General features: G+C 41.1%; 2 protein-coding genes across 4 annotated transcripts; both read right to left on the reverse strand.

Annotated features, from left to right (window-relative positions):
* Positions 1-7,520: 7,520 nt before the first annotated feature.
* LOC144270372 (uncharacterized) lies at positions 7,521-20,959 on the reverse strand. The gene is made up of 5 exons (XM_077826832.1): positions 20,608-20,959; positions 18,053-18,166; positions 12,454-12,550; positions 8,410-8,552; positions 7,521-7,579 (listed from the first exon to the last, which is right to left on the reverse strand). Exons 1-5 carry the CDS (start codon positions 20,681-20,683, stop codon positions 7,521-7,523), a joined length of 489 nt encoding a protein of 162 aa, XP_077682958.1. The 5' UTR covers positions 20,684-20,959.
* Positions 20,960-25,171: 4,212 nt separating this feature from the next.
* On the reverse strand, positions 25,172-82,416 carry FMR1 (fragile X messenger ribonucleoprotein 1). Of its 3 annotated transcripts, none has more exons than XM_077825580.1 (16): positions 82,053-82,408; positions 71,857-71,909; positions 70,229-70,322; positions 68,103-68,174; positions 67,665-67,813; positions 65,214-65,307; positions 65,010-65,126; positions 57,928-58,098; positions 57,758-57,836; positions 53,836-53,945; positions 52,287-52,349; positions 42,564-42,650; positions 37,731-37,926; positions 34,343-34,522; positions 33,494-33,576; positions 25,172-27,719 (listed from the first exon to the last, which is right to left on the reverse strand). In XM_077825580.1, the coding sequence occupies exons 1-16, from the start codon at positions 82,101-82,103 to the stop codon at positions 27,558-27,560; spliced, it is 1,761 nt and encodes a 586-aa protein (XP_077681706.1). In that variant the 5' UTR covers positions 82,104-82,408; the 3' UTR covers positions 25,172-27,557. The 3 variants fall into 3 exon arrangements, with proteins under 3 accessions (XP_077681706.1, XP_077681707.1, XP_077681708.1); XM_077825582.1 differs by having other exon boundaries at positions 27,584-27,714; positions 82,053-82,416; XM_077825581.1 differs by lacking the exon at positions 52,287-52,349 and having other exon boundaries at positions 82,053-82,400.
* Between the last annotated feature and the right edge of the window lie 60,400 nt (positions 82,417-142,816).

Consider the following 142,816-nt stretch of genomic DNA (forward strand, 5'->3'; position numbering starts at 1 on the left):
ATGGCAGATTAAGTCAGATTTTGTAATTGGCGGCTTCTGGAACTGCCCAGGGGAGATGAAGGAATCAGTCCTATGGAAGTAAGAAAATATCACCAGTCTTAATATTAGTGCTGACTGAATATTGCAAACATGTTTACCCATTAATATTTACTTGGGTTTTTTAATGACTTTGATTTGGCATGCTCCTCTTGTGTTTGCTTCATGGGAACTGTCACAGGGCAAGTATGCCCCATCCCCCTCTTGGGGCAGGAAGGGAGCATTAAAGCTCCATGACTGCATCCACCTGCCCGCCCTTAGACTCAGGACGGCATGGCCCAGGGGCCAGAGTCAGGATAACTACCCTCCTTGGCTGACTCTGGCCACTGGGCCAAATAGCCCTGCAGGAGAGGGCAAACACATTGTCTCTGGCCACGTAGCCCTATGTGGTTGCCCTCTCTTGCAGGGCTACATGGCCCAGTGGCCAGAGTCAATGTGGCTGCTGTGGCTGCCCTTCCTCACAGGGCTGTGTGGCCTAATGATCAATATACAATATCAATGGACAATTCTGATATTGGGGACTGGGGAGGACTGAAATGTAAAAATGCCATGTTGGATCAAATTATGAGTATTTCTGGTCTCCAGTTTTGTACATAAGGCCAGATCCTGGCTGAGTTTTTTTTTTACACCATATTTTGTCACAGATTGTCAATTTATTAGCCCATTGAGTTCAGTTAGACACAAACCCCACATTTATGAAAAGAGATTATGTGATCAACTGAAACAGATATGGCCAAGGAAGACACTGTTACTCTATTGGCCTTAGTATCTTCTCTACCCCACTACAATTCTCCAAGCCCCACATAAACCCTGAGAATACCCACATTTTCCCATATTATTCCACCTACCCATAGAGGCATAGGGCAGGATGACAGTCTGCTCACTGTAACCAACAAGAGCTCAGCATGCCTGCCTCTAGAAATTAATGGAATTCTGGAACCTGCCAGCATGGTTTTTGTAGAGGAACATTAAGCACTTTCTTCCCACAAGGGCCCAGCATCCCACCTCTGCATTGCTCCCAGTTTGTGCCAGAAAAGGACAGGTAGCATTTCAACCTTGTATCCCTGGCATGGTAACAAGATAGAAATAATTATTTATTGTGTCTTTATACTGTGCCACCAATTACGTTCTTCTCTGCTCTTTCTGAATTCACATGCAATCCAGTTAGGTGAAATAAACTAAGCAAAGCATCAGTTTCTCAGTATTGTCAACCTCATGCTTTCAAAAAAAATCACATGGCAGGCCCCCAAAATCATGAGATTGGCTTAAAAAATCATGAGGCTGTTTTAAAAAATTGAGTCTTGTCTGCCTTTGAGTTTTTGTGCCTTTTTGGTTCGTGTCTTCCAGCTTTTCTCTGCCGCTCCCAGGGCAATGAGTTAGCCCCCGTTTTTAAAAAATGGAATGCTCATGACTCCAGGAGCTGGGCCTTAAAGAAAAGCACCAAATACTGTGAGAGTTGGCATCACTCTTTATATTAGAAAGTCATAACTTGACTTTGCTCTCAGCATTCTTTTTAACAAGTTATTTGCAAAATCTTTTCAATTCTCTACATTAACATTAAAAAAAAAGAATGGTAATTGAGTAGACTTGGTTATTATAAAGTTGGGCAGCTGGTTAGCTGTATATTTAAACAGGGCCGGCTCTAGGCACCAGCAAAGCAAGCACGTGCTTGGGGCGGCACAATTCCAGGGGCGGCATTTCGGCCACCCTCTCGCCCCCCTTTTTTTTTTTGGCTTGGGCAGTTGCGCTCTCAGAGCTTGGGGTGGCAAAAAACTTAGAGCCAGTCCTGTATTTACATAAGCTTTATGAAGATAAGGAAACATGATTGAGAGGTGTTTTGGTTTGGTTCACCTACACAGAACAGACATCAGACTTGAAGCCACAAGCAGACATTTGCAAGTCTCCTAAAGCCTTGTCATCATATGCTGTACTAGGTTGTCTCTTTTACTGTGTAACCATTGCTCTCCTGTACCATTTCTGCCTTCTTGTGACTTGATGAACCATGGTGTAAAAGGTAAAGATCAACAGAGATTTTCTTTAAAAAAAAGACAGGTTTCAGAGTAGCAGCCGTGTTAGTCTGTATTCGCAAAAAGAACAGGAGGACTTGTGGCACCTTAGAGACTAACCAATTTATTTGAGCATAAGCTTTCGTGAGCTACAGCTCACTTCATCGGATGCATTCAGTGGAAAATACAGTGGCACTGAATGCATCCGATGAAGTGAGCTGTAGCTCACGAAAGCTTATGCTCAAATAAATTGGTTAGTCTCTAAGGTGCCACAAGTCCTCCTTTTCTTTAAAAAAGAGTAGCAGCAGCAACTGCATCATACCCAGCAGAAGTAAAACCTCAGAGAAAATGTTTTCCTACAGTGCCATCTTGTGGCTCTTGATTATTTTAACATCTACAACATTTTCTAATGCCTGTAAATTCACTTGATGGAAGCTCTGTTCTTGAGGATGACACACGATTGTATTTGGGGAACTGTGCACACAATGTTTTACAGCTTCCGTCACATTCCACCACCGAGGTGTGTGTGTGGGGAGGGGGGGGGAAGTGTGTGTTGGAGGGATGGAGAAAACATTTCCAATCAATATGCATGCTTTGATTGCCTCCTAACCTATGCCATACCCCCTTCTCTGAGCAAAAAGGGGTTCAAGGCCGGTTCAACCCCATGGAGAATGGCTGGTACTGTTACAAATAGTTCTGTGTTGCACAGAGGGAGACTCAGGGATACCAGGATGGCTTAGGGTAATAAGTAAGATCAGAATCAGGCCCAGACAGGTTTACCATGTTCACAGAAATGACCTTTACAAAATAGAGTTTTAAATTTTTGATAGTCTGGATAGATAGCAAATGTGGGTGAACAATTTTTGCGACATAACAGCTGATCTAAGTATCTCTCAGTACGAGTCTGCACTGTTGTGGGTGTGAATTCATGTTCTGTAATGTGACATTCAAGTGACAGAGCTGACCCTGGATAATGAGACAGACACCATGGCATTTTTGGTACCGATAGCAATTATTTGATTACATTTTAACAAATCTTAGAGCACAATATTGGATAACTACTGATCCAATGTGGCCAAAAGAACCAAACTTGTGATTCACTTTTTGAGAACGTTAGTCTTCCCCAGATAGAAAGCAAGGGACCATTTTAGAGCCAATGTGTAGCAAAAAGTCTTAAACTATGTGAACGGGACAGAGAAACATGGTGTTTGTACAGTGCCTAGCACAATGGGGTCCAGGTCCATGACTAGGGCTTCTAGGTGCTATCACAATACAGCTAATGAATTATAATACTAATAACGTGAATGATTAAGAGAACTACTAAGAGCTTGAGCCTGCAGATACTTCCTACCAAGTATAGTATTTATTAGCCTGAAGGGGCATGCAACCTCAATGTCTTTTTCAAAATGTGTTGCTATTTACTAGGAGTTGGAACTCACCTGTATTACAAAGCAAAGTTGTGAACAGGGAGGAAAAAATCTTCCAAACAAAGATTTTGAGCTTGTGATAAGTTGATGTCACTTAAGCATGGCCAAGCCCTATGACTTGACTCTCATAGATGAGGTATTTGAGAGGAAGGAGGTTTAAATACAAATTCCCTTGTAAATCTACAGGAATCATTTTACCTCTCGTAAGTTCACAAGACCAAAACATGAACTGTTAGAAAGGTTGTTGCAAATTGTACTCTGATAAAAGTAGGAGGTATTCAGCCAGTGCATGTGGGAAATGGTGAACCATCAACACACCAAAAGTAAGCAGGCATCCTGCAATGCAAGAGGCTGCGAGAGCCTGACAAATCTAAGGGCCATCAGAACATAAAAATGGCCATGATGGGTCAGACTAATGGCCCCTCGAGCCCAGTTTCCTGTCTTCCAACAGTGGCCGTTGCCAGACACTTCAGAGGGAATGAACGGAATAGGGCAATTATCGAGTGATCCATCCTGTCATCCAGTCCCAACTTCTGGCAGTCAGAGGTTTAGAGCCAAAATGTAAAGAAGGAGGACTGACTTCTTTCTAGAGCTAGATAAAGAAGAGATAACGGTGAGAGTGATAGAGTAGATTAGAAGAATCTGAAGAGACATAACTTTTTGTGGGGGGTGGGGGGGGGAAATCAAAGCTGACTGGGGGATTTAGCTGCACAGCTTTCAAGTTCAGTGGCAGCTGTGAGGCTAAATTCCCTACCTGGCTTTGAAAATTCCAACTCAGATGTTTCTGGCCCATCATGACGGGTGAAGCTTTTGAAGCCATGAGGGAATACATTCATCTTGGCTGAGATGAGACAGCAGGAGCAATAGAGAATTTATGCAGACAATGTGCCATTTACAAGTTCTCCAGCATGTACCTCACTAATGTGACAGCTCCATAAGTTGGGCTGTCACATCTTTTCCTTGCATTCCTAGTTAATGCACTCTACACCAGACTATAGTCAGACCAGGGAGAACAGAAGCCCAACTGTACCACGTTTCCATTCCTTGTAGTATCTGCCAGTGGCCTATATTTTTTGCTTCCATTCATTTGGGTATGGTGCTGCCAGACAGTTATTGTAGCCACACTGCTTGTCTGATGTTAAATAAAGTTATTTTATCAGCGTCTCTCGTTGTCAAGACGTTATGTGATACTGAAAGCAGCCGTACTGTCAATGATACGTAACCAAAAGGAATTTATTACTCTTCAGATCAAAATCATGGTGCACCAAATGAAAGCCTAACTTTCTCCAAAGCACAGCTCTCTATCCCATAATCAGCAGCAGCCACCAGGATGTATTTGATCTGTCACATGCATATTTCAGCAATGACAGTGCCCCTAAGTTCATGGACAAGGAAATTCTTCTTTGTTTTAGTCTAAATGCATTTTGCCAGACATCACAATTCATGACAACAACATCTAGAACCAGCAAATACACCATACAGAAGTCAGCTCTAAAATGCAAACACTAGTCACGGTCATCCCCCTGCGCAACATCAAAAGCATCGCTGGCTCGTTTGTTTGCAAAATTAATACCTAAAGCAGCTCTGCCAAAGGTCCCTCACCTGGTACTGGCAGTAGGTGCAATATCAAGTTCTAAAGGGCCTGCATGTAGGTGTGCATAATCAGCAGCAAGGTCACTGATTGCACTGTCATTGCATTGCAGCAGGCTACTCTTCCTTACAATAAGCTACCCAAATGCATATGCCCCCTCACCCCATCCTCCCCCACAAACTATTTTCCACCTGCTGCCTCTGCAGTTAAAGTGGTTTCAGAGTAACAGCCGTGTTAGTCTGTATTCGCAAAAAGAAAAGGAGTACTTGCGGCACCTTAGAGACTAACCAATTTATTTGAGCATAAGCTTTCATGAGCTACAGCTCACTTCATCAGATGCATACTGTGGAAACTGCAGAAGACATTATATACACAGAGACCATGAAACAATACCTCCTCCCACCCCACTCTCCTGCTGGTAATAGCTTATCCAAAGTGACCACTCTCTTTACAACGTGTATGATAATCAAGGTGGGCCATTTCCAGCACAAATCCAGGTTCTCACTCCCCCGCCCCACCGTCTGTCACGACTGCTGTGATAATGGCACGATTTCAAGTCCAAGGACTCAATAGGTATGCAGTCTCCCAGAATCACAGTAAGGGCAGAGACCACATTAATAGTTATTCTCTGGCTCGTGAAGAGTGCCCCACGCTGTCCTCTCCTGAAAAGAGCTGAGTTCTTCAAAATTCTGGCATTTTACGCACATCAAATGATGAAAATCTCCAAGAAATGGTTATGAGGGTCCACCAGTGCAATTGCATCACCATGGAGCAGTAATCACTGATATTCCCATCTTCTTTGGACTGACATGGCTGTCTCAGAATGGGCTCGGGGTTATTTCTCAATGTCACCTGCACAGTTTGGGCAACTTAAGTGTTCAAAACCCTCCAGTCACCTTAATTACACCTCCAGCAGCATTTGAAGTTTTGCCATGCACACCTTCAGCACAACACCCTGAACAATGAACTTCCCAACCCACAACTGGCGTCCAGTAAGCATCCAAGGTAGTCAGTTTCCACAGGGTGATCACCATGCTTATTTCCATTGTGATCAGAGTCCTCATTCTGGTGGCCTGGTGCTGTAATGTGGTGGAAAGTTCCTCAAACAGGCACAGAAATGTCTCCCATGCCTTGGAAATTCTGCAGTCAGTGCTACTCATTCCAAGTCCTAAGAACAACTTGTTCTACCAGTTCATGAGTCGTAGTCATGGCCTCAAAGTGTTGCTCTGCCTGGAACAGGCTAGCATGGGGCAGAGAGAGCAATGCCTGCATCCAAGAGCTGTAGCTTGAAGTCCATGAACCACTGATTTTGGTCTCTGATTGCCCACGTGCTCTACACTGTTGCCTTTGGAATTCCTTGGACAATCTGTGCTGAACTTTAAGGTCTTCAGTCACCAAATATGCTCACTTAGCAGAGAGCGAGCTCTGATCACCCCAGCCTGAGCTCCCTTTTCAGAATAAATTGCCCAAATGCCAGCAATTCTCCAAGAGTTAAGGGACTTCCTTCCACAAATCCTTTAGGATGTCAGAACACAGTGCATGACTTTCCAAAATTCAGTGCTTTAAGGAGCTCTGTCAGAATCCATTGGATAAGAACCCAGGTGACTGTGCAATTGCATCAACGGATTCGAGTGCTGCGTGCGGACACAGGCGAGAACTGCACCTGAAGTAGGGTGGCTTGTGCACTGCATCACAGCTACTCACACTGGCTTAATCACATCAGTTCAACTTCTAATAGCACAATTCACTAGGGTCGGCAAAGCTCCTGAGACACAGTGATTTAAGTGACCAGGCCACTGCTACCACTACTGGAGGTGAAATGTTAAGAAAAAATGTCAGACACAACAGAAGCTTGTTCCAACTATTACACTTGGACATCTAGCAATAACTGCCCCTCAGGATACACGGGGCTTAATTAATTAATTATGCTAGTCTGAAACCCAGGCCACAGCAGCTAATTTGTCCTCCTAAATCTCCTGATTTCAGGGAAATTTTACATGTAGATTTTATACTTTCCAGTAAAGGATAGTGAATTTAGCTGGCTATGAAAGTGTAAACTGCTGGCATTATAATCACATACCTCCCATTTAATCAGAGGACTTTAACTGGGATGTCACTCTGGCAACAAATGTAGTGAATGGCAACCATCACTTCTAAATTTAACTGATCTCTTCTCTTCGTTGGAGCTCTTACTTGCCTTGCTCAGGGGTATTACAGTTCAGAGGACTCTACTATCTTACTAGTGGAGGACTAACACTGACTGAGGAACTGGCCCCAGTAGCGTAAGCCTGCTTAGCAATGACGGTGCTCCTCCCAGGAGATATTTAAATGAAATGGAGGTGGAGAAGCTGATAAAGCTGTAAGTTTATCAAATATTAAGAATTTCTGGTGCAAAAACTCAGCATCAGTTATCACAAGATGTTGACACTAACAAAACACAACTTGTTTTCTGACATACACTCAGGTTACACTGGCATCCTTGTCTTGCCCAGGCTGTTCAAGATCAGCTGACATTTTCTCTATAAAGGAAAAAGAAATACCAAACACAGTGTAAAGGCAGAGTTAGGGTAGTGTTTAAAATCTCCTTTGCTCTAAACTAATGCTCTTGCTTTCAGGTTTTATCATTGACTCATGGCCCTTTTCACTCCACTGTTAAATGTTACTTATTATGGGCCAGATTATGGTATCCTCACACAGTGGGAGCAGCGCTTTACTCCACCATCAGTCCCATTCATTTCAATGAGGCTACTTGTGAAGTAAAGTGCTCCTCCGTGCAAGATAGGGTGGCAGAATCTGACCCTAAAGGATCATGCAGAGACCACAGAGTTAAATCCTGCCCATCCTTCTCCATGCTGGCGTGGCAGGATAGGATTTATCAGGTCTTTGCAATGGATCCTCACCTCCTGTGAGCAGGTTAACCCGACTCTTTGGTTGGTTCCTCCATGCACCCAGCACGAGAGTTTTTGCAGAGCTGGGGCTGACTGGGAGGAGAGAGGGGGCAGGGCCAGTGGATCCACCAGTGCACAGATGCACCTGAAGGAGCAGTGGGGGCTATTGCAAACTCAGGGCTGCAGTATTGGCCATGGTGAGACTCATTCTTCATCCTAGGGAAGAGGAAAGGATTTTTCCTTTTCACCATGCAGATCCCCTACTTCTCCCATGCCAAAAAATTGGGGTGATACGGAATAAATTGGGCCTGTTGGCACAGTTTATTGGTCTAGAGGCTGGCTGCCAGTGTTTATTACTATACAGTTACGGAATAGGCACTAAGGCAACAACACTAACTGAAACACCGAGGTAATACTCTAACAATTAACAGTTTAGATTAACTTTTAAATCAAATCCCTACCTTTCTTCTTGCGCTTGTGGTCCTTAGCATCTTCTCTAAGTAAATCCAGTAAATAGCCACCAATGTTTTCACTCCTATCTGTTTGCTTCTGCACAATTTGCTCAACTTCTTTGTTTGCTCTTAGCAAAGGGTTGGCACACTTACTGCAACACATTAAAACTGCAACTGAAATTGAGTCCTATACAAAGGAGGAAAGATCACAAGACCTAGGGTGAAATCCTAACTGGCATTGACCTGAGTAGGGCCAGAATTTCAGCCCTAGAAGTTAAAGGAGTTTCAGGCAAGGAAAAGCACCCGGACAAAGGCTTTGCCATCTCTGAGGTTTTCTTCCAAGGCCTTCTCTGCTTTTTCACCATATATTCCACACCTCCTTCCCAGTCTTCTCTAAAATCCATTTGCATCAACTACTTTAGTTATCATATCTTTGAACTAGAGATCGTCTATTTATTTTGCATAATTTTGAACCAGCTAGAACAATGTGAGTTCAGATGGTTCACTCAAATTTATTGGCTTCATATTTTAATTAGGAGAGACTGAACAATGGAAGCGAAGAGGAAGAAAGCAAAAAAAAATCTAATGAAAATGTAGATACTGTTGATCAAATCCTTGGTCCCATTAAATCTGTTTAAATGGCCATCTGGGATCCCCCTTGGGTAGATCACATGGCCAAGGAAACAACCATGGAATTGCACTCCAACAGTCCCTGGTTGCTGGAATGACCTGTGGGGCTGCTGTAGCCAGTGCGACTTAGACCAGTCCTGAGGATCTGGCCCTCTGGTGTTAGAATAGCATTTTGGTATTCTTCTATCCTTAACCCACAGCATAGGTTTCCCTTTTAGCTAAATTTAGTTTTGTATTTGATCACCCTTGATAAAACATGGATATTGCATAGGGGTGGGGGAGATTCTCAACCTGGAGCTACTTTTGGGAATTACCAAAGATAGTTCATGCGATTTGCAAAATTACGACCTCCATGAGGCTCAACCATCCCCAGTGTCAATCAATGATTCTAGTACGGCAAATATGGCCAGCAAGTTCTTGCATAGCTACAAAACACCAAACCCTATCTTACAGCACCCCTTTAGGAATTCTGAAGTACGAAATGAAAGGTGCTCAATAAAGATCTATACCAGTAGGACTCAGCTGTAGACTATCCATGTATTTTTCAAGCATCTGCCCAGTAGGTCACCTTTCCCACTTATCCTGGCAGGAGGTGGGACGGGTAAGCCAGAAGAGGAAACACCAGGGCTATGAAAGAGAGAAGCTCAGATACCATGGTGATGGGCATGGTACAAGAACCAGAACTCAAGGAAAGGAAAAATTATGTGAAATGGGGATGGGAACATCAAAAAAAGCCCAGGAGAGGGACAACAGAATAGAAAGGAAAAGGTAGGGGAGAAATAACAGAAGTGTATCCTGTGTAGCTCAAATTTCCCACATGACAGAAGGCAGAGAGAGAGAGAGACCATTAGTGAGGAAGTATGAAGAACAAAAACCCATTGACTGTAGTGACTAATTATAGCATTGACTAGAATGAGGCATACTGCGGGTTGGAGCTCGGCAAGTACTTTAGCTATCCAAGTGCTGGGGCATCTCCTGAGTAGACAACCAATCATTTCTAACTATGCCCAAGTGTATGGTGATCTGGAGATATGTCTAGAACTAGGAAGACAACCAGAAAATTGGTGACCTGAGCTAGAACTGGACCAGAGGTGAAGGCTAGAGTGCATATAAAGAAATCCCGCCCCACCCTTCTGCCTGTAGATGTGGAGGTCCCTAGATACAGAACTGGTGCAAGTGCTGCTGTGCAAAATGGCATAATTCGTGGCAGCTGATGAGGAGCTCAACTCTGCAGAAGCTCTCTACGTAATCTTTTATTGGGAGGTTTGAGGCAGGCCTAGGAGAAGCCTGGTGTTTCTGGTGAATCCATGGCCCGATGCTCCAAGAGTTTTGCCAGCCATCACGGAAGCCAATTTTTTGTAGCTCTAGAACGTAATTATAACTCCCACCCCACCAGCTACATTACAAACAACGTTAATGTTGCATGCAGGACTCCACTGTCAACTGTTCTGCCATGTCTCTGGGATGCTGATGCAGCCGTCAGAAATTCCTCCCAGATACCAAGGTATGGCCCATTAGAAGAATGTTTGTCAAGGCCCCCTCCTCTATCAGCAGCCTTCTTAAACTACCAAAACTCTATCAAAGTTACTACATTATAGGTTTGCTTCTTTCCTAGAATTCCAATATATGATGCTGAAAATAAAAACTATTTAGCATCTGGTTAATCACCAGATTACAAAAGCCCTCTTAGCAAAAGAGCACTATTCCTAGTTAAACTGTGTAATGAAAAAACCACAAAAATGAGCATTTAAACTTTAACGCGAGTTCTCTCAAAAAGAACAAACATTAATTCATTTTCAAGCAATTTTTTGAAGATCATTTTATGCTAATTTTTCGCCTCCTGGTTCCAGAGACACCGACAGCTCAGTGTAGCTCTCTGCATTCTGAACATCAGCTGTTGAGCATAGTGTAAGTTGTAATGTAGCAATTGGCACAGCAGGATTTGTCTAAATGTGGAACTCTCCAGCAAATAGCCATCTGGCAAGCCGCAGCATTAGCGGGAGTGTGTGTATGCATGCCCACACACAGCCTCCTGTTATCTTTTCAGTACAGCAAATTGCACACTTGGAAAACATTCTTAAGAAAAAAAAAGGCAGTTCTGGCACCTTAACTGAGCTATACGTGTTATATGAAGTGTTATCCATTCAATATGAATGTCCACCTTAGGCGAATAAATCTTTCCCCATTACCATAACAGCATATATATTCCGAACGGCACCATAATATCAATATTGTAAACCGTTTGCATAACATTCACTTAATGTTTCATACATTCCTGATTCACAGTTGCATGTCACTACCTGTGCAAAAGCCATTTTTCTACCTTAAATAACTTCACCATTTTGCAGAACTGTCCTCTAAGATTGAGGTGAAAGAAAAAGTTTTGCCCTCCCTCTACCGGTGAGGAGAGATGGCGCAAATATGGAGCTGTTTTCTTGTTTCCTTCCACTTACCCTTATATTACAAAGAACGATCAATTGCTCTTATCACTGGGGGAATATTTCCCCTCCCCCTGCTTTCACTGCTGTTTCTGAGTTTTCTCTGGATCTAGGATACCTGCTAGTGGACACCATGGTGAACCACCATCTAGACACCAGCCCATGTTGGGTTGGGCAAATGTTGGGTTGGGCAAGAGCTGGGTGGGTTACCAGGGCTGCTATTCATGCCCTCACCCCAGCTGCTGCACTGCAGCTTCCCCTGTAAATAACTGAGACACTGCCAGACTAAGACCCAGATTGGCAAAATTATTTAGGCACTTAACTCCATTGATTTCCATGGAAGTTAGGTGCCTACGGATCTTTGTGAATCTGGCCCAAAGTGGTCATGTGGTTTGTTCTACTTCTTGTTTGTCAGCTTTGCGTTCATGAATTGTACTTGTTGGTGCCCTTTTACTCTGGGTTAGGGGAGGATAATGGGGGAAATAACACAAGAATGGCCATACTGGGTGAGACCAAAGGTCCATCTAGCCCAGAATCCTGTCTTCCAACAGTGGCCAATGCCAGGTGCCCCAGAGGGAATGAACAGTACAGGTAATCATCAAGTGATCCATCCCCTGTCGCCCATTCCCAGCTTCCGGCAAACAGAAAATCTGGCAAATTTCTTTTAATGGTTAAAACAATGGGGTACTGGGAAGGGCCTAGGTGGGTCGCTCCCCACTCACTCCCAGCCCTGCATGTGTCCCAGAAGCACTCCCCTTGCCGTGCTCTCACTTCTGCTGGGCCAGAACTTTTTCCAAGTCAAATTATTTTTACTTTTTACGGGGGGTTTTAAAATAAAACCTTTTTTTTTTATGTTTATACAATAGACTTGACTGCTTTCTGCCCTCTTCCCCCTTAATGGCTTTAAACAAGTCTACAGTCCACACTTCCAAGTTACTGCGGTAGTGTGATATGTGTTTAGATCAGTGTCACAATATTTTCTTACCTTCCCTGTAAATATGTACAGCAGAAAAATGGCAGACACCCCAAAATAATCATTCCTCCTATTCCAAGTGCAAACAGTCGCAGTGTCAGCTGAAGTCCTGTTGGTTCAATAGAAGTATATGTTAATTATGTGTGATCTAGAGAGCTAGATTCAAGCATACTTGACTGATGCAATTGAGAAAACAACATCTAAGAAAACCAGATGTGTTTAACTAGTCCTGTTATGTGAGCAAAATAAGCAGATGTTAGAAATGAGTCCAGATTAAAAAGATCAAATCTGGAATCTGATCTGAATCCAAACATCACAGATATGTGATGGGTTCAGAGGGAAGCCTCAGTTTTTTAGAAGTAACTTTTGATTATGTATGCCTAGAGCCTAAAAATGAGGCTCCTCTAAAGGTATTTCAAATTGGGCACCCCAAAAATTAAAACACATAAAATCACCAGCCAGTCATGAAAATTTAGGCTGCTGTTCCAGTTCAGAACCACCTCCAGAGGTGCTGGAACAATTTTTGTAGTAGGGCTGCTGAGAGCCATTGAATCAAGCTGTAAACTCTGCATATAATGGAAACCACTTCAAGCCAGAGTGTGCGGCAGCACCCCCAGGACCCTTAGTTCCAGCACCTCTGGCCATCTCTGCTAGAAATGACCTTTCACTGTTGCAGTATTGATGTCTCTAGCTCAGTAGTTCTCAAACTTTTGCACTGGTGACCCCCTTTCGCATAGCAAACCTCTGAGTGCGCGCCCCCCTTTATAAAATTAAAAACTTTTTTAAATATTTAACATTATTATAAGTGCTGGATGCAAAGCGGGGTTTGAGGTGGAGGCTGACAGCTTGCAACCCCCTGAAGGGTCCCGACCCCCAAGCCCCAGCTTTTGCAACATTTTCTTAAGGCCTGAGCCTGTTCCCATTAAAGTCAACAGCAAAACTCCCAAGATCAAGCCCTTGAGTCCCCTACAGAAATGTGAGTGCCCTGAGTCTAATGTCTGTTAAGTGTTTGCCTTTTGTCAACAGATTGATCCCTGCAGTTATGATGCACACAGCATGTGTTTCCAGGGCCATAAGTGTGTGTGTTTTCTTTGGACATGTGTTTTACACCCTGGAGTATTCACAGAGCCAATGAATTTACAACTAGGTAACTAGGTAAAATATTAGGCCCTTGATGCTTACCTCCAAACAATAAAAGCTTAAATTAAATGAGGAATCAAGCAGTTGCTGCTAAATAAGCATATTTAATGTTAATGTTCATTTCCGTGCATGTCCTGGAACTGAAGTAGAGAGCTGTAATTCACTGTATATCTTTTGTCTCCACTATGGCGACCGGTCTTTTTACATATAACATAGCCAAATCATAGACTGAATATTATTAAAGACTTTATGACTGAGTCATGCCTCTCACTAATTTACAGATGCTGGTAGCTTGACTCACACTGAATAGTACCTTACTCTGTGAATAGTTCCCCCTCAAGCCAGTGGAATCACTCCTGGAATAAGATGGTACTAAACTGGAGTAAAGATATCAGAATGTGATCTTACTTTGGTTTGTTGTTTCCATTATTAGTGCTGTGTGCTCAAATAAATGGAAACTGAATTAACTTATGAATATTTCTTTGGGATTTCATGGAAATATGAGGCCAGATCTTCATAACAATACAGACACCCCCACTAAGGAAGACATCATTCAATCCATCAAATCCTTAAAAAATGGGAAAGCTCCTGGCAAGGATAACTAGCATGCAGAATTGTTCAAGGTAAATCCTGAGTTAGCCGCATCTATCCTGGCCCCTCTATTCACCTCAGTCTGGGAAAGGGAAAAAGTGCCAGGTGAGTGGACCAATGGGGTTATCGTGAAGATAAAGAAAGGAACTCTCAGTGATTGAAATAACTGGCATATCATCACACTTTTATCTGTGCCAAGCAAAATATTGTGCAAGATCATAGTCCAGCGTATATCAGAGGCAATCGATAGCATTCTCAGAAGAGAGCAAGCCAGTTTTTGGAAAGGGTGTGTGTGGATGCACAGAACAGATCTTCACTCTACGAAACAATAGGACAATGCTTAGAATGGCAACGGCAACTCTACATAAATTTCATAGACTTTGAGAAGGCTTTTGATAGCATTCACAGGACCAGGCTATGGCGCATTCTGTGGGCATATGGAATTCCTCTCTGTATAATCAACATTATTAAAAGCTTCTATTCCAACATGCAGTGTTGATCACAGCAAGCTCAGTTTTGAAGTTAACTGGGTAATGTGGCGTACAACAGAGGACGTGCCAAAAGGCATTAAATGGACACCTTTTTCATCGCTTGAAGATCTGGACTTCGCAGATGATCTCACTCTCCTATCACATACTCAACACCACATACAAGAAAAAACAACTCAACTCAATGCATTCAGCCAGCAAATTGGACTGAAAATCAACTGCAAAAAGACAGATGATTTGACCTTTAATATTGCCTAACCATCACCAGTACGGATAGAGGATTATGTTCTCACCAATGCAGAAACATTCACATATTTGGCAGCACCATCTGCCACGACAGCAGAACAAGTCAGGACAGCCAAAACAGAATCAGTAAAGCCAGGACCACCTTCAGGAGCTTAAATACAGTCTGGAAATCATCAAAATACAACACCAAAACCAAATTCAAGATTTATCATAGCTATGTACTTTCAGCACTACTTTAGAGAGCAGAATGCTTGGGCATGAAAAAGTATGACACGTCCAAACTGTCTTCATTCCATACAACCTGCCTCAGAAAAATCCTCTGTATCTTTTGGCCCAGAACAATCTCAAACGAAGATCTATTGACACAGTGCAGCCAACAAGATATGAGCAACATCATTGCCAGGAGGCACTGGAGATGGATTGGCCATGTGCTTCGGATGGAAACTGATTCCCCCACCAGAGTAGCAAGAAGATGGAAACCTGAAGGCAAGCAAAAATGAGACCGCCCGAACACAACATGGCAAAGAGCTGTGGAAGCCGAGCTGAAAAACCTGGGGCACAGCTGAGGAACTATTGAAAGACTTGCCAGAAAAAGACAGGAGTGGAGGAGTTTCATCACTGGCCTAAATGCCAGTGGCGTAATGGGAACATGGTGATGGTCTTCAGCTCACATAAATTGGTGTAGCAGCATTCAAGTCAATGGAGATATGCTAGTTTACATGAGCTGTAAAGTCTGGCCCACCTCAACTAGAAATTACCTTCCATTGTAATATTGATGTCTAACTTTTTCAGAGTTTTCTTAGGGCTTGATCCTGTTCCCACTGAAGTCAATGGCAAATCTCCCAGAACCACTCTAGTCTAGTATCTTGTCTTTGACAGTGCCCTGGATATAAACCCATATCCATTAGGGTTGTCAATTAATCGCAATTAACTCACGCGATTAGCTCAAAAAATTAATCATGATTAATTGCAGTTTTAATGACACTGTTAAACAACAGAATAGCAAGTGAAATTTATTAAATATTTTGGATTTTTTCTACATTTTCTACATGATCTGACCCCTTTATTACATTATATGCAACCAGGACAACAAGCTATAGCTTACCTGTCAGAGTGGTACACTGAAAAGTTAGGGTAATAAACAGAAGAACACAGAATCTGAGCCGATGATGCATTTGGCTAAGAGAATTCTGCAACAATTCACAGGACTAACTTACTGTCTTTGAGTGGGGAAAAGCACTTCAGCTGACTGCTTTTTTTGGAAGAATGACAACACCTATTTTTCAGACAAGTAGTCTTGTTAATATTCTCTCCTGCTTGGCAAGCAACTACTGTTTGATCTTCTTTGGGCCGACAAGCTTTCAAAAATTAAATAAAGCATGATGTTTCAGTTCTCAGAACAAATCTCAATCAAATAATTACATAATTATAATTTTATTCAATAATTATACAGTTGTATATTTTATAATATTATGATAATTATTATATATATTCAGCATGTTTTCATGGGGAACACATTCAAGGGAATGGTATAATCAATTTTTGGATATGGAACAATCACTCCATATTAGATTATAAACTTCTTAGGGGCAGGTATCATCTCTGTTATGTATTTGTACAGCACCTAGCACATTGGGGTCCTGGCCCATGATTAGGATGCCTAGGCGCTGTGGTGGTAATAAATAAAATAAAATAAAATATATAAATAAAACAACAACAACTAAAGCTCAAAGGAAGCTTCGATCATATAACCTAAGACACCTTGAAAGAACTGCTGATGTTTTAGGAACAGAAACCCTAATATATTTAAGTATAATCTAAATCGCACAGTGTCATGTGCTTCTAATTTTTAAAGTTTTAAAAAATAACTAGAAAAGGAGATTTAGCTTTCTGAGCAGAGATCTGCTCATAAAGAAAATGCAACACAAAAACCCTCATAAGTTTTCATTCTAGTATATGGTTTTCTGAAAGACCGACAACACGGTATGCTGCAGCTACCTATATATCTCTTTGCCTGGTACTTAATGGTATGCACCTACTGGGAAGTCATTTTCAGCCAGCATGGACAAAAACCTAAGAAAATATCATCCAGATGGCTACAGTACGTTTGAAATATATTTAAAATTTGCTGTTTAATACCTAATTTTTTCAGAAACTCTGCATAAAGGTCTAAATGTATAAAATATTTATGAATAATGGGACATCTCCAACATGTTATGTGCAATTTACTTTTCAGTAAAACGGGTATTTGCAGTGTTCAAGAAAGTAACTGTATTTCCCAAACAAAGCATATATACTTTCACATAAAAGACTTAGATACAAATATGAACATTAGAAATTATTAAAGGGGGGGCGTGGGGAGAACAGGGCATTCAGTAAAACTACGACTACGTATCTTCCCTTGTCAGGCACTTACACAGCAATTGTGGGACATCATATAGATCCTGCTAAATTCACTTTTATTGCATCCTTGATCCTGTACCCATTGAAGTAAATGGCCAGTTCCGTTAAGTAATACAGGATCAGGCATTTAAATCAGTTACTCTGTTATGTCTATGGGGCTAGATCTTCAGGTGGTATAAATTGGTGTAGCGCCAATGACTTTCAGTGAGGTTATGCAGATTGACACCAGTTGAGGATCTGCATACCTATAGTGCTGCCCATAACGGTTTCCCTTTTCCTTATTGCTCTCAGATCTCATTAGGGAACTACTCTTGCAGTCCTTGAACATCTGAAAGTCCCATATTGAAATCAAAGGAGCACTGGGTGAGTGAAGACTTTTAGCATCAAGTATCATGTGGTCAATGTCTACAGCAATATTTATGGACAAATCACATCAACTACTTCCTTTCATGCACTGCTTTGCTAGTGTCCAGTGTTACATGGCATGAATATAACACTGCGAACATGTCTATAACATGTCATTAGAGTGAAGGACCTTACAGCAGGCAATAATCATGCAACAATGAAAGCAAATCTATGTTCCAAATGTAGATATAATGTCACATGGCTATAATGCCACTTCTAATAGAACCTGCTAAATGACATTGTAACAAGATTTTACCGATTGGGTTGAATGTTTCAAATACATTGAATGCACGGAAAAAAAAAAAAGAATACAATACAATGATCACAGCAACACTTACTCCCTGGATTGAAGAAATTTAATAGAGCTTCCGATATATCTTCTAGCTTCGTTTTAGGTTTGTTGGGTGCCACTTCACTTCTTTTTACAACATCCTGAAGTGGTGAAGCAAAACCTGAAAGCTCATAACGATTAGCTCATTACTATCAATATATACATAATTAATTACATGCAATGACATTTTCATACTGATTATCTTTTATTACAAAGGCATTTATAGTCATTATGAATTGTGCCGACTGATAGCTAGCAGGGTTAAGTATAAGTGTCTTTTTTGGCTCTATTCAATTATATTACTTCAATTTGCTTCATGAAGCAAGATGAACAAAGAACTATAGCTTTGTATAATTTAAATTATACCAAAGAACACTTTCCATCAGAAATTGTCAAGATCTAAAGCATTACTGTTCATACACAAGCTGTAGATTACTTAAAACCTGCACCATATAACAGTAGATGTATTTCCTTTTCATTATTTATATAATAGCAGCCCTTTAAGGTCTCACCTGAGATCAGAATCTCATTGTACACTGTACCAACAACCATAAGAACCAGTCTCTGCCCCACAGAGGTCAAACTTAATAGCCATGTCTATACTTACGTCTAGCTCGACACTGCTGCAATCGATGCAGCGGTGTCGATTTAGAGGGTCTGATGAGGACCTGCTAAGCTGATGGCAGAGCACTCTCCTGTTGACTTCTGCACTCCAACTCCCCGAGAAGCGTAAGGTAAGTTGGCAGGAACGCATCTCCCATTGACACAGTGCAGTGTAGACACCGAAGTCTACCTAAGTTATGTCGATGTCAGTTACGTAACTTACGTAACTGAAGTAGCGTAACTAAGGTCAACTTACAGCTGTAGTGTAGACCAGCCCAAAGGTAGGGGAAAGGAAGTATCATCACTATCCATATTTGGCAAGTGGTGAAATGAAGCACAGAGAGATTGCCAAGGCCACACAGGAAATCTGTGGCAAAGGCAGGGGTTGAATCCAGACTGCCTATGTCTCAGCCCAGTGTCTTAACCACAAGACAATCCTCTTTCTTGGTACAACAAAGATAATAATTGAAAATGAAGAAATTCATTACACAATACCGCTGAGGCAATATCAACAGATGGATTAAAAGGAGAGGTGGTGAAACCTGAGAGCAAAATGTAATGAATCACCAGGACTCATGAGTCAACACAAGGCTGAGTTCCAGCATCTCATAGCTGAGATATTAGTGGCAGATATTGCGGAAATGTTGGTTGGCTAGCAGTCATCTTACTTTTCAATAAAATTTGTGGCCATTTCTTGGAAAAACTGTGAAATTACACGTTCCCCTCCAGAGGCTAGGCCATATAAGAGAATAAGATCCTACTATTGCTATCAGCTTATGGGGTTACTCCTGTAATCAAGTGGCAGGGGCAACTGATTATACTGCTGATGAACCTGGTCGAGCCCAGGTTTCCCCTTCTTATGGAGAACAATCCAAGCCTATTAAAGGAATATGCATGTGGCTCCATACTAAGAACAGAGAGCTACGAAGCTGCAACTACCCTGCACACAAATAGATCCCTGCACGGTTGAAAAATTTATATCTGTATCTGATCCGCAAAAATGATCCACAGGGTATTGAAGATTTGCAGGGCTCTAGACTTAAAATCTGGATCTGCATCCGTTAAAATGGTCTGTGGATATCTGTATTTGCATCCATAGCTGTGGATATAAAGCAGATATCTGCAGATTTGCAGGACTCTATGCACAAACACAGCTTGTACTATGGAGATTCTGAGTGTGTGCATCCATGGCTGGATGTAAACTCTCCCTAGACTATTAGGAGTTGAAGGTGATTAAAAAGTAATTTCCCCTCATGTTAGAGCAACGGACTCTTCCAGATGTGTCTGAACCCTTTCAATATCACTCCTGAAAAGTACTCACAGCGGAGCAACCAATGGCTCTTCCTCTCCCTGCAGGCAAAGTGTGCTGCATTTGTGGTGTGACATCCCGAAGAGCAAAGGGTCAAATGTGAGCGTGGATCCCTCATGTGTGCATTGTTCTGTTATGCGTGTTTGACACTACAGGGTGTGCTTCTACTCATAGCACCCATTGCCTGACAACTTGGCTTGCCATAAGTCCCCTTAAGCCTTCCGTGCTATCATTGTACAGGGCCCAAATACGTCACTTAACAGGCTTTCTGGCTCTCCTGATTTCACCCTTTGACAGGCTGAGTCAGATTGTCAAATGGGATCACTCTAATTATTTCTTTATGGCAGAAAAATCTATAAAAAAGGTAAAAAAGAATAAAATTCAATACCTGGTAGAAGACAACAGACAGCTGTTTCCTATCTAAAGCCTGGACAGACAGGCAAAAGAGATGGGCTACAATTTGGGGAGAGAAATATTTTTTTTAAATTTAACATAAATCAATCTGCAGCATCCTGTGCAATTTGAAACACTGGAATTTCTATAGCACTTGGCGTACTGCAGCCAAAAATAACGTCGATGAGACAATAGCTTACTTTCCCAATAGTAAAATTACTTGCTACTTCTATTAAAATACTTTTTGCAGTACTCACTTGGACAGATGCTAGGAGACATCACCAAAATCACACAGTTCCCCCAAAAGTGAGTACCAGTCACCATTTGCATCATTACTGCAACAAATCAGAGTTATACGTGCATTTAAGTCACCATAACTCAAAAGCCTTTCTGGATTTTTCCTTTTTGTAGGTTTGTAAAAATACAACATAGGAAGTTGGACAGAGAGCCACAGTAGAAGGAACTGTATCTTCCTCCATTAAAGAAACAAAGAAACAAACGAAGCACTTCCAAAATGTGACGGTCAGGGGTTTTCAAAAGTGACTAGAGATTTGGGGTATCTGAAATTTTGGGTGTTTAATGTGAGACACCTTAAAAGGGGACTGATTTTCACAGGGAGGGCAGGGCATTCAGCACTTTTTTTTTTTTTTTTTTAGAGACTCCCCCTTTGAGGGAATCTCAGGGTGGATGTCTAAAACTGAGATAAACCCAATCTCTAGTCATCTTTAAAAATCTTCCCTCAGAGTGTTAGTCCAGGTTAAGAGGCCAAGATTGAAAAAGCAAAGCCTTTGGGTCTTGAGATTCTAGTCATCGCTCAGCCAGTTAAGTTCTTCATCCTTCCAAGCTTGGTCAATAGAGATCCTGTCAGAGTATGAAGGGCTTTTGGATGAAGGCATTACAACAGAGCCCCTGTCCATCCTGCCTAGTCACGAAAGGTCTCATGGCACTTTAACAGCTGGTTTGACCTGGTATCTTTAGACAACATTTTCCCTCCCCACTACTCTGCAGGATGCTGCGCAACATTGATCTGGCTGTTAACTTATTTTCTCCCCTGCTGATGACTCTCTCTTCAACTGTCATACAGATTAAGCTTTTAAAGCATGCTGGGATCCTGAGGATGAAAGGCTCATCATGATTATTTGTATTGTGGTAAAACCTAGGCGTTCCAATTGAGGGGATCAGGACACCATTGTGCAAGGTGTTGGACAAACGGATATAAAAGTAAGATGGCATTTTATTCAGATAGTCCCCTTAAAATGGTTTTCTTTTGAGTGATCAAGGAAACCCAGTGAGAAGCTGCTAAAGGAGGAGAAAAACACTTGTGCAGTGGGATGGATTAATATTGTAGAATACTATAGAAAAGGATTGGTGTCAGAGAACAGGAACAAAGAGCCAGAAGACACTGGAGGAAAATTCCTGATTTCCCTGCTCCAGACACATCTCTGCTATCTACCTTCGCCGCAGTCATAGCAGAAACAGGCAGACGTGGGATGTTATGTCTCAGCCAAGGAGTCCCTTGTGCACGTATAATCACTGCAAAGCTGTCCGGGGCAGGAGAGGAAGGATAGTAAGGCAGCAATGTCCATGACAATAGGAACCTCTGTTACCAATGGGATAGGTCACAATAGAGAATACACAGGTGATAGCAGTGCGCCAGAGTCTTTTGTCAGAGATCTGGGGGAAAAGGGAGAAGTCAAGTCAGATGCGGGATAGGGAATTTTATTCCCCGAAGAAGCCAGTACCAACTGGAACAGCATAAGTTATTGCCAAATAACTTAAGACTGCTCCTGTCCTTGTGCTAGACCTAGAGGTACAGGCCTTATTTCCCACCCACCCCCAACACCGACATGGGAAACAGCAGGACATAATTTGATAGTTTCAACTTCATTGTAAAGAGACTATATCTGAGCACTCCCAAACTCATGTATCAGTGGAGAATTGAGAGATGACTTAACAGATCTGAGTGAATTGAACTAAAACACAAATCCTTCTCTATTTTCTGAAGCCGTTTGACTAAAAGTGCCTTTCTGGAGCCTTTAAGATTTTAGGAGTTTCACCTTGGGCTGCAGGATTACGGAAATCTGTGTTTACCTGAAAACTTCCTTTGTGTAATAAGGTCCACAGATCATTTACAATAGGTACTGCAGCCTGGAGGCAGCTGCACCTGTCAGTCGCTGAGCAGTGAATGCCCAAAGCTCCTGAAGTTCCCTTCAGTTGAGAAAACTTCCATGGTCAGGAGTACTTGTGGCACCTTAGAGACTAACCAATTTATTTGAGCAGAGCTTTCGTGAGCTACAAAGTGAGCTGTAGCTCACGAAAGCTCTGCTCAAATAAATTGGTTAGTCTCTAAGGTGCCACAGTACTCCTTTTCTTTTTGCAAATACAGACTAATACGGCTGTTACTCTGAAACCTTCCATGGTCAGGGTAATTCAAATCTACTTTCCTACATTACAGATTGGTCACCAGCCCACCAAACTAACTTACGGTGAGTGATCTATTTCTGGGTGTTGGGGCCATTCTGCAAAGCTGACTTCTGCCAGGCAAATTTTGGGTGTTCATCTCTGAGCACGCTGTGCACATTGAGATAGGACACTGCTCCATCCAGGTCAGGAGAATCATTTTGTTCCAACTGGTGAACACTGTGCTCTCTTTTTCTGGCACCCATTCCCATATCACTGTGTTTGCCCTTTAACTCTCTGTACAAAACCCTAATCAAAAATTTTATTCTGGAAGAAATTAATTTCCTTCTTCCCTAAAAGCCAGTATTATTGCTCTCAAGATCCTGTACAGATGTTCTAGAGGCACATGCAAGATCAAGAAGTAATAATCAAAGTTGGGAAAATTAAAAAGGCTGCCATCCATCCATCTGCAAAGGTCTGAGGCTGGTAAACTGGGTATACTTGAAGACAAGACTCCTTTAGGAACTTTAGATGTTTCTGCTAGTTTCTGATTCTCTGAGGCTAGAAATAAGATTGGGAGCAGATTAAAATGTTCTGAAGTAGATGATGGATGATTTCATTCATGTTGTGGCCTTTCCATGAGTTAAGTGGGGAATGGGACAAAGCTGTTCCTGAAATTCTTGCACAGCTCCACAGGGTACTGTCTCTGGACTATACCCATGATGGACCTCATTTGATCAAAGCTATTGGTAGCCCTTTTGTTGCCTGACAGCCTGGCACTGATCAGGGGTCTAACTCCAGCTCTGGGGCAAGAGTGCAGTTACTGATCCTACATTTGCTCTAGTATCACATGTAAAGCAGTATTTTCTATTGTTGCTCTTCACACACTTCAAACTTGCCCGATCACCTCTATTCCTTTCTATAAATTCTGGCAAGGGTCAGGAGTCTAAATTGACTTTTCTGATGAGTGAATAGCCTCAGCTTTCCATAAAGCTTCCCACAGTATCACAAAGATAGCTGGGAACTGATATGCCAGAGCACCAGATCCCAAGGATCAAAGCTTCATATACATGCATGAATCAGAACTGAATCTCATTATCTCCCCCGCCCTTTAGGATGTGCGATTTTTTTTTTTTTTTTAGGTTGAGACAGACCATACCTTGCAATGCCATCCACTCAAGTGAGCACTGCTTCTGAAAGGCTGCCTGGACCACTTAGGATATCAGCTGACAGTTCATATTTTTGTTGTTGTTGCCACTTCAGAGCTTTCATGCCCAAAAGAAGCTGCTGAGATGACACCTCCCAGAATGTAGCTACCGGGGGCCAAAGGGGATCTGAATAGCAAGGCCACTCTTTCAGTTAAAGTTCTCCCCCCGTTAGAAATGCATAGTCCCTGGCCACCAGAGAAGATGGCCACATTTCTCTTTGGTAGTGACACCATATTAAATTTTGACTGCTGCACAATGAGGAACATCTTGGCCTTATAAAATGGAGACTGGCACAAAAATAAATGGTGGGCCAAAAGGACCCTTATTACTTGCCTCTTCCACATCTGGGCTGCTGTCCCTCTCATGACTCCATAGTCATCTGCTGTGGGAAGGAGGTAGAGGTGGTGGTGAGACATGGTAACCTGCAACAGAAACTGGGAACAATACTTTGCACATTGGGGCAGGGTGACCCACAACAGCTAGGGATGACAGTCTGATACTTCTCCAATCTTTTAAGTGTGGCAGGAAATCAGTCTCCCTGTATTACACCTTCCCAGGCTGCATAAGGAGGAATATGTAACTGTAGCTAGAGCAGGGCTGCTGCTGACCTAAGCATAATTTCAGGATACCATATTGAGTACTCTCTTACCTGACAGTCTATCCTCTGGTGGTTTATATTTAAACATATTTTACTATTTGTTTCTCTAAATCTGATTTGGACTGCTGGCCTTCCTCTCGTGAGTAGAGAATTCCCTTTGTGTGGGGTGTCTGTGTCTGAGTACTTAGCATATCCCTAGTGCCTGGCAGTGATTCATCTGCCAGGCTGCACTCTGTGAGGGTAAACAGGGGAACTGTAAACTGAGAATTATACCCCAAGATGAACTCAGTGAAGGTGAGCAGGAGAACAGTGTTAGTTTTATTAGTTATTTGTTTTCCCCATGGGGAATTTCCCCCTGTAATTCTGCTAAGTAGGGGGTGGTGGGGTGAGGGAATCTCCTATTATACTAGATTTCTTATGATCAATAAATAGAACACCTATCCTCCTTGATGAGGCTATACGCCAACTTTCAAACCTCCCTCCCAATAAAAACTAGCTGGGAAACAAAGAAAGGAAAAGTGATTTTCTCCTTACTTTTGAAGATACATTTGTTATTTTAGAGGGTTTGTGTTTAATCCTATTGAGCTTAAATCTTTGGCATCATTCACAAATACCTTTCACTGTTTAAAAAAAAAACTTTATTTTTTAAAATAATTTTAATCCATTAGACCATACTTTATAAGTTACCAGTAGGATCTGAACCCAAGCATCAGACATGTTGCACTTTCAAGCTTTGTAACAATGCATGATTTTTCAAAATAAAATTTACATTTAGATTTACAATTTATGTTTTTGAAATTTACTAACACTTAAAAACATTGAAATTTGAATTGAAAGGGATACATGTTTAACTTTAGCACACAGAAATACTGTAAAATATGCCATTACCCCAAAAATGCATTTGAAAATGGAATGTGATTAGCCCATCAAATTGAAGTTTTAGTAATTAGTAATTCACATATAACCTAGTTAGCACCTTATTGAACTCAGCCTTTGAGTGTAAAAAAAATCTAGTGCATATTGTAATAGCTCAACATGTATTGTACAATTTCACCAAAGAGGTTCCGTTTTTTTGGCATTATCTGCCAATTTTTGAAAACTGGTAACGTTTCAGAAGCTTTCTACAACATATGGAACAATGGCTACAGTTAAACTTTAACAGAGAAATATAGGCTCTCTCTACTTGTTATAAGTGGACTGTTTTTAAAAGCAATCATTTATAAGGATTGCATCAACATCAGTTAGCAGAGGAAGATCAAACTTTATTGAAACTGCTTGCATACAAAATATATTGCACTATAACCAAACAAATGTCAACATAAAATCCAATCTGTTGTAGCTAATATGTACAGAGAATATTGCCCAAGAGCGGTTACATTACAAGGTCAGTCTACCTTGGTTAATTATCTACAGTATTTTAAACCAAACAGTTTACAGATGATGTGTGCAAGGTACCAATTTCTGTTTTCAAATACTATACATTCCCAAAATAAATAACTAGAAATCAACATTAATGTTTGGCAATACTTTTTAAGACATTTTTATATGTGTTAAATCATGTGCAGTTTGTTGCCATTTTTATATGCGTACTTGTATGCAAGGAAAAACAGTGGAATGAAAAAAGTAAAGAAACAAAACTCACAAAATACATCAGAGGCAAGATCATGTTTGTACAGTTCTGTACATAATCAGTGGCACTCCTACTGGAGTAAGTTTAATAAAAATAGATTAAAATGAAAGTCCTCACACAGTTTTACCCAGTAAATTTAATTCATGATCAGAAATAAAAAGAAAAAAAGTACGTTTAAATCCCCCTTTATGTACTTTGCATCAAGTTCCCTAACTCCTTCCAAACCTGCTTGTGAATCAGACCTTGTACCTCAAAAAAATTATGAATTATTCCTGCCTCCAACGTTAGTTAGCTATACTACTCCCTGCACTTAACAGGTTATCACATGTGGGAATGTTCTTCTTATCTCCCTTGAGATAAGCTCCAAATTAAAATTTTGAACAATTTCAAAACTTTTGTGAGGATGAAGAAATGTTATTTTTAATTGGTCATCTGGCCAAAAAGCAGGCACACATTATTAGCTTGTGAACAAGTTACATTTGTTCCCTCAGTAACAATGAATTTTTAGTTTCCCAGAAATGGAAAGATTTTTTTTTAAACTTCTTGTACTGTCTACAAAAAAATTACACCCCGTCTCAATAACACTATTTGCCAAATCTTCAGTGCAAAAGAAATCTCCTATTCTTATAACTGCCTAATCTGATGCTTATGTAAGGAAAAAATTATGGAAAGCATGCATTCTTCTATAAAGTACTAATGTCTGACAAGGTTTGCTACATATATTTTACATTTAGTGTTTCCAACTCATCTTCCCTGATTTCTGCATCCAAATATAATATTCCTACCTGCCAAGATATAAAAAAGGCACAGATCATACAACTTTTTTTGCTAATGAAAATGACAAATTGTTACATCACACATATTTCAGAGTCCACTAAAATACTGAAAAAGTGGACCAAAATGTGAACTGACACAGGACATAAAACGACATAGCATTTCATGAAGAACTTGTAAGTTAGATTGAAAACAGAAGCCCAATTTATTACTGCAAACACTATTTATTCTGAAAATTGAAATTGAGCAGTGATTTTTGACCCAATGCGTTAAAATGGTACAACTGAACAAAAAGTATACCAATGCACAGCTCAGTATTTTTAAAACAAACGAAAAGAATCTCATTGTTTGAAGTGCAAGATGTACTTGAAAGCATTTTTCAGAAGTTCAGATATTTTTATGCAAATATTTGTATAACTTCTTATTCTGAAAACAACTGCATACTGCTGATGTTAAAAAAGGCTAACAGAACTTTTATGTTCATTTCATGCCCTGCGCCATTTTGCCTACTATTTGTCTTTGGCCTAACAAGTTTCTCTAATGTGGAATAAGAATCACTGAAACAGTATAGGAAATATGACTTCAGAATTATGCAGTTTAGGGTACTCCATTCACCAATGGTTGCTGACCATCCACACTGTCTGATTTCTCTTTCTTCTGATTACGATCTTTACCCGTGCGCAGCCGACTACCTTCATTGGAGGTATTCTGTAATGTTTTAGCGTGGACGCTCCTTTCATTATTGCAGTCAATTCTGATCTGAAACAAGTTACAGTTATATAAAGCATACCCTTTAAATATTCCTGAAGTTAACTGTTAAAAGAGAGCGGTATCAAATAATTTAGGTGCCATCTTTAAGATTTTATTCAAAAAGGAAGCTAGCTTTACAAAAAAGTATGAAACAAAATCCCCCTGATTTTTTTTTTTTAAATATTTCAATGAACACCTGTAACTTTTAAAAATATATACATTTCATTGAGTGTTTGACTTTCCAACACCATAATGCACTATATTAGTATAGGAGAACCAGAAAGCAAAACAGATCCATCTACTATAGTTTTGTTGTTCATGCAGAACTGAAAATATATATATCGAAAGATTTTAAGCTTGTTTCAGTTTTAATCAAGATATTCCTAGTCATACAGTGAAAGAAGGATTTTTGAAAATCGACATTGCAAAGCTGTGATGCAACTATACTAACAATAATAAAATTCACTCTGCCACCCTTTGCTAAGACTGAATTTAATCAATCAAAAAGAGCTGTGGCTTTCGAAGTGGGCAAGAAGAATTTTGTTTGAAATGCAAGATTTTTAGCTTGATACTAGAATACCTTTAAATCCATTTTTGGCATACTGTTTTTTTTTGTTTGTTTTTTAAAAAACAAACTTTATTTACCTCCTGATTAGCCAGTAATTACGGAGGATTCATCAACATTCTGAAGCGCTTATTTTATTAGAGCATCTCATACAGCTCTCAGAAGAGTAAGAATTCATGATATGTTGATAAAATGGAGGCTACTTACCTGTAACTGGAGGTTCTTCAAGATGTGTGGTCCCTATCTGTATTCGACCGGTGGGTACGCATTTGCACAGTATGCCTGAATCTAGCAAGTAGTGTCTCTTGGTCCACACATGCGCACTTGTTCTCCTTGTGCTCTGGACTGAGGGTATAAGGCAATGTGGACTGGTGTCTTTAGTTTCTCTTCTTACTGCAAATCCAGTCATGATCCGCAGCAGAGGGGATGGAGGGAGGGTAGTGGAATTAACTTATATTTCTTCTTTGAGTGCTGGTCCCTATATGTATTCTATATGTGGGAGATTATTAAGCAGTAGTCAAACAGGAAGGAGTGCAAGGATACAATTGGTACAGAGATCTGCAGTACTGGTAGCAGTATCAGCAGCAGCCACTGCAACCTGAAGAGATGTTTTTGCTACGAGTTTTCCCTGATCAATAAGGGCTTAGCATTGAGATCTGTCCTCCTAGGGGAGTCTGTCCTTGAAGTCTTAACATTTTGCATCGTTGATGAAATCATATTTTGCTAACAGTGCCAGGCAGTTAGTAATTTTCAATCGAAGACCAACTGAAGAAAAAGCTTGTCTTTCCAGGAAATCAAGGAGTTTGGTGCCCTTGTCTGAATGTGTTGCCTTGGGATGTAGCAGCCTAGATCTCTCAGTGGCCGCTTGTCAGGTGCTGGCTGAGAAAACAGGAACTTCTCTTCTTTGGCTGGAACAAACTAATGCCTCTCAGCCCTGAAGGTTGCAAAATGTCCAACAGCTTATACTATGTCTCTTAGAACTCCTCAAGCTGCATCTGAAGCTCATATGTTAATCTCTATAGGAGTTCTTGATATTGCCTGTGATCATCAATGCAGAGATGGTGAAGATGGAGCAACCACCTCATCTGGAGGAGGAGGAGGCGGCATCTGTTGGGACTGTCGGATCTGTCTCAGCTTCTTCCTCATACTCAAACGGAGTTAGTAGGTGTTGGCTAGGAGAGTGTAAAGTTCATGCATGGATCCAAGGCAGTCTAGTTTAAGGATCCCAGGGCACCAATAATGCTAGTATGCCAGCTTGATCCATTGGGGAGGACCCCAGGGCATTGCGAGTCGCTGGTTTGCTAGGAAGTCATATCTGGGTGGATGATGGAACCCAGATCTTCTGGAGTTTCTATCCAGACTAGTCTCCCTATGTGGGGATGATGATTCACAGACTCATAGGACCGGAAGGGATCTCGAGAGGTCATCTAGTCCAGCCCCCTGCACTCATGGCAGGACTAAATATTATCTAGACCATCCCTGACAGGTGTTTGTGTTCATCTGGAACCTTCAAGTAGTCCAATGAGAAGGCAGGTTCCTGTTCAATTGGTGGAGCTACCAGTCAAATGCTCTGGCTCACGGAGGGAACAGGGTGGTGACCCAGGGTTCTTGAAGCAGATTATTCAGGAACACACCAGAGGAACAAAGTCTGACCAGAGAGGAGAGGAGACTGAGAATAGAATGACTATCTCCAGGATACCAGTGAACGAGACTGTTGGATCTGATACTTCCCTGGTTACAGCGGACATTGGGTCCTTTTAGGAACAGGCCTGTACTGGCACAGAGTCTACTCTTGATCTCATAGACTGTGCCCAGTGGGTGCCTATCCTCAGGTTTATGCATCTGAACTGAGGTCGGTACCAACGGATCCTTACTTCTTCATGTTACACTCAATTGAGGAGGTTTAAGTGGTCTAGGTCCTTAGGACCCACGTACAAGGAATCACCAGACTTGGATGGAGTCAGGGAAGGATCTTCTTCAAAATCTGCTCCCAGAAGTAAAGATATGCCTTGCCTGAGTGCCCCTTACTCTCATGAGAAGTCCTTGAGAGGGATTCTTAAGATTTAGAACTTGTAGCCTGGGCTCCTGAGCTCATGCTTGGAGGGGCACTGCCTATTGACTGAGCTCGGAGTACCGGGGGGTCCCCCAGCCAAGATCCGACTGGAGTCACATGGCCTTCACCATGGGATGTTTACTCAGCCGGAGCTCTCAAACCTCATATGTTTGGGAAGGGAAGGAGTGGCAGATACTGCACTTAGCTGAGAGATGAGCCTCACCAAGGCAATAAAGGCAACACTGATGTTTGCTGCTCACTGAAAAGATGTGTGTGTGTGGGGGGGAGATGGGGAGGGAGGGAGGGAGGTCAGGATATGCAGTGTGTAAATTCCAAGATTCTGGGGTCCTTGCCCACAGGAAAAAGCTTCCCAAGGTGGGGAAAAGCTAACTAAACCACACTAACTATGCTAAATGGTAAAAACTATCAAAACTAAGAAATATTCACAACATGATATGGATTACATTGAAGAAAAACTGAAGGAGCTGTGGACACTTAAGATTCCGACTCAGGCCATGTTGTGGTAATAAGGAACTGAAAAGACAAGGTCCACAGTGCCCCTTATAACCTTGGTTTGGAGCAAGAGGAGAACAGCTGTGCATGTGCATTCTAACAGAGGCTACTTGCTAGAAATCTCTGGACTCGGACCATGGTGCACATGCATAATGAAGTGTGGAATACCCAAAGGGACCAGCACTTGAACAGGTTAAGTGTCTTCCTGATAGAAAATTTCTCAGTTTTATTTCCTTCAAAAATATTTAGCAAAGAGAAAATGCACACTTGTAAATAATATGTCACTGCAAAATTCCGCAAACAAAAGTTTTATTCTTCATGTTTGTGTGGGGGAGAAGGCATCAACTCTACCAACTCCACTTCACCCCATCCAGGAAATAGCTTTTTGGCCCCGGCTCTGCAAAACCTGTTCACCTTACTTAGGAGTTGGAGCCTCTCAGAAATGGCTTTTTATTTCTTCAGGGGGTCCTTCCAAAGCAAAGTTGCCACAAACTCTCCAAGCAGAGACTTCACATATCACCATGCAGGAGGAAGTAGAAGCAGCTCCTCTTTTCCTTCTGTTAAGGCAGCTCTTACTAAGTGGCAGAAGACTCTCTGCACATGCCTAAGGCCTGAAGTACACTGGAGGTGCTTCCTCAGAAGACACTACATACACAGGAAAATACACATTCCTAGGCTCGTGTGTTTGTCAAACACCACAAAGGGAACATTTACTTGTCATAAAAGATTGGAAACAAAATGAACTGTAGAATTCAGTGTCCCTTTATGTGGGATTTTAATTTGCTTTCTAAACAGTTACTCACTGCTTGACTAGTTCATTGGTAATGAAACATTACAAATGTTTAATTTAATACCATAACTAAATTTAAAGATGTACCTTGTCCCCTCTAGAAAGCTATACTGGTTTCTTACTACAGGGTACTAATTTTTCATGCGTTCAATAATGCTTTTTCTAATGTTTTATAGTTCCTTCTCTTCTCCCCCCATTATAGTACTTGTGTTCTAAGCACATAAGACAAAAGGAGACAAAAGATATTGGTGAAAACTAGGAAAAGCCAGGGAAACTAAACTGAATTTAAAATGAAGAATGAGTTACAATTTTTTTTTTTTTTTTTTACGTACATCACAAACAGCTTGCCAAACAATCAGTGGGGCCACTGGATGATCGAGGTGCTAAAGGAGCACTCAAGGAAGACAAGGCCATTGCGGAGAACCTAAATGAATTCTTTGTATCGGTCTTCACTGCAAAAGCGGTGAGGGAGATTCCCTCAGCCATTCCTTTTAGGTGACAAATCTGAGGAACTCACCCAGATTGAGGTTTCCATACAGGTGGTTTTGGAACAAAGTGATAAATTCAATAGTAATAAGTCACCAGGACCAGATGGTATTCACTCATGAGTTCTGAAGGAACTCAAATATGAAATTGCAGAACTACTAATTGTGGTATGTTACCTATTATTTAAATCAGCTTCTTTATCAGATGACAGGAGGATAGCTAACGAGACACCAATTTTTAAAAAAGGCGATCCTAGCAATTACAGGCCAGTAAGCGTAACTTCAGTACCAGGCAAATTGGTTGAAACTGTAGCAAGGAACAGAATTATCAGACAGATGAACACGATTTGTTGAGGAAGAGTCAACATGACTTTTGTAAAGGGAAATCATGCTTCACCAACCTATTAGAATTCTCAGAGGGGGTCAAACATGTGTACATGGGTGATCGAGTGGACACAGTGTACTTGGACTGTCAGAAAGCCTTTGACAAGGTCCTCACCAAAGGCTCTTAAGCAAACAAAGCAGTCATGGTATAAGAGGGAAGGTCCTCTCATGGATCAGTAACTAGTTAAAATACAGGAAACAATGGAGAGGAATAAATGGTCAGTTTTCACAGTGGAGAGAGTAAATACTGGGGTACTCCAAAGATCTGTACTGGGACCAGCATTGTTCAACATATTCATAAATGATCTTGAAAAAGGGATAAAGTGTGGTAGCAAAGTTTGCAGACTATACAAAATTACTCAGGATAGTTAAGTCCAAAGCCAAGCATTACAAAGGGATCTCACAAAACTGGGTGACTGGGCAAGAAAATAGAAGATGAAATTCAGTGTCGATAAATGCAAAGTAATGCACATTGGAAAACAAATCCAACCGTACATACAAAATTATGGGGTCTACACTAACTTACCACTCAAGAAATCTTGATGTCATTGTGAATATTTCTCTAAAAACATCCACTCAATGTGCAGTCTCCGTCAAAAAAAGCTAACAATGTTAGGAACCATTAGGAAAAAGAGAGATAAGACAAGACAACAGTGAATATTATAATGCCACTATATAAATCCCACACCTTAAATACGGAGAGTGGTTCTGGGCACCCATCTCAAAAAAGACATATTGGAAATGGTACAGAGAAGGGCAACAAACATGACTAAGGGAGTATGGAACAGCTTCCATATGAGTAGAGATTAAAAAGACTGACTATTCAGCTTGGAAAAGAGATGACTGAGGGAGGATTTGATAGAGGTCTATAAAATCATGAATGAGGTGGAAAAAGCAAATGGGCAAGTGTTATTTACCCCTTCACATAACCAGGGGTCACACAATGAAAGTAACAGGCAGCAGGTTTTAAACAAACAAAGGAAGAAAATTTACCTGAAGAGATCCATCTGCTGTTCTCCCTTTAGAATCTCTTGAATTACGTTGACGGTTATCTGTTCGTGACTGTTCATCATTTCCTATAAAGAGAACGCAATATTCAGCAAAGTTGCTTCTCAGCACTAATTTTGTAAATTTTTTCCCCTGATTTTTCTCTAAGCAGTTAAAAGTACACAGTTAACATGGAGTTACGTTAAAGCTAAATAGCATCAAAAATATTCTTAATGATTAGATAAAGTAGAGCAGAAGTTCACAAACTATGGCCTATCGCTGGTTCACAGAATCTTTTGTGGAGGTCTGTATAATGGAACAAAACCATCCTGTGGATTGGGAAAGTGATCCACAGAATGAGAAAGATGAAGAATCAATTTTTGTAGGGTATTACCTATTTAAATTTTTCTACTGACAGCTTATTTATTTTCCAAGCTCAGCTTTATTGTTCCCAAAAATATCATATGTGGCACGATTCCCTGATCTTGATATGTCAAAGTAAACAAAAAGTAGCCTAGGGAAAAGAAATAAGAAAATCTCTATTCCGAAGACTTCATAATTATGTAAATTATGGTACATCACCAGAGTGCTAAATATATCAAATATTATTTAAAAGTGAGAATTTGAGTTAAGTTTAGACTTCAAGCTTGTTTCTCCCACTTTACTCCTGCTAATTCTTTCCTACTGCATATATAAATTACAACACTAAGTTTTAGTCATACACGGATATAAGAAGAAAAGATGGGCGTATTTCTGCAAGAGTACTGTATGTATTAGTGTTATATGGCCAAGAGTAGGACAAACACTGATTGACTCATAAAAGGCCTGATCCAAATCCCACTGAAGTCAATTTACCTTTGAAACCTCCACGACCCCGCCCGCCTTGGCCTCGTGCGCCACCTCCACGTCTTCGTCCATCTCCTCTGCGAAGGTAATTGTCTCGTTCTTCTTCTGCTGGGGCTAACGACCAATCACTAAGCTCATCTCTGTGATCAGACTCTGTTTCAGAAGCATTCGATGCTTCAGAGTTAGTTCCTATCAAGAGTTAAAAAAAAGTCATTGTCTATTTTCATTAATGAACTATTGTAGAAAAATCAACCAACACTGCAACAAGCTTCCTTTTAGGAGTGAACTTAAAATTCTTGTTCCATCATCAGTAGAACTTGGTTGACAGAAATAAAGCTCTTAGTTACAGAGTTTATGTACCAATTCACTTAGGTAACATGAATGTCAACCTCAGAAGAAAATCCTCCAGTTCCCAGGGGCAAGTCATGTTGTATATCTACCCACCAGGCAGGGATAATTAAATTCAATTGTCGTTAATGGTAAACTTATGAAGTTCAAAATTAAAGATCATACTCTGAATAGACAAAGCCAAGTTTGAATACAGCACTCATTCTTATCAAAAGGTTTTTGGGGTCCCATTATTCTGTATGTTATATTCATAATATATATAATATACTCCAGTGAAGTTCAGTGGCACATTGCAATAGCCATATTAAAAGTGACCTTGAAATGTAGAACTTTGGAGAAATAACTAAAAACTAGCTCATTCACTTTTTACCTGATATTGTACTACTGAAGTTAGATTTTCAAAACTTGATGAAAAGCATATTACTGCTGAATAAAGACTCAAGTTAGTGGATGGGTGGAAATTCCATAAATCCACTTCAATTTGTCCCTACCAGGACATCCTTCATTTAAAACTAACTTGATTTCAGTTGGAGCTGATAGGTGCACTGCACGTCTAAGTATCAGATCATTTTTTTAGGTGTGGGTTTTAGGAGCCTACCTTTAGATTCCTATTTTTGAACTTCTTGGCCTATTAACCCCTGAATGGAGAAAGTAAAAAGAAGACAGTGTGTGGTGGCCTGATGTGGGAAGCAGAAGTGGGTCAAGGACTAAAATGAGTTTCTTAATCAAGTTTGCTGTTATTTTTTCCGACCCCCCCAAACACTGGCTTGTATCCTCCCCACCTGCAAAATAGTAAAAGAAACCCGAAGAACCTCCCCCCTCCAAGCCTGGAAGGTATTACTAAATGAAACACAAAGTATATAATTCACTTCACTAGCATATTTATGCTTTAAACTGAAAAAAAGCACAAATCATCCAAAGTGAAAGGTCTGTAATTCTTAACACAATAGCAACATAGAGTACTGCTAGTTAAATTTTGGATAATATGTTTTTATCAACCTATTTGCTGTTTTTCATTACCTAGCATATTATGCAATTTTGACCAAACCATCTCAAATGTGCTAAGAACACACATGACTAATGCTTTATGGTTGGACAGAAATGGAGGTCAGTTTAAAAACCTGACAAAATTCTGAATTAAACTCTCCCATCTTCCATGACTGTACTTTCACTTTTCTGCCATTTTGAGGTAAACTGACAGCCTTCTTCAAAAACAGACTCGGAGCAGAAATCTCAGATCTTGGATTCTAAATGCTACAAGAGAAGGAACAAACTCCAGATAGCTGTCCAGGTCATATGTTCTGCCTCTTCCTGTTCTGGGTTCAATATGTGATCTTCATTTGCATTTAGAATCTGAAATGCTGGTTAAGCAACTGTAAAGTTCTAGTAGAAAAGTGGTTATACATATACATACGTACATACATACATACATACATACATACACACCCCTCTATATATCTAGATAGTTCTAGATATATAGATATAGATAAAAATCTCTGTGAGGTTACAGTTCTTTAATGAGATCAAGCCAAACTTCTACAGAGACTACAACCAGCAGCCACCAGCCTGGAATCCATCTAATCATGCTAAACTTTCCCTTCTGTTGCTTTTATAAATGTAGGTACCTATTCATGGAAGCAAGTGTCACTGGGAAACGGCGACATTAATCCCCCCTTTTTCAATCAACTAATTATGAGGCTGAAGATACGGAATATCTTCTTTCTCAAGGGCTTTTAAAGAGCATACTGAACTTCCATATACCAAACGTTTGGAATGATTTCACCTCAGAAGTTCTTATCTTTTTCATTTTCTGTTAATTGTCCAAGTAAATGGCAAAGATCTGTGTTACACTTTTACTTGCATTCTTCGTAGAATCTTCAGCGACTGGGAATAATATTCTGCAGTTTTCTTTTCAGGTGAACAATCGATATTAAGTAGGAAAAAAGTTTTCGTTGCATGATGCTTGTAGCTATCATCAGGTCATTTATCATGTTAACTAACCTTTTGCACTAGTGTCAAGGTTGATTCTTTTATTTATCTACCCCCTTTTATTTCTTCACCCGCAGCTTTTAATAGTGGACCGGTGAGCGTATCAGTCTATCGTAGTATTAACCAGGGCAAAGTGCTTCAGTAATTGATTTTAAAAGTTAATTCTGTGCTCCACTGAAGATGTTAGTATAAAAGAAGGCTGCAATGGTCTTATCAAGTTCAAGTCTTTGCCTTTCAGTTATTATGCCATAATCACCAATTGATCTATACTATTTTCTGGGTATGAAATGAACAGATTGCTTTTGAATGAACAAGATATTAAAGAGCTGCTGGGAGACGTGGCATGTGAGCTTTAAGTATCATTCTAGTTCCACTTTGAAGATTACACTTTTCCACTGAACACAAAAGTTCCATTCAGTGGCACATTTGATCTTAAACAATCTGAAGAAAACAACTGCATGCGCTTCTTCAGATAAGCACAAATTTGATACCTAATCTGATTAATATTTATTTTATGGTAGTGCCCAAAGCTCAAAATGAGATCTGGAATCTCATTATCCTGGGTGCTGTACAAATGCAAAGACAGTTCCTGCCCTGGAAAGTTTACAATCTAAAGGACACATTGAAAGGTTAGGGATAGGAAAAACATACAAGCAAATGAGCATGATGATGAATTACAGTTTTTTTAGTTACCTGTAAAATCTTAAAGTTTACATTTTACTTCAAAAGGGTTCTGTTTTCAGTACTTCAGTCCATTTAATTGCTTCTTTTCTATTACCATCCTTCAACATATTAAGATAGATAACATATACAAGTTTGGTAATCACTGAACAATAACTACATGTTTTTTTCCAAGTAGGACATTGGGCAGCCTTCCTATAAATAGTACTCTTGATGAATAACAATTTTAACCTAATTTTAAAAGCTCCACTACTAATCCCCTGAAACATCCAGTGCTCAAGCCCTATGTTTTACTAGATTACAATTTCAGAAAATTATGACAACAAAGTCAGTGTCCAGAAGACCAATCTTAAATTATAGACATACTGGTAGTAACTACCTGAAGCATAGCCTGGACCACGTCTGCTGTGCCCTCTGTTTCTGTAGGGTCGACTGCCTCGTCCAAGTCCTGGACCATCATCAGTCATATATCCTTTTTCCTTGTCAGTACGATTTGGTGGTGGTCTAGAAGTAGCTCCAATCTGTCGGAGCTGTTCATCGATCTGCAATCTTTCCAAACGTAGCTGGTCTACCTCCTATATAAAATAAACAATTTGTCATATATAACTGCTATTAAATTACTACCCAAATGTGGAAATTAGAAATGTTTTCCAGTTTTTGAAAATGAACCACAGAGCAACATGCCATGAAAGTGGTGTGTATTTTTTGTTTATAAACTCACTCCTGAAAAACTGATCACTCCAGAGATCAGTAACCTTCAAGTCAACATACTAGAAATACCTTACTTTTTCAAAATTAGTTGTTGCTAGAAAAGTCTGCAAGGCTGCTGCTTTTTCTTTCTGGCCCTAACTATTTCACATTTAAGTTTAAGAGTCAAACAACCTATTCAAAGGCAGAGGAAGTGAGGCATGTGCTTCCTTTAGTTCAGGGGTTCTTATTTTTTCTGTACCAGGCTCCAGAAATATGGGGAGCACAAGGCAGTCACAACCAGAAGCTCAGACACCACTACTTAGATGATTTAAAGATATGATTATGCATGCTGTTCATCCACTCCTTGCAAAAGGTCAACAGAGAAAGTGCATTGGGAAAAGTCACCTTGGTTGAGTATCATTATCCCAAGAGTCCAAGAATCCGATAGGATACTTAACTGTTTCCTCAGACTCATTCCTACCCACTTAAGGATCTTAAGTAAAACTTTACCATCTTTGGAAACATTAACAGTTAAGTCAGATGGCATCTATGTAAATATTAGGGATTTAACATTTGCTCCCACACACTGCTTTTGTGAAACAACTAGCTGACAGTTGCAGTCCTGGTAAACTGCTCCTCTGGTCATTGCCAGCCCTGAATGCTCCTTGTGCTCTGCTGTGGAGTCTAGGCTATTGAGTAGGTATGTGGTTCTTAAGAGAGTATGCCTTGTGCTGAGGTGTTTCTTTTCATGTTCCACTATTTTGTTCAAGGAAATAGTGAGGAGCACAAAAGAGAACAATCCAGTGACGATTCCTGCACAGGTCCAATCAATTCCACTCTCAACTATTAGCTCAGTTGTTTTATCAAACTTTTGATTAATTAGCACAGCTTTCTAAAAGAACTTGTAAATTTGTCAAGTTTACGTAGAAGACACTGTTTCCCAATCCTCACTAATATCGTCCATTTGTTCCACATATTTTACCCAGCACTCAAACCTCAAAAAACGAGGACAACTGTCCCCTCGCAGGGTTGGCAGTCTGACAACTTAATAGCATGGTAGGACCTACTGGAGAATACACTGCGCTATCATCGCTGTCAGACAAGCCAGGGTCACTGCTGTGCCGCTTTGAGGCACTGTGGTAGGATTTTGCAGTAAGATTTTGAGGAGGTAAATGTGCCACTGACAGCATAGCCAGCAAGTGGTTGAAGAAATGGCTAAAACAACACGAATAAATGTGCCCCAGTTCTTTGGGTGTCCCTCAATGCATTCCACGGTTGCAGAGTGGAGTTCGATCGACTAGGGGCTGCTAAGAGTCTGAGGGGCCAAAAAAAAAAAAAAAAAAAGGACTGCTCTCTCAGTGTGTACCTACAACTGCAGGACACTGACAAGAAATGGACTTGATCAACCATCTAATGGAGGAGGCGGCGGCAAGGACAGCCTGCGACATCCTTGGTCTTTGCGAAACACAACGAAGAAAGGAGATGGAAGCGAAGTGGAAAGACGGAAGTTCCATCATGTTGGGAAAAGGAGAAGGCATGAGAACCGCTAGAAGGAATTGGTTTGATCGTCAACAAGGAATGGTCTTCAAAAATCTTCTCCTGCAAGTTCAAGTAATCATGCATCGGAGTGCTACACCTCCAACTGAGGAAGAACAGCACCCTCATGATTATCCAGAGCTACGCTCCCACAAGCACAAGTGAAGATGATGATGAGAAAGAATTCTTTCAGGAGCTGGAGGAAACTCTCACTAAAAAATTCATGTATATGATTGTGATGGGAGACTTCAATGCCACGGCTGGAAGAGGGAAAGAAGGCGAAAAGTTCATTGGAAGATATGGCATTGGTGAAAGGAATCCATGAGGAGAACGACTGGCAACTTTGCCAGAGACCAAAGAAATGTTCATCGGTAACACATGGTTTAAGAAGGCCAAGAAGAGGTGGACATGGATCGCACCCACTGCAAAGAACAAGAATGAGATCGACTATATTCTGATTGATAAGCAGTGAATTGTACAAGACATCTCAAGTAGTGCCATCGTTCAACACCGGCAGTGACCATCGTTTGCTGAGAGCGAGGCTCAACTTCAATGAAAAGGTGGAGAAGAAAGCACTACAGATGGCAAATCAGAGACTAGGCAATCCTGAAAGCAAACATTTCCAAGGAAGACTTGAGTCTTATATAAATACGACGAGGACAATAAAAACTTCACTGATAAGTTGAGGCCACGTGTGAAATTAGCCGAGAAAGAAAGACTGAAAAGAGTGAAGGGAAAAATCTCAGAAGAAACGAGGAACTTGCTACAGAAGCAGAGGAATATGAAGCAAGATGATAGTGACAATCTTGAGTACTCCCTTCTCTGCAAGCTGATGAGAAGATGACTACAGGAGGGACTTCAAGAAGTACGAACATGAAAGGCTCTCCAAGATGGCTGGAGATCGGGAATTGATGCTGTACAGGTCGACAATAACGGTGCTGAAGAACAAGGATGGAAAAGCAGTAATCAACAGAACAGGGATGGAAGCGGTCTGCAAAGATTTCTGCACCCAGCTGTCTGCATCTCAAATAAAATGTCCCACTACTAACACTTCAACAGACCAACGAGCACGTACTCCCAGTCCTCATCAGCGAAGTTCGACATGCAGTTTACCAAATGAAGGAAGGAAAAACTCCAGAAAAAGACGGACTGACAACCGAAATGATAAGAGCTGGAGGCCAAGACCTCTGAGAAGCCCTTGCTCAGAGGTTTAACTGTTACTTAGAAATGCAGAGGATACCATCTAGCTGCAGGGAGTCCAACACCATTTAGCTGCACAAGAAGGGCGATTGTGAAGATCTGAAGAACTATTGTCCCATATGCCTGCTCTCACGTGTCTACACGCTGTTCACCAAAACAATAGCAAACTGACTCTTACAGAGTCTGGACAAGCAGCAGCCGAGAGAGCAGGCAGGTTTCCGAAGGAATTTCGGCACAATGGACCATGTATTCACTATAAACCAGCTAGTGGAGCGCTCAAGGGAATACGAATGCCTTCTATGTATTTCCTTAGTTGACTATGAAAAAGCATTCGACAGCGTAGAGATCAGTGCAGTACTGAAAGCTCTTGCAGAGCACGGCATTGACACAAACTATTTCAAACTACTAAAGGAAGCAAACTTTCACTGCACTACAGCTATAAGTCAGTTTGATACTCCCGTCGCAAATCCCAGCCAAAAAAGTTGTGAAGCCAGGAGACACGGTTTTACCAAAACTCTTCACAGCCTGCCTCAAAATGGTAATGAGGTGAATGAACTGGAATGGTGGAATCAGCATCAAAGGAGAGCAGTTAAAACATCTCAGATTCACAGACGATATCGTCTTGATTGACGGAAACACTATCAAACTACAAAACATGCTGCAAGAACTCGACACAAAAAGCAGCCATAGCGGACTGAAAATGAACCGCTTTAAAATGAAATTTATGAAGTCTGATGCCTTGCCAAAAGGCCCAAATAACAGTCAAGGGAGAACAAATTAGAAGAAGTTGAGCAATGTCTATCTGGGCCGAGAAATTAACATGCACCACAATCAGGAAGGCGAACTCTCGCGAAGGAAGAGAGCTGGTTGATACGCACTGAATTCTATCGAGGATGTCCTCCAAGGAAAAAAATCAGTAAGGCAACATGCGCCAACCTCTTCAACTCAACCATACTGCTGGCAATGTTGTACGGCAGTGAAACATGGGCGCTGACAAAGACAGAACAACAACTGTCTGTCACGGAGAGGGCAATGGAAAGAAGAATTTTGGGGATTTCAATCCGCGATGGAGTCTCTAATGAAGTGATCAGACAGCAGAGCTGAGTGCAGGAGGCTGTTATGGAAAGCAGGTGTAATAAAATGCGATGGGCCAGGCATGTAGCTAGGCTCACTGACAATCAATGGACTGCAGCTGAGTAGTACCCACAGGAACTGAAACTACCACTTGGCCGACCTCCAAAGAGATAAGATTTTATCATGAAAAGGCATGGTCGCACATGGAGAAGGAAGGCCAAGAGAAGAGAAGAATGGAAGATGTGTTGTGATCGGTGCAATCTACATGAGGGCTGAAGGACTGATCGATCTAGGTGATTTTACCCAGAAATTACAGCCATCTCTCATTCTCTTCATCCCTTCTAATTTGTCTCCCTACCTTCCTCTTCCACAAACAATCCTGGTTAACTTTACAAAATAGCAGGCACATTTGGCAAAACACTTGTGTATGAAGGAGAGGTAGTATCTGTCTTCTGCTCCTGTACCAGCTGCAACATAGCTATTAAAATTAAAGGAGCAATTTTCTGCGGTTATGTAGTCCCTCATGATATATATAGAGAGAAACAGTTTTTAAAACATCTTGACTATATTTTTAAATCATCTTTACTAGGAACCCTAAAGGTTTAAGACTTTTTTCATTTCATGTTCAAGCACTTAAGATCCTTTTTAATTGTTAAATTTCCTTGTCAATTATTACAAAAGCTTTGAAGTAGTGTAATATAATTTTCCTCACCTTTAAATAATTTAGGTGATAATCTAAAAGCACAGTTGCGTTAGTGATGCTGTCCTTGGTTCCCACAAATACAAATGGTACCATTCCCTGAAAAGCAAGTATATATTCTGTAAATCCTTGCAATGATATTTACATAATTACAGTGATCCTAGTAATAAATATTAAAGCATGACTACAAAATATATGAAGAACACCCTTCATAATGGGGACACTCATTAAATTCTAAATTTCATAAACAACTGACATATCACCTATATTAACAGCAGTAAAAACATACTTATTTACTTGTACCTATAGTAAACTTAGCCTTACAATATTCCACTCATCCACGGATAGTAATTTTATCTTGGAGGGGAAAAGTAAATTCATATCTCATTTTGTCCATTAACAGTTATCACAATAAAGGTGGGCAAGTAAGTTCTGTAGTTGGGATAAGTAAATTCTAGACGGAGTTACATTTCGGTAGTGTGCATCATAAAGCCACGTTTTTAGATCATACTTTCTGAGCCATGTTAAAAAATCAATTAGCAGAACTTTTCAGCCATCTTATCTTCCCTCAAACTCAATATAAACAATGTTTTTCCATACAGTACCAGCTTCTAGGTGCAAGGTTCTTTTAATCTACCACCTCAGGAAAGAAACCATTTAAGCACTTTAAAACATAAGCCCAACCAATCTGTGCATAAAATGGCACTTATTTCTCCTGGATCCTATAAAGTAATTTGTAAAAGGTGAACAAATAAAAAAAATCTTCATTAAGGTGAAGTTAGGACTGCAGGCATACCACCAGTGGTCTGAATGTTCATTACTTTTCAAAAACACGAATAGTTTAAACAATCATTTGTTAGAAGCCTAGGAAATTCAGTTATGAAGCTGAACACAATAATTCCAGCATTTGAGAACACTGACATTTACGGGCAAGTTAAAATACCTTAATTCTGTAGTTGTAACAAACATAAGCCTCCCATCTTCCCTTCTGTATCTTTTATAACTATTTTGTATGATGTATTATTTTTGTAACAAGGACTGTTTTTAAGGGCTTTAGGTACATATTCATAGGCAAATTCGGAGATATGCTAAGGTCCCTTAGAATTTCACAGGAAGAGAAGGTTACTCACCTTGGGCAGTAACTGAGGTTCTTCAAGATAGATGTCCCTGTGGGTGCTCCACGTTAGGTGTCTTGATGCCCTGCGCTTGTAATCGGATATTTGTGGTAGCAGTACCCGGTTGGGCTGCACATGCACCGTAGCACTCTCGCACCGCACCGAGTGGTTACATAACGGTGTGCAACCAACCCTCCCCGTTCCTTCTCTACCTCAGAGAATCGGCCTGAAACTCCAAGGTAGATGGGAGATAGGAGGGTAGCGAACCTTCTCTTTTTCTCTGAGGAGTGTCCCTGTGGGTGCTTCACTTTAGGTGACTGTTGAGTAGTGCCTCTCAGTGGAGGGGCGGGGCTTCCGAGTCGATCTATTGATGGTGGATAAGACCGTAAGTCCAAAGTGAGCATCTGATGCTGACTGTTGTTCTAAAGCATAGTGTTTAGTGAAAGTATGGACTGATGCCCAGGGAGATGATCTGTAATTGTCAGTGGTAGGCCACAGATGCTGCACACACTCCATCAGAACGTTGGCAAACTCCCGGTGGAGGTTGTAGATTGTTGTTTTGGTAGTACAAACAGATACACCCAGATATTCATTTGGATAGTCTCTGTTTTGAGATGATTTGACCCATCAAATGTTTCTGTTATGGAAACGAATAGTCTAGGTGATTTTCTAAATGTTTTTGTTCTTTCAATGTAGAAAGCTAATGCTTTGAGAACATCCTAAGTTCATACCCACGGTCGCCTGTATTTTTTCCAAAGCCACATGTGGACGGGAGGGAGGCCTTCCTCTCGTCCATATGTGGCTTCAGAAAAAAATACAGGTAAGTAAATGGGTTGATTTAAATGAAAGGGGAAGGCAACCGTGGGTATGAATTTAGGATGTGGCTGCAGGATTACTTTATCCCTTAAAGAATGTTGTACAAGGCAGGTGTGCCATTAGGGGACCTAATTCTCCCACTCGTCTTGCGGACGTGACGGCAATGCAGAAGGCCACCTTCATGGATAAGTGCAACAAAGAACAAGTTGCAAAGGTTTCAAATGGTTTTCCCATGAGTCCTCAAGAACAAGGTTGAGGTCCCACATAGGTGGTAAGGTTTCTTAGTATGGGATAAGAATTTTCAATGCCTTTAAGGAAGTGTTTAATCGTTGGGTGAGCAAACAGTGACCCCGTCCACCTTGTGGTGGAAGGAGGTAATAGCAGCCAAGTGTACTCCGATGGAGCTTGTGGATAGCCCCAATTTTTTAAGTCCTAATAAATAGTCGAGAATCCTCGGTAGGGGGGATGACTGTGGTAAGAAGATCTGTTTGCCTTGGAACCAGGTGCAGAATCGTTTCCACTTATGGATATGTCTTTCTTGCGCTTAATCTTCGATCGTTCAGTAATATATCTTTTACTTCCTCAGAAAAGGCCCTCTTGAACAGGAATGTAATTACTGTTTAAAAAGTTAACTGTTTAAACAATTAAAAATATTTTTTTAAATGGTTAACAGGGCTGGCCAGGCTAATGCTTACCAGTTAACCAGTTAACATTACATCCCTACTCTCGACCCCAGTCAGCCATGGAGTAACCAGGCCTTGAGGTGGAGTACTGCAAGGGTGGGGTGACGGATGCGTCCTGCATCCTGGGATAGGGGAGGTACCAAGCGAAGGGTTCGAGGCAGTTTCACTGCCATCTGACGCAGGTATGGGAACCATGTTTGTCTGGGCCACGTGGGCACAATGAGAATGACCCTGGAATAGTCCTGCCTGATCTTGTGAATGACTTGGCTTAGGAGTGGAGTCGGAGGAAAAGCATACATCAGTGGCACCATTTTATGAGGAGAGTGTTGCCTAGGAAGTGGTGTCCCAATTCTGCTCTGGAGAAATATTGTGGGCATTTGGTATTCTGAGCTGTTGCAAATAGGTCTATGGTGGGGAATCCCCATAGTTTGAATATCAATTTGAGAATTCCAGGATCCATCTCCCACTCGTGGGTTTGTGAGAAATCCCTGCTTAGGAGATCCGCTGTTGTATTCCGACATTCTAGCAGATAGGATGCCGATATCTCTATGTTGTTGGTAATGCACCAATTCCAAAGGCGTATTGCCTCTGTACATAGGGAGTATGATTGTGCTCTCTCTTGGCAGCTTATATAAAACATGCATGATATATTGTCCATCAGGATCTTGATGGCATTGTTCTTGATTAGAGGGAGAAAGTTGTCGCATGCATTTCAGACAGCCCATAGCTCTAGTAAATTTATGTGCAGGTTGGACTCTGCTGGGGACCAGTGGCCTTGGATAATATTGTTGAGTAGATGTGCCCCACATCCTTTTAAGGAAATGTTTGTCGTGAAATGTCTGTCGTGATTGTTGTGGTTGGAGTTCTTTGTTGGAAAGGGACTCTTGATCAGACGTTCTTTGGTTTTGCCCACCATGTTAACCACTTTGGTTCTTGCACAGATGTTCTTTGGTTGTGTCCACCACTTTTACTCTGCATGGCACTGTGAGGAGTCTGTTGAGAGTGTCTGTGCGGTATATATACACTGTTCAAAGCCAGGCCTGCAAGCATCTCAGGTGGATTCTGGAATGTTTTACAACAAACATTGTCGCTGACATATGTCCCAAGAGTTGTAAGCATGTTCGAGCGGATGTTCGTGGGCTGCACATCACCACTGATATTAGGTTGACTAGAGCGAGGAAGCATTATTGGGGTAATATTGCTGTTGCTGTAAGACACTCGAGGTAGGCTCCTATGAATTCCAACTTTTGGACAGGAACCAGTGTGGACTTTTGTACATTCATTTGCAACCTAGGTCCGTGAACCCTAGGTTATCATGCTCTCAGTAGCCTTTATTGCTTCTTGTTGCATTCGTGCCCTTATAAGGCAGTCATCTAAGTATGGAAATATTACTCCTTGTCTGAGGAGGCGAGCTGTAACGACAGTGAGGACTTTTGAAAAAACCCTTGGGGCAGTGGAAAGGCTGAAGGGTAGCACTCTGTATTGGAAATGCTGTTTCCCTAGGGTGAATCTCAAGAATCTTCTGTGTGACGGATGGATGGTGATATGAGAAAAATCACCCTGAAGGTCAAGGGCTGAGAGCCAATCTCCTTTCTCTAATGCCGGAATTATTGTGGTTAGAGTCACCATTGTGAAAATGTCGTGTTCTCACAAATTTGTTGAATTTTCGTTAATCCAGCATGGGTCTCCATCTGCTGGTCTTTCTGAGTTAGAAAGTAATGTGAAGCAAAACCTATAATGGTATGGGTTCGACGGCACCTAATCGTACGAGGTGTTTTTTTCCTGTTGTAACAGGTGCTCGTGAGAGGGATCCCTTAAGAGGGACGGGGAAGGAGAGTGGATAGGTAGGAGAGAAATAAAGGGATGGAGTAGCCCTTCTGGTTAATCTCTAAAACCCATTTGTCTGTTGCGATGGTGTTCCAGACTGGGCAGTATGGTGACAAATGGTCTCCAAACGGGTGGGGGACGGTTTCTGGTTCCAGATTCAGAGTGTGGAAGTCTCGTGCCCTCGACCACACCTTCAAAATGACTGTTTAGAGATGGACCGTTGAAACATCAAAAGTTGATCGTGGTTCTGCCGACGTCTGTTTTGTCTTTGGTACGCTGTTGGTTTTACTGTCTTTGGGGCTGAGAGAATTGCGTAGACTGGAATCTCCGATTAGAAAACCTGCTCTGTTTCTTTTTGTTTGCAGATACGTAAATGTCAAGGGTTTTTAAGGTGGCCCTTGAGTCTCTTAGAGTGTGTAATGAAATTGGTTTTGTCTGAAAATAGTTTCTGTTCCTCCAAAGGTAAGTCCTCGACTGTTGCCTGGAGCTTCCTTGGGAACCCGGAGAGGCGGAGCCACGAGGCATGGCGCATGACCACGGATGTCACGATGGATCTGGTGCCGTGTCTGCAGAGACAAGGGAAGCCTGGAGGGCCGTCCTCAGGATGAGACCCCCTTCAGAAAGATTTGCCTTGTACTGTTCTTTTTTGTCAACTGGTAAATTTTCAATAAAAGTTGACATTTTGGCAAACGAATTGTGCATATATATATTTGGCCAGCAGGGCAGCATGATTGGCTTTGAGGAACTGAAGTGTAGCGGAGGAATAAGCTTTCTGCCTGAAAAGATCTAGCCTTTTCCAATCCTTATCATATGGGATCATTTGGGAGTGGTGTTTCCCCCTTTGATTGACCGCCTCCACACTAAGGAGTTTGGTGTGGAATGTGTGAATAAAAATTCCTTTTGCTGGCACATATTTTTTGTCAGACCTCTTCCATGAGAGTAGTGCAGTAGCTGGAGTCTGCCAGATGATTTTTTCAGGCTTCATAATAGCATCATTTATCAGCAGGGCTATCTTTGCCGATGGGGATGCCTGGAATATGTCCGTGAGCTTATGCTGGGCTCCTGGTAGCTGTGCCAACAAAATGTCTACAGATTCAGCAACCCTTCTGAAGAGGTCCTGAAAGGATCTGAAATCATCCCTCGTAGTAGGGGATCGTGGCATTATGGTTCTGTCTGAAAATGAGAAGTGAGTAGGCAGTGAAGTGTTATGTTCAGCTGTGTCCTCAAGTTCCTCAGTATCCTCCTCTTGTGGTTCCGATGGTGCCGGGACAGTTGGTGAAGGGGACCGGGTTGTTCTGGACCTAGGCGGGCTAGGGGTCCTGCGGTTTTGGGCCCTATACATTGCCCATGGATTCCAGTATGACCAGTTAGGTGGGAATGGTATGGGGGGAGGTACCATCCTCGTACATCTGCATCTGGTTGGTGATGAGATGGTCATGGCTTGGGTGAGGAGTGGCAAGGAGCGTATTGCTGCATCATCCTTTTCGTCCTCATCACTGGAGACAGGAGGGGCTGATCTGCAGGGAGTAGTCAGCTGGCTTGGTACCAATCTGGTCGGGGTGCCCTCGATTCGGAGTAGAAGAGATTTAGGTGCCGAGGTCACTACCAGGTCCACATGCCTCATGAATTGCTGCGGTACTGTGAGGCTCGGTGCTGGAGATGGCATAGTGGATGGCCTAGGAGCATGAGTTGAAGCTGCTGGTGCCGAGGATTCATAGCTGTGCAGCACAGGTACAGCAGGTGGCGCCATTGTACTGCTCAGTGCCAAGATCAATTTTAGCTCCATGGGTGCCACACTGGAAGATTTCACTTCAGTATGTGAACCTGCATTAGAGCTTGCCCACATAGGATCTTTAGCTCGTCGGAAACTCTTGGTGCCAGATGTTCCTGGTGCCTCGCAGTCTGATGCTCTCGGTGCCATAGGTACCGGGGCAGATCCTTCAGTAGGAGATCGCTTTCATTTGGGCGATTCTCGGTGAGGGGATATCTGTGACTGCTTTTTTGTAGTCCTTCTAGGAGTAGGCTCCTTGGCCGTTGTTGTTGGAGCAAAGCCCGTCAGAGGCTGCCACTGGCGACTTTTGGCCAGAGGTTGACCTGGACTCGGGGTCGCTGGCTGGCCTGAGGGATTTCTCCATCATGAGGAGCTTCAGTTGGAGATCCCTGGCTTTTCTTGTCTTGGTTGTCAGCTTTCTGTACCTTTGAGTAATGTGTGTCTTGCTGAGGAAGTGCACACTGAGTATGGCTGTCAGAGAGCGGTATGGAGAGTCTGCAAGTCAGGCAGCGTTTAAAACCAGGTGAGCCTGGCATGCCTGAGTTGGTCTCAAAGAAAAAAATGGGGTAATCCCTGTTTGATGCTAAGGCCGTATGCTTGCTAGAGAGACAGGGGAGGTAGAAGGGGAAAAATTTTTTTTCCCCAATGAAATTAGAGTAGGGCAAGGGGATAGGGAAGCTTACTACAACTAAGATAACATTACCACTATGAATTATCTACTATACATTTTTTCTGAAGTAGGAGAGGGTGCTGCTGATTGCTCCGACTCAAGCCAAAAGTGGTAGAGAAGGAACTGGGGGGTGGTTGGCTGCGCACTGCTATGTAATCACTGGGCGCGTGTCTGAGATGGCTACAGCACGTGCATGGCCCAAGCGGGCACTGCTACCACAAATCTCCGATTACGAGCGCAGGGCATCAAGACACTTAAATGGAGCAACCACATGGACACTCCTCAAAGAACAACAGATATTCATGGGGAGGCAGTATGCTATTTATCTGAACCAAAATATTCTTTTTCATGTGGAATGTGTGTAACAAAGTAGTACAAAGCTGGCACAGCAAGTCTGATTAAGATAAAATTATTCTAATTTTGGTGGTCACTATTAAATTAAAGTTATGATTAGATAAAGTAACTGGAGATTACAATTTTCTCATCACATCACCAGGGGGCAGAGTTAAGACTAAGTACATTATCTGTGAATTCTCTTTTCATATGTTTAGGTTTCTTGTAAATTTAATTTTAGCTATGGATGCATGAGTGTACACATTTTATGCAGGAGATAGACAGCAGACGTGAGAATCCCCCTTCTCACTCCCAGGCTCTCTGCAAAATGCAGGAAGGGAAACATTCTGGCTTCGTCTTTCCAACCCTGTATCTGGAGGCACTGATGAAATAATTCATAGGCTTCTGATAAGCCATAACATGGCTAATAAAAATGTTAACTTGCATAAAATAAAGTGACAAGTAATCTTTGGTGCTGTGCGCTAGAACTTAGCTGAGATATTTTCTCCTATGAGCCATGGACCCGCAGCTATAAAAATAAATTCTTTTCTTTGGAATAGTATTAATGAACTGATTCTGTCCTTAGTAATACATAAATGAGGGACTGCCAGTCTGGAGCATATAACCCAATAAGTACTCCCAGTCTGTGCCAGCACCAGTGGGCCCATTGTGAAAAAAACTGCCGAATTAAGTTCAAGACCTTATAAATACTTAAGGATAGACAACCCACACAGAGGTTCTGTTACTGTAACTGAGTCATTCCCTTCTACTGCAGACAAGAAAAGCTTTAGCTGATTGAAGTCATGAAGACAGGCCTCAAGATCAATTGCTTGTAATGTAAATACTAGCATGGGTATAATCAGTGCAGAATCCCAGGGCATTCACAAGGTATTTCAAACAGTGGCAACTACTCATTGTGAAGAACCCTAAAAGATTACTCAGGAGATAAAAGCAAGCTACAAAGCTTGTTTAATATCCCCCTAAGTTACTGAAAATGAGTAAATTTCCAAGGAATTTAAGGATGGTTTCAGTTCAAATACTCCTGATTTAGGGAGATGGGTTGCCAGGGGAGTCACCTGCCAGATAATAGGTGAAAAAAAGCATAGCAATTAGAAAGCCTTAGGGTACATCTTCACTACCCGCCGGATCGGCGGGTACTGATTGATCTATTGGGGATCGATTTATTGTGTCTCGTCTAGACCCGATAAATCCATCCCCGAATCGACGCCTGTACTCCACCTCGGCAGGAGGAGTAAGCAGAGTCGACGGGGAAGCCACCACTGTCAACTTACCGCTGTGAGGACAGCCAGGTAAGTCGAACTAAGATACTTCGACTTCAGCTACGCAAATAGCTGCCTGAGGGATTTCTCCATCAGCAAATAGCATAGCTGAAGTTGCATCTCTTAGTTCGAACCCCCCCACACAGTGTATCCCAGGCCTTAGAAACCAAAGCCAATGCCTGCATGCTGTGTGTGTGTGTTATCACTGACAGTTTGGAAGGAGAGGCAAGTTCATAATTTGTCACTGGTTTATCAGTTTGGTAACTATTTTTAACTTACATGCCCATCACATCAGATGGGTAAATTTATTTAAATCCAAATAATTAAGAACAAAACTAGTAAGTTTATTTTGTTATCCTATCACGCCTATGCTCTGATCTAGTACCATCCTCAAACCACAAAAACAGATGATTCAACTTGACTCTTTCAGAGTCTGGAATATTTTCAAGTGTGATTATATTTCACTCTCCAATTGAGAAAGAGTAATTAATTTATATTACCTTGTCATTCTGGTTGCCCAGTAATTGATACTCCATAGTAAAATATACCAATTGACTTAAAATTGCATTAAAGATCATAAAAACTGCCAGTTGTGGCTTTCGGCAGTGCATCTCTCCACCTGTAGTGGCCTTTAACTTTTAGAAAGTAGAAGAACTGGAATCCTTTCAAACTTCTGTTTCAATACGTATAAAACTGTCACAACAGGAAGACAAGTATTTACTCACACAGCGTGCCAGACCAACTCTACTCTCTTAAAGAGACTTAGAATTTTTTTTTTAAATTAACTGAACATTGCTTCTGTATTCTAGGCAGAACCTCTACACCCTAATATTTGACATCACTGAAGGATTCTGCAGCGGGCAGACTTAAACCTACATTATTTTGTCCCGGTATTTTTGGGAGGACTACGAACTGCACGTAATCATACACCATGTATGTAATGTACTACAAAGATAAGACACCTACAGCACCACTACTTCAAAACAAGACCTGTGGCTCTTCTTTATATAATCACAGAAGTTATGAAATGTTGTCATGTAATTTGTGAACGTTGTTTTGGAATCACTGTATAAGAATGAGAACCCAAAACTGCTTTTAAAGCTTTAAAATGAACTGAAATGTTATCCTACAAAATATAAATAAAAGCTATGGTATCCAAAGTCTAATCAAGTATGCATGTAGGCTACATTACAAACACAGTTTAAAAACAAGAGAACTTAGAAGATGAAATGATTCTTACCTGCCTAGATTTGATCTCAGGTTTCTGTGTTTCCCCTGTTACAGTTGATGACACAACTAACACCTAAAGCAGTGTAAGGAATGCAAGTGTTAGTGATGTGGTTATCTATAAACAGGAGATACACAGAACTCCGAACTCAGGACTTGGCAGGTAAAAGCCTTTCAATTCACCTTTAACAGCTGTATTTTGGATTTGAAAATCATATGCGAATAAGCTTTTTCAAGCTAAAAATATACTAAACGTGGTCATAGCTACTCTCTTGCTTGAATTTTGAAGCTTCAATAAGACCTTATTTTTATACTTTATGCATCAGCCACACAGTAATGCCATTAAAGTTAAGGATGGAATTTTAGCTTGGAATAAAATATTGACCCTTTTGTTCATCCAAACAATCCAAAACTTCACACTGTAAGAAGATTTTGTTACCAGAAGTAAAATGTGAAATATATAAAATTTAAAATTACAAGTGAAACTTTTAATTCTAAATGCTGGAGGTGGCTATCTTGGGTTGCAGTCAGATGAAAAACTGATATTGCATTTAAATATTTTCATTCCATTAAATAAGTGTTCAAGCACTATTAAAGCAGGTTAGAAATTGGGCGACTGCTTCTTCCGTAACAATTTTGCTATGCTAGTGTCAGAACTGTCTCAACTTTTCAGCAAGAATGTTCAAATTAAAAAAAAAAAAAAAAAAAAAAAAAAAAAAAAGAGATTTCACATCTTATTCTTAGTAGTAAAGGTTCCTTACGTGGTAAATTTTTAGATGCTAGGTAAATAAATGAGGGTTTAAACTGAAAAAAAACCTATGCTTTTCCTTTTGAAATTTGGGATGAAATCTTCATATTTTTAAAATATGGGTATTTTTGTGGTATAAATTTCCTTTGCCTGCCACCCCCTCTTCCACAAAAGTCCAATTTTCAAGTTATGCAGTTCAAGGCTTCATTGAGACCCTACATCAGGTCAAAAGTCTGTTTTAAATGTAAACAGAGTTTTACGCATTCTTCTTATAGCAGATCTGGTATACACCACTATACCAACTGTCCAAACATTTTTTAAAAATACATATTAGCTGTTGTGAACTCATAATCTAATACCTGCAGTAAAGGATTTACAATGAAAGTGCAACCAGACTTAACTATTGCATCAAAAATATTAACATAAAAATGATCGGTGAAGATGTTCAAGATATCAAATTTAAAGCAAATTACTGTGTGAGAAAAATAGGTTTATATGTATATTTCTGGGATATCATTACACCGTGAAACCTGTATTAATGCTTCTAACAGAAATAAAAAATGATTTTAAAAAGGTGAATTTATACATCACCAACTTAGAAGACTTGGACAGAAGATTACCAATAGTGATAGGTCATAAAAACCTGCACCAATATGTGAAAATTTCCCTTTCAACTCCAGTGAGGAAAAATAAGCTCCATCAGAAAAAACACATTAATTGTATATTCTCTTACCACCAAGAACTTATTTTACTGCTGGATATAGCAACATCACGACCAATTAACAGAGACAGAACACATTTACTACAAACATACCTCTTCTTGTGGAATATTTTTATCGTTTTCAGCTTCAATTCTCACTCTCACAACACCCGATTTGTCCACTATCTCTTGAATCAGTTTTCCATTTTTTCCTATTACTTTTCCTACAGAAAGAGTATACAGAACATTCCACCTTAGGCTTCTTCCCCAAAATCTGAAAATATTACTATACAGGTAGTTTAGTAGTAGAATTTAATACCAATACAAAGGGCTTGCCAACACCGACCTAACAGTTTATGACCAAAATTTAGTCAATGAGCCATGAACTAAAATGTCTGAGTAACCTAAAATATAGATTTTGGTAACCACTCCAAAGCAGCCATATCATCCTACAGGTAAACAGTATTTAATTAAGGAAGTTTAGAAATATTTAGATAGGAGTATTTGATAAACAGAAAAACAAGGAAAACTAAGAGAACAAAGGAAATTCAATCACAAAAACCCTACATTTGTGGAATATGACTATTTAGTCTTACTGCTACATATCTTAGTCAAAGTGAAAGTTCACACTGTTTTACATTCTCATTTTTCTTGCTTCTGAGAACTTAATTTAAAATTTTTAAATTGCATACAAATATATGCTGGGGCTGAATGCAAATTTTCTCCTTTTACAATACTACAAGTTTACCAATGGCAAAAGTGGTTAAACAAGCAAAGAAAATTTGATTTGCTAGGTCTTCAAAATTTTAGTCACTATTAAGTTATATTTTTTGATATCAGAGAGGAAGTTCAGATGGCAAGACTGATCAAATCCTCAGAAGCAAGTTTTGTTTTGATATATGTTGGGCAAGATATTTCTGTTATCAGAAAGTAATTTTTTAAAAGACAGTTGGAAAGAACTATTCAGAATTAGTCTTACACAAAAGCTTTATAACCAAAAATGTGTATCTCAGAAAAATGTGTATCTCAGATAAACTGGAGGAACAGAAATGTATCCAAGGAAATGGAAGTTTTAATTTGAAAATACTTAAAGCTAATTAAAAAACAATGGAAACAATCATTTAATGCTGCTCTTATAACTAAAATAAGAAAATAATAAACCAGATCTCCAAAGCCAGGCTAGTGACGCTGTTTTATAAAAATAATTAACAAGTTACCTACTGTTAGCCAGAATATTTAAAATTTTAATTAAAAAAAGATTAATGCAAATGAGATATTGTGTGTAACCAACAAAAGATGAGAATCTTTAACAGAAAACAGCCTTAGAATTTAACTCTATTTGTTAAATACATTCAAGACACGAGTTTTAAAAATAAGGGCAAAAAAATATTCAATCCAAGACAACTATTTATTTGTATTGCTGGTCAGATTTTATCCAGCAAGAACAAGTTGATTAAAACCCACTTTTACTCACACAGGACATAGTACATATCTGACAACAAAATGGAAATTTTGCTAATATTTTCTTAAATTCCTAGATATTCATGAGGGCCAGGTTTTTACATTACATGCAAATTATAATAATTTTTATCTTAATTCAGCCCAAGTATTACTTATAAGTAATGATAATTTTAGGCTGATTTTCATATTCTCCAGTTTAATTTGAAAATATTCAGAGAAAGCTGGACACAAGTACAGCCAATTTGTTGTTCTTGACCACGATGATTGCTCTAGGCTCATTACCAGCCAAGTGAGTCAAAAGCTTCTTTTGAATATTTTAATACTTTATTTAATCTGTTATAAATGTTAACAAGTTACCGGTAAATATAATAGATGCATATGAAGAGAGCTACAAAAAAATCTTATTGGACAAATTACAAATTTCCAAACACTATAATAAAGTAATTCAAAATGCAACTGCTTATTTCAACAACTAATAAAATGCTAATCTTCCCCCCTCCTCTAAAAATTCAACAATATATATTATTAATCAGTATGAAACATAGACTTGCATGCTGAAATGGAATCTATACTTCAATCTTTAGAATTCACATAGTCCTTAAGCAGGCAGGTTGTTTTCATGTGGACTTAAACTTTTAAGAATGTTACTATAAAACCTCAGTTTAAAATTAAATTTATAGTCTAAAAAAAGTTACAAAAATATTACTACATATAATTTATATTTTACAAATAATTTGAGTGCTGACAGCAGTTTTTAACCTAGACTGAAAATTTTAGTTTTCTGTCAAGTTACTGGTAATCTAAATGTGTACTTTGAAAGAGAGGGAAAAAAAGGAATGCTAGTGTTCCTCCAAGTATCACTTATTTTGGATATATATTAATAGGTACATTAACAAATGTATATTCTTTCTCTGGGAACTAGGTCAAGTAAGTAAAGAGTAAGTAGTAAAGAAGTAAAGAGATTGCTCAAATATAAAATGTAGTTTATTTTTAAAATATTTTTATTTTTAAAGTCCTGAACACATGGAGCAGGAATCAATTAAAAATCCAAAATTAAATTCAGTCAGTCGGTCTACCCCTTCTGCTTATCATTAGTGAGAACTACGGTTGCAAGAAATTCACAGTAACATTTATTAAATCAATTAAACAGATGAGTAACATCCTGGTACTTGTCTAAAATCTCACAAGATTCAGACCATGCCACTTCAGTATTGCTTCCAAAATCTCCTCAATATGCAATGCAAGATGTCTGCCTTTACGAAGATTGGTACACATATGTATCTCCAAAAACATATACCGTACATACTTGTTCATTAGCCCATTCGTTTATAAGCCTACCCCCCAAGATGGATAGGTAAAAACAGTGAAAACTGTATGACCCTTTCATAAGCCAACCCTGTATTTCAGGGGCTCGCAAACTTTGGCTCCCGGCCCGTCAGGGTAAGCCGCTGGCAGGTCGGGACATTTTGTTTACCTGGGAACGGCGAACTGCAGCCCCAGGGAGCTGAGGGGCTCCAGACCTGCAGACACTCCAGGTAAACAAAACGACAATGTATTAGATATTCAATTCAATGATTTCATAGAGTTTAAAATCATGAAATTCTGGTGTAGACCCGTTTATAAGCCGACCCCCGCTCTTTGGTGTGTCACGTTTTTACCAAAAATATTCGACTCATGAATGAGTATATACGGTACTCTTGTTATCTGCTACTTAAACTCATTCCAGCTAGCAAGCAAACCTAGATGACATTTTTCTGTTGGTTTACACATGTTGATATTGCTGAATTATTTTCAATAAGCTATTTTTTAACTGGGGGTTGATACATGTTTTAGAGTCTTGACACTTTTTGTTGGAAAACTGCTGTTAGATGCTGGATCTTTTGCTAGTCCCACTGCTGCCCCTATATAAAAGCTTCACAGGTAAAGGGCAATAGGAAAGGTAAGCGTAGCAGGAAGTTCTGTGAAAAAGCCATTTAGTGTGTTGCATCGCAGAAGCCATATTTCTCAACACAGTCCAAGACATGAATGGATAGCCGTGACAATGTAGAAAGCAGCCTCCTTTTGTCAGCCGTTTCCTGGTTAGCAAGCTACTTTTTGGTTCAGAATCCCGAAACAAGGGACAAGGCATATTCAAGTAACTGAATAAGTAATTGTAAACAAAGGCTCTCCGTTAACTACCAATCTGCAAAGAGGTCTGATTTGTCCTACAATGGATTTTCACAATTGCAATCAAAAAGGGACTGTGGGAGAGTCATAGTCTCTTGTGACTCACTGGATTGCTTTAGCCAGGGTTTCTCAACCTAATTTCTAGTCAACTTATGTACACTGAGGGCAAGTGAATCAGGATTCAGTTCCTCAGCAAAACCAACACCTTTTAATAAAACTTTCTACAAGATTCTGTAGAGAGCTGAAAACTTCTCTGCAATAAAAGAGTAACAAAAACCCAATCACAAAACAAAAAAGCAAGCATCTCCAAAATGTTAGATTGCCCTCCTTGTATTGTTTCTAAAAGTTAAAACAATTCTCATCTAATATTTTTCTACCATTTCAGAGCTAAACACCAAAATTGACATACCTACTAGGTTTCTTGGTACTTGTATAACATCTTCAGCAAATTCAAGGTAGCTTCTTGCCTTTTTCACTGCATCTTGATCCTAAGAAATAGGAAAAAAACATAAAAGGGGTTCTGTGTTTTCCAAGAGCATGTTAGTTTTATTAAATTTTATTATTTGTCTGGAAGCTTACCTCTCCATAAATATGGAATGTGCAGGTGTCTTCATCAAGATCAATAGCAGTCACACCAGGTACTTTTCTGGCTTGCTGAATATTAGCACCATGAGTGCCAATGGCCAGACCCATTAGGTCTTCACGTACAACAAACTGTTCATGAAATCGCGATGCAAGCTGCCTTGAGCTCTAAAGAAAGAATGCATTCCTAGTTAACTTTGATTTTTAAAAAAGTATAGCAATTTACATTGATTTAGGTAACCAGATACATACGTAGGCTATCTCCCTACTTTCCACATCAGTTAATTTCTAAAGTTCAAGGAGAAACTGCCAAACATGTACAATTAAAAAAACCAGACAAACTGACGGAAGCCTTCACCAAATTTTGAGCTAAGAAGGGTAGGGATGGTAATCCCAAAGATAAGGAGAAAAAGAAAAATCACAGTTAAGTCTTCTTTTCTCCAAAAATACATCTCTCTGCATGTATAATAATCCTAAAATAAATCTAGATATTGGTACTATCAGAAATTATATATATTTGAACTTGCCTTATAAATGGTTTGCATCTAACAAATGTGTCACTCAGTGGTAGAAAGTGGAATCAATCTATTTGCTTAATTGTCATTTTCAGATGCAGGTAAGAAATCAGAGGGAGAGGACGTTTTTACAAGATAGTAAAGTTGAAAGATGAGTTACTCTGGGGTTACAGAAACCCGCCCCCCTTCTCCCCCCCAAAAAAAACAGAAAAAGTGCCCCCATGAAAATATGAGAAAAAAAATGTTAATTGCTCAAACAGTCCCCAGCTTCAAAGCTACAACTATGACAAAATGAACTACATAGATACATACTGTCCACAAAGAGCAAAAATGAAGAATCAGTTTCTATGTAAGACAATGCAAAAATAGATGAGTTTGCAGAATTGAACAAGAATTCGACAGATGACAAAAGCCCTCGGGATTTTGGTACAATAATCACTAGGGCGGTAAAGCAATTAAAAAAAATTAATCACACTGTTAAACAATAATTGAATACCATTTATTTAAATATTTTTGGATGTTTTCTACATTTTTAAATATATTGATTTCAATTACAACACAATACAAAGTGTACAGTGCTCACTTTATATTTATTTTTGATTATGAGCATTTGCACTGTAAAAAGACAATATTTTTCATTTCACTTAATATAAGTACTGTAATGCAATCTCTTTATCATGAAAGTTGAACTTACAAATATAGAATTACACTTCTGCCCCGACATAACGCAGGTTCGCATACAACATGGTAAAGCTCTGACACACTGCTCTGAGCTTTACCATGAGTGTTAAGGGTGATGGGCCGGGGGTTGGTTAAGGGGCAGAGGGTCTCGGGCTCCCCCCAACCAGGATCTGGGAAGCAGAAGCTGTGTGTGTGTGTGTGGGGGGGGGCACTTTTGGGGGCCCCGCAATCCCAGAGTGGCCCAGGAGATTAGCGGGGGGGCCGAGAGCAGCCTGCTCCGCTTCCCTCGCCCCAACCGTGTTGCTCGGGGGAGGGGGCTTAGGGGAAGGGATTCCCCCCCACACTCACTGACAGTGGCGAAAGCTGAGCAGCCTGGCCCCAGCCTGCTCCACTCCGCCAGCTCCCAGCCGCAGGTGAGTGCGGGACCTTTCCCAATCCCCCACCCTCAGCGACACGGCTGGGGCCAGGGCAAGGAAAGTGGAGCGGGCTGGGCCCAAGCTGCTCTGCTTCCCGCTGCCCGTGAGTATGGAGGGCGTCCTTTCTACAACCTCCCTGCACTCACTGGCAGTGGAAAGCACAGCGCTGCGGCTGGGAGGTGGCAGAATGGAGCGGGCTGGGGCTGCATTGCTCTGCTTCCCGCCGCTGCCGGTGAGTGAGTGCCTGTCAGGGGGCGGGGGGTGTGGATAGGGGTCAGAGCAGTCAGGGGACAGGGGTCTCTGGAGGGGGCAGTCAGGGAACAAGGGGGCCAAAGCAAGTTCGATATAAATGCGGTATCATCTATAACGCGGTGAGATTTTTTGTCTCCCGAGGACCACGTTATATCGGGGTAGAGGTGTATGTACAAAAACACTGCATTCAAAAATAAAATGTAAAATTTTAGAGCTTGTATGTCCACTCAGTCCTACTTTTTCAGCCAATCGCTCAGACAAACAAGTTGGTTTACATTTGCAGGAGATAATGCTGCCTGCTTCTGTTTACAATGTCACCTGGAAGTGAGAACAGGCATTCTCATGGCACTGTTATAGCTGTCGTCACAAGATATTTACGTGCCAGACGCTCATGCTTCAACCACCATTCCAAGGGACACGCATCCATGTTGATGATGAGTTCTGCTCAAAAACCATCCAAATGATGGTGCGGATTGATGCATGTTCATTTTCATTATCTAAGTCAGATGCCACCAGCAGAGGGTTGGTTTTCTTTTTCTTTCAGGTTCTGTTGTTTCCGCATTGGATTGTTACTCTTTTAAGACTTCTCAAAGCATGCTCCCCACTTCGTCCCTCTCAGATTTTGGAAGGCACTTCTGATTCTTAAATCTTGGGTTGAGTACTGTAGTTATTTTTACAAATTTCACATCCGAGACTGCCGTAACATGAAATATATGGCAGAATGCGGGTAAAACAGAGCAGGGGACGTACAATTCTCCCCCAAGGAGTTCAGTCACAAATTTAATTAACGCATTATTTTTTTAATGAGCGTCATCAGCATGGAAGCATGTCATCTGGAATGGTGGCCAAAGCATGAAGGGGCATACGAATGTTTAGCATATCTGGCACGTAAATACCTTGCAACGCTTGCGACAAAAGTACCATGCAAATGCCTGTTCTCACTTTCTGGTGTAAATAAGAAGAGGGCAGCATTATCACCTATAAATGTAAACAAACTTGTTTGTCTGAGGGATTAGCTGAAGGAGGAGGAGGACTGAGTGGACTTGTTTCAGAGTAGCAGCCGTGTTAGTCTGTATCCGTAAAAAGAAAAGGAGTACTTGTGGCACCTTAGAGACTAACAAATTTATTACAGCATAAGCTTTCGTGAGCTACTGCTCACTTCATCGGATGAGTGGACTTGCAAGCTCTAAAATTTTACATTGCTTTATTTTTGAATGCAGTATTTTTGTACATAATTATATATTTGTAAGTTTAACTTTCAAGATAAAGAGATTGCATTACAGTACTTGTATTAGGTGAATTGAAAAATACTATTTCTTCTGTTTATCATTTTTACAGTGCAAATATTTGTAATCAAAATATACATTTTGATTTCAATTACAACACAGAATACAAGATATATATGAAAGTGTAGAAAAACATCCAAAATATTTAATCAATTTCAATTGGTAGTCTCTTGTTTAACAGTGCGATTAAAATTGTAATTAATTTTTTTAAATCAAGATTAATTTTTTTGAGTTAATTGCATGAGTTAACTGCGATTAATCGACAGCCCTAGTAATCACCCATAGCACTTACACAGATAAGTCCAAACTTAGAGTAAACAGCTGAGTGGTGCAATAGAGAAAGTGAATGAGAATCATGTACCCTTAACAAGATAAAATGTGCACCCTGTCTCAGCAGGGCAGTAACGATGATTCTGTAGGCCAAATGGGGCCTACACCTGTGCAGTGCAACTGACTTCAGATTAACTACTGTTACATCTTTGCATGTCCCATTAGTTTTAAATGCAGCTATACAAGTGTAACTATTGGCATAAAATGGTCTGCAGAATTTTTTTTAACTGGAGATTTTGCACAAATTAAAACTAAAAATCAACTTTCAGCTCTGAAGGCAAATTTGCAGGACTGGGACTCAGGAAAACTCATTTTGATTAGTAAAACTGAGCAAATCTGAGCTCAAATCATTGAAGTACAATAACCCCAATGAAACTTACAAATCTCCTTCCAGGGTAGAACTGCATTTTAAAAGATTATATATTAAAAAGCACTGTTTTGCTCTGTGACTGGGGTAACAATATATAAGGTGTAATTAAGGAAATATCAATGGAATCAGAAAAGTTACATGGCATCCTTCTCACAAAATCTTATTTTCAAAGAATAAAATATTGACTGACAACTATCCATTACAAAGACTTCTCATGCCTTATAAAAAAATACAGATGTAATTAATTATCTTATGAGAGAGAGCTCTGCTGAAGAGTGACTGAGTGGTACAATGCCCAAGTCTTGTATTACTGCAAGCATAGTTTTTAGGCATATGCAAAAAGTGCATTTTTTTTTGGTCACGTTTATTATGAGGAAAACACATCTACACTAGTGAAATTATCAAATTTAAGTGAATTGTTGCAAGTATCCAATTGCAGTTATGATAAAAACTAAATTTAAAATTTCAACTAAGAACAGTAAAAACAACAAGGAGGTTTTGCAATTAGATCATTCAGCATTTAATTCAACCTACTGCACAGAGGACAATTCTTAGGTAAAATTATCCATTATCCCCAAATGTCTGGGCGTAACAGAGCTAGTGAGAGTGGTAGCTAGCTTACAAAAAAAATCCGATTTATTTGACGATTGATAACTGCACAACAATTTTGCATTTTAGTTCCTTTGTTCTCTGATGATAGAGCAAATAAATACAAAATACGTAAAAAATCCAACAACAAAACTTGCTAGCCCATGAAAGTATATGTAGGAGAAAATTCGTTTTGGAAATAAAAACTGTCCCTTCACAATTTCTACCAATAGTAAATTGGCTTGGTGATCTCCTGCGGTTCACTGAATTAGTCATATTAGCATATGATGGATCTTTAAGACAAATACGAAACAAATGAAATAGTTATTATTCTTTATACATCAGTTTATTTTGAATTACTACCATGTTAATGGAAGTGTACATAAGTAGCAATCCACAAAAAAAAAAATCCCCAAATATCTATGATAAAACTGTTTTAAGTAAGCACTGCCAAGAGATAGGATATGTAAAAATGGCAAAAAAAAAAAAAAAAAAGCATGGAAAAAGATACATTCTGGTCACTTAAAATCATTTAAGCCATTTAAAAAAATAAACTGTTGATAGATATCACAGCCAAGTTTCATCCCACTATACTACAGCTATAGATTTATCCCACTATTATAGTGGATTCTCAACTGTTTTCCACCCAGGACCCCAAATCCATTCATGGTTTCTTGTCAGGATTTACGTTTCTTGTCAGGATTTACTGAAATTCCCCAATCCTTTGAGGTTGCAAAGAGCCAATGGCTGGTTTTGAGTGGAAGCTGAAGGATGTCAGTGATAGCTGGTGTATGTCAGGAGGAGAGAGAATTAAGTTTAGGAACAAGGTGTTTCTGCTTCCTATCCATACAGTTATTAGCTCTGGGGAAGTAACACTTCAAGAGGCTGTGTCCTGAAGCACCACTTCCCCAGGACTTCACATTGCAAAGGACAGAGAAAAAGAATGGTGCAGTGGGGCTCAGGAAAGATCAGCAGGACGGTGAGAGAGTTGCTCTTTTCTTAACTCATAGCTTGGTACTAGTGCCTTCAAAATATACTACTCTTAGTTTCTCAACCTGTGGGATGTAACTCAACAGCAACATTCGTGTAATTCACTTGAGTTGTGAAGTCCTGCACTATGTTTCATTAAACTAAAATGAGAAATTAAAACCTCTGAAAATATAGGCTCTAACGTAATAGAACAGAGGTGCCATTTCCCAATATGAAATGTTACATAGTAATAATGGTACTTGATACAATGTTCTTGTCAGTACATCTCAAAATTCTTTACAAATGTGGATATTATCTTTGATTTACACTTAGGAAAGTAAGAAAAAGTTCATTCTACTATACAGCGAAGTAAGTATTTGCTTGCCCACTCTTTTCCCACGTACAAACACAAGTGAGCTTTCCAGCCACTCAACACACTCTTGAATCATAAGAATACAGTATGTCATATTTGTTGTATGTTGATTTGTGAACATTGTATCTACCAACTATAAATACTATCCCCTTTGCTTGGCCAACATCAGTAGTCTCATCACTCCCTTCATTTTCTTCTCCAATTCATTGTTGTGCTCTCTTTTATACCACACTCTAAAGCCCTTCATATTCCAGACTCCCACTCTAAACATTTTAAAACCTCATATGTAAACCTGCTTTTTCTATAAAAGAAAAGGAGTACTTGTGGCACTTTAGAGACTAACCAATTTATTTGAGCGTAAGCTTTCATGAGCTACAGCTCACTTCATCGGATGCATAAAGTGGAAAATACAGTGAGGAGATTTATATACAAACAGACCATGAAAAAATACACATTGTAAGGAGAGTGACCACTTAAGATGAGCTATTACCAGCAGGAGAGTGGGGTGGGGGGAGAGAAAACCTTTTGAAGTGATAATCAAGGTGGGCCATTTCCAGCACATTTCTCCCCCCTCAACTGTTCCTCAGAGGTTCTTGTTAACTCCTGGAAATGTGCTGGAAATGGCCCACCTTGATTATCACTTCAAAAGGTTCTCTCTCTCCCCACCCCACTCTCCTGCTGGTAATAGCTCATCTTAAGTGGTCACTCTCCTTACAATGTGTATTTTTTCATGGTCTGTGTGTATATAAATCTCCTCACTGTATTTTCTACTTTATGCATCCGAAGCGAGCTGTAGCTCACGAAAGCTTATGCTCAAATAAACTGGTTAGTCTCTAAGGTACCACAAGTACTCCTTTTCTTTTTGCGAATACAGACTAACACGGCTGCTAATCTGAAACCTGTTTTTTCTATGAGGGCTACAAACATTAACCCACATCAATGCCATGCTATAGCCACAGCCACCTATATTTAAAAACAAACATTCTAAATTATCACAGATCACTGGATTCCCCAGCACAGTGTTCTCAAATCTTGGCATTTTAGGGTCCAATCCTATGAAGCAATTATTCACTCCTACACATACCCCTGCTGACTCCAGTGGGACCAGATGCAAGATTAGACCCTTAAATTGTAAACTGCTCTGTCAGGGACTACATCTCTACCTGCACCTGGTAGAACACCGAGAATACTGGTACTTAATTATACCACCACCCATGTCAAAAACTCCTGCCAGCTATAAATGCTCAAGTGTTTTCAGTACAGTATTCAGGTTATCTCCTGGAGAAACAGATAACATACCTCTAGCTGTTTACTAGCTTCTTCATTCCTCAATATCAGAGATAACTTGGTGCGAAGACTTCGAAAGTGCATATCAATCAGCATATTTGCTCGTTTTGTTGTTACTTCATTGATGGACTGCATTATTGATAAAAAACAAAATAGTTGATAAATCCACTGTTCAAACAAACCCTTACAATAGGTAGTTAGGGAAATAGTACTTACCAAAATGATAAGCTGATAGTTTTCAGAATCATATATTACAGAAAATGCTCCAACTGCCTTTTTGAAGTCTTTGTGTGCAGACTCTTTGGCACACCTAAGAATAAAAATGTTACATATTTACCGAATGTTTATTTGATGTATTTGTGGCTCAACCATAAAATGTATCATCTTTGAAACTATTAATAGTAAAATATTTTCTTTGTAGAACACAAGGGTAGTTCTGTAAGTATGCTAAGTTAATATCTGAAAACTGTAATTCCACTGGCACAAGTAGATATGGTAACCAGCACCTTTAAATAAAATATGTGAATAAAAAGCTAGTTCAAATCTGCTGTGTGAAGAATCTGAACTTAAAGATACTCCTTTCTTCTGTAAAGGATGTAGACAATCTTTGGGGGAGGGGAGGTGGGAAACAAAGGAGAAGGCAAAACTTCCTTCCTGATTCAAATATACAAAATAGTAAAAGGAGATATTCCAACTGTCTGTCCAGGCATGCATGCATGTGTAATTTCTGAAGATGCTAAGCAAGATTAAAAGATTAGTGTTCCAAGTATTTTTTTGGTCTTCACAAGTGTGGGTATGTGCACACTAAACTTGTTTAAAGGATAATATATTTCTATTAAATGAACATTACTGATAGTTGATGGTAGAAATATAATTTATAATTTAAAGAAAAAATTAAGTAACTATTATTAATTCTAGCGGTTATAGTAGATTTAAGATTTAACACTTTGGATCCAATTCATTCACATATCAATAAAGGCTTCCCACACAATGACTCGTAACAACCATCAGAAAGTGTCATTAGAACCTTGAAACGTAGGTCATTCTTTTGGTCTTATGTAAAATATATTTTTCTTCTGCATTTCTGAATGTTAAGTTTTGTCATTTACATTTTAATTACATCTGGTTACATGTCCATATTTCTGTGATAACGACCACATTTAATTTTGAACAATTTATCATAGTTTTCACAGATTGCTCTCGCCACCTACTGTATTGGTATAAGCAAATCCTGAACTCTTCATCAAGTGATTCAGGAGGGTTCTCTTCACAAAATAGTCTAAGAGAGGTGGGTCTTATATAAATAATGGTTGAATATTAAGATTTTTTTCATCCATTTTTCCCATAACCAAGTTTTATAGTCTTAACTTTGTACTTCAGAAAAATATTTACTAAACTATCTAAACCGTATTAAGTACAGTTATTCTGCATTTGATTGATTAGTTGAATTTTCAATTAAATTTCATAAAACAGAGAGGCTTCAAGGAACTATTTCAATAAAAGTGCTCAGGTTAAAATGTCAAAGGTTTATGATTCACCAGAAATCTGAGATGAAATTATTTCTGTGTAATTCATGGCAGCTCATATGTTGTTCCTGCACATGACAGATTCATCTAACACTGCTTTCAGAAAGTGAAACGAGAGCTTTTTAGAAGAAAAACCATTAAGATCTTCTCTTTAAAAGCCTGTTTAATCTTAAATATTTAAAAAGAAAACCAGCTGTCTTTTTTTAATGTATCTGTTAGGACGGAGGATTTCGGATTCTATATTTTGCCTGCCAGAATTGATGATACAACAAATGAAAGCACTGTAAATGCATCCAGTTCTCTACTCAATATAAATGAGCAGCAGCAGGGTGCATAGGAGTTCACTAAGTGGACTACAGAACATTCCACTAACCCTATAATTTTGAAGGTTGGGGAGTGTTATGCAATAGAATATCTTTCTATAAGACCCCCTTCTCCAGTTCTGTTTTGGGTTATCTTTTAAAGTTACAAAGGGAAGTCAGAGTTTCAGCCGAGGTTTTTGAATTACATTCTCCGCAATTTTCAGGTAATTGACATGTCAGTATTCTAGAAGAGTCTCACAATTAGTTGTTCTTATTTCAAACCAGTAGATAGTTTCTGCCATTACTGATTTACTATTCAATTATTTGATCCATACATTCATCATTAAAATAACCTAAACTTAATAGGCAGCATGGGATTTTCCTCAGCCATTAAACATGTATTTATATAGACACTTGTCATATCCAATCTGCTTATCAAGTTAAAAAAATATAAGTATTTTCATGTAGTTTTCAAATAACTTGATAAGATACATTCAATTCTTATCAAATTCATTTTTTCCTATTTATATCAGTAAACAGTAGAACAATGAAACAAAAAACAACACATGGTTCTATACCCTTCAAGACTATGAAAACCCAAAAGAAAAAAAATTCTTTATTTCTGCAGGCTTGCAGTACCACTTCAGACATTATTTCCTGAAATGGGTCCAAACTGTAACACTGTTAATAATGTCTACATTTTCTGCACTTTCATCTGATAAATGTAGGAAAATCTCATTTAAACTATTAATGATAATTTTCAATTCCCTCTTCTCTGAGTTCTTACAGTCAAGCAAAATTTCAAAATAAATTATGTATACAAACAGATTTGTACTTACATTTGCCTTAAATCTTCTGGCACTTCCAGTTTGATCTTGTGAAAAGTATCTTTTGTTGCAGGTTTGTTGGGATTCACAGATCTTAAACGCTCAATTGTGACAATTTCATTGTATGTAGCATCACAGGCTGCATATTCTATTACATAAAACTGATATAAAAAATAATAAAATCATCCAAGCTACATGTTTAATGACAAGTACAAGAATTGTGCTATGACTGCACTGAGTGTGAAGTATTCTTTAATTGTGCAAATAAACTGCACTTTTTTAGTTTTAGGTAAAAAGACACTCCTAATCAAACTTCCTACTACGGGGATAGCCTACATAGTTACTTAAGAATAAATTTAAAAAGAGAAACTTCAAATCTAATGTCCAGACACTTGCAAAAGAAAAGAGAAATACAAGAAAATTGAAGTGTGTATGTATATATATTCCTACCTCACCCTTTATCATTCTCACTTTAGCCAGCCACCAGCAACATGGTTCTTTTTCATTTGCTCTGGAATAAACCTAAACAAAAAAGTATAATGTACAACACTGCAAGATGAGAACTGCCTTATATTAATAAAGAAACTTGTGTAGAATTTGCATAAAGCACATCACAAGTCATGACTGATATTACCACTCCTGCTATGCAAGAGCTTTTCAAGCCAGTAAATTATATGGGATCCATAAAATGTAAACAAAGTGCCTAGTTCAAACACCATAGCAAATATAAAATTATAGCCCATATGAATCAGCAAAAAAGTCAGGACAATCCTGAAGTACTCAAAAAAGCAAAGGAATTCAGACTTATAGGCCAGCTAATATTTCAATTTCATCTATAACTCTTCTAATTACATACAGGTATTGTACGGGTCATGCCAGTGCACAATATTATATAGTCAGCAAATTGACATATAGAACCTCTCTCATAACATCAATAAAACCAGCTTTATACTAAAAAGTGTTGCCAGGATAGCAATGTCAATTAGGGATGTGATGATTTTATGTTATTTTTTATACATCATAGCTATGTGTCAAAAGGCCTAGTATAGACATAGTTTTATCAGTAAAGAAGTGGTTTTGCTGGCACAGTTTATTTTGCTCTCTGAACCAAAATAAGCTATATTTCCATATCAGCAAAACTTTTAAATTTAGACAACATTTAGGAAAGAAGTAAGAAGTTTAAACTTGTAAAATAAGGAAGTCGGATGGGTAATATTAGAGTGACCTTAATTTTTGTATATTATATTTTCTTAATTGTAATTCTCCAAGATTGAAAGAAGTAGTAATATGTTTAATCAGCCCATTGTTAACTCTGGCTTCAAAACAACTTCTTTTGATTGTTGCTCTTTGTGCCTTTGAAAATTACCCCACCCTCAATAATACCATACTATAACCCAACAGTTCTCAAACTGTGGTTTGGACCCCAAAGTGAGTTACAACCCCATTTAAATGGGATTACCAAGGCCTGTGTTCGACTTGCTGGGGCCTGGGACTGAAGCCAAAGCCCAAGGCCCACCACCCAGGACTGAAGCTGAAGCCAGAGTGCTCCAGCCTCTCCTCCTCCAACTTGGGGCTTGGGCTCCCTCTGCCCTCCCCACACTCTGGGCAGCAGGGCTCCGGCTCCCCCATACACACTTGAGGCAACAGGGCTCCAGCACCCACCCATCCGGGGTCATGTAGTAATTTTTGTTGTCAGAAAAAGGTTGCAGTGCAATGGAGTTTGATAACCACTGCATAATCTATCACATTACTGCCAACATCCTGTGACAAAAACAAGTTTTAATTTGCATACAATTACACGAATTTGCACAAAATACTGCCCAATTGTGCAAATGGCTCCAATTTCTCCATAAACCCTGAAATGAATAGTTCTGTGCCCCTTCAGCAACAGATCTGCCTATTCCCTGCTGTAAGTCAATTATGCAATCCAAGAGCTGGCCCCGGGTCAATTAAACGTGTGCTTCCCAGCCCCTCAATTAATTCTCAATAAGTCGCACAATTATTTCTGGGGCCCCTGCCCACAAATCAACTCTGCATTCCCAGTCAATCAACTGGGGAAGTGAGAAAGACAGCTAAATCACAAGCAGATGGGTTTCCCCCAGAGATCGAAAGGAAGGTCTGAAAACCCATCAAGTTGGCAGGTATGTTATCAATGGGCACTGTAGTATTTTTTAGTACATATTACAAAGTTGCTTTTTTATCTTGAGGTTTTACTTTATACATATAGGCCCTGTCTATACTGCTGAAACAGTTCTGGCTAATATGATTCAAATCCAAGCACATACTAACACAATTTCCTTCATCAATGAAGACATGAGGATCTACTTTACAGCACTGTTTCTAAGCCAATTGCTATCATTACCATGGAGGTCAGGGAAACAACTGTAGCATACAAATCCCTCAAGTGTCAAGGATGTGGTTTACAACTGTCAAAAGAAGCTCTTAAATAGACTCAGCATTATCTTCTATAACGTTTGATATCAATGAGATGGCGTAGTGTTCTACTTATTCCCAGTTACTTAGCTAACATTCTTTTCCTGTCACTAAAAAGGTACTGTTTAAAACATAATACATACCTCTACTTCATCACTTTCATTTATATCTTTATTATAGCCTGCAGGTGGTGGAAACCTCACATCATGGAATGGAATTTGTCTCTCTGGCTGCCAGCTGAAAAGAAAAATACAGCGATAGATTGGCCCATGTACTTTCACTTTCTTTTTAAAAGGATGACCACAAGTGTTTTAGACCTGTAAAGTTCACATCTTTACTTTTCATACATTTTCACACAAAAACTTCATGAAATTTAAATTAACAGAATCTACTATAGAAATGTTGCAAAAAAAGTTTTTAAAATGTAGTTAAGCATCTTAAAACTAAAAGAAGTATTAAAACTGTATCAGGGACCTTACCACAAAATAATCCCCTCCTCCCCCGAAAATCAGTATTTTGCTTACAATACTGTCAAACACCTAGAAATTCTATTTTTATACTAAACAAATTCCAAATTCTTCTATTTTTGAATTTAAAAAATATTCCAAACTTTACTGAGTAGAACATATCAATAAAGCTGATCATTTAAAGGTGTGCAGTAAAGTATTGAAGATTTCATCAACTTAAGAAATATGTGCTGTATGCATCTTATAACCAGGCTAACATGGATATTCAAGCACAATAGCTTAAAGAAACAGACAGCTTGGAAATCTAGCTTTTTAAAAAAAGTTAAGTTTCAGATTTTATACCTTCTCTGAATCTCACGTCAACTTATTTTGGTTTAACAATCACATTTTTCTGTATCTTTAAATAATGTGTTTTTCTCTTCCCTGTTGCCATTTGAAAGACCCAAACAAATTAATAGGGAAAGTTCAATGACTTTATAGGAGAAACAGTAAAATTGACTATACACAGAGTACTGTACAAACTAAAAACAGAAAAAGAATTCTAATTTTAGTAAACAATGATAGTATGTAAATTATTTTTTCCACACATAAGTATAACTTATGTTAAAAGCTTCCCTTCAAAATGCACTCTTTCCTCAGGTCCTATAACACCCAGGCCTTTAACAGGAGCTAGCAAGGAATGTCCCAGCATACACTTAGTGATGTCACCTCAACCCCAAATATATGCTGGAGAAAGTTTATAGAGGCACATGTGCATTGTTTTCCTCCATTAAAAAACCAACAGATACATAAATACAGAATATTACCAAGATTTTCTCTTTTACTTGCCTCTAAGTGTATGTATTCTTTAAAAAATGGAAAGGGGTGGGTAGCACATGGATTTCTTGCAAGGGGGGCTGCCAGAGGCCTCAGTGTTGATGCTGCTACATTTTAAAATCAACTCAGAATAACTTGGTGAGTCTAACAAGTCTAGTAACAAGAGATACAGGTTGAACTCATGGAACTGATTTTGAGCCACCCAAACATAATATATAACATTAGTAATACGGCAATGTTTACCTCTGTCTTTAATAAAACAAATTAATTTTATTACATCTTTTCTAAATAAAATTTTAAAATGAAATACAATAGTTTTTATTGTGAAGAGCAATAGCATAAGCATTCAGATTTTAAATGTATTAATTTTTTTTACCCATACTGAAAAAGGCACTATTTATGTATTACTAAGTTAGAGACACATATTAAACAAACACAGTATTAGATTTAAACATTGTAAAAAACTATAACATCAGCAGTACACTTACTTGTTTTCAAATGCAACTGTTATGGAATCTTCATGTACATCCTTTACAAATGCCTGTATGAAAAAAATAGTAGAATTATGGATAGCGCCTATATTTTAAAAATACTGCCATCTTAAAGGTTCTTTTTTCCACTGACACCACTGAAACTCAAAAATTAAGTCTGTTTTAAAATCATCTCTCTCTAATTTTGCAGTATTTTCCTAGAAGATGGGACTATAGAGACAAAGTTGCTGACATCTTTGTATTCCCCTGGTTTATGGGCACCAACCAGTACACTGATGTGCTTATGCAGTACTCAAATCATACATGCACTATTTTCTTTTCACTTCTTAAAAAGAAGTGCAGAACACTTCAAACAGAATATACAACAGAATGTATAAATGTTAAATGCATTATGTATAGTTACTTAATATGTTGTGTTAAATAAGGTTTGCCTAAAATTCTACATTTCCTGTAGTTCTGACTGTAGAACTGTGGTATAAATCAAAAATCCAAAAAAAATTTTATTCCCCACCCCCATATCCCAGTACTCAGCTCTCTGAGCTCCCTCCCCAGCTCCCTTCTCGCCCCAAAACAAGTTCCAGTAACACCAACAAGACCCAGTTATACCCAATTCACCCAAGCTTTAGCCAGATTCCCTTCAATGCTATTGCCTGGCGCTCAGCAACTTCCTTTCTAGATTAATTAAAGTGGGACACACTATATCCTTCCCTCCATTTTCCTCCTGAGGTGGTGGCTCTGTAAATATTTCATCCCTAAGCTTCTCCTTTGGGATAAGAAGGAAAAGACTTTAGAGGGCCTACTGAACAGAGAACTGAACTGTGACTCAGGAAACCTGGATTCTATTCTCAGCTCCACCACTGGCCTGCTGGGTGACCATGGGAAAGTCTCTCTGACTTCCCATGCTTCACAATGTTTACGTTTCCCTATCTGTAAAATTATGATATCGATACTCATCACTTTTGTAAAGCACCGATGATATATGTACTGATGAAAAGTGTTACACAGAAAGTTATGTGGTATTATTCAGAGCCTCCAGATAATCATGGTTATGTGGAAGGGAGAGGGGTAGAAATTTTGAAATTTCTTCCACTAACTAAATGCCTACAAAAGAACTTTTGCAAGTGTCTAAAATAGAAATAAATAAATGTAATTGTGTTGAAAAACTATGATAACTGATGATAGGTAGCATGGGTTTTCTGCTTGCACTTGTCCATATAAGAAGTTGATTCATGTGTGTATTCAGGAAAGTAGATGGGGAAGAGGGACATGAATGAAAGGCCTATGCTAGTTTGTTCTACTAACAGCGATGGCATTTTTAGCACATCAGTAAAATGAAAATAATCTTGACCACTGACAATGTTCAAGATTATTTACACCAAATATTATGTGGAACATTTAACCTTCCCCCAGTTTTGAGACTTTTAGTGAAACGAGGGGACACTTTTATAATTCATATTCCATAGTAACTTCACTTTTCTTCCAAAACAGAAGCACCTAAGTGTCAAACAAGAGAATCAAGAGTGACTACTACTAAGATGAAGTGACATAGGTGTACATGAGTACAGCTGTGATTCTAGCAGGAAGTTCAATACTGGCTCAATAACCTGCAATGAACTAATAATCTCTTTTGAGCTGAGGTCAAAGCAAAGTGAAAAAAAGCAAAGCCACCGTTAGTCTCTGGAGCCCTTTCGCAGTATGTCCACCCTTTAAAACACTCAAGGAACATTAAAGGAACCATTAAAGTTATTTATATCGAAGTACCTTCAGAAAGGACACAAACTGGTTATAAAATTTGGCCATATCACTTACAAAGCCTCCCTTTCCATACATACCAAAAATACAGTTAATATTTTTCTCTGGCATAACAGAAAACAAATCTAACATCAGAGCTCAGCGTCTCACACATGCTGAGATAGGTATAGAAATAGTATTTACATAAGACAACAGAACTTTAGGTTCACATACACCCATATGGGTATTGCAAATTTTGCATACATCTCATATCCATCTTTGCTCTTGTCTTGGCTTATACTAAGTCCAGGACAGCAGCAATTAAGGATATGCATTCGACAAATCTTAGGATAGACTTGCCCCATTCTGAAACAGTGAACACATTTTCAAATGTGTGTCATGTGCAGGTCTGAATCAGCTACTGATCTAGATCGGGGTAGGCAAACTTTTTGGCCTGAGGGCCGCATCGGGTTTCTGAAATTGTATGGAGGGCCCGTTAGGGGAGGCTGTGCCTCCCCAAACAGCCAGGCATAGCCCGGCCCCCGCTCCCTATCCGACACCCCCTGCTTCTTGCCCCCTGACAGCCCCCCGGGACTCCTGCCCCATCCAACCCCCCTGTTCCCTGATGGCCCCCCAGGGACCCCTGCCCCATCCAACCACCCCTTCTCCCTGACCCCTCGCCCCTAACTGAACCCCCCACCCCATCCAACCCCCCCTCTCCTTCCTGACTGCCCCCCCAGGACCCCTGTCCCCATTCAACCCCCCGTTCCCTGACCCCATTCAACCGCCCTGTTCCCCGCCCTCTGACCGCCCCAACCCCTATCCATGCCCCTGACCACTCCCCGAACTCCCCTGTCCTCTAGCCAACCCCCCCGCTCCCTGCTCCCTGGAGCACCAGTGGCTGGCAGCATGGCTGCACCAGGACAGGCAGCTGTGCCACGCAGCACAGAGTACCGGGTCAGGCCGGGCTCTGCAGCCCCGCCGCCCAGAGCATTTCCCCGATGATAAGGTGAGGCTGCGGAGGAGGAGGGACAGCAGGGAAGGGGCCGGAGGTGAGCCTTTCGGGCCAGGATCTCAGGGGCCAGGCAGGATGGTCCCACGGGCCAAATGTGGCCCGTGGGCCTTAGATTGCCCACCTCTGATCTAGATATTAACAGACGTGGATGCCTTGACATCTGAAGTATACTGTAATCACTACCACACATTGTATAAACCTATCATTCTGCAGAAAGGCAAAAGAGCAGGTCTATGTACTATTAGTAATAGTCACCTATGCAAAAGCAAGGATAATCTTATCAAAATTATCTGATTACATCATGAAAATATACATCTTAAATCAAGAACCCCAAACTACTCGAGTGAAAAAGTAAGAATGACAGATATCAGTGCCAGAAGGAAGAACTTGAACTTCTTAATCTTTTTGGTTTTCTTTGAACCATAATAGGATAAATGTTATATCTCTTTTTTAGTACGAAGAAACACTGAGTAGAAGCCTTTCCCTTTACAGTGCTGAGCACTTCGCCATCTTTAAGGACTCCTGAAGCTGTTCTAAACACTGAACATGGTCCATGAAAAATACAGGAAATGGCATGGAGTGAACTGGGATAGGGTTGGGTGGGAGCAGAGAGAGTAATTGGCTCTTCTATCCAAACTCAACAATTGCTAGAATGTGTTAATTCCACCACATCCAATAAGGAAACGGCTCAAATAGCCCTAGAAAGGGAATTACAGAAAGAAGGGTAGTCAAATTGAAGACAAGCTCTGTGTTCTTAAAACAATCCATCAAATGTTTTGCTTGGAAAAAGTGAAGGTCACATGAGCAACTGATTAGGACAATAACCTTTGAGGGGGATGTTTTTTCCTTTCTTCTCATAGGCTTTAGTCTGAAGTTCAGGTAGGTTGAATGGTAACCCCCTGCCATAGTTACTCTCTGTGGTAGCAGAAAGAGGAGGTTGTTGAATCTTTCTAGCTTGACTGAAGATGACTCAGAGATTGTGCAGAGGATTTAGCATCTATTATTTTCTTTGAGTCTCATCTGTTTTCTTACCATACACATTTTCCACAGAAAGGAAATTTTCAACGTGGCTTAAGCCTCAACTAAGAGACATGAACACTTAAAGCCAGGAACACTGAAGAGCAATACCCATATGTAACTGCTCTTGCTGTGATGTCCGTATCTGTGGATGCCAAATCTGTCTAATGTCTTTCACTGTCTTCCTCTGTTCCTCTATCAGATGGCCCAGAGGAAAAAGCACCTAGTCCCAAAGCTGATATAAAGTTAAATGTTGATGGACTGGGAAAACTGGAATATAAAGATGCAGAGATATGTATATCTCAGGCTCATAGGTGTATGGGTAAGGAGGGATGGAAGACTAGCCTGAGCAAACATGCATGACAGATAAGAGTGTGAAACATACTAAAGGTAGAGGGAGACTAAGATGAAGGAAAACAGGGGGAAGATAAAAGGTTGGAGTAGATATAACATCAAGAGGAATGATGTTCAGAAAGAAGTCAGGGGAGCGAGGAACAGACCATGAGAAGAACATTTAGATTATTAGTGGCCATTGTCAATTTTTTTTTTTTTTTTAGGAACTAATGAGCAGAAAGGTTTGCCCTTACTGCTCGAGAGCCATAGAGCACAAAAACAGAAAGCACATAATATAGACCAGCCTCCAGAAAAATTGAAAATAACTAAAGTTGTTCACTCTCCCCGACATGAAAAACTTAATGTGGTGCACTTTCATCATGGCAACTGAACAACATTAAATCCCTGTGCTTGACATTACTAACATAAATAAATAAAACCTGTCCCTTCAACATATTGATGCTACTGGAGGTATCAAATGTGTCAACATTCACAAACTCTGCAAAATAAAGTTTTACTTTCAGTGATCCAAATATGGCCTAAATTTCATTATTAGTCATTTTACAAATGTAAAAGTTATGCTACTGTAAACACCAATATATATATTATTTCAGTGCCCAAAAGTATGCTAGGCATGTCACATGAACAATTCAAGATATGGTACCTGTCCCAAGGAGTTTAAAGTGTAAAATCAGATGTAATAACTGGAGATCAGAAAGAGGGGGCAGGGGAGGGGCAAGAAAAAGAGCAGGGATAAAGGTTATGGTAAGAAAAATGTTCAGTTACTCAGTATGGCATATGCAAAAACTATTGACCATACTATTAAATTAAGTGTTAGGGGGGTTAAATTAATCATTTAACTTGCTGCTCATGGATGGCTGAAGTAATTTTTTTCTTCAAAGGAATCAGAAAGAGAAAAGTGAGCCAATTTGGCTAACAAGCCTGGGAAAGGCATTCCACATAGAGTAGCAGAATGGCAAAAAGTCACAAAGGAGCATCAGGGGAAGGAAACAAAGGGAATGTCCAGGCTGGCACCATTAGAAGGATGGAGGGGATGGGAATTGACAGAAACGGAGACAAGGTTGGAGATATCTGTTGGGGATGAATTACATAACCTTCAAAGAAGGGACAAGGAACTACAATAGGGAGCCAGGGGGGAATTCTGCAGGATGTGATGGGACTAAAACAACAAATGACAAAGATTATTTTAACATTAGCAGTTTGGATGGAGACAAGTTCAATATCCAGAAATTGAAAATAAAAATTGCAGTCATTGAGGGAATGGACAAGCAATTTAACCATTAGGAAAGAAAAAAAGGGGCAGATTTTAATATTGTTATGGAAGAAGAAATGGCAAGATTTGGCCACAGACAGGAAGTGGATGGAGAAGTCAAAAATGGATCCACGTTACAGACTGACAGGATGCTAACAGTATATCAACGGCAAGAGATAATGGAGGTAATGGAGTGTCTTTCAGGAAAAGCAGTCAGTATATTCCAACCCCACTGGCATAGGATTGATCCCATTAAACAGCTGCATACAACATTTTCTTATCTAATTCGAATAATTGAATATGCTCACAGCTAAATGTTTTTTTAAGTGACCTCTTTGGTCACTTGCAACAGAAGTCCCACAGACACACCTACTTTAGAAGAAAAAGATACCAAGTTTTAATCAACATCTTATGTTGGCATCAATTTTACATGTGAGACTAGTATTATGGGAGACAGGATTAAGCTATATAGTTTTATAATGCATTTAAACATTATGAACACAGTAAAAGACCTAACACTGGTAATTTTCAGTAAAACTAAATAAAACTGAAACAAGTACACTACTGAATGTCTTACTTTGTATACTGTATTGTGCCTTCTACCGCATCTGTATTCATTACAGAAAAATACTTATGGATAGGCATCATGGTTTTCAAGATTGAACACAGAGCTGGAAGTCAAGAACTCCTTAGTTCTAAATCATATTTCCATCAATAACTCAGGGAGCAGCCTTCAACAAGTCACTTAACCTATCTACAAAATTAGGATAATAAAAATTATCTACTTACTTTGTGGAGGTGTTAGAGGGCGTTAATTCTTTGAAAATATAAAGTACTAAGATATTATATTAAAATCAGTTCTCTAATATACTGTAGAAAAATAAACTATAGTTATATTATTAACAGCATCCTTTATATTTTCCCTATGCAACTGAAATGAACACCATTTTCTAAAACTGTCACTGTCCTCAACTGCAATTTTTACTTCTTGAAGTACTTTGACAGGGAATAAATGTTTAGAGGGAAGGACATTAAAACATCACCAATTATTTTGTATATGAGGCTGCAGAGCAAGTGGGTTAAACCCGCTTATTAATTTGTTCCCTAGTGTAAATTTTCCATTAGATGTAAATTTTGTACCATGACACCCCACACTGAAACACATACCATTCAAAAACTGTAAGTGTACTTAAGTATTACTCTCTGAAAATAAAACACTGTACAGCACATATATATTAGTGATGTCCGTGTGATGAAATGCATTTATCTTGCATCTTTGACTATTTTACCTGCACTATGCCCATTAATGCCATATCAGCCAACACTTAAAATTTTAACCGTCCAAAGAGATTCAGGTCCAAGCCACAAAAGTCAGGCTGATTTCAAATATGCCTAAAGTTCATATATTTCAAATATGCCTAAAGTTCATATATTTTCAAAATCTGAGATTTTGGGTCAGGCTCTTCTACAGCTACAAACCTCTGAACAGCTTTAAAACAGCCATTGAAAAAGAAATATACACACATAGTGTAAAAAATGTTTTCTATCCTCAAACATGGAACATCCACCCCCAGTTGAACGGGTCTGAGTGACAATGGGACCAGCAACAGTTCTAAGTTCAACATCTCATGAAAACAGGGATCGCTAGACATAAGCGTCCTACATTTCATATGTGCTGAGCACTCTCAGCTCCCATTGCAATGTGAATAAGAGCTCAGAGTTCTCATCACTTCTGAAAAACCAGGCCAGAGAGCTTTACCCATTTGAAAGCTAGAAATCCTACCTTTTACATGTGATTTGATACTCGTTTCTAGCTATGACAGGCTATGAGGTATCTGTTCTTAGATTTGTGACAGTAAGATTTATAAAACCTATTTTAGATCATTAAACAGTGTGTATACTGAAGTAAATATTAGATGCCAAACAGACCAAGACCCCACTGTAATAGACACAGTACAAACAAAAGCTTCCCCAATTTTAAGTTACGCTTTTCCCCTCCACTAATACAACTGGACTTACAGTATTAAAAACAACCTTGGCATCTGGTAAAGGGATAAAAAATATCCAACATTTTTAAAAGCTCTCCATTATATTACTAAAACATTTTCTTTTAATATATATGGCATAAAAGTAGTATTACTGATAGTTGGTGTTACTGGTATGATGAGACTACTGACCTTCATTTGGGATAACCTAAATAATTCTTTGTAAGCTTTGCCACTCAAATACATGGTCATTCCCTAACTCATGCCAGTAAATGTCTTCATCCTTTGTCTTGTACTCCATACATACTAGCATGTACCCTGATTTAATGTATTTACAGTATTTTTGCTAAGGGTCTTCCAATCAGAGTGAATTAAGGTGGTTTTATAGTACTAATTGTAGGATGATCACTAGATATTAACATACCATAAAATGAAATGGGATGATGAACAGTTTTACAATATTATAACTCTAGAGGGATCCATCAAGATGCTGCTTGAAGAAATTTTCCCATTGGGATAGTCTTGTGTTTAAGCTGTTCTGTTCCTGGCCCCCATCAGAAATTTAGTATGATGTTAGGCAAGCCATGTAATTCCGTGCCTCAGTTTCTCCATCTGTAATATAGGGATAATCTGACATCTGACAGGGCAGCATGAGAATTAATTAATAAGTGCAAGGGGCTTGGGTATTATGGTAATATAAAAAAAGATATAACTAGAATGATAAACCATGCCTTTTTTGTTAAATACTAATCTCAGAGTATTGTTTTCTCTAAGTAACCTTTGCATCAGAGTTGATCATTTTGCTTGCCATTTTAAACCTTTCTTATTTACCCTTCCTATTTGCTAAAAAGAGCTTATATGAATTCTAAAATATAAGAAAAATATATTTTTTTTTCAGAGAAATGTTGTAAAATAGTCTGGATGTACTAAATGATGTTCACATTTAGTAAACAAACTCTCAGTTTATGGAACAAATAGAGTAACTCATGAACCAATGAAACCTTCCATTCATCATCCACCTAACTTGTTCTGGGACCAGAAATGTTGGTAATAAAATAAAATGTGCTGGGTTACATGATCACCTTATTTTTTTATTATTATTATTATTAGTAGTAGTAGAGTAAAAAAAAATGGAAGGGATCAAGAAATTTACAACATTTCCCAAGCAGAGAACTTTCTGCACTGATATAATTCAAATAAAGTACATGAAATTGACTTTATATCTTCTCTGTCATCTTGTCACAGTAGTATATATTTTTAATCAATTATTAACCAGAGAGTACATGTTTTAAATGACCTCTTTCTACAAAGCCTGCCTATGATATATAATGCATTTAATTACTGGTGCACAATTAGATAAAAAGCTACTGTCATTTAAAAACCCTTTTTAATTCCTAAAATGCATACTTCATATTCTCAGTTATCTTTTGAACAATTATCATCAACCCAATAAAGAAAAAACGAAGAAAAGACAAAGAAAAGAAAAAAGGGACTTATGTGAGTGTTCAATATTTTATTTCCTAGTACTTCTATACAGATCTGGGATTTCAATTGGAACACTCCAGACCCAACAGATGCTCTATTTAGCACTCATATATTCTCTCCTTACTATGAAAACACATGAGATGGCATCAAATATGAAAACATCTCCCTCCAGATATTTTAAGGAAAAAAACAAAGATTTTAAACAGAATTAACTTTTAAAAATCTGTATATACTGGCATATACATTTTAGACCACTAGAACTCAATATTATCTAGGTCCCTGACCCACCTTCCTACCTCTCACATGCTATAATACATTATGAACTATTCAGTTCCATCCATCTCCAGTTTGTTAACAAACACAGGACACAGCTGAATATTAGGCCCAATTCTTGAAGGCACTAAGAACATCCAACACCCATATGAACGGAGTGCTCAGCACCTTGCAGGAACAGGCCAGACCCATTCTGGTTAACTGTATTTTGACAAAGGGCCTGAATCCACTACAGCTGACTCCAATGGGAGTAGGCCCTAGCCCAACGTTTTGCTCATGGTTTTGGTTTTTTTAAATCTTCTGGATCACAGACACTGCAACCCAAATGATGTTCTACTGTAAACTGACCAATGCTCTTCATTTCATGTAACCCCAGTGGCAACAACAACAACAAGCAGGAATAACTGGCAGTGCCCGTGGTCCACCCTCAGTGAAGGCTCTCCCCACCACCAATGCACACACGCCACCACGTTCACATCCAACAGGCTAAACCACGTTTTCAATGGGAGACGTATTTGGCCAGTAACGTTTCCAGGACCTCGGAGCAGGCCTGAAGGCCAAGGGATGCGCCAAGCCAGGTCGGCGCGGGCATCCCTGACCGCAGCATTAACAGCGCCACCGGGAGCGGCGTTTCATCCCGAGGGCCCGGTTAACGAGCTTCCGGGGGGGGCCCGCCCGGCAGGGGCTCGCCGGGGTGCGACGCAAGGCCCCTGGCACGGAGGCTCTGCTCAGCCGCGGATCCCCCAGCGCGCTACAGGGGGAGAGGCCCAGCCGGGCCCTCTTCATCTTCCCTCGCACCCCGGGAGCGGCGAGCCCAGGCCTCCCTGCCCCCACAGAGCGAATGTCCCATAGGCCCGAAGCCTCCGGGCCCCCGAGCTCCCTCTGTCCAAGGCGGCCTCCCTCATTCGTCCTCCCGCCCCGCTCCGCTCCCTCCCCTCAGGTGTGGGGGGGGAGGGACCGGCTCTCCCAGGCCGCCGTCTAGGCCAGGCCTCTCTCCTTTCCCCATCGGCGGGAGGAGCCGCCGCCTCCTGCCCAAGGCCCCGCGCTCCCTCCCCTGAGGCCCGGCCCCGGCGCGTGGTACCTTGTAGAAGGCCCCATTGGAGCCCCGCACCTCCACCACCAGCTCCTCCATGTTGTGCCGCGGCGGCTCGGCGCGGGATGCCCAGGCCCGGCGCCGCCTCTCTCTCTCCGCGGGAGGGGGGCCTCGGTTCGCTCCGTAGCCGGACGGGCGGGGGCGGGTCGGCTCCGTTCCTCGCCCGCGGCTGCCCGGAAATGAAAGCGAAACGGTCACCACCCGGCGGCGCGCGGGGAACAGGGGAGCGGGGCGCCCGCTTAGAATGTAAACATTAAACCCGCATCACGTGACGGGCTCCGCTGGAGAGGGGGAGGGGCGGGGAATTAACTCGCGCGAGCACGCCCCGCTCGCGGCCACCTAACGGCCAGCCGGCCACACCCCGCCCTCACACACACACAGCCGCGCTAGCGGCGTGCACGCAACCGAACCTCACGGCGCTACGGCGTCCCACCCCCTCCGGCCGCGCTCTGAGCGACTGCACCGCCACCCAATGGCGGCACGCCATCGACGCGTGCGGCGGCCAATGGGAACGCCCGTCGGGGAGGCCCTGTGACTCGGGAAGGCGCGGGCTGCCATGGGCTTTCAAAGGGGCCCCTCAGCTCCGTGACCGGCCCGGCCCGAAGGATTGAGCCGGGGGGGTGGGGCTTGTCCAGAGACATAACGGTGATGGTGGGGCCCGTGGGGCGAAGGGTGGGGCGGGGGAAGGCTGGGGGAGACGGGGGCTGAGGAAGGAGGCTTCCTGCAGCCTGGGGAGCCGCACGGCTGGTGCCGCGGGGCGGTCTGCGGGGGGCGCCAGGGCCTCGGTTTGTAGGTATTAAAGAAGGCCCCTTTGCAGCTGCGTGGTAAGCTGGGTCATCAGCTGACTCGCGCGGACTAACAGCGGGGTTTGCGCTTCCTGTTTGGCCTGAGTGTCAAACCTGGCAGCGGCTGAGATGTAACCCCATCTCCGTTCCTCGTGCTGGGGGGCAAAGGGAGGGGGGGCCTTGGGTCTGGTCCCTGCCATTTCTCAGGAGCTGTTTCCCCTTCTGGAATATTTTAAATGTTCCGCCGATCCAATCTGCAAGAGATTTTCGGGAGCCCCTGTTACCTAGAGGTGGCATTGTTGGGGAATAAAGTGTTGGTGGTATTAAGTAATTTCCACTCTCTTTGCTTGGACATTAGTCGAAAGCACCATGCAATACAACAAATAGATATGTTTCATACAAACAGCATCCCAAAATAGTATGTAAAAATGTATGCATACAGTTCAAGTGAAGTATTATCTATTGCTTCTGCACAGCTTGACTGTACACAGATGGTCTGGATGAATCTTCATGATTTATGGTATATGTTCTTGGTGCTGTTCAGTAATCCTACATCAAGGCACTCAGTCTTGATAGTACAGAAATTTCATGTTTTGCAAATGTTCCTTTTGATTCAATGGCTTCCTTTGAGAGTTACAGAAATACTGTCTCTATGTCTTTCTTAGGGCTGTATCTGATTTTACCTCCTACCAGCTGTAGGATTTATTTAAATGTGTAGTGTGTGCTGTTTAAATACATTATGTACAATAGAACCTCAGAGTTATGAACACCAGAGTTTCAGTCAACCACATGCCTAATTTGGAACTGAAAGTACATGATCAGGCTGCAGCAGAGACCAAAAAAAAAAAAAGGGGGGGGGGGCAAATACACTACAGTACTGTGTTAAATGTAAGCTACTAACAAAAGGAAAAGTTTTAAAAAAGATTTGACAAGGTAAGGAAACTTTCGGTGCCTGTTTCATTTAAGTTAAGATGATTAAGAGCCGCATTTTTCTTCTGTATAGTAAAGTTTCAAAGCTGTATTAAGTCAATGTTCCATTGCAGACTTTTGAAAGAACAACCCTAATGTTTTGTTCAGAGTTATGAACAACCTCCATTCCCAAGAGTTTGTAAGATCCACTGTACTGTGGATCTGCGTGCACAATAGGGCCTGAAATTTGATTTATAAATATTAAATGAGATACTCCATGCACAGATATCCAGGGGAGAAGGGAGAACCCGCAGCCAGAGAGGAAATAATTTGTTTTTTTCAGCAATTCACAGCTTGTGGGCTTAGTTTTAGAGTAGGTTGGGAAAGGCACCTGCTTGCAACCTGCTTTGGACATCATAGTAACAAAGGATCTAGTATTTTAAAAATAGGCTTTTAAGGATAATTAAATCAGCGCTATTAATATCAGCCTCCAGATACCATGACGATATAGGTGAACTACAAATAAATGATATAAAACTACATTAAAAGCACACTAAGATTGCTATGTAAAGCACTCAAAAGTTAGGAAATGCCAGTAGTAAGGTTGCATGTGTGTACCCATTATGATAGTCTTATTACATTGATCACATACTATTTTGGGTCATACTGTTTTTTTCTGCTAAAACACAAGAAAAGGAGGGGGGAAAACCTCAACTATTTTGATAAGAGTTTTTTCCAAAAGTTATAAGTTTGTCATGGCCATGACTTCTGTGACACAACTTTGACTTTCTCACAAGTTTTTGCACAAAAGTCATGCATTGAAATCCTAGCCCCTCTGAAATCTGTGATAAAACTGTTGATGTCTGTAGGACCAGGATTTCACCCATTGTCTCTTTCATCTTAACCAGCCTGTTCTTGAACACAACACTTCCATGAGTGTTTACAAATTTCTTTGTGTATATACACAGTGTATTATGCAGGTAGGGGGTGGTTGTCGGAATTAAACATATAAATATTTTATTAAAAGTTTTAAACGAATTTTGATGTAAAAACGTTTAACATCTCATGAGAAACAATGTTCATCAGGATTTGTCTTTTAAACTAATTTGTTTTATCATGCTGTGATGAATTTGGAATTGTTTGCAATAATTTATGAATATTAGGTCATGACCTGGTTACTGTAATGTTTACTGTGTGCCTATATTGAAGGACTTTAAAAAGAACTCTCTGGTAAGCTCATATCTCTCACCAACAGAAGTTGGTCCAATAAAAGATTATCTCACCCACCTTGTCTCTCTGCATATAATAATATTTCAGTAGCAGGATTGTTAGGAAATGCACCCAGGAAGGGAAATGCTTCCAGGAAATACTTGAGGGACAATGCAAGAGCCATTCACATTGATGCTGAGATTCAGCCCCTTCCTGATTTCCCTATGAGTAACTGTCGGGTATCAAACGATACAGGCAAATTGAAAGAGAGTGCATGAGAGGTTTAGACCCATCGGGAGGATGGTTAGACTCTACGTAAGATACGCATGCATGTAGACTTTTTGTTATAAAATCCTTTTTCCCCTTTTGCTATGCTTTGTTCCTAAGATTTAATTAACAAGACTTCTGTGTTAAGAAGGCTGTTTTGGGTCACTAAATCACTGATTATAGCCTCCTGAAAGGAAGAACTGCGAGTTTCTGAATCAGTTTGGACCTGTTTGGGTATGCAGTATATTGTAGCCCAGGGCCTGGTCTGGGAATCATAAGAAGGGCCCTACTGGGTCAGACCAAAGGTCCATCTAGCCCAGTATCTTGTCTTCCGACAGCCCCAGAGGGAATGAACAGAACAGGTAATCAAGTGATCCATCCCCTGTCGCTCATTCCCAGCTTCTGGCAAACAGGCTTGGGACACCATGTGATTCACCCCTTGAAAGGTAAAGGCACAAAGTCTTAACACTTAAGCAGGTGCACTCAAAGACCAGAGAGGGATCAGAAGAGCAGCTAGCCCTGTAGACATTACACATGGATTTTCTCATCTCTGCCTTTCACAGACAATCAGCCTCTGTCACTAAGGGCCAACTTCTGGCCTCATAAAGGAGGCACAGTGGGACAAATATTTGACCTTTGCTTTAACTCTTATTTTAATAGTATAAATAAAAATTAGATGTTTATAAAGGCATTCTAAAATAAAGGTTCTTTTTCAGTGAGACCTAGGGGGAATACTACATATATTCATTTTGTGTTGCCTTAACATCAGGATTCCATGGAAAGAGCATCACAGTGAGAGTCCTTAACTTTCAAGTTCAAAGTAACTTCTTATGATATGTATTTTATGAAACAACTGTATGTGCTTGGATTATAGTGTAAAAAAAACTGCAATAGGTCGGTAGATATAGCACTGTATGATATCCTTTTCACTGCTGTCTTTTAATGCTGCCAGTCTGTTCACAAAAATGGACTGAAACAAAGCATGTATAGTTGGGAATAGGTTTTATGGGGTGTCTGAACTTTTGTGTTTGGCTAACTGTCACTTGCAAAGGGGAAATGTCAGGCCATAAAGACAAGAATGAGAAGTTTGTATTTATTTACAGTTGCATTACTGACTGTACTTGAACAGAGTTGGAATAAATTATTCACACTTAGTATTGGGAGGGAGATTTGTGTGTGTGAACATGTTTTCTGCATTTGACTGGTGATTTGATATGACTACATACTTATTCTCTTATTTGCTTTTCCACTAAAAAATGTGACTTCCTTTCAGATGTGAGGGGAGGAATCTATTTTTATGAATATTGCTATTCATGAATGAACATGTGTGCAAACATTGAATTTTTGTGTGAATGACTTTATTTGCATGATAAATGCTGTGAATCCATCCTTATGTATGTACCCACTATTCCCTCTGAGCTTAATTATTACATATAGGACTCTGTCAAAAGAAAGTTGAAGCCAATAAAACTGGCTTGTCTTTCTTTGTTCAGGAAGGAGTCCAGGTATTTGGACCCTGTAGCCAATATCTGTACTACCTGTATAAAACAGGACAGGAAAAGATGTTGAAATGTCTTAAATTTCTAGTCCAGTTAATCTCCACCCACACTCTCTGAAGTGCTGCTGTGTCTACCAGAAATTCTTCCTTAACACTTGCTAGCCAATACACGTATCCTCTTGCCTTGTGAGACACTCTTTGGAAATTTCTCTTTTTTCTGCTTTTTACCACCTTTCTCAGAGAAAAGAAACTCTCCCTGCAGTTTGCAGAACACCAGCATAAGGAGCCCACCATCATTCCCATTACTACAGAACATTCAGATTCCACTCTTCCATGTCTGTGAGGGCAGGTCTTCAGTTGTTATAGAACAGTCTAGTTCCAAAACATTCCCTCCCTTTTCTTGTTAAAGGTATTTTGCCTAAAACATTCTGTTAGCATTTCCTTTACAATGAGGCTACCACCCCCTAATTAAACAGTAAACCATGTACATTGAGATATGAAAGCATACCTTCAGAAAAAGTAAACGTGTATGTATCTAAAGATCTTTCAAGTTACTCTGGAAGTGCACCATTCTGCTGCCTGTTTTGACTCCTGTTCTCAGTATTGGGTCTCAAGTGAGACATTTAAAAAATAGATGGAATGGTATAAGCCTTTAGGTGCAAGGACATCCTAACAAAGGTACTAGAATTTTTGAAAGACTTGGGAGAGGGATTCTCACTGATTGTAGTCTGTGTGGGAACAAGTGCTAGCAGCAAAGGAAGACTTGATATAATCAAACAATTACTTAAAGGACCTGTGAAGTAAACAAGAGGAGATAAATGTAGGTAATCTTTTCAGAGATTCTTCTGGTGTTAACTGTAAGCAAAGGAAGGAAGAATTTAATACAGAAATCACATCACAGTTTTCCTGTGTCTTTTAGGCCACCTTGGTTTTAAAAATGAAAAACAAACAAACAAACAAAAAACCACACAACCCAAAACATGTTAGTCACAATGATTTTTGAAAGCAGCTGTCAGCTATGGTTCAGTTTAACATAGTTTGTGTTTCTGCCCTGCAGACCCTTGTTCAATATGTGGTGGAGTTGATTTTTTTTTTTTTTTGCCTTAACCATCTGAATCACACAGTAAAAATGATTACACATGGCTAGTTGACAGATACACCTGTTCCTTATAAGAAAGGACAGACAGCCATTTAGATCCCAGTCTGATTCTACAGCAGAGGGGGAAAACACAATTATTGACTACTACTATCCAAAATAGCTGGTTTCATAAACAAACGTTTTGTAATTCTGGGAGGGACTGTTGTCTCTTATGTAGCACCTATTGCATTGTCAGTGCTTAATAATTCCTTCTTCTGAGTTCACACCTCTAATTCATTGTTCCAGGCTGTGAACTCACAAAGAAAAGTGTATTTGGTTACACTTGGTTTACATGTTTTCTTCATAAATGTGACAGCTAGAAACCTACTTTAAAAACGAATTTAGATTCTGTATAAGCTGTTTGTGGCACATGGGCCATGTAAATACATCAAGTAGGCTAGGTTGGGCTACGGGTTTGACACCCAGATTTAGAACAATGCTGATTGAAGCCTTTGGGTGTTATTACATTATTACTGCTAGCCATAATTTATTAGTCTCCCTTTACCATGGTGGTATTGATTTTATTGTTTCTAAAGCACGCAGAATAGATCAATGTCTAATTTAGCTCTGACCATCACCCATAAATGATAATTTCACAACTTTCCGTGAGCTGGAACCGTGCTATACTAGTTATCTTCTTCCCGAATACCCTAAAATTCATCACTACTTCTTCGGTCACCATTAACTAGTGAGAATATTTAATCCCTATCCTCTTTATAAGCCCAAATTGTATATTTGCAGACAGTTGGTTTAGTCTTATTTTCTTCAGATGACATCTCAACCTTTCCTCATAAATCTTGTTTTCGAAATGGTCATTTTTTTTGCTCTCTTTGAACTGTCTCTACTTTGTCATTTTTTAAAATGTAATGGTCACAATAGATTAGCACTTTATCAAAACCACCTTTCAAAAGAAGACTGCTGTTTATTGACCCTTTTGAAATGTACCCATTAAAAACGCACAGGGACTCTCTCAAAATAAATCTTTTACAATCATAGGGTAAAGAGTGCTTCTCCATTAACTTCTATATGTGAAGTATATTGTATGCAATGTTTTAAGTAAAATATATCCACACAATAAAAGAAAGAAGTGGTAATATTTAATTAATTAAAATACACTATAGTACCTGTCATAAATATAAAGGGAAGGGTAAACCCCTTTGAAGTCCCTCCTGGCCAGGGGAAAGCTCCTCTCACCTGTAAAGGGTTAAGAAGCTAAAGGTAACCTCGCTGGCACCTGACCAATGAGGAGACTAGATACTTTCAAAAGCTGGGAGGAGGGAGAGAAACAAAGGGTCTGTGTCTGTCTGTATGCTGGGTCTTGGCCGGGGATAGACCAGGAATGGAGTCTTAGAACTTTTAGTAAGTAATCTAGCTAGGTACGTGTTAGATTATGATTTCTTTAAATGGCTGAGAAAAGAATTGTGCTGAATAGAATAACTATTTCTGTCTGTATATCTTTTTTGTAACTTAAGGTTTTGCCTAGAGGGGTTCTCTATGTTTTTGAATCTAATTACCCTGTAAGATATCTACCATCCTGATTTTACAGGGGGGATTTCTTTATTTCTATTGACTTCTATTTTTTATTAAAAGTCTTCTTGTAAGAAAACTGAATGCTTTTTCATTGTTCTCAGATCCAAGGGTTTGGGTCTGTGGTCACCTATGCAAATTGGTGAGGCTTTTTATCCAACATTTCCCAGGAAAGGGGGGGTGCAAGTGTTGGGAGGATTGTTCATTGTTCTTAAGATCCCAGGGTCTGGGTCTGTAGTCACCTAGGCAAATTGGTGAGGCTTTTTACCAAACCTTGTCCAGGAAGTGGGGTGCAAGGTTTTGGGAAGTATTTTGGGGGGAAAGACGTGTCCAAACAGCTCTTCCCCCGTAACCAGTATTAGTTTGGTGGTGGTAGCGGCCAGTCCAAGGACAACGGGTGGAATACTTTGTACCTTGGGGAAGTTTTGACCTAAGCTGGTAAAGATAGGCTTAGGAGGTTTTTCATGCAGGTCCCCACATCTGTACCCTAGAGTTCAGAGTGGGGGAGGAACCTTGACAGTACCCCTTTGCTTTCTGAATTCTTCCATAGCCTCTGGCAGTTTTCCAACTCATCTGCCTACTCCAGATTATGGCTTAATCCTGCAAGGTTCCTCATCTTCCCTTCAAATTTGTGGATCTGACAGTCCTCACAGGAGGGCCCCACCCCTTGCATGAATAAATTCTATATTATTTATAGCACAGCACATTTGGACTACCTTGCTTTCATCTGCAGGAATGATATAAAATACACTTGTTTTAAGGAACTTCTAAAGCACTTCTTGTTCAATGGTGTAATCTCAAAAGGAGTTCTTTAGTATGTGGTGTATGTGAGAAAAGTTTCTCTTTAATCTTGCCCTAGGTTGGTGATTAGCTAAAATGCTATTTATCTTCAGACTCTGCACCTTTCCCATCATTCTTACCCTGTGGTCTGTATCAAGAGACTTTTTCCATGGATTCAGGGTAAATATGGAAAATGTAATATTACCCCCTTTGTTGTCATTCTGAAAAGCCAGTTTTGATAGTTAGATTTTAAAGTGTTTGTCCAGTGGAAAAGTTACTATCTCTCACCTAAAGCAGAACCATTCAATAGTATCTCAAATATAAAAAATATTTGTAAAATTAGAAATAGAGAAATAAAGTTCATGGTAATGGCCATTCTCTTCCAGGAAAACTTTTAACAAAATGACTGGTACATGGAAAAATGATATGCAATAGATTTAGGTTTGGAAAAAGATACTGTGGGTTCTTCATATATGGGCCAGAGTAGATCCCACTGTTGATGTGCACTTCTCTCATGCACGCACTATCAGATTAAAAAACGTAATAGCAGTAGCCATTGGGGTTGCACACGTGTCCTGTGTTGCCTCATGCTCCAGTGCAAAGGCACGAAGGGTGGAGTGGTCATAACCCTCCCTCAGTTCCTTTTTAGTGCCTGTGACAGCAAGATAGAACACAGCAAGTGTCCAATGTGCTATTTTCTCAAACCTTCAAATGCATCTTCTCCTGTAGTTTTGTGGTGAAGGGAAAAAAAACCAAACCCACAACCCACTAATTTGGATGTTCCTTTTTAAAAAAAAAAAAGCCAAAAAACCCACATCCCCCACACACCCTGTACAGTGGGGCCTCATGCCAACTGCTATAGTGAACTCTTAAACCTGAGGGTTTAAATCCTATCTGAGCTGGGATTTACTTCTTCCCTCAGTTGATGGACATAATGATGTCTTTTTTGTCTGAGGGACAGCCCTATCCCCTAAGGCCCCTTTTGTTCTTGCTTGGGTTAATCTATTGCCTGGTATAGAGAATTTATTTTTAAAGGATCATGTCTAATGCCTAAGTATGATAAGAAGCCTGGCTTTGGTCTAGTTTGAGTGAAATGTTGTCTTAGTGACCTTGTTATTCTGTAAACTTGTTTATGACTGCTGTATAACCACAGGATGTGCTTAAGAGGGAGAATATTACATGGAATGGAGTTACTGGCAGACAATGGATACATAAAACATGATATCAAGAGGCAATTAGAGAAAAACAGGCAAAAAAGTTCCTATGCAGAGAAGCAGGTCAAAGTAACCTGACCAAAATATGTTCAATGAGTGCATAAGCAGTAGTAATAAACCAATTTTTTTTAAAAAAAGAGAAATATTAATACGAATACACCAAAGAACAAAAAATTGTCATTTAAAGTTCACACGTGTCTTGTATGAGTTACATAATGGTGATTGGAAGAGAGCTAATGAATATCTAATTTGGATGTGCATAATATGTGGGAGATTGTAAGAGGCAGTTGGAGCTTCATAGGAGAAATTTATCATGATCCACCTATGCTCCAGGAGAAGGTAACAGGCCACTGCTCTTTTCCTCTGTGTCATTTCTTAGTTTAATAAGAATTGTAATCAAAAGGAATGCTTGTGGTTAAAATCAAGGTTTGAATTAATAAACTGAGTGTCTCAGACCTGAGCGTGTGGCATTCTCACCCAAAACTAGTGAGAGATCTCAAACTTTGTTTATTTACATTTATAACCCATTTTTTAAAATGCCCATCCAGAGCTTTAGTCATCTTTGCACTGTATTTTTAACCATGTCAAAGAGAGAAAACCAGGAGTTTCCTCTCATGAAACCAAATGCCAGCAAGACCCTGCCTCAGTCACAAATGCCAGCCCTCATCACATTGCTCCCTGGGTAAAAAGATTAGCTTTGCAGTGTTCCCTGAAAGTCAACACCTTTAGGCAATTTTGGACCAATGTGGATAACTGAGGGCTCTTCATAGAAGGGTCCCTTCCAGCAGTTCCCTCCTTTCACACCAAGGGGACTCAAGTTGGAGTGCTTCTGCTGACCACAACTATGAAAAGATACATCAGGTGATATGAGACCTGCTATATTCTGCACCAACTTCAGATGCTTTGTTTATTAGAAACATGTTCCCAAATATAGTCTTTTGTAGTAATTTAATCTTGATACGATAAAGGCCTAGATTATAGTAGCAAGGTCAGCAACAAAGCCACTGCAGTCTCCAGGCCATATAAAATGTGGGGGTAGGAGGGAGTGTTCTTAGACACTTAGAATACGATTATCCAATAGTACCTGAACGTTCAACAGTATTGCATACTAGTAACACAACCTTACAGACAGACAGGAAGATACAGGGTCAAAAATATCTCCAAGTATCCCCAGGGCAGCACTAGACTCAAGCAGAGAAGATTTCCACATGTTGCCCTGTATGCAAATAAGACCATTCCATCCATGTCTGTTCAATCTTATCCTCCAGCCAGGTAACTTAAAACCTTTTTATACAGTATCTGACAAAATCCTAGTATAAGCACAAAAAGAGCAAAGGAAAGTTGCTAGAGTTAATCTAACCAACAATATCGAAAACAAAAATCCTACATACTCTATTTGACACATGGGTAACGATTTTGTGTTATCATTGCTCTAGGTACTCTTTAATTGAATGACTCATTGCTTCTCATGTCCACTTCTCGCCCATTTCATACAATTACTCCTTCAATAAACTGGGGATTGGGATGCACTGGCTAGGCTTTATTTTGCCACAAATCCTTTACTTGTATAAGCATTGCTTCCCACCAACCGTTTTCAGTCTTCTTCAGTGCGCTGGGTCTTCCTGATCCAGGTGGCTTTTTAGGAAATCCTTTTGGATTTAAAGCCACTTCTGTTCACTTTGCAGCTGCAGTTTGAGAGATTTCTCTCTTTCTGAAACTGAGCGAAGAAAGTCACAGTATGAGTCTAAGAGTCACAAGATTACTGAATTCAGCAATTTATGGAAACAATATCTTTTTAAAAAATACCCTGGAAAATACCTTGACTGTTGCCTAATCTCAAGGCTACCCAATTATCCTGTTTAAAAAAAAATAAAAAATCATTCTGCCATGCTGTTTCCTTATGAAATAATTGTCTAGCTGTTTTCCTGCCTTTCTGTTTGCTCTCCATGTGTTAGAATAATGGGTCTTAATAGTTATTTCCTTCTCACCAAACAGTTTTAATATACTTCTCTGTTGATTCATTAACTCTGATTTCTGTTTTTGAAAGTTGGTGATAACATTTAATTTTAAAAATATCACACACCATTTTGCTGGTTCCTTCCATCTCTTGGATCATTAGTACATTAAGCCTGTGTGTTATATCCGCAGCAAGCAGCATGTTGCTGTCACAAACTGGAGCCCTCTCTATACTAATAGCTAGTGTTTCTGCATTCAAATGTAAACTTTATGAGTTAATTATTCAGTTAATGAATAATGAACATTCAATTAAAAATTAACTAAATGACGATGATATGGAAATGAAGATAGTTCACGTAGTTGTGTAGCATTTGCCTATCAACAAGTAAAGTTTACTTTTCTTGCCAGGAGAAGTCAATTCCTCAGGTAATCTTCATAGCAAAGATACACTACTTCCCTCATAACAGTTATGAGAATTACACTGCAACTAAATATGACAGTGTGACGGGGTGATCTACTCACCGCAGGATGGCACCTCCTCCTGGCCATTCTGGGGATTAGCTCTGCATGACCAATGCTCCTTCCTACAGTTTAACTCTTTTTTTCTCCCTCGCTCCAGGAACTGCAGCCTCTGCTTCATGACTAAGTCCTCCAACCAGGTCACTGTGTGGTTTTCCCTTCCAGGGATGTGTATCAAAGTCCCTGCTCATAAGCAGTTTGAAGTAGTCCTCCCATTCACTGCCCCAGCCGCCACTCTCTCAGTGGCTGGTAGGGGAACCGAGGTCTGCCCTGTACCCTGGGTTCTGGATCAGGGACCCTCTAAAGTTTAGAGTCTAAACAGCAGCCCAGGTGTGGTCCCCTCTTGCACTTGCTGCCTTTCCCCGAGCCTCTTCCTTAACTACTGGTCCTTCCCATTCCTTTGGGTTTGCCAGCCTCTCAAATCCCTTCTCCCAGGGAGTAACCATGGGCTACTTGTCTCTATAGTTTCCCAAAACACCTCCCTCCTCCTAGGGAATGACTGCGATAGCCTCCTCGGCTTCCAATGTCCTGTCTTTTATATAAATCCCACCTGTTCCCACACAGGTGAGATTCCCCTAATTAAGGTTTTCCTCCCAGGCCTAATTCTCCCAGATTGCAGCCCAATTCAGCTGTAGCAGGGACATTGTGGGGAGCACACTCCATCTGTGACAGGCATCCCCAGGTTACAGCCTGCAACTGTGGGACCACTGTGCCCCTTTAACTCTCCAGCCTGGGCTTTAACAATGCTTTGCTAGTGGCAAGAGAAAACACCTCCAGGTGCTGTTTTCACTCAGCCACCAGCATACAGAGATACATGCAACCAAGTTGCATGTATGCTCTCTAAACTACTCATGAACTATACAGAGAGAGACACCAATAAACATGCCCAACCTCCAGCTTTGCACCCCTAGGCGCCGACTCGATGGGTGCTCCAGGGTTGGAGCACCCCCAGGGAAAAATTGGCAGCTCCCTGCCCCAGCTCACTTCCACTTCCTCCCCTGAGCATGCCACGTCCCCGCTTCTACTCCTAGTGCTTGCCTCTGTGAAACAAGCTGTGGGAGGGAGGGGGGGAGGAGCCAGGGAGTGGATTTGGGGAAGGGGTTGGAATGGGGGCAGGCCCGGGGTGGAGTTGAGGCTGGGGGGGGGGGGGGGAGGGTCGAGCACCCACTGGCACTAGGAGAAGTTGGAGCCTATGCTTGCACCCCAGAAATGTATTGTTTTACACTGCTCAAGACCTTCTCTTCAACAATGCAAGCTCATTAGTTAGTTCACCACTTCGTCAAAGGATAGTGGACATGCACCAACCCGTGTAATCTGAACAGATTCCCCAAGCACATCAGACAAACTCACTGGTAAAGATACAACATTAAAATAAGTTCACAAATTACAGAAAGATGGATTTTAAGTTATTATAAGTGATAGTTACCTAAGGAAAAAAAATAAAACCACAGTCTAAATACTAAATTTTATTAAACTAAGCAAGATTTGACTCAAATGGCTTTTCTCACCCTACTGGAGGTTACAGGCATGTTATAGTTCCTGAAGTTCCTTCTCAGCCTGGGACCAATCTCCTCAGTTCGAAGTCTTTGTCTTCCTAGCGTTCTTGTTGCCTTTAGCATAGGCGGGGGAAAAGAAAGGTGGTCTCATGATGCCACTGTCCCTTATTTTATACTCTCAATTCATGTTCCAGGAAAGATACTGGCGCAGACATGTCCTGGTGGGCCTTGTTGTGTCACAGAGTTGAGCAATCGCCGTTCTGTGGTGCTTGCACAACTGTCTCTTACAGAATTGTAAATCTTTTGTTTACAATTCCCCTGTTGGTCAATGGCTCATGATGGTCGCTTAATGCCCGTTTGGATGTGGCTCATCATCTTTGTTCTCACTGGAGAGCTAGGCATCTTCCAAATTCACAGCATATTTCAGAAACAGATAGAAAAATCTCATAACTTCATACACACTAAGGAGATACGTATTTTGACAGAACAATGAGTTTCAGCATATGGCATTTTACATGGCATGCTTTGTATGAAATATCACAGCTGTATACAAATGATGAATATGGGGGTTTATAGGATGCCACTTTGAGGTTCAGTGCATCACACCCACCACAGATAGGTTGTCACATTTCACTCCCTACTAAAAGCAGATAGAATCAGGAAGATTTGTATTTCTGCACTAAATTGTTACGGGAAACAAAGTTGTGATCTTATACTGTGGTTGTAGATAGAGAATATAAAGTAGAGTAAAGAACAAAAGAAGCAATCGAACTATTTAGGGTGCTTTTAGTCCCGATTTCAGTTTTGTTTTCAGCTACATTTAACATTGTTATTTTCAAAAACACAATTCTTGACATTTCAGTTACATGCTCATACACATACATTTATGCTGTAGATGTTTTGATCTATTTTGACCCTTCTGTGTTTTTGTGGTTTTCAAAAGCCACTTTATATGAACATTTATTTTCTGTAACTTTACAAACCACACATGAGGATTTGGAAGGTGGATCAATAGAATAGGTCCATAAAATCCATCCAGATTTTAAATGCAATAGTTGAGTCTTACCACAAGAGGACATCCAAAGACAGTTTGTCTTGTAATGTACTCATAGGTAATGTGGAAAAATGAGGAAATACGTATTTGGCTTCAGAGTGCCAATGTCTCCCATACCCATTCTAGAACATAATGAAGTGTAATATATTTTACTCTAATGTAGAATTAGCATATGATATGATGCCATAAAGGTTAGCTATAGACTTGTTTAGGACTAACAATGTTTGAGGCAGACCCCAAGTAATCTATAATCACTCCTAATGCCCTCTGCAGGAAATCTTTTCCCTGTTACATTGTGCTGGTGCACTTTTAAGCAGTATTATAATGGTTAAACATATATGAGTAATGGAAACTGTCCTAGAAACCAGGATCTAGATTGTTCTTTCATAGTACTCTTCAAGTCAGGTGAAGAATCAGAAAACTGTAAGTATATAAACACATACATTGAACCTTTACGGTGACTTATTAACCCTTAAAACAAACAACACTTGTGACTCTTTCACTTTAATAGATTTCTTTTTAATTCCCACAGAATTTCAAGACAGAGTCATATATTGAAAGTGGAACATTTCCTTTGTCCTAGTGAAAATTAGATTTAGCATTCCCTTTTCACAAGATTGGCTTTGATTCTATAATCACTTACTTCTCAGAGGTCTCGCTTTAATAATTCCCTTCATTCTCAAATCAAACTACATTTTCAACAAAACTATCTGACACCAATTGAGACATTAGTCGGGAAGTTTTCAAAGCGATGATCTGGAATAACTTAATCTTGTATACAGCATTAAAAAAAGATTAATAATATTTTCACAGCATATAAGACTAGAAGGGACCATTGTGATCTTCTCGTCTGACCACCTGCAGAACAGGTCATGCTAACACTCTGAACTAAAAATCTTGTGTTCCAGGCAAGACTTGCACTCACAGCCTAGGCATTGCTCCACCCAGTACTGCTTTATAAGTTCATGGACTCACCGATTATGCCGCTGGAGCACCCCTCAACTATAGAGTAATATAGAATTGCCCAAACCCTTAATCTTCTTCATGTTGGAAGGGAACAAGCCTATCTTTCCTTTCAAACAACAGAAAACACAAAGGCAAAGATTTTAAAATGTGGGCTGCTTAGTACTTAGTGCTTTTGAAAATCAGGCCACTTACTTAGGTCCTGGAATATAGATTTAGGATCCTAACTTTAGGAAACTTTTTTTAAATCTGTCCCAAAATCCTAGAAACACCTTGCAAAAGAGTGAGCTGTCCCTGTGGCTCCCCTGTGGCCAAGTATGGCACTGCAGATGAATCCTGCCTTACTTTTCCTAATTGGGCATCAGTAAATTCATGTTCACATATTGGAGCAATAAGGAACCAAAACATAGTAATCAAAATAATTGTGTCTCCTTTAATAAACCCTCATGGAAGGAGAACTTGGAATAGCAGTGTCCAAAAACAAAATCTCTGCACTGGTCAGGCTAGTCTTCAGAGCAGGAGAGAGATCATCAACCCTTGCAACCTGGATGGCTTCTTCACCCTTCTGCCTGTTCCTGTTGAAATAGGCCATCCCTAGCACAGAGCCAGGCTTAATTGCATCCAGGCTGCTTTGGTTGTGAGTCCCGGGCTCTCTTTCAAAGGGGCAGGACACTCCTTTATCAACCCAGCTTAGAACTTGGTTTCCAAAAGAACTAAATCTACCTGTATTTTAAGGGCCCAAAGCCCAGGTTATAAGTGTGCAGACAAAACTGGGGACTCTTACCAAGACTTCTCAGGCAGCACAAAAGTGTACATACTGTACGGTACCTGACATATCACTGAATGAGGTTTCAACCAAATATAACTCCATAGAAATTAACAAAAAACATATTTTGATACCATAAAAAACTGCAACAATCCATTCAAATTTACAGTATCAAGAAAAACATATCTTCCACTATCACTGGAACATCAAATCCTCCTAGGTGGAGGCTTCTGTAACAGCACTATGGCCAAGAAAAGCCCTAGGCCTGATGACCTACTGGTGGAAATATACAAGCAATATTCTCAGGAACTTTTCAAACCATTTTTTAGTTATTATTACCTATGTATTCACCAAAAGCACCTTCCCCAAATCCTTTGATCTGGACATTAAAATATTAGCAATATATCCTTGCAGCTAGACTGCAATGATCATTTAACCACTGACACAAAAATACAATTAGCTAGATTATTCAGTATTAGTCCGTATCCCTTTAGTAACCAGGATCATGAAAGATTAACCGCAGTCTCACTGTTATTCTCTATCCAGGAGAAATAATCATTGCAATATGAAAACAGATGGAACTGGTGAAAGCAATTGACCCCATTGAATGGTCTTTATTTTTTGCCATTTTGAAAAATGTGAAAGAACACTGCTGGAGCCAATTTAAATGTATCAAAATAACTTCCTTCCTTAATTACAATATTATACTTTAAGTGTACTCAGACCCAGCCTTTATATTTGCATCACCAAATAACAAAAATGCAGATATCCAAGTACCTGATTTGTAAGTTCATTTGCAAGCCCAAATTCAGTTATATGTTAGCATAAATTATTGCAAATGAAAAACTGCGAGAGCAAATATAAAATCTGTTCTTGAAAATGCAGCTTCAAAAATTGCTGCAGCACAATTGTTTGTTGTGTGACAGATGATCAATGATACGAGCATAATGTGATTTTGGAAATGTACTTCATTTGCAGATAGTGAACCCAGATAATATGTTAAATAACATTGATATAGCTGTATATCTAGATTTGACACACCCAGCTCCATTATATTCCCCTTTCTTGTATATTTGACACCTTCTGTTTTTCTACTTAAGAAAATAACTTGTACTGTTAACAATTGTGTTGATATTTAATAAAAATAGTATTTGAAATATTTGGCATATATCCGAATTGTAAAGAATGGCACTGCATTGTAAACACCATTATTGTTCTGGAAGATGTTTTTATTTACGTGGAGATGGAGAGGATTAAAAAAGGATTGTGAGAGACGGAGATTTCGTTGTTGTCTTATAGGGTATGTCTACTCTTCATGCTGGGTGTATGATGGCCATGTCAAAGAGACATAACTGTGCTAGCTCCCATTACACTAGTGCACTACAAACAGAATGTAGCCACGGCAGTACAAGCGGCGGGAGAGGCTAGTTGCCACTGGGCCACAAATCCATACCTACTCTCTGATGGGTACACACTTGGGGTGGCTAGCCCCTCCCAATGCTCATGCTTCCCCTGTTACATTCTATTTGTAGCACCCCAGCTAGCTAGCGCGCGTCTCCTCGAGCTGTCATACCTTCAGTTTGAGGTTACTGCATGTAGTAGCAAACCTCGTTTGTTTCTTTTCATAAAGCATCTTTTGCTTTTGTTCAAATCATTGTTAAAACATCCAGTCCTGCACTGGAGTTAGATTAGGGATTCACACCTTTGTAAAAGGCTTGGCAAGACTCAAGTGTTTTGATGTCAGACGTTACTATTGATTTTCCTTTGAAACCAATTCCTTGGAGAATCATTCTTCCCTTTGTACTTAACATTTTTCTGTACATTTACCCTTCTGTACTGAACAGAGATGTATGTGTGGAAAAACAAACACCTAAATTTAGTTTCTGAATATTCTATTATCATTGTAGACTATTTTCATAATCATCCCTGTCCCTCGGGAAAACCAATGGAGGGTCACTTCCAAATTCTTCCAACAGGGGTAGGTGGAGGTGATAATTGAGCCATGGGAAAAGCAGGTGGTTTAGTCCTGCAAACTCATGCAATCTGCTGGACATACAAGGACATCAGGCAGAGATCTTGTGCCTCTGTACCAGCTCCCTGCTGCCCCATCTCTTCTGCCCTCCTCGCAGCACTATTTGACAACTGCCCATCCTGAATGCACCGTGGGATGATGTTAGAGAGGACAGTCCACTAACTGTAGGGTCCCTGTCCTAAGCACTAGACGATCCTGCACTGTGATCACGTGAGCAGACTAGTGCACCTGTACAAAGTTTTCAAGACTTTGACCTTTCCTCATGAGTCTCAGATTATAACTGTCGTAATGCTAAGGCTAATATCTGTGTAGTAGTTACAGTGCTGGGCTGAAATCCTGGCTCAATTGAAGTAAATGGGACTTTTGCCATTGATTTCAGTGGGGCCAGGATTTCACCCCAGGTGTCCATCACTTAGGGTACAATCATGCTTCAGAGCATGTGTGCACCATTTGATGGGTCAAAAAGTAATCCCCTATGCAGTCAGTTTTCACTGAAGATTAAAAGGCCATATCTTCAGTAGAGAGAGTTAGGTGACAATCCTTGCCCTCTTTATTGAATCTTTAGCACACAGAGCAAAGCAGCTGCAGAATCAATTACAATACATCACTGGATTAGAAACCGTGTCACCTGGAAGTAGGAAGAGTGTAAAAAAGTCATAAGGACCTACCACACTGACATTAAACAAGAAGAAGGGTATTGATGAAAAGTAGCTGATGCAGAGCAAGGAACAAGAAGGATTCAGTTAAGCAGAAGGAGAACTTAAACTTCAGAGAAAAAACTCCTTGCAGTAATATGGAAAAAACTGTATGTGCAGCTACTGTCTAGCTGTCTGTACTGTCTACAAAATGTCTAAGAAAAAGGCAGGTGTCTCAGTCAGACTTGTAGGATGCCAATTGTTCTTATATGACATGATGATAGGCATTTTCACTCCTGAAAGAACCTGTTCTCAATGAAATAGACTGGCAGTTTCATATAGAGTATATTCCACACTATAACTACATTCTATAAATTCACATGAGCTGAAACTCCGTTGGACTTGCTTTGAAGAAGAGCAAAGGGCCAAGGATAGGGCCCTGGGGAACCCCACAGAGAGTGAGAAAGAAGAGGAGGAAGACCCACGTGAAAGATTCCGAAGGACAGGACAGAGAGGTAGTAGAAGAAACAGGATAGGACAATATTGCTAATCTCAGTGAGGATAAGATGCCAAGAAGAGGAGAAAACTCTTCAGTATCAAAAGCAGCAGAGATATACGGAACGATTCTATTAGAATTCTTTGAGGGTGTCAACAAGCATGTGACTAGGGGTGATCCAGTTGATACAATGTCCTTGGACTTTCTGAATGCCTTTAACAAGATCCCACATAAAAGGCTCTTAAGCAAAAGTAATCAGCCATGGGATAAGAGAAAAGGTCCTCTTGGAACAGTAACTGGTTAAAAGATAGGAAACCAAATGTAGGAACAAATGGTCAGTTTTCACAATAGAAAGAGGTAAATAGCAGGTTCTCCTAATCATCTGGCACAGGCCACTGTCAGAGGACAGAATACTGTGCTAAATGGACCATTTGTCTGACCCAGTGCGGTCATTCTTATGCTATTATGTTTTTAAGGTGAGGCAGGTGTAGAGCCCTTGTGATTTGGCCAGAAAGAGGTCATTAAGAACATAAGAACAGCCATACTGGGTCAGACCAAAGGTCCATCTAGCCCAGTATCCTGTCTTCCGACAGTGGCCAATGCCAGGTGCCCCAGAGGGAATGAACAGAACAGGTAATCAAGTGATCTATCCCCTGTCACCCATTCCCAGCTTCTGGCAAACAGAGGCTAGGGACACCATCCCTACCCATCCTGGCATATAGCCATTGATGCACCTATCCTCCATAAATTTATCTAGTTCTTTTTTTTATCTGTTATAGTCTTGGCCTTCACAACGAGTTCCACAGGTCACATTAGAGACATAGTGAAAACAGTTTCACTAGTGTGAAAATGTCAGAAGCCAGCTTGGAAAGGACACAAAGTCAACAAATTGGTCATAAACTGCATAGTCAATGGGTGAAATCCTAACCCCCACCCCACTGATATCAATGCAGGGACTGTCATTGACCTCAATGGGACTAGGATTTCACCCATTGAGTTCCGATGTTCAGAGGTGGGAGATGGGACAATAGTAGGAGAGGCAGGTAGGACTGAGGGATGGCTTTCTGGGGATAGGGAATACCAGGACATAAATGTTTTTTGTAAAGGGAAGGAATCAGAGGACAGTGAAAGGTTGAGAGGGAAGGTGAAAAAGAAGGGAAATACAGGGGAAATTGAAATAAGGAGTCAGGAACAAATGTGATCACTGGGACAGACCAAAGGGTTGGAAGTGAAGAGAAGACACGAGATCTCAAGGTTCACAATGAGGAGAATGTCACAAAATTAAGGAGAAGGCAAGTTAAAGCTAACACTCTGGATTTGCTCTGTCTCCATCTTCAATTTGTCCTGTTGTGTTTGGAAACTGCAACACATATGGGGCATTTTTAGACTGAGTTCTTTGAAACAGGGACCATGTCTTCATATATTTTTGTGCAAGACCTAGTACAGTGGACCAATTATTCTAATCAGGTGTTATAATATTTATATCAAATAATAATGATCTGTTCTCAAAGTGGAGTTTTGCCACTGACTTCAATGGGAGCAGAATTGGACAAATGGTACTATATACACATCAATAGGTCTCCTAAGCCTCTGCCATATCTGGGCATATCATGATCAGCTGTGGTTGATGTGTAGTCTTGACTTTGAATTTGTTTGATTTTTTTATTAAAGCACAAGTTTAATATTTTGAGACAAGCAGTCATGAAAGCATGCAGGTATGATCTATGCTGGAAAAATGACAGAAAGGCTATATGCACTCTCTGGATGAAGAAATAATATATCTCAACAGAAAACAAAAATTCTCTTAGGATAGAGTTGGGGACATACTTTAAAACTAAAATGATTTATGAAGTTAGAATGACAAGCAAAGAACTGCGGTTGGTGGGTCCACTTTCATATCTTAGCCTCCCTAGCAGATTGTAAGAACCATCTCACATTTTTTCCATTTAAATGAGGTGTATGGTTAATGAACAAGTGCTTTTCCTGATCTGCCCATTACTAATAGACTCATTGCCCTAATCTTGTGTTACTCACTAACTAGGAAAAACTGAAGCACAGGATCTGCAAGCAGGTTAGGGTAATCAACACTTAAAGCACCACGGGACCAATATTGCTCCCATTGGTAGTTTTGCAACTGATTTCAATGGGAGTAGGAAAGACTGAGCAGAAAACAAGTTGGAAAACACTTGAGTTTCTACAAATCAAATAATATTACTTGCCTTAAAAATATTTGTACCCTAACTTACTGATCTAATTTCCTGTGCATACAAGGGAAATTCATATGCATGCCTTTTAATAGCTATCATCAACTCGGCTAAAGCCATGCTGACTTCAAATGAAGTATGGTGAGAAAATTATCTAGACTGGCAAAGACCTACAATAAGAGAACTATCAACACTGGTGAGATCAAAGTAATTAAAGATGAAAATGGAAGTACGTTAATCAATGAGAACCAGATTAAGGAATGAAAGATAATTTACTTTGAAAGGGTCATGCATAAAATCCAAGAGAGCCAGGCTTTATCATAAAAGCAAACCAGAGTCTGGTAGCACCAGTCCTAGAAGAACTTGCAGGAGTATGGAGCAACATGAAAAATATGAAAGCTCTCAGCCTCATTGGCATACCAGCAGAAGTATGGAAGTGCCTGGGGAAGTAGGAGTGAACATATTGACTCAACTGTTTATTTTCGTCATGATGGATGATGCCTGGAGAAACATAGTGGTTCCTGGGTGCTCTAAGAGAAAAGGAGATGTACAAGACTGTGGTAACCACTGCATTGAACTCATGAGCCACACGACGAAGATCTGGGATAAAGTTATTTCTAAATGAGACTACGAAGAGACGTAAATGTCCGTGACAATCATTTTGGATTCATGCCAGGCACATCAACAATGGCTGCTATCTTTACATTAAGATTTATTGTGGAAAAATATAGAGAAAAGATGAAAACCCTGTACAAAGTATTCTTCAGTCTTTAGAAGGCTTATGACTGACTGTGTGCTGAGAAAAGTCAGCTGGTGGCATGTGAGCATGAAACAGATACCTGAAGACTATATCAGACTTCTCTAGGACATGCACAAGGGGGCTGTTACCACAGTCAGAAGGCCATGTGGAGAAACAGAACAGTTTCTAGTAAGAACCAGAGTACATCAAGGCTTAGCACTAAGCCTTTTCTTGTTCATTGGTACTTGCACCTACAGAAATCATCTGGAGAGTGGCACCCTGGTGCATGCTTTTTACAGATGATTTAGTGCTCATGGGGGAGAGCACAGATGAAGTGGAAGGAGATTTAGAGAGATGGAAGTGAAAGAAATGGCAAGACAATCAACAGAAGTAAAACAGTGTATGGTTCGTAGGTTTGATGATACCTTGCAGGAAGACAAAGAGATTGTAAGTCGGGGGCAGGGCGTGGGAGGGGGGTAGCCACTACCAAAGATACTGAAGTTCAAGTACTTAGGTTCGACCCGGTAATGGAGAACTCAACAATGAACTTACAAGCAGAACAGGACACTGAAGAAGAGACAGGAGTAGATCTTGAATATGGTGGACATGAAAATGTTAAAATGGAAGCTTGTAGTTATAAGGATGGACCATGTTTGGAACAAACAAATTCGGGGAAGGGCGAAGGCTGTACCAATTATAGAAAAGCTGAGGGAATCTAGGTGTAGATTTGGGCATGTGAAAGAGGATTGGAAGACTATATAGGAAAACTGTGTTAAATCTAGAAGTGGAGGGTAAGAGAAGGGTTGGAAGACTAGGTGGATGGATGTCATCCAAAAGGATTTTTAGCTGCAGAGCTTTTGAGGAACTGCTTCAAGACAGACTGGAATGGAGAAGTACTTGAAGAGCTGACCTCCTGCCAGTAGGACTAGGAGGAAGACAAGGAAAAGGAGAACAACAACAACTGGGTGTAACCACGATTTGAGATCCCCCACAATTGTTATGCTAACTGATCTATGCTGAATTAATCTTCATTAACACTCTTACCTGAATTGAGTGAAAAACTTAGCAGCCTACCTGCTGAAACTGCTGGCACTTAAAGCATGAACCTTTGTATCTAAACTCAGTATCCAGACCACTTGAACAAAAGGAAGAATCTCTATCAGATGACAGCCTAAGTGAACAAATAGCAGATATCCCCTTTTAACTCTCTGTAAGATCATACAGTAGTTTTCCTGAAGATTTGGAGCCTTCTTTGTGGATGTTTGTCTCCTAAGAGTGGTTGTTTAGAATCAGAGAACATCAGGGTTGGAAGGGACCTCAGGAGGTCATCTAGTCCAACCCCCTGTTCAAAGCAGGACCAGTCCCCAACTAAATCATCGCAGCCAGGGCTTTGTCAAGCCTGACCTTAAAAATATCTAAGGAAGGAGATTCCACCACCTCCCTCGGCAACGCATTCCAGTGTTTCACCACCCTCCTAGTGAAAAAATTTTTCCTAATATCCAACCTAGACCTTCCCCACTGCAACTTGAGACCATTACTCCTTGTCCTGTCATCAGCTACCACTGAGAAAAAGTCTAGATCCATCCTCTTTGGAACCCCCTTTCAGGTAGTTGAAAGCAGCTATCAAATCCCCCCCCATTCTTCTCTTCCACAGACTAAATAATCCCAGTTCCCTCAGCCTCTCCTCATAAGTCATGTGTTCCAGTCCCCTAATCATTTTTGTTGCCCTCCGCTGGACTCTTTCCAATTTTTCCACATCCTTCTTATAATGTGGGGCCAAAACTGGACACAGTACTCCAGATGAGGCCTCACCAATGTCGAATAGAGGGGAATGATCACGTCCCTCGATCTGCTGGCAATTCCCTTACATATACATCCCAAAATGCCATTGGCCTTCTTGGCAACAACGGCACACTGTTGACTCATATCCAGCTTCTCGTCCACTGTAACCCCTAGATCCTTTTCTGCAGAAATGCTGCTGAGCCATTCGGTCCTTAGTCTGTAGCGGTGCACGGGATTCTTCCGTCCTAAGTGAAGGACTCTGCATTTGTCCTTGTTGAACCTCATCAGATTTCTTTTGGCCCAATCCTCTAATTTGTCTAGGGCCCTCTGTATCCTATCCTACCCTCCAGCGTATCTACCTCTCCTCCCAGTTTAGTGTCACCTGCAAACTTGCTGAGGGTGCAACCCACACCATCCTCTAGATCATTTATGAAGATATTGAACAAAACCGGCCCCAGGACCGACCTCTGGGGCACTCCACTTGATACCGGCTGCCAACTAGACATGGAGCCATTGATCACTACCCATTGAGCCTGACAATCTATCCAACTTTCTACCCACCTTATAGTGCATTCATCCAGCCCGTACTTCTTTAACTTGCTGACAAGAATACTGTGGGAGACCGTGTCAAAAGCTTTGCTAAAGTCAAGAAACAATACATCCACTGCTTTCCCTTCATCCACAGAACCAGTAATCTCATCATAGAAGGCGATTAGATTAGTCAGGCATGACCTTCCCTTGGTGAATCCATGCTGACTGTTCCTGATCACTTTCCTCTCATGTAAGTGCTTCAGGATTGATTCCTTGAGGACCTGCTCCATGATTTTTCCGGGGACTGAGGTGAGGCTGACTGGCCTGTAGTTCCCAGGATCCTCCATCTTCCCTTTTTTAAAGATTGGCACTACATTAGCCTTTTTCCAGTCATCTGGGACTTCCCCCGTTTGCCACGAGTTTTCAAAGATAATGGCCAATGGCTCTGCAATCACAGCCGCCAATTCCTTTAGCACTCTCGGATGCAACTCGTCCGGCCCAATGGATTTGTGCACGTCCAGCTTTTCTAAATAGTCCCTAACCACCTCTTTCTCCACAGAGGGCTGGCCATCTACTCCCCATGTTGTGATGCCCAGCGCAGCAGTCTGGGAGCTGTCCTTGTTAGTGAAGACAGAGGCAAAAAAAGCATTGAGCACATTAGCTTTTTCCACATCCTCTGTCACTAGGTTGCCTCCCTCATTCAGTAAGGGGCCCATACTTTCCTTGGCTTTCTTCTTGTTGCCAACATACCTGAAGAAACCCTTCTTGTTACTCTTGACATCTCTTGCTTGATGATTTTACCATCATCTGTGTGAAAACATGTAATTAACAAGTGATTATTCAATTTGGTTTTGCGTTTTCCCCAAAACCATGGCATGAGCTCTCCAATCTTTAACTCAAGTCAAACAAACTATACCTTTCAGTAGATGCAGTGTTGAAGATGCTTTTGCCCTCTTTGAGAAAAGAAGGATGACTGATGCATGAAGGTATTGCTATAGAGATGGCAGATGGACTTATGCAATTAATTGAAGATTTTTATGGAAAATTGCAATATTCAGTGCATCTAGGCATTTCTCATTGTGTCTCTATGAACTTTGGTAATAGGGGTTAGTGGAATGTTTAACCCTATTAGGCTAATATAAAACATGCAAAACAGGGATCAGTTTATGTCCAGTAAATTGTGGGGTTTGGCTTCGTTCTGAACCACAGGCTATAATGATAATAACAAGGTAGAAAATTGTGTATTGCATCATCTGCAGGAAATGTAATGAAATAGCTACCAGAGGAAATGTGTTCGGGATTATTGTATTGAACGTTTTATCTAAGATATGTTAGAGATTAGAAACAATAACATCTTGTCTCCTGTGGTAAAAATATGCTAATAAGGATGGTAACAACATTAATGGCATTGTTGCAGCCAGTCTTTGTTGGTGGAGTAGAACACATACTGCAAAGAAACAAAGGAGTTTCCTTTTAAATCTAAAAATCAAGATTCTCTCTTTTCACCATAAATTTACATTACAGTATTTGTTTGGTCATCAGGAGACTGTGAGGTCTCAGAATCTGGTATTGGGTAACCAATTGCTCTTACAAGAGGTGTCATAGGAATGCAATCAGGGGTGAAAGTGAGTTAGAGGACTTACCGGTATGCCGGAGTACTGAGCAGGGGGAGTGGCCTCAACCGGAAGAGGCCGGGCCTTAAATCCCCGGGCTCTTTAAATCTTGATTTAAAGGGCCAGGACTCCAGCTGCAGTAGTGGTGGCTGGGAGCCCGGGGCCTTTAAATCACCCCCAAGCTGCCAGCTGCAGAGGCGGCTGGGAGCCCCGGGTCTCGAGGGCGATTTAAAGGGCCCAGGGCTCCAGCTGCCTCTACTGCAGTGGAGCCCCGGGCCCTTTAAATCACTGAGGAGCCCTGGGGGCTCCCGGCTGCCACCGCTACCGCCCCATCCCTTTAAATCTCCTCTGGAGCCCCGCCGCCGCTACCCCAGGGCTCGGGCAGCAGGGCTCAGGCCGGGATTTAAAGGGCCCCAGGACAGTAGCAGCGGCTGGAGCTCTGGGGCCCTTTAAATCCCTGCCGCAGCCCTGCCGCCACTACCCTAGGGCTTTAAATTGCCCTCTGGGAAAGCCGGTCCTGGTACGGCACACCGGCTCTTATTGGTACGCCGTACCGGGGCATACCGACTTACTTTCAACTCTGAATGTAATGCTTTACCTTCCTGTTCAGTGTACATAAGAGACCACGAGGGGAGACAGTGATTGGATTTGTGTCACAGTGCCATGATATATGCGGATAACACTAAGCTCTATAGGCTAACTGCCACTTTAGGTGCCTAAGTCCCCCCCTCTGAATCTAGCCCTTTGCTTGTTTCATTTCACCATTTCTGGTTGAGAGTGGAGCTCGGATGAGACTAAGTTGACTGAAGCCCAGTAGAGAACAAACCAGAGCTAGTTCTTCTTGGTTTGGGGGAAAGCAGCCAGAAGAAACAGCATTTTTGACTGCTTTTGCACATTGAGCAGATGTTTTCAGAGAGCTATCCACAATGACTCCAAGATCTCTTTCTTGAGTCATAATAGCTAATTTAGACCCATCATTTTGTACGTATAGCTCAGATGATGTTTTCCCAATGTGCATTACTTTGCATTTATCAACACTGAATTTCATCTGCCATTTTGTTGCCCACTCACTGCAGTCTGCTTTGGACTTAACTATCTGGAGTCATTCTGTATCATCTGTAAACTTTGCTGCCTCACTGTTTACCCCTTTTTCCATCATTTAGGAATATGTTAAACAGCACTGGTCCCAGGACAGAGCCCTGGGGGAACACCCCTATTTACCTCTCTCCCTTGGGAAAACTGACCATTTATTCTTACCCTTTGTTTCCTATCTTTTAACCAGTTACTGATTCATGGGATAAGAGGGACGATCCTCTCATGTCTGCTTAAGAGCCTTTGATGATGGACCTTGTCAAAGGCATTCTGAAAGTCCAAGTACCGTATATTGACTGGCTCACCCTTTTTGTTGACCCCCCCTCAAAGAATTCTAATAGATTGGTGAAGCATGATTTCCCTTTACAAAAGCCGTGTTGACTCTTCCCCTACAAATTGTGTTTCTCTACTTGTCTGATAATTCTGTTCCTACAATAGTTTCAATCAATTTTCCTGCATAAATTAGTACAAAGTGTTTTACACAGGGTTACCCTGGAAGAAGCGTTGTAAAATTCAGCAGCCATAATGCCAAATGCACTGTCCTTTCTGAATGACACACATTACACTTCTTTTCTCCATAGCCTGCATTGACTTCCAATTCATTTCCAGGTACATTTCAAGATTGGGGTTTTGTCCCTTCATCTTCTACCACTGCAGCTGATCAGCTGAGATGCTTCTGCTTACATTCCCCAGTTTATTATTTCTAGAAGGGTTCAAAAGATTCTCTGAGGGCCCTCAACACTGATATTCACTTCGTTCACCTCCTACACATATGCTTGCTCCAAAAGTATTCAGATTTGCTGACCTTCAGGGACCATAGGAAAATCTGTTTACTCAGGTTCTCTCTGAGGTGGGCTGAACAGAAAGGGTTTTAGTTTTTACAATTTTAGCAGTTTTTGGTGGTCTTGTCACTGTGTCAACTCTGATATATTTTGTAAAATGTTTGTAATATGGATTGTGTATGCACTTAAGAGTTTCATGAACAGTACAGTGTGTAAACACACACACACACACACAAAACTTGTCAAAAAGCAGTCTGTAATTGGCTTCTGAAGTTTGAGTGTTTATAGTGTGTGGCTCCCAATTTTAGGGATGTACATTTTGGAGAGCAACTGATGTTTGTGATGCAAATTAGGTTGACCTCTGCATAACTGATCTGCATGTGCAAAAATTTGTACTTGAAAATTGTTTGAGCATCAAAAATCCAGATGTCTAAGATTAAGATAAAAAATGTTTTTCATAAAGTCCTAAGCAGTGATTGCTGTCTCAGAGCAGCTACCTGAGCCTGGCTAGGTACTGTGCCCAGCTAAGCTTAGCTAGATATTGTGCCCAGCTGTCTCCAATTCACCCTATGGTCACGTTTTCTGAAGTGGCCACTAATTTTGTAATATACAAAGGAATGTTCAATTGTTCACATCTTCCTAGGTGAAGATAAATTTAATATGCATTTGATTAATTGTGGTGCTTTCATTCTATATACAAATCACATGTAAAATATCTAGCCTAAATAGTTACCTTTTTATTGAAAGAAAGATGAAGGACAAGCATTGTAAATGGTCTTTTCTGGCAGTTTTGTTGGAAGACAGATTGCAGTTTCTATTTCCATTTTTAAAAAAAGAACTGTAATTAGAATAAATAGGAATTATCAGTGGTGGATTAAGTCTGGAACATCTGCAGAGAGTCTCAAATTTCCAACAAATATGTTGATTTTATGATGCGATATTTCTGTTTTATTTCCCATCTAAGTTTCTTTTGGACTCCTTGGTTAAAGTGCTGTGCAGCTGTAATTTCTATTGCTGCTTTTGGCCCTCCATTCCATCTATTACTTTATTTTTCTTTTAACAAAAGAAATGGATCCAAGACTCCTTTCAGCCTTATCCCCAAATAACTTCAGTTATTCTTCCCTTTTGATTTTAGTTTTGCAGCAAATCAACTTCTTTGTGTCTCTCACTTTAGGCTGTTATTAGTATTAATCATGTTTATTATGGTAATGCCTAGGGACCCATTGTGCAAGACACTGTACAGAATAGTAGACAGTCCTTTCCCCGAAGAACATACAGTCTGAATAGACAGGACAGAAACAGGGTAGGGGAAAGGGGTAGAACACAAGAGGAGTGACCAATGTGATGACAGTAAAAGTCATGTTGGTTTTACAATATTTTGTGTGTGGGGGTGGGAGGGGAAGGAGACGGTGTCGGGGGGTGGGGGTTTGAGCTGAGAGGGGATAGCAAATTTTTTTTTGCTGGGAGGGTTTGAGAGGTGGTTTGAGTTGAAAGGGGATAAACTAAATGGAAAGAAACGTGAAGGGAGAGGGGATTAGAGGGCTAAACCTACTCCATACCCTTTTTTCAGCAAATTGCTTCCATACGTGGGGGGCAACTCTGTAGCAGTCCCACGCATAGGGGCAGTAATTATGCCTGGCTCTTATGTGAACTGTGCATGGTGGGAGAGGAGCCCCCTTGCTACCTCTTCCTGCTGCATTGTATCAGGACTGGCCACGATCTTGCCCTTAATAGGTCTTAATCATTTATCTCCTCCTTTCTAATGACCACAATCCAGTTTTCTATCCCCTCCACATGCCTACATTATACAGTAGGCCCTAGAACTCTTACATCCCACTTCCTCTCTTCAGTATCCCTTCATCAATGTACTTTCTGTAACGTGAACCAAATATGCATGTGTCATAAATATAAAGGGAAGGGTAAACCCCTTTGAAATCCCTCCTGGCCAGGGGAAAGCTCCTCTCACCTGTAAAGGGTTAAGAAGCTCAAGGTAACCTCGCTGGCACCTGACCAAAATGACCAATGAGGAGACAAGATACTTTCAAAAGCTGGGAGGAGGGAGAGAAACAAAGGGTCTGTGTGTCTGTCTATATGCTGGTTTCTGCCGGGGATAGACCAGGAATGGAGTCTTAGAATTTTTAGTAAGTAATCTAGCTAGGTATGTGTTAGATTATGATTTCTTTAAATGGCTGAGAAAACAATTGTGCTGAATAGAATAACTATTTCTGTCTGTGTATCTTTTTTGTAACTTAAGGTTTTGCCTAGAGGGGTTCTCTATGTTTTTGAATCTAATTACCCTGTAAGGTATCTACCATCCTGATTTTACAGGGGGGTTTCCTTTATTTCTATTTACTTCTATTTTTATTAAAAGTCTTCTTGTAAGAAAACTGAATGCTTTTTCATTGTTCTCAGATCCAAGGGTTTGGGTCTGTGGTCACCTATGCAAATTGGTGAGGCTTTTTATCCAACATTTCCCAGGAAAGGGGGGTGCAAGTGTTGGGAGGATTGTTCATTGTTCTTAAGATCCAAGGGTCTGGGTCTGTAGTCACCTAGGCAAATTGGTGAGGCTTTTTACCAAACCTTGTCCAGGAAGTGGGGTGCAAGGTTTTGGGAAGTATTTTGGGGGGAAAGACGCGTCCAAACAGCTCTTCCCCAGTAACCAGTATTAGTTTGGTGGTGGTAGCGGCCAATCCAAGGACAACGGGTGGAATATTTTGTACCTTGGGGAAGTTTTGACCTAAGCTGGTAAAGATAAGCTTAGGAGGTTTTTCATGCAGGTCCCCACATCTGTACCCTAGAGTTCAGAGTGGGGGAGGAACCTTGACAGCATGCAAAACTCCAGCCATTTCCTCTCCAGCCTTTTACACAGAGCCTATCCCAGATAGTACTCGGGTACTGGAGGATAAATGTGATTTCCAGGGAATAGAAGACATTTGTTTCCCTAAAACAGATTTTTTGTAATGGTGCCTAGTAAAGGGTTAATAGATTGCGGCTGATATCCAGACTGGAAGAAGCCATATTTTAGAAAGAGAAAATCAGTGTGCCATTCAAGGAACAAAGACCTTCCTAGCCAACAGAGTATTTTCCCACCATTTATGACTTCAGATATTATCAAAAGGAATAAGGAAAATGAATATTTATATAAACCACTTTCCACTTATGGATTTCAGAATTCACTAAAACATCAACTGTTTGCTTCATAATAGAATGACAAAGGGAAATACTATTACCTCCACTTACAAATGGGGAAATGGAGACACAGGCTAAAAGCTGTTTGCAAGTGTGGCCACTGATTGTGTGTGCCCACCTTGAGACATTTAGGGACAGCTTTTCAGGTGTTCTGAGCACCCGCAGCTCCTACTTCAAATTGTTATTGGTTCTCGACATCTCTAAAGATCACAAACTAGGTGTCTCAAGTTGGATGCCCAACAACTGAGATAACCATAGTCAATAAACCCATTGGAAAACTTTGTAGAACTTTGTCTAAGGTAACCCAGGAAGTCGGTAGCACAACTAGGAAGAGAACCCATGTCGTAGGACTGTTAGGCCTGTATTTGAGCAGACCACCATTTCCTCTGTGTTCCCTTCTTCACCTGTAGTTAAAACATATGCTGTCTGTAAAGTATCACTAATTAGAAGCTGTATAGTATTAGAGAGAGATAATAAGAGTGGAAGCAAAAACATTTCGGCCTTGTTGCTACATTTATCTCAGAACTGGAAGCCACAAGGCGGCGTAATAAAATTAGGAAGTCTGTTAGATTCTCTGCTCATGAAGATCCAGATTAAAATGCAACAAGTCAGGCTGGCAGTTTATTTCTTGTGCTGAGTGATATGTTTTGAAATTTTCACTGTGCTGGGATAGGGGTAAGGAAAAGAAGCGGACTAAAGAGTTCCCATTGACCTATAATGCAAACAAGATTTCAAACACTAAATGGCTTGCTGATTTGCGAAGCTAAAAGCTCTCTCCTTCTGGGTGCAACTTTAGATGAGTTCAAAAGAATAGATTACCTGCTGCACATTTAATCAATAGGTGTCAATGTGATTGACTATAATTGTCTATCATAATAGCTCTCCCAGGCCAGATTAGGATAAAAAGCAGCAAGGGTGAGATCCTCAGCAATCTGAAGCCAAAGAAGCTATGCTGATTTACGCCAGCTGAAAAATCTGGCCCAATCTATCCAACTGATATATGGAAGAGCTGGTTTTCTCACTGTATTTTTCTATTTTTGCACTATGCTTCTGCCTGAAAATGTTCTTCACCACGAGAACCATAAGACATGATTGCACAGTCACCAGAGAAAGCATGGAAATAGACGAACAGGAACATTCATCCAGGAGAAACTATACAGCCTAATCCCCCACGAACCCACCCCAGAAACCTTCTACATCTTCCCATGATACACAAACAAGGGAGCCCAGGCAGACCTATTGTGTCTGGCCATGGCACCATTATTGAAAGAATATCAGGGCTTGTGGAAACCATCTACAAACCACTCTCCACAAAAAGGGCCAGCTTCCTCCAGAACACAACTGGCTTCCTCCAGAAACTCTGCAATATTAACACACTCCATCAGAACACCATCTTTGCCTAGATGGATGTCACCTCCCTATACACCAACATCCCTCACAATGATGGGATTGCTACCTGCCTCAAATATCTACAAGACAATGGACAACACTCAGATATCCATTTCATCCTCATTCATAAAAGTTTACATTCAACAGCAAGCACTTTGTCCAAATTGTGGGAACAGTCATGGGCACTAGGATGGCTCCCCAACATGCCAACCTCTTCATGGGCCACCTACAATCGGCTTCAACAATGGAATCCAACAGACAACTATGTCTAAGAAACCCACGGATCACCACACCTACCTTTGCAGATCCAGTAAGCACCCCAAACACATCAAGAATTCTGTTACTTATTGCCAGGCACTCTGCTACCACAGAATATGCTCTGAGGAGAAAGTCCAGGGTACTCATCTTAACACTTTTTACATTTGTCACTTATCACCCTGCATTGGAACCCATAAGCGGTATTACACAATTACAACTCATATTTGATGGGATCACACCCTAAAAGAAATCTTTCCTGAAGCCCCTCTTTTAGCCTTCAACTCCCTCCCAACCTCAAAAGCAAGCTCCCCAAAGACCAGGACCCACCAACTCAAAGTGGCACCAGACCCTGCCAGAACACCAGATGCAAAACCTGCAGACATATCTCCACTGCCACAACGATCAACACTCCGCCCACCAGACACTTTTAAGAGCCATGGGTCTTACACGTGCCCATCACAACAACATGTGGTGTACCTCATCCACTGAACTAAATGCCCCAACAACTATGTGGGTGAAATCAGACAAAACACTACACTCTCAAATGAATGCACACAGGAAAATGATAAGACAAAAACACCATGTCACCTGTAGGTTCACCTGTAGGTGAACACTTTCATAAAGTGATCACTCTATATCTGACATCAGTCCTCATCTTCAGAGGAAATCTACACAACCCCTTCAAAAGATAACCTGGGAGCTTAAACTCATAACTTTGCTAGACACTAAAAATTATGGTCTAAAGACACTGGATTTATGGCTTATTACAACACTTTGTAACCCATTAACTCCCCCTTTGTCCTGTGACTGCAGATGTGTTAATTGGCCACTTCACCTTGAATGGTCTTAGAATGTGTGTTAACTCCTTCTGCTAAACAATCTGTCCCACCTTGTATTTAGCTGTGAACTCTGAGTATGTTTCCCAGACCTGAAGAAGAGCTGCGTGTTGCTCAAAAGCTTCTTGCACTAGCAGAAGTTGGTCCAAGATATTACCTTACCCACCTTGTGTCCCTAAACAGGCCAAATCTCTGTCCTGTTCTCCATTTCACAGTCCATTATACTCACCCCTATTCCATTCCCATGGAGCACAGCTTGGGGAGCAAATCCAGATGGAGCACCACGCAGTTTCAGTATTCTCCAGGCACAGTGGGCTAGAACCACTAAGGTTACTTGCTTTGGCATTGTCTCTTAGGATGTGTCTACACTGTAATAAAAACATCTGCAGCATCCTGTCTCAGAGCCCAGGTCAGCAGAGCCAAAAGTAGCAGTATAGACATTTGTGCTTGGGTTGGAGCCTGGACTTGGAGACCTTCCTCCATTGTGAGATCTCAGAGTCTCAGAGTGTGCAACCTGAGTCTAAACATCTACACAGCAGTTTTATATCCCTTCAGCCCAAGCCCCATGAGCCTGAGACAGCTCACCCAGGCCTGCTGTGGTGGTGCCATGGATCTTTTATTGCCGTGTAGATGTAACCACTAACACTTAGGAGGCCTTTCGGGTGAACGTCTAATAGAATGGGCCTTCTCCCTCTTTCCCTAGATAGTCAGGCTCTGCTACCCAGTCAGAACCCTAGAGTTGACTATCCATTCTGATATACGGTACAGAAACATCAGCTAGAGCCAGATGCAGCACAGTATTAAATCATTAAGGAACAACCCCATGGTTATCATAGGGATTAGAAACACTAATTGTATTAATTCATTCTTCATGTAACATGCATAACCATGAATACACATGGGCGCTGTATGTAAATACAAGGAATACATTAAATGTTTCCGTTTATGTTAACCACCACAGACTTTTTCCTGTTCTCTCCAGAAAATGCCATTATTCACACCAAAATGATTTTCAGTTTAAAATGTGCCAGAACCAAATCATTCGTTCTCTCTTTATACTGGTCTAACTTTATGCTCCCACAGAACTGTCATTGACATCTTTGTCTCAGTTCAACATTGATCCTCATGGGGGTGCTCTCTCACCTTAAATAAATTTTATGGCATTATATCATACTCTGAGTGCCTCCATAGATTAGAATAAAATTGTGACATACCTTGTAAGAAGAAGTTTGCTTTCCTCTTTCTTTCCAGCATGTTCTGTTACTTTATTTCCCATAGGATCTTATGAACATTCTATAAGAAACTTGACAACTTAGGATGTCTTCTGCCAAAGAAATCCTCAAATAAAAATTAAAAAAAAAGAAAAGAAAAAAAAAGATTTTTTGGCAGAAGTAATTTGAGACCTTTACTTGCTGCAAATTTTAAGTAAAGGTGACTTTGATTCTGGTGTACAATATAATTTTTATGCCACAAAACTTCTTAAAAAAAGCATATTTTGGGTGGCAAAGTCTGAATGTTGCAAATACAGATTTATATAAATGATTCAGCCTTCTTCAGGTTTCATTAAAGGAAAACACAAACAATATACTGTAAGGAGCAGAGTTACACCTGCATGAGTGCAGAGTGCACCGATTTCCATGGGGTTACTACAGATTTACACTTACCTGGGTAACTGAAATAAGCAGCTGGCTCCAAGAGCACAGAGTGAGGCTTCCTGTTTCCAAAAGCTGACTTCATAGTTTCTGACTAAGGCAGCATTACTTGTCTGAAGTCCTTTTCCTGATTTGCCATTGACGCCACAACCTCTGAGTTTCCCACGTTTGCAACCAGCTGCTAAATATGGAGACCCACAAAACAACAATCATAACAATTCTTAGGGCACATAATTCATCTTCAAAGTACTATAAAGAACAGAGGATAAATATCCGAGTTATTTCCATGTTTTCCTTCACCTTTCTCACTGTGCAGAAAAGAATGTAAGCACATTGTTAGTGTAGCTTACATTTCCTGCACTATTTATGGATCTTCTTTGTTTCTCTGTGCAACTTCAGCAGGAGTATGACAGGGTTGGGACTCACCATCGCGACTCCTCCAGTTGGTAGGTCCAGGAATTAGCTCAGTCCATGTGGAGCACCCTCCGCTGGTGGTGTCCCGTCTGTCTCCCGCCCTCTGTTGGTGTCTGGACCCGCGTTGCTCCCTTCTTGCGGCATCCTCTTCAGGACACTGCCCTCCGGCAGTGCCCACTAGTCCATCCTTACCCCCTTTCAGGGTGGTGGTGGTGTTAACAGCAATCTTTCTGCTTCGCCCAGCCGCAGTGGCCAACCACACCCCCAAAGTCTAACCCCTTCAGTCAGGGGTCGGGTGCAGTTCACTATGGCCACTTCTAACGGCTGGGTGTAATACAAGGGGGAAGGGGAGGACCCAGGCCCGCCCCTCTACTCTGGGTCCCGGCCTAGGGACCCTCTGGTGGCAGCCTCCCTGCCCTCCTTCACTCCCCTTGTCCACTTCTCCTCCCTGGGCCACTTCCCCTTCAGCCCCATTGAACCTTGAGGCCCTTCTATCAGGGCCTGCAGCCTGTCAGGTACCAGGCTGGAATTCCTTTCTGTTCCCCCGAGCCTTCCCAGCACTGCGCTGTCCCAAGTCGGCATACGCCAACGATGTTCTCCTCATGGTCCAGGACCAGGGCGACTTGGCACGGGTGGAGGCTTGCCAGGCCGTTTACTAGGCAGCTTCCTCCGCCCGGGTCAACTGGGTCAAGAGCTCTGGCTTGGTGGTAGGGGACTGGTGGCAGGCGAGCTCCCTCCCACCTGCGCTTCAGGCCATCCGATAGAGTGCGGGTCCGCTGCTCTATCTCGGCATTTATCTTTCTGCCACGCATCCGTCTCCACCGGAGAACTGGCACGGTTTAGAGGGCAGGGTGGTAGAGCAGCTCCGGAGATGGACAGGACTACTCTGGTGTCTCTCCCTTTGAGGGAGGGCACTGGTGCTTAATCAATTAGTCCTGTCCATGCTCTAGTACCGGCTCAATACCCTGGTCCCAGCCTCGGGTTTCCTGGCCAGCCTCTGGACGGCGATTCTGGAGTTCTTCTGGTCAGGACTGCACTGGGTCTCTGCAGGGGTTCTCCATCTGCCCCTGGAGGAGGGAGGGCAGGGCCTAAAGTCTGAGTCTCCGCACTCAGGTCCATGTCTTCCGCCTCCAGGCCCTGCAGAGGCTCCTTTATGGTACAGGTAGTCCAGCGTAGAGCATACTGGTGCACGCCTTCCTGCGCAGCTTCCAGGGGCTCCGATGTGACTGGCAGCTCCTTTATCTCCATCTGAGCGGTCTTCCACGAGACCTCTCCGGGCTGCCGGTCTTCTACGAGGACTTCCTCCGGACCTGGAAACTATTCACAGCGACCAGGTCCGTGGCGGCCTCCGTGGGGGAAGATCTCCTCAAGGAGCCCCTGCTACACAACCCCCAGCTCCGTGTACAGATGGCGGAGTCCCGCTCGGTGCGCCAGAGGTTGGTCCTGGCAGAAGTCACCAGATTCGGAGACCTCCTGGACTACGACCGGGGAGACTGGCTGGATCCCCTGACGCTCGCTCAGCGCATGGGGCTCTCCAGACCTCGTATTCTCCTGCGCTTACTTCAGGAGGTGAGGGCCTCTTTGCCGCCCACTGTTTGGGTTTACCTTGACCGAGTCCTAAGGGAGGGCGTGCCCCGCCCACCCTCCATGCCAGGCCCTCCTGACCTTTTCATCGGGCCCCTGCCCCGTGGACCAGACCGACCCTCCTGCCCCTTCACTGTGAGCCGGCTACACGAGCTGCAGCCAGTCCGTTTCCAGACCACACCAAGGAAACATCTATACACGCTCGTGCTCCACACCCTTCACATCCTCACCCTCGTGTCCTGCCCCGACACAAAGTGGGGGGACCTCCTGCCACCTCTAGAGGGTGAGGAGCCCCGGTGGGCCGGCCTATATTCCACCTTGGTCCCAAGGCCCACCGGGGATATCAGTTGGTGGCTCCTTCACGGGGCCATGAGCAGGGGTGTGTACTTGGCACGGTTTAGCCCAATCCCGGACAAATGCTCCTTTTGCGGCTTGAGGGAAACCCTGGCACACATCTACCTGGAATGTACCAGGCTGCAGCCCCTATTCCGGCTCCTCACGAATCTTTTGTTAAGATTTTGGTTGCACTTTTCCCCTCATCTCCTTATCTATGCACTCCCTGTCCGTTGCCCCACTAAGTCACGGGACCTCCTGGTCAACCTCCTCCTGGCCCTGGCTAAAGTGGCCATCTATAAAACCAGGGTGAGGAGGTTGGCCGATGGAGTCTCCTGTGACTGTGGGGCCTATTTCCGATCCTCCGTCCGTTCACACCTCTGGGCAGGGTTCCTCTGGGTAGCATCCACTGACTTCCTTGATGCCTTTGAGGAGCAGTGGGTGCTGTCTGGGGTTCTCTGCTCGGTGTCCCCGTCCGGTTCCCTTCGTTTGACCCTTTGACCGCACTCCTGTCCCTGTTGTTCATTAGTTGTCCCCCATAATTATTTGGTTTTCCAGGTCCTGTAGACCCCCCTCTTAGGCCTGGGGGGGGATCCTTTAGCAGGGGGTGGGCTTTGCTGTGCTGTCCCAGGTTCTGGTCTCCTCACTCAGGAGACAGACCTTCCCCTTTGAAAGTCTGGGAGAGACTCACTGCCTTTCACCTGGGCAGCCTTTATATAGGGCCTAGCCTGGCCCTGATTGGCTGCCTCTTGCTCAGCCTTGACTGGCTCTCTAACAGGCCCTCCCTGATTGGTTGCCACCCTGCGCAGCTGCTCTGGCCTGCTGTAGCCCAATCTGGCATGGCAGTGGGGCAGCCGCCCCACCACAAGAAGTACTTGTGTGCTTAAAGTTAACCAGGTACTTATGTGCTCTCTTGGGCTGGGGCCTATCATTTGTGTTCATTGAGAGCTATACTTAAGCAAGTGTGAAAAATTGGGACACTTTGGGGGGTGGGGGGGAGGGGGTTAGTTGGGTAGGGCAAAGCCCCTAATATTGGAACAGTCCCAGTAATATCAGGATGTCTGGTCACCCTAAGTTAAGGTTTCGTGCACACGTGCTGTCTCAGAAACATTCCTTTTGGAATAAAATTTACAATGCCCGAAGATGCATTTGTTTTAGAAGACTTGAGGCACGTTCGCTTAGTGACTTTGGAACCCTGGGAGCGTTCAGAGGAAATACGGAAGTGAAGGTCGGGGAAGGGAAGGATGTTTTGCAGCCGTTACAAAACGGAAGATTTGTTTTCATGCTCTGGAAACCCCAAAATGGCTCAGGAAAAAAGGATTCCAAAACAACTTCTGAAGCTGGCATGTGGTTAAGAATCTCTGCTAAGTTAGAAAAAGAAAATGTGTTTGAAGCGTCATTTCAAAGCATGATCATTGGCATCTGCTAAGATTTTAGCAGAGACTAGTCAAGGCCCGCTTTCTCTATCATGTCCCAAGGGTTTCTTCGGATTTCTCCCTCCCCCAGCCTGACGCAGACAAGGGTTGCTAAGTTACAGGCTGTTCCTCTGACAATGGGAAAATATCTTCATCCAACGCACACAGCAAAATCCTTCAAAAGTGCCTGAGCAACACTGTGAGGAGAAAACTGCAGGTGGGAAAACAAAGAAAAACATGCAGCTCCAACAGGGCGTAGGCCTCCTTCCAGCAACTTGCGCTGCAATAGGCAAGTTTTACAATTTCTAAATTTCAGCTTAAAAAATTAAGGGCCATTCATGTCAGAGCTGCAGTAATTTAAAGCTGCTAAGGATCTGGGGTCAAATTTTCAAAAGCACCTATGTGATTTAGAAGCCTAAATCTCTTTGAAAGCCAATGGGATTTAGGTTCACAAGAGCATGCGTAACTTTTGAAAATGGGATTTTAGTGCTTTTGAAAATTCTAGACATGGCCTTAAGTTTCTCTTTCTGTTGGGGATACACTGTTATAAGCCCTTTTCTCTTCTACTCCCTCTAGCGGGGGTTTCCACGAGGTTAGAAAACACCTAGCACTGAGACAATCCTAGTGGCTATCTCAGCACAGGGTTAAGGAGTGTCTGTGCTTGGACGTTGATCTAGTCTTTCACTCAGAGATGTGGTCCCACTAGTCAGGGTGAGATACATTGGGAAGACTGTGCATGGTGTGAAGAACGAAGTATTCGGTTTAACCACAGAATAATCATGCCATGGGCAGTAGTAGCACAGTCAACCTGTAGACTTTGTTGCACTGGGATGTTGTGAAGGCCAAAAGTATAATGGGTTAAAAAAGAATTAGATCTATCCTCCATGAACATATCCATCAATGGCTATTAGCCAAGAGGATCAGGTCCGCAACTCCATGCTAGGGGTATCCTTAAACGTCCGACTGCCAGAAGCTGGGACTAGATGATAGGGGATGGATCTCTCGAAATTGCCCTTATCAGTTCATTCCCTCTGAAGTATCTGGCACCAGCCACTGTCAGAAGACAGGATATGGGCTAGACAGACCATTCGTCTGACCCAGCATGCCCTTTATGTTCTTATTCTCTAGGGCTTTCAATCTGGTGCTTCTTCAAAGTAATAAAATCTGTCTCTGTCATTTACCCCCACATAAGGTTTTTTTAAAAAAATGTATACATCATGAGCCAGATACTTGGTGTAAATCAGCATTGACTTCAATACAGCTACTGTAATGTAATTTATGCCAGTCAAAAATCTGGCTGCATAGGTATGAAATGCCAGTTCTTCAATAGCCTGACACCAGTTTACCTAATTTGTTCTGCACATAATAGTTACCAGTCTTATTTGCTTTTCTGTAACAGGATGGTTACAGATAGATACCAGATGGTGTCCCCATCAAGCGTATCCAACAGTTCTGTATTTTCACTTTGGCCTCAGCTACATGAGCTTAATCCTAAAAGGAAAAAAGAATATCTAATGATGATGGTCCAGCAAAATTCAAATATGGTAGTTATGTCTGGAAGCAGGGAAAAGATACCTCAGAGAAACAAAAAAGAATTCAAATGAGTTTTAATAAGTCTAGATCAGCAATTACTGGCCTCTAAAAAACATAAATATAGTCACATTAAATATAGTTACATAAAAGACGGCAGAAACTGCAGAGAGTTTCTCTGGTTACTTGAAAGTATTTGGATTTCACCCTGAAAATCCTTGACCTTTGCAAGACACTGATGCAAATTAAATATCCATTTTTATGAAGTTTTCCCCTTCATGCCATTATAAATCTTGCACTCCTGTAATAAAGCCACGGGAGAGAGCTGGGTCAAAACAAGAAAAAAAAAGGATAAGTGACTTTATATTTCACATGTGGCAATGGCCCTACAGCCTCCATAAGTTATTTGTTTTCTGATTGTTCATCCCCAGAAATATACGGTGGCTCTTCTGGACATTGGTACTAAGACCCAAAGGGCTCTGGGGATCACAACATTTCAGCCCAATTTTTAAAAGCCCCGAGCAAATGCACATTTCGGAAAACTATTAGTTGCTTTCCTTCATCTTCCCAGGAAAACAATAGTATTATTAGTTTTTTGTTGTCCACTTCTTTGTTTCCCAGTCTTCTACTCTGGTCTTTTAAAAAAATTGGCTCTCCTCCGTTGTTGGAATCTTACCAATAAAATAGCTTTTTTGCAGGGTGCACCAGCACAGAATGTGAAATGTCGTGCACTTTGGCATGCAGTGCTCCTCTTTTCAGAGACCAGTTTTGTCCGTGGAGTCTTCTAGATTCCATGCTCAGAGAAAATTACAAGTGTGACTACAGCTTTCTCCTTTCCCCATAAAAGCACCAGGTTCAGGGAGGCTGTAGCAGTTAGGGTGATACTGTTCAGTTTTATCCCTTTTTGCATTCTTGTTAGGAACACAGGATTTGACATACTGGATTAGACCATTTGTCTATCAAATCTTGTACCCTGCCTGGGGAAGTATGAATACTTTTCTTCAGAGGAAGACAACTCTCCCCACCCCAGTTCACCTACCCAATTGGGCTATGCTATAGGTGGGGAGGAAGAAAACCCTTTTTTTGGCCTCTGTATGATGAGCTCGTTCTCAGAAGCACAAGCTTCTGTGCAGAATAGAATTACAGTTAATCCAGAAAGGTTACCAGGCAGATTGATTATACTTAATATGTACAGTGCTTTGAAGTTCTAACAGGCGAAGATGGGTTTGAGCTGCCAAGTTTGGCTCAGGTTCCAGATTTGAACTCTCTCAAAGAAAGAGGCATTCGGATCCAGGGTTCTGGTTAGGGATCTTTAAATAGAAAGGTGAATAGGCTGTGAAGTTTGAATACAGCTACTGGAAAAGTTGAGGGGGAGAGTTAGGTTTGGGATGTGGATGTCTGGTTCTTACCCATCCCTAATTATTATTAGACATAAGCTTGAGCCAAAACGTTCGCAGTTCAGCTATTGGTGGGTATTGAGATCCAGGGATTTGGTGCTGCGCTTCATAAAGGGTGGCTGTTTGGAAAATGCAGATACAAATCCAGGTCCACTTAAAAGATGGGGTATGTTGGGGCCTGGGCTTTTGATTCTAGTTCATCTAATTATTCCTTTTTTATGTTCAGCAGATTCAGAAATGGAGTGGTAGCAGTGGGCTCACTACAACATGCTTTACCAGCAGCTTGTTCTCAGGTGCTGCCTTCTCTCATCCACCCATTTCACCAAAGCCCTGCTCTTGTGCTGAAATTCTTTGGAAAATATCTGCTTAGCAGGTTCAAACGCTAGGGTGGTTCAAAGGCCAACATTCTAAATATGCTCTAAATATGCTAAATACCCTGCAAGAGGAAAGTGGTTTCCCTGAAGGAATTAGCTCTGGTAACCCTTAGGGCTCAACAGAGACACTTATTCTATTGACTCCCCTTCCATCCGCCATATGCCTTGGGAAAAGACTGCAGAGAGGAGCCAATCAGTGACTGCAGAAGCAGCCAAAACAGGGACTTTGGGACATTCAGAGAACCTTCTACATTTTTGTATGGACTTCTTTGTCATGTGCTGATTGGCTGTTTGTTCCCCCCAGACTCTTCACCTCAGCTTTACTCCATGCCTGCTCCTTTTACCCTCTCCTCCCCTGCTCTGTCCCCCCATAGCCCCTTCCTTTTTCTTTCCATTTAACTGAGTCCCTTCCAAGTAAACCCAGTTCCCCCCCTCCCCATGAAATTGTGGAACTGACATGACATTTTCTACCATCACATGGTTCACAATGGATGCTCTACCTCCTCCCCCACAATGTGTCAGTCTTATCTATTTAGATTGTAAGCTTTTCAGGGCAGGGACTTCTTGCTACTCTGTTTGTACAGCACCTAACACAATGGGGCTGCATTCTTGGTTGGCCCTTATGAACTGCTGTAATCAACATGATGAATAAAAACCAGCAAGGTGGTAGCCAGCAAAAGTATTAGGCAGCTTAATCTGAAGTTGTATTGCTATTCAGGGGACATCAGAGTCTGTCTATTTCTTCCCTCCTCAACTAATATGGCAGTTTCTGTGCTTTTTAAGGCCTCAATCCTTAAAACACTTACTCCAGTCCTTAGTTTTACTTGACTGAATAGTGCTATTATGATCAATGGGTCTGTTCATGGTAACAAAGTTCAGCACATGTGTACTTGCGGGACTGGGGCCCAGGTGTCTGCTTGGAAGTCATTATGCAACTAGCTATGGCTGAATCCATCTCACCCAGAGTTGCTCCTTGGCACTTAGAAAAATACAAGAAGGTCCTTGAGTCTGCAGTTTGATGAGAGGACAATACATTGTTAGTAAAACCTTGAATGTCTTGGGGTTAATCTTGACCCTGTGCTTTCTTTTGCTCAGCATATGGCAGCGGCACTTGGGTCAGCTTTTTATCATCTAAAAAAAAATATTGTCAGAAAAAATGGGATTCACTCAGCATGGCTGATTCTGCAACTCTCACCCAGGGTTGATTATCACAACCTTTGCCTGTCGACATATGCTCTGTGCCTCTGTCAGCCAGACTTCGGCCTAGGACACATCAGACCTGTCTTGCTCTCTTCACTAATTTCCATTTCACAAGCACATTATGTTTCAAATCTTGATCCATTACTACCGGTATGTTGTGAAATGAATTGTGATCTCACAACCATGATCAATACCCCCATAACGCACCTCTTAGGATCCAGGGGTCATACACATGCCTATCACAACATGTAGTGTACCCCATCCAGAGCATGAAAGTGCCAGTAACAACTGTGGGGGTGAAGCCAGACAATCACTATCCTCTCAAATGATCTCACACAGAAAAATGATAAAAGATGAAGACACCGTATCACCTGTGAATGAACACATTTCACAAATCGATTACAGTACTCCGTGTTTGGTCTTTCAATACTTGTTCTCAAGGGAAACCTGCACAAAGCCTTCAAAAAGCAAGCCCAGGAACTGAAATTTGTAACTCTGCTAGACACCAAAAGCCATGGACTTAACAAGGAAACTAGTTTTGTGGCTCATTACAACAATCTGTAACACACCACACTGCCTGCTACCTTTAACCGTCCCCTTCTAACCTTTATGCATAACAATCTAACCCCAATTGACCACCTCCAACATGTGTTACCTCTTCTGCTTAGCAATCTCTCCCAATTTTTATTTAAGTCAGACTCTCTGATTCCTTCCCCAGACGTGAAGAAGCACCCCGTGTAGCTCAAAAGCTTGTACCTTCCACCAACAGAAGTTGGTCCAATAAAACATATTACCTCGCCCACCTGGTCTCTCTCATATCCACTAACCAACACGACAGCACCTTATTTATCAGTCCTGTATCTTTATGATGGGCCCTTTAGGTCCTTTCTATTTCTGGGTTCCTACCTGTCCCAATATCCTGGTTTTGCTTAACCAATCATTTAGGGATTTGCTCACAGTTGGCTTGATCCTGTAAGCATCTAGTCTTGCTATGGACTCTTTGCACAAGGACTAATCTAAGTAGGATTGAAATCTGTGCCCCTCTCTCCAGAATCCTTTGCTCTTGGAACCTAGGAGAAGCATTGCAGTATAGACCACATGTTGCTGTAGTTGCAAGCCAAAGCTGGGTGATCAGTTTGGCTTATTTCTTCTGCAAGGTTTTGGTAACATGCCAAGATACACAGGTGGCTTGAAGATGGAGATTCTAAAAGGAAGCTTTTCATTTCAAAAAATATTTCAAAAGAAAGTATTGTTCCACTTTCCACAGCACTTTATCTGACTGAAGCTTGAGCCCTTCGCTATGTGAGTAATCACAACAGAAGGTAGACCCTTACATCAAGCCATTGGGACGATAGCAACATGCGCTAGGTACCTTTCAGAGCATGCCAGAAGGGTCTACTTGGGGCAAAGTGCAACACAATAAACTTTCTCCTAAACAAAAATCTGCTTTTTGTCCAAAAGGTTCTAGTTTTTGTGGAAAAAACAGAGAAAACAAATTTCCCTCCCCGACCAAACACACTTTTTGGGAGTGGAACACCAAATGTTTTCAATTTTCTGCAACTGAGAAAAAAACCCCTTTTTTTAAGTTTAAAATTCAATAATGTTTGCTTTTTGGTTACTTGATGAACATGGAAAAAATTCAAAGACAAATAGTCATCTCTACTTGGAAGGGTACTCCAAACCTAGGACCTGCTGCTTAAAAGGCTCCACTTCCAGCTGCATCAAGACCTCTACCTAAACTCCGGTAGTTACAGTGGGCAGGATGGTTACTGCTTCCCTGGTGAGCCCTGGAAGAAGACATTATCCTGGACACCCCAGGGGTTTTATCTTGTTAAAGGCTTGCACCAGAACCTTGTCATGCATCAGATTGTGGCTGAAGAGCCGGAGAAGGTTGCAGGTACTTATGTAATATATTCCCCTTGGCTTGTCCTACATGGGAACTGCGGTGCAATCTCATGTAGGTAGGATAGTCCAGTGGTTACAGCACTATTTTAGGACTTGATGCCTAAGGTCAATTCCCAGACCTGCCACAGCCTTTCTGTGTGACTTTGGACAAGTCACTTAGCCTCTATGTGCCTCAGTTCCCATCTGTAAAATGGGGACAATAGCATTGATCTAGCTCACTTATTTGTGAGGCTAAATATGTTCAAGACCTTGAGATGCATTGAAGACTGTGAGGTGCTCAGATTAAATAGCTTCCCCCACCCCGGCCATCATCACTGTATCTACTTCAGGTACAGTAAATTAAAATAATCCAGACACAAGGTCACAGACACATGGACTGCTGTAGCCTGGCATTAGAGGAGATGAAAGGAGAGAATCTCCAAGTCTCAGATAGAAGACTTTTCTTCTTTTAAATAACTTTTGAAATAAATTTGCTGCTCCTGAGAGATGTGGGGCTGATGGCTGTGGAATAGAGGATTCCCTCTGTTTGTCACAATACAGGTATCTGCATGGTGCAGTCCCAACCTGCCCTCCTCTGGGGGAGGATCTCGGGGGGGGGGGGGGCAGGAAAGAGCAGCAGCTGCAATGGTGCAGAGAAGTGCAAGCTGCACCCCAACAAGCAGTGACTTGAGCCCCCTATCTGTTGATGAGGGTGGAGGGGAACCTTGTGAAATCAGTTGCTTATTTATTTTTTATATTCTGAACACAAGCAAAAAAATGTGATGCATGAATAAGAATGAACTTTGGAGATATCCTGAAGCTGCATTTGCACAAGGCTGAACTGTGCTGACTCCTGCCGAACTGAATGACCACCAGAAACAGGTAACAGCTGGGGAACATCTGCTCATCTATCTCCACAGCTGAATATTCAAGCCTATGCATCATGTACCAGGGACAAGTGATGGAATCAAGTGTTGAGACACAATAAATATTCAGATGAAATTATCTAAATCCTTAGAGACAGCAGGTTAGATAACTATGTTCTCGTTCTCTTTTTATTGGAACAAAGTGAGCAGTTAAGAATGTAATCAAAGGGCCTGGACATACATTTGATGCAACGTCTTTTGTAGATTGATGCATTTTTACAGCTACAGAGCTGACAGCTGTCTAAAGCAAGAGAGTGAGAGTACTATGTGGAAAGAGGGCAAGAGGACCTACCAACAAATAGGGATTTCGGAGCACTCAAGAAGATGGCATGGAAGATTGTGAGAGGGAGGACACAGCGAACAAAAGTATCCTACCATGCGGGGAGCGGGGGGGAGGGGAGGAAGCTTCCTCGATCTAATTGAGCTTCTATTCATTTCACTTTTTAGAAAAAAAAAGAAAGGTGCTATACTCATTGTACTTAGGATGAACTCAGGGATATTTAAGGCCAGATCTTGATCCCACTCAAGTCAATTGTAAAACTCCCGTGAGCTGCAATGATATTAGCATAACCCCTGCTAACACGGTGTGGCCCTTTGTTCCCCCAGTAGCTAGGCCATGCGAAGAGGTTTGAGAGTCTGCTTCTGCCTTCAAGCTAATGGAGCTCATCTTTTAGCTCCGGTAGTAAAGGCTCAGATGTTCAGCTCCAAGGGTTAGGAGTTCATTGCCCCAGATATACCAGCCAGGGGCACTGTTATGACGGGGCGCTGTGTTTGTGCAGGTTACAGTAGGAGTTAGCCTGATTCTTTTTTTTTTTTTTTACAATAACAATTTGTAATTGTCTTTGATCACATCAGCTACCAATAATCAGAGCTGAGAGCAGGGCTGCTCAAGGGGTTTGAAGCGTTAGCACTCTTCAGAGCATAGACTATAGTCAGTGAAGTGACAAGAGCAACAGACTCCTAGTCAATCAGGTGGAAGGAGCTACGAACTTGCATTTATGTAGTTCTAGTCACTATGAAATTATTTAACTGAGCCCCACAGCACCATTACAAGGTATGTGTTTCTTTGTCCATTTTACAGATAAACTAACCAAGCCATAGATAACACAAGACTGGGATTCTCAAAGGAGCCTAAGGGAGTCATGTCTCGCTCACATTGAAGTTCAGAATGAACAGATGAGAAGGAGAATGTCTCCTGACTCCTTTAGGCTCCAGGTCACACAACAAGTCAGAAGGAGAAGCATGCATAGAACAAAGAAGTCCTGACTCTCAGTTTTATATTCTAACCAACAGATCACACCGCCCTTCCCTTAATACTTGATATCTGTTGAGATTTCTCTCTCACCTTCTGTATTGTTCTCATAGCCCACGTGTCCCTTTCCATCTCCTAGTCTTTCCCCATAAAACAAAAACAGAAATAATTTAGCATGGCACGTGGATTTTATTTGTCATTGAATATTTCTCCAGAGGCAGTCACTGCCAAGACCTTCTCTTTGAATCACGAAGCATTTGCTGACTAAGACTGAGCCCTAGCAACACAAGAAACAGAATGTGATCTTATTCTACCATTCCAATCATAGACTATGTCTATACTACCACTTATGTGGGTATAACTTATTTTGCTCACGAATGTGAATAAACCACCCAACTGAGCAAAATAAGTTACACTGACCTAAGCACTGGTTTGGATAGTGCTAGGTCATGCTGACATAGTTACTGCCATTTGTTGGGGGTGGACTGAGTCAATGGAAGAGTTCCCTCCCATCAGCTTAGAGTGGCTAAGGTAGAGAGCTTACGGTGTGCCATAGCCTGATGCACATCTTGCATTTTCCCTTAGAAAAATAACATGGCCCCAATTTTCAAGTACGTCCAACAGCCAGCAGGTTCCATGGTTCTATGATGGAGCTGCTGGGTGCCGAGAGTTGTAGGAAAAGTGTTGCCCCTTCTTATATATGCCTTCATGGCTGCAGAGCAGTTCTGAAAATTGACCCTCAGTCTATTTTTGCTCACAGCAAAATCTGCTAAAACCCCCAAATTAAAGCTCTAAAAAACAAAATTAGAAAGGCCAAGGCACAAAACAAGATTAAACTTGCTAGAGACATAAAGGATAACAAGAAAACTCATTCTACAAATACATTATAAGCAAGAGAAAGACCAAGAACGGGGTAGGCCCGTTACTCAATGTGGGGGAGGAGAGAAAAACAGTAACAGAAAATGTGGAAATGGCAGAAGTGCTAAATGATTTTTGTGTTTCAGTTTTCACTAAAAAGCTTGGTAGCGATTGGGTGTCTAATAGTGACTATCAGTGAAAATGAGGTAGGATCAGAGGCTAAAATAGGAAAAGAATAAGTTAAAAACTACTTAGAGAAGTTAGATGTCTTCAAGTGACTAAGAAGTGATGAAATACATCCTAGAATACTCAAGGAGCTGACTGAGGAGATATTGAGCCATTAGCGATTATTTTCGAAGAGTCAGGGAGACGGGAGATATTCCAGAGAATTGGAAAAGGGTAAATATAGTGCTGATCTTTAAAAAAGGAAAATAAAGACAATCTGGGGAACTGTAGACCAGTCAGCTTAACTTCAGTATGGGGAAAGATAGTAGAGCAATCAATTTGCAAATACATAGAAGATAAGGTAATAAGTAACAGTCAGCATTGATTTGTCAATAACAAATTGTGTCAAACCAACCTGATAGCTTTCTTTGACAGGATAACAAGCCTTGTTAATGGCGGGGGGAGGAGGGACGGGGGAGAGAGTGCAGTAGATGTGGTATTTCTTGACTTTAGTAAGGCTTTTGATACTGTTTCGCATGAACTTCTCAAACAAAATTAGGGAAATACAATCTAGATGGAGCTACTATTAGATGGGTGCATATCTGGTTGGAAAACCAGTCCCAGAGAGCAGTTATCAGTGGTTTGCCGTCAAGCTGAAAGGGTATGTTGAATGGGGTCCCGCAGGGATCAGTTCTGTTCAACAGCTTCATCAATGATTCAGATAATGGCATAGAGAGTACACTTATAAAGTTTGTGGACGATACCAAGCTGGGAGGGGTTGCCAGTGCTTTGGAGGATAGGATTAAAATTCAAAATGATCTGGCTAAACTGGAGAAATGGTCTGAATAGGACAATTCAATAAGGACAAATGCAAAGTACTCCACTTAGGAAGGAACAATCAGTTGCACACTGAAATGACTGCCTAAGAAGGAGTACTGTAGAAAGGGATCTGGGGGCCATAGTGGATCACAAGCTAAATGAGAGTCAGCATAACACTGTTGCAAAAAAACAAACAAACAAAAAAACACCACACAAACCTAAATCTGGGATGTATTAGCAGGAGTGTTGTAAGCAAGACACGTAATAATTCCATCCCTGGCAGTGAGTGGCGAGCCTGGATTGGATTTCTTCCCTCCCCCAACATCTGGGGGTGAATCCTTCCTCCAGCACAATTGCTACCAAGGGTGCAAGGGAAGGCAGACTGCACCACGCTGCCCCCACCGGAGCGTGGATCTGACCCATAAAATGAGCATCCACAAACTCAAACAGCGCAGATTACAGTCATTCACTGTCAGTGGTAAAAGCTTTATTACTCTACTTAGAGTCAGAGGACTTGCCAAAATATTAAAATAGAACATAATACATATGCAGCAAAGCTTTCCAACATTAACGAAACATATTAGCATTGACAGAACAATTAGATTGATTCACCTCTTACAGGTAAGCTGTATGAACTGACTCATCTCAAAGGGTGTTAAACTGTTCAGCTAAACCATTAATCTCTAGAGGCCTGACATCAGACATTAGATTCACTTTTACATTTGTCATTGTGTTTTAACATTATTATTAAAGTACCAAAAAAAGGCAATTCTCAAGAATAATTTATAATAATCTAAGACCATCATTCACAATAGCATCCTAAAATTTACAAGGAAGTTTTAACAGCATTAAGGGACATCATTTCTATAGTGCCATCTGTTAAGACTTGCATTGCCCAGGTACGTAGCATATAGAAAGTGGCTGTTACCAGATAGTTTTATATAAAGAACACATGATGCCAGACTTTTTTCATAAACGAGTCTAATAATCTGAGTTTCTATTGGGACTACACGACAAAGTTTGAGGCACTGATCAAATATAACGAGGATTATGTTAGGCATACAGTTTAATTGAGCCTTTTTTGGGAATTTTTTTCCCCAGGGGATACTGATCTTTATTTAGTGTTGTGAATATAAATGGCCCTTTTTCAAATAATAAAAAGCCTTCATAATTGGCTAATATAATATGTAAAAAAAGAGATTGAGGATTTCCTAATGTGAATGCACTAAAGCAAAGTGCATCAGAGCACACGAGTGAGCTATGCTCCAAACCTGCTAAAGTTAAGGGTTTTTAAGGTGTCACTTTGTCCTTGTAAGTGGGCTCCAAGTCTGATACCTACCTTCAAAGTCACCCTTCTGTAAACAGATGGTTTTATTTGTCCTCCCCAGATATCAAAAAATGTATATCAAACTGGGGCTTTGAGGACTGCACAGTACTATGGCCACATAGAAACAAGTAGCACCGGGCATAGGGAATTGGACCTCACTGAAAATCAACAAAATGCAGAGAGTGGGACCAGCGTAACCCAGCTAGTTAGTGTTTTATAAAGTACGAGTTGTATCTTCAAAATTCTGATTAAGATGCAAGTGAAAAGGAGGTTAGTAGTCTCATTTTAATCCCCCCAGTGGCCATTGGTTCACATATTTGTATATCTGCACAATAAAAGCTTGCTATGTCTGCCAGTCCCTGCTCATCAGCCATCCAAAACTTGGTATGTCAGAGGTGCCACAGGTCAGGAGCAAGCTGCAATAGCAGAGCCGTACATAGCAATCCCCATGTCCATGGCACGTGCCTTCATTATACCTCCCTCCAGCCAGTGCTCTTTGTTTCCTATCTTTAAAAAAAAAAAAAACATCCCAGAATTAGGTTTGTGTGGGGTTTTTTTGTTTGTTTTTTTGCAACATTGTTACGCTGACTCTCATTTAGCTCGTGTTCCGCTCTGGCACCCAGATCCCTTTCTGCAGTACGCCTTCCTAGGCAGTCATTTCACATTTTATATGTGTGCAACTGATTGTTCCTTCCGAAGTGGAGTACTTTGCACTTGTCCTTATTGAATTGTCCTGTTCAGACCATTTCTCCAGTTTGTCCAGATCATTTTGAATTTTAATCCTATCCTCCAAAGCACTGGCAACCCCTCCCAGCTTGGTATCATCCACAGACTTTATAAGTGTACTCTCTATACCATTATCTGAATCATTGATGAAGCTGTTGAAGAGAACTGATCCCTGGGGGACCCCATTCAACATATCGCAATGAAAAGGGAAAATGAAGAAAAGATTGAGACATTTCTGTAGGTAATGACTAGCCTATCCAGACGGGACAAATTCTCATGCAACAATGGGTAAGTGCACTAACCTGAGGCATCGGAACTACGGGACAGATTGTGCCTGACCATAACAGGGTCATGCATAAAAACAAGGGGTGTAAGAACCCCCCAAGTCCCCAGTGTGAATGCATTAGCACTGCCTGGAACTTGGGGCGAAGCATGAGGGAGAGAGAAGGGATTTGGTGCTGTCCTCCTTTCTAGTAGGTGGGTGCAGAGGGAATTGCAGAGTGGTCTGTTGTCCATCATGGTGGTATCTAAGCACCTCGCAAAAATAAGTTGTGTAATGAACTATCCCTGCTTCTCTCCCCCACCCCTGGGCAGCGGGAGGGTCAATATATACTTACTGTGGAGGAGGGATGGAGTCACAGTGGTTGAGGCTCCACTTCCCCTCCCCCCCGAAAGGGGCAGAGCCAGAAGCAGGAGGTTGAGAAGCAGGAATAATAAATGATCCAGCGAGTTAAATCTGCTTCCCGAAGCATTATCTCTTAGTCCTTTCTGCAGCTGCTAATGCTCTGCTGTGGGGAGAGGGATCCTAGACCTGGTCCACGGCATGTAGACCCTCCGGCAGTGCAAAAAGCAGCTCGTCCACATGGAAGCTCCAGGATGGGAATAGAGTTTGGGGATGACCTTCACAGTTCATGGGCTTACCCCTTAGCTCCTCCCCACGAGGACAGCACCAAACAGAAGCTCTCCTATCGACTGGGAAAGCGAGCAGTGCTTTAGTACATATTAGTCAGTTAACCCTAATGGGGACCCTTCGAATGACCACAGTCAGCTAATGTGTTTGTACACATCACTATCTTGGTCTACAAGGTACAACATGATGTTTAAAAACATGCAAACACAACCTATTTTTCTAGTCTAGACATGCCCTGAAAGGTCTGTTTCCTTGGTCCTCTGCTCCACTCCCCTTGGTTTTCTTTGAGACTGTCCGATGTGCCATTACTCTGCATCATTTTCTCATGGCCATGCTGAATATACACAAAGAAACCCATTAGTCACAACTCCTTCTCACTAGAAGTGCTATTGAGAACAAAAAAGTAATTGCATTGTGGCTGTTATACTGTGTTCTCTTACAATAAATTCACCCCTGTGCAGAGAGCCAGTACAAACCTATGCACCACTTAAGACCATTTTGAATCTTCAAACCAAGGCTGAAGTGGTATATAGATCTTGTGCTGGCCCTCTGGATAGGGATGAGTTTCATCCTTCTTGACTATCTGTGTGAAAGTTATTGATCCTATTAGTGCTAATGGAAAAATATCTAAAATGCCAAGTCATTTTCTATAAATATTAGATTGAAGACCTACAGCTGGAATATCTATGATTAATGTTTTACTGAAGCATGTGAAATGTTTTGGCACTTTCCCTTCATAAAACTGAAATTGAAATCAGCTTCAGGGTACATGACCAAAACAAAAACAGTTGTCAAAGAACCAAGTAGCAGTCCAAAAAGCTAAACACCATATACAGATGTCCATACAACTAGAAGAAAAAAGAGTATATTTTAGCATGTTAAGCAACTAGATTTGCCTTAAAATGTGGGCTCTTACTAAAAATGTTGTGTTAAAACAATTATGCCATTTTCCAAATCACCCACCTTAAGAAAAACAGAGTAGTAATCTAGCATAAAGATGCCAGAGAGATTAAAAATCAATTTGCACATTTTAAACCAGAAACTGGATGATTTCTATTTTAAAATTTCAAATTAAGAGATTGAGGATTTTCTAAGCTTTGAAATGAACAGGTCTTGTTTTCTATAATGCAGATGAAGGTCCTGATGCTGCAATGCTTTTGTCAGATGAGGACTCCCATTAACTAATCACACAAATCAAGGCTTGCAAGGTGCAGACAAGCTGTTCTATCTGTTGTGTGTTATTCTGCAAATGAAATAAAGAAGGTCAGTTTACCCATAGTCATTTGATTCACAGAACTGTTATGGGATGTGGCTTAAGTAACTAACAAGTGCAAACAGCTACTGTTGCAGACATATGCCAATGGAATTCAAGATCGACTTTAAAACTACCAACGCCCATATCCTACTTGCGTTATCAGTTGGATGGAATTATGCAGGTGATTAAGGTGAGCCGATTTGGCCCTTCCAAGGAAATCACATTGGTTCCCAAGGAGAACTGTAACAATGGGCCAAATTCTGTCCTCAGTTATGCTAATGCCACTTTATTGACTATATTTTCTTTTGCACAGGTGTAAAAGAGGGCAACATATGTCCCAGTATTAGGGATACAAGTATCCCTATCACTGGTAGCTGACCCTGTATAAAGTGAAAAGAAATATGTTTGAATTTCATTCATATGCAAAACAGAACATTCATAAACAGAACAGGTATTAACTTGAAGCTACCAGGAAGTAAAGGCTGACTTCTAGCAACCTGAGTGCTGTCTCAGTTCAGAGCAACTGCCTCTGTTTTTATCTCTCAGTGGTCCAGCAAGGACACCCGCTCTCAGGCTTCCAACTCTCGACATTGCCTCTCTTGGCTGGAGACCTGCGTCTCACTCCCTTCTGACTGGAGTGTCTCCAGACTGTACAGTTTCCTGCCTTCCTTGCGTTATTCCCAGTAGAGCCAGGTGTGGTGTTCAGATGTTGCTTGTAAGTATTAGAATTGGGAGCACTGGCTGCTGGGAGTCTGAAAGGACAGGAAACAGGAAGGAGGGGGGAGGAGTTGAAGAGGCTGAGGGAAAGCTACTAAGGGTGCAGCAGCAGCTTGGAAAAGAGGTTTCCACTTTAAAAAATAAAGTCCTGGTGAAGTTTGTTAGTACGTTGCCTGGTTACTACAACATTTTGGCGACGAGGATGGATCTTCTGCCTCTGAACCCACCTGCACCCTTTCTACAAAGCCCAGGTGAGCCTCCAATTGCATTTACTGCCTGCATCCATATGTTTGAGACTTATCTGCTTGCAATCAGTGCTACAGAGATTTCTGAAGTAAGAAAGCGTGCTCTGCTAATCCACTGCCTTGGAGCAGAAGGGCAGCGTATATTTTTACACCTTTCCCCTTGCAGGCGATAAATATGAGACTGCACTCACTGCATTAAAGAACTTTTTTGTACCAAAAGTGAATGTAGTAGCTAATCGCTACAGATATCGCCAGTGTGAGGAGAAACGAGGGGAGACTATAATGCAGTATATTGCTTCTCTGAGGAGTCTGGTTGTAACTTGTGACTTTGGGAATAGGGCAGATGAGATGATTAGAAACCAGCTCATTGAGAAAACAACCATGCTTCGTGTAAGAGAACGTTTACTTCTAGAACCACAGCTTATACTAGAAAAAGCAATAACCATTGCTACCCAGATTGAGTCAGCTACAGCTGAAACCAAAATAATGAGCATGGATACAGGAGGCACAGTCCAGGCTGTGACTCCTTTGCAGAAAAGTTCACTATTGCTGCAGACAAACAATTACAAGAGGAAAACTAATGAAAAACCACCAAATCAGCAAATTCAGAATATAGTAAAAGCATGCTTTCGCTGTGGATCCCCACAACACCTTGCTACACAGGATGTCCAGCAAAAGTAGTTCAGTGCAATCATTGCAAAAAAATTGGGCATTTTGCTAAAGTATGTTGCAGCAGACAGTTCAATCAACAGATGCGTGCTGTTACAATACCAGATGTTACTTTGCTGAGTGTGGACAAAATCACTACTGTACATATTCCAGAACAAATAAAATGCATGGTAAACGTTTCCACCATACCCTCAGGCAAATCATACTCTATTCAGCTAATGTTGGGCACTGGCTCAGCAGTATTTATTCTACCTGATTCCATTCCATTATTTTACTTTAAAGATGTGCCTCTCACTGAACCCAAGCTTCACTTGGTGTGCTATTTGAAAAACCATATTCCAGTATGTGGCTGCCTGCCAGCAATAGATACTTTTGGTGATTGCTGTGTAACTGCAGAGTTCTACATTGTCCACAAAGGAACTTCCATTCTTGACAGAGATTTATTGGCTGTTTTAAATTCAGGATAGTTAAATGGATGAATTGATCTTCCTCAGCAAAGCACTCTTGCGGTACACATACCAGTTTCAGCAGGGATCCAACACCAGGTTGAGGAGAAACTCGGCTGTGCTTATGGGTTTCTGCATAAAGTTAAAATGCGGAATAATGTGATGCCTGTATGACAGAAATTACGGCGCTTACCATTTTCAGGGAAGCTGTTTCAGAGGAACTTAGAAAACTTGTTCAAGAGGACATTATTAACTCCTCGGAATGGGTTCCACCTATAGTAGTGACGCAGAAGAAGGGTGGAGGAATTCGCCTTTGTGTGGACTTAAGGGAGCCAAATAAAGCTATTGTGATTGACAGCCATCCTCTTCCTCACATAGAAGAAGTATTTGCAGAACTCCGTGGAGCAAAGATGTTTTCTACTCTTGATTTGCAGAGCGCATACCACCAGGTTATGTTGCATGAAGATAGCAGAGACCGCACCGCATTTATTACACATGTGGGACTATTCCGTTTTAAACATGTTCCATATGGTCTCACATCAGCCCCAAGTGCCTTCCAAAAATGATGTCATTGATTTTGAAGACTCAACATGGAGTTCAGTGCTATTTGGATGATATTATCGTGTTTGGAAATACTTTGGAGGAGCATAACAATAACCTGCAGTCTGTACTAAACTGCATCAGCAAAGCAGGCCTCAAGCTCAATAGGTCCAAATGCAAATTTAGACAAACTGAACTCTCCTTTCTGGGGCATACAATTTCACAGGCTGGACTAAAACCTGATCCGGCTCATATCCTGGCAATTTCAAATGCTCCTCCTCCAACAGATTTGCAAACCTTACATTGCTTCTTGGGTCTTACCTCCTGGTATACAAAATTCATTCCCAATTATGCTGCTGTCATTGAACCGTTATGAGAATTACTACGGGGAAGTTCAACCTTAGTGTGGACAACAGATGCACAAGCTAGTTTCGAAACGGTGAAAGACTTGATTGTACACAGTCCAGTACTTGCACTATTCAGTCCTGCTTTGCCCACAATTGTAACTACTGATGCTTCTGATTATGGACTTGGGGCTGTCCTCACACAACTTCATGAGGACAACACAGAGAGGACTGTTGCATTTGCTTCAAGGACACTAAGTAATGCTGAGAGGAAAAATTCTACAGTTGAAAAAGAAGCACTTGCATGTATCTGGGCTACTGAAAAATGGAGAACTTACCTGTGGGGTCGCACATTCAAATTGCGCATAGACCACAGCCCTTTGACAACGTTGCTCACCACTAAAGGACTGGGAAAAGCAGGATACTGTATTGCTAGATGGTCTGCAAGACTACTTTCTTTCAATTATGAACTGGAATATAAGCCTGAAAACCAAAATGTGGTAGCCGATTGCCTTTCTCGCCTGCCTTTGCCTTCACCAGATGGCCCATCGGAGGATGAGGATGTAGTAGTTGCGCTTATTACAAGCAGTCTCACTGCAGTTACAAGAGAACAATTTCAAGCTGCTTGTTCAGCGTGTCCAATTCAACAAAAACTACAGGAATTTCTGACAAAGAGATGGCCCAGTAACCCTAAAAACCTTGACCCAGTTTTGCTGCCTTATTTTAGAGTTCGGGATGAACTTTCTTTGCTCGATGGCTGTGTGCTACGAGGTACACACCGACTATTTGTGCCAAAAGAATTACAGTCAAAACTCATACACCTGGCACATGATACTCATCAAGGACTATGGACCAAACAACGGCTACGGGATCTGTATTGGTGGCCAGGGATGGACTCTCAAACTGAAGCACTCATAAAATCCTGTGTCACTTGCCAAATGCATGATAAGAAAGCAGTGACATGTACCCCTCCATTACAGCCTGTTCCTCTTCCTGAATCTGCATGGGAAAAAGTGGCGACTGACATTGTAGGACCCTTTGCTACTGCTTCAATTGACTGTCATTATGCCATCACCTTAATAGACTATTTCAGTAAATGGCCTGAGGTAGCGTTTACATCGCAAATCTCTTCTGCTACAGTAATTAAGTTCCTCTCTTCAGTTTTTAGCAGGAAAGGTAACCCCAAAGAACTGGTTTCAGATAATGGTAGTCAATTTACTTCCCTGGAGTTTGAAACTTTTCTAGCAGAGAGGAACATTTTACACAGAAGGTCATCCCTATACTACCCTCAAGCCAATGGGGAAATTGAATGGTTTAACAGAAGTTTGAAAGAGAGTTTGCTTTCTGGAACTGGAAGGGCGATTGTGGATAACCTTCATGACTGATTTCTTGCAAGCATACCGGGCTACACGACATGCCACAATGCAAAGATCACCTGTAGAGTTACTGCATAGGAAACAGATGAATACTAAAATGAACATTGCTGGATTGTTAAAGGCACGACCTGAGGCCCCAGCCGAGCATGATGTGAGAAAAACAGTTGAACAGAACCAAGGAAAGTATAAGGCTTTCACAAACAAGGGGCAGGGTGCTAAGGAACCAAAGTTTCAGTGTGATTCCTTTGTTAGAATACGAAAACCTGTAATTTTAAGCAAATGGGACCGTAAATTCACAGCTCCTCTTAAAATCATAGGTGTAAGGTCCCTTCTTCTCTATCGACTTTCTGATGGGTGGGTATGGAACGCTTCTTATCTTGTACCTGCCTATGCACCAAGAGGAGATTATGCCAACACCCAGTCTGTATTGGATGTCTTCACCGTAGTATCAACACAACAAGACATTGCACTGAAACCAGGGCTTGAGAGACGGCCTGTCAGACCCAGATGACCACCTGTCTGGACTACAGACTATGTTATGTAGTATCTATAATGTTTTTAGTGTAGTATTTCTGTCAACGGTATAGTGCCTTGTTTCCTATTTGTTCCTGTGGTTAGAACAACGTTTATTGTAATTGGGAGAGTTTCTTAAGAGTGGAGGGAATGTGGTGTTTAGATGTTGCTTGTAATTATTAGAATTGGGAGGACTGGCTGCTGGGAGTCTGAATGGACAGGAAACAGGAAGGAGGGGGAGGAGTAGAAGAGGCTGAGGGAAAGTTACTGAGGGTGCAGCAGCAGCTTGGAAAAGAGGTTTCCACTTTAAAAAATAAAGTCCTGGTGAAATTTGTTAGTACCTTGCCTGGCTACTACAACACCAGGCTTCCCAAGCACATCTGCTTGCTTTCTCTTCAGAGATGGCTACAGTGTGACTGCCCCCAGCACAGAAATTTTTATGCAAGCTATTTTATTCTTAAGATAAAAAAACCCATACACACATGCTAATAAGTGTACCAGAAATCACCCCAACTCTAACATGGGCTCTGGCAGGAGCTGTCCGCAAAACCCTACAAATGGATCTCTTCTATGGAGACAAGTTCATAAAAGCCTCAGCTCAGGATGAATACAGTCTTATGGGACCTCACTAGGCTCAGTCCTTCCAACCCTTCCCTAAGGAATGGGACCCTCCATGGACCAATGATCTTGTCCATTTACTGTGTCAGGAAGAAAGGCCCTGAGCCTGCTTAAAACCAAGATATTTATCTAAAAATCCTTTGTCTGTTGGTCTCTGGAGAATCCAGTTGCAACTGGGATATGCACTCCTCTCCAGAGGGGTGGCTTGCAAGGCCTGATAACTGGAGGAATTACATTAACATTCCCCTCCTACTAGAGGAGTTACATATAGTTCCACAATAAGAACTACACAATTTCATTTTTATACAATGGATCCCAAAAGGTATCTGTTGTGGTTCAAATACAAGACAGCACAAAGCTTTAAGCAAGCAAACAGGCTGGTCTGCCAATGGACTGCTCCTGTCAGCTTTCCACCCTCTCCTTTATTCTTTCTCTCCCCCCGCGCATTACATTCTCCAACAGATAAAAGGAATACACTGGCTTTGTTTAACATTCTTATTTACCAATTTCTATCTACCGCATTCCTTGCTCTCGGGCCTTGAGCCCAGTCCTGGGAGGCTTCCAACGGTTCATGTAATCTGGGCGAAATTCCAAGGTTCATGCCCTTGAGAGGAGCTGGGTGTGCCCTGAATGTTGCCAAGTGCATGAACCTTATATGAATCCTACATCCCCTCCTTTTTTGTTTATTTGTGCTCGGCCATCTCATGGTAGTCATCAATTTGCTTTTGCAAGCCAATTAACTCCCGGACAGACAAGGTCATAACTCGTGGAGCCTGCCAGGGCGGGTCTCGACAAAGCCTTAACAAAAAGGAAATACATTGCACACAGCAACAGCAAAAAATAAGCTTAAGAAGGTAAAGTGTAATTGGCCAGGCCCCAATTAGCCATGCTAGAGTACTGGGAAGAGAGGTTCGCGTAAGCAGCGAGCATCATCTCATTCCCAATTTCCTCAGGGTGATGACATACTGGAATAAGGCACGTACCTAACAGTTCTTCAGCTGCTACAAAATCAAATAAACAAAAGTGGGTAACATTTGTATTGAAGCCAATCTTTCCCATAGGTTATATGTCATTCGGGCCCGTAATGGAGGAAGTGCTCCAGAGCCAACCCCTAGCAGGCACAAAAGGCATACAATCAATACAGAATTAGCAGTAATTTGGGCGAGAATTGCCACAAACAAAGTCTCAGGAGTCTCTGGCTGTTGGTTTGCTGCCAGTCTTCGTTGAGCCGCGGCGACCAATGCTTTTACTGCTCCCCATGTCACGGGCTGGCTTGGGACGCTACGCCTCCTCCATTTCCATCCCGCCGTTGTCGACCCGGGAGGCACCGCATTCTCCTCCAAGGTCAGCTGAAACTCCGGTATGGGGTTCGATAGCCCCTGGTGCCACGCCATGCTGTTTCAGTGCCGGTCGCACACACCGGGCCGGAACCCACAACGGTCCTGCAGGGAGAAACACAGCAGCATATCCCCGACCCCAAGTGATTAAAGGCACTGGGCCCAGCCATTGCGGATCGGGCAGCTGACGGTAATAGACACGCAGTCTTTCCAGTACCTCGGACTTATGAAAATGCCAATCCGTGGGGGTCTGCTGATCTGCGTTCA

The sequence above is a fragment of the Eretmochelys imbricata genome, chromosome 9 (genome assembly GCF_965152235.1).
Source record: "Eretmochelys imbricata isolate rEreImb1 chromosome 9, rEreImb1.hap1, whole genome shotgun sequence".
NCBI classification, from domain to species: Eukaryota; Metazoa; Chordata; order Testudines; family Cheloniidae; genus Eretmochelys; species Eretmochelys imbricata.

Bases quoted from the DNA above. Each gene is read 5' to 3' on its own strand.
- LOC144270372 (XM_077826832.1), bottom strand. From the start codon at position 20,683: ATGATGCAAATGGTGACTGGTACTCACTTTTGGGGGAACTGTGTGATT. The intron at 18,167-20,607 runs GTGAGTACTGCA...ATGAGCTTTCAG, and splicing joins GTCTCCTAGCATCTGTCCAA to GTTTTGCTTCACCACTTCAG. The intron at 12,551-18,052 runs GTAAGTGTTGCT...TTGAACCAACAG, and splicing joins AAATTTCTTCAATCCAGGGA to GACTTCAGCTGACACTGCGA.
- FMR1 (XM_077825580.1), bottom strand. From the start codon at position 82,103: ATGGAGGAGCTGGTGGTGGAGGTGCGGGGCTCCAATGGGGCCTTCTAC. The intron at 42,651-52,286 runs GTAAGAATCATT...CTTGCTTTTCAG, and splicing joins CTGAGATCAAATCTAGGCAG to GGAATGGTACCATTTGTATT. The intron at 37,927-42,563 runs GTGAGGAAAATT...TATTTTATATAG, and splicing joins ATCACCTAAATTATTTAAAG to GAGGTAGACCAGCTACGTTT.